At 40.1% G+C, this 144,179-nt stretch overlaps 1 protein-coding gene across 4 annotated transcripts; it reads right to left on the bottom strand.

Moving 5' to 3' along the window:
- Positions 1-32,041: 32,041 nt before the first annotated feature.
- On the bottom strand, positions 32,042-92,469 carry syk (spleen tyrosine kinase). 4 transcript variants are annotated; one of them, XM_055209150.2, is made up of 13 exons: positions 92,192-92,469; positions 84,151-84,595; positions 83,426-83,586; positions 78,112-78,259; positions 77,212-77,295; positions 76,241-76,309; positions 56,271-56,325; positions 55,384-55,540; positions 51,747-51,956; positions 46,088-46,277; positions 43,943-44,083; positions 40,702-40,814; positions 32,042-35,712 (listed from the first exon to the last, which is right to left on the bottom strand). In XM_055209150.2, the coding sequence occupies exons 2-13, from the start codon at positions 84,550-84,552 to the stop codon at positions 35,640-35,642; spliced, it is 1,803 nt and encodes a 600-aa protein (XP_055065125.1). In that variant the 5' UTR covers positions 84,553-84,595; positions 92,192-92,469; the 3' UTR covers positions 32,042-35,639. The 4 variants fall into 4 exon arrangements, with proteins under 4 accessions (XP_055065125.1, XP_055065123.1, XP_055065128.1 ...); XM_055209148.2 differs by having other exon boundaries at positions 55,384-55,543; XM_055209153.2 differs by lacking the exon at positions 76,241-76,309.
- Positions 92,470-144,179: the final 51,710 nt, after the last annotated feature.

The raw sequence follows: 144,179 nt of genomic DNA on the forward strand, positions 1-144,179 counted from the left end.
TTCGTAAGGGTCAACAGGGCTAGTTGCGGCGTGGTCATGTGTAAAAGTGACTTCAATGCATACCCTCTATAACGAATGTGCAATCTGACTTAAGTTACGGTTGCTGATGAGAACTCGGATCAAGATCGCTGGATAAAGGGCTGAATTTGGACTGTTCCTCGCAATTGTATACATTTTAAAGATGTGGATTATAGCAAATGAATAAAAGTAACATCTTTTGTGAGTTTATGTTGTATTTTGGTGTAATTATTGCTAAGTAATAATAATGTATTACATAGGAGAAGAAAACATGTTTTTTTTGTGTGTGTTGGCAAACAAACTAAATATAGTTATAGTTACAGTTTTTTACAATTGCTATGACAGATTTTTCAATACTTTTAACAAGTTTCCAAAAGTCTTAACACAGTTAGCACTACATCCACCTAAGCCAGGGGTGGCGAACGTCGGTCCTGGAGAGCCGCAGCCCTGCAGTGTTTAGCTCCAACCCTGATTAAACCTCACCTGTCTGAAGGTTTCTAGTAACTCTTTAGACCTTGATTACCTGTTCAGGTGTGTTTGATTAGAGCTGTAGCTAAACTCTGCACGACTGCGGCTCTCCAGGACTGACGTTCGCCACCCCTGACCTAAGCTACAGTATACTATTAACACATTTCTTGTTGGTTTTACACAAAATGCATATAATTAACACAAATTTAAAATGCTTTAATTTTTTTTAAATACAAGCTCAAACAAGACCAAAACAATAGATTTTTAATGTCAAATTTACAAATGCTTTTTTTTTATATGATGAATTGAAACATAAATATATCCCCTGTATTTTATTCCATTGGGATTGAAAAACAACTTATTGTACCAATGCAAATATTTAAATCACAGCTGATTCCCACCTAGGAAACACACTCAGGTTATTTCAATTGCATGACTATATGGTATACAATAGAGCAGTGGTTCTCAAATGGGGGTATGCGTACCCCTAGGGGTACTTTGGGGTACTGCAGGGGGTATGTGAGAGAAAGTGGAAACTGACATTTAGGAATGAATCAATAAATTCAGTAAATCATGATGATAGTATTTTATATGACATTAGGACTACACAAAGATGCATTTAAAAAAATCATAAATTTAAAGCACATTGTACAAATGCATGTGCGAGTTCAACCTGTTGCTCTTGTCTGGCGCATGCGCTAAGGTTTCAGTTCAGCAGCTTTAGCAACGGAGATACACGGAGTCTGCTCCTGTTATTATTTCATAAAGTTTACTTTCTTTTGTGGTGTTGCTGTGCTAAAACGGATGCTACAAAGAAAAAACAAACCAGAGCCTCAAAAATACCACCAGTTTCGTGATGAATACTTATAGCAATAAACCTACCTGGGGCTTCAGATATAATAACTCTCTCACTCTCATTTCACTGTATTTTAAAGCTAAATGTTGTTGTCTGGTTAAGGGGTACTCGGCTTGAAAAAATAAAAAAAGGGGTACTTCAGCCCAAAAAGTTTGAGAACCACTGCAATAGAGTAAAAGAGGCCCTCTTTAGGTCGATCTTGTGTGGAAAAGGAACAATATGAGCAACACCTGGATGCAATAGATGGTGCATTCCCAGACATCACACCTGAACACTGTCAGGGGTGGAAAAGACATGGCAAAAGATTCTTCACAAGATGCCTCCCCAGAGAAGATATCAGGTGTAATGTGAATGAGAACATGTGGCCAAATTGAAACTCAGTAGATTAGATGCAATTTTCCCTTTACTTTATTTTTTAGAGAACTTTTCTGTTTGTATTTTTTTACAGTTTTTTTCAACTGCTTACACACATTTACCACACAAGTTTTCCTCTTTTTTTCAAAACTTAACACACAAATTCAAGAATTGCACACACAAGATGCTAAATGCCTCACATCTCTTTCAAAATGAAACACCACAGTCAAAATATCAAAAACATATTTCAAAAGCAAACATTTGTGTTACGTTGTAAACACCTTTACCATAATGTTATATTTTTGAATATGTCATATACACACTGTTATTCAAAACCTAAAGCTCTTCTTTTTAAAGCTCCCATGTACATGAATGTAATTGGGAGAGAGCTGTAGAATATATAAAGCAAAATTGAAACCAAACTTTTTACAGTATTTGTTTTTATGTTTTGCTCTTTGTGGTTGTAAATGTAGAATTAGTGTACACAGTTTGAAAAGAAAAAAATACATCAAAATGTAGTGTTGTTGCATGTTGTGTAAAACCAAATGTGTGTGCTTGCATGTGGGGATGGTTGGGTGTATCAAGGCTCCATCTTTCCTCCGGGCTGGGTCCGGCCACAATATTTCATCCACATGCTATATTCTCTCTTGCCAGACACTGTGGAAAGAACCTTCTTGTATGGCATATCCAACTTTCCAGTGGCATGTGGAGAAAAACTTCTCAATAGGATTTAGAAATGGTGAATATGGAGGCAGGTAGACAACAGAAAATTGGGGATGAATAGCAAACCAGTTTTGGACCTGATGTGCATGATGAAATCTGACATTATTCCAGATGATGACAAATCTTGCCTGGTCTTCATTCTGCAGACCCTGAACAAGCATGTCATGAAAAGTTTCCAGAAATTGTATGATGTGATCAGTGTTATAGGGGCCAAGTGTGGCGTGATGGTGCAGGACACCATTTTGTGAAATTGCAGCACACATTGTTATGTTTCCGCCACGTTGTCCAATGACATTCCTTCCCCTTCTTCTGGTTTTACTGAGATTCTCACAGTCGAATCGTCGCAGATGTGTTATGAAATGAGGATCATTCAATTTTGGCCGTATATGGGTGCACACATTATCTGATTTCACATATAACAGCTTTCTCCCAATATATTACAGTTTTTTCCAATTGCTAACACACAATTTTGCAAACTAGTGTGGTTTTATAAAAAAACTTAACAGAATTTACAAAACCACACACCCAAACAGCAAAATACCACATATATCCTGCAAAATGAAGCACTGCGACCTAAACTACATATAGAATTATCAAAATCAAACTTTGGCACGAAATGGCACACACTTCATTAATATTACCAGATTTTTGTCTAACCACCTACACACTGTTGGGCATAATGAAAAGCACACTCTTCTTTAGTATGCTTTGCCCTGAAACTAAAATATGTATCAGATCAAAATATGTTCACATGCACAGAAATATTTGCAGATACACACACATGCTGTTGAAATATTTTTTTTATTTTTCACCAAACAAGTCAGTGCAACATATGCACAGCAGATAAATTTACATTGGCCTGAACAAAAATCTGTACACTGAAAATGAAAATTTCAGAAAAACACAAAAGAAGCAAGAAAAATAATTAGGCAGCATCTTGCCGCACAGCTGGGTTTGGCCACAACGCCTCGTCCACATCACAGGCAATATCTTCCCTTCCCAGACATCGAGGGAAGCACCTTGAGTGCCTTATCCATCCCTGAAACACACCCACATCAATGTCATCACATGCCTCTTCCATAGCCTGCAAAAGAGGCATGCGCACAAAAGGCTGCCGGTCGTATACCTTCCACCGCCATGCCGAAAATAACTCTTCTATGGGGTTCAGAAATGGTGAGTATGGTGGGATATATTGCACAATAAATGTTGGGTGGCCAACAGTTTTGGACTGGGCTGCACGATGAAAGCTCACGTTGTCCCATACTACAACGTACCGGTTTCTTTGGTCTGCATCATTCTCTGGTGGTATGAGAATGTTGTGGAGTCTGTCCAGAAATCTGAGAATATGGGCTGTGTTGTATGGTCCAAGGTGGGCATGACGGTGGAGGACACCATGCATATTGGAGATAGCAGCACACATTGTGATGTTCCCACCACGTTGGCCAGGAACATCTATAATGGCTCTGTGCCCAATTATGTTTCTCCCCCTTCTTCTAGTCTTTGCTAGGTTGAACCCAGCCTCATCTATGCTGCCCTACAAAGCGAAAGCGCAGTAACTACGCATTTGGTCAAAATTGAGTTAAGGGTTAAAATGGGCTTTGTGAGATCTGTTGTGTCTTGTGACAAAGTCTCCTGGTTAAATTTTGGCCCATTTCAGAGAAATGTGTGTGCCAAAATTGCAGTAACATGTTTGACTGGCTGATGTAAAAAACTTTAAAGCCATTTTTCTCAGTTTCAGTGTTTGCGTAGATACTGCACTTAGCCGTATAAAGGGCAGTATAAAGATGAACTCGTGTGGGATTGCATTAGCATCCATTTCCAGTACTCTCTGGAAACATAGAACAAAAAGCTGTGAATATGGTGTTACCAGTACTCTGGGAAACAATGTCGTGTGTAGTGTGCTGCACTCAATTTTGTACTTACATCCACATATGCTCGTCTGAGCACTTTGTTTCTTGGAGAGTTTCTCTCAAACGGCACCTTATACAGTTGTTTCATTCTGATTTGATTTCGCTTGAGAATGCGAGCCAATGTGGACAGACTGACTTGTTGAATGTTGTTGAATATGGTGTTGTCTTGGATGATGTGGCTTTGAATTTCTCGTAATCTGATTTCATTATTTTCCAAAACCAAGTTTACAATGCCAGCTTCCTGTACTGCTGTGAACATTTGTCCCCTTCCTCCACCATGGTTGCGTCGCTCGGTTCTTTAGAAAAACAAACAAAAACAAAAATACAGGACTTTTACAATGCAGCCCAAATATTGTTCCTCCACAGTAGAGTACATTGTTCAGGAAACTTGTACAGTTTGTGTATGACATCAGCCATTGAAGTATATCGGTGTCACATAACTGATACACTATGAGATGGGGTGTACTACATATGTACTACATGAAATTTTGGTGACTTACCTGTTCTCCAGTCTAAATGTCCGGATGACAGAGGCGACTGTAAAACGGCTTAAGTTGGGCTGCACTCTCTGTCCAGCCTCTCGCATTGTCAGCCCATGGTTGATGACATGATCTACTAGGGTTGCTCTGATTTCATTTGAAAGTTGTTGTCTTCTTTGGCCATGAACTCCTCTACCAGCTCTACCCCTACCTCTCACTCTTCCTCCCCCTCTCACTCTCACCCTTCCTCTTCCTCTCTCTGCAACGTCTTCCATTGTTCTTGTAAAAAAAGAAGGTGCTCACCTGTGGTCTTTTCTAGTGCTTACATCCTGATTGAAGTGTTAACAATTAACCATTCAGGTGTTTGGGCAGGTGGCACATATATTGGCCATTTAGCTCGTGTATTGTCATTTTGAATGGTAGTGTTTTGAAAAGGCAAACATGTGACTTTATGTCAGATTGTTGTGTCTTGTGCAGAGAACCGTGTTCAGTGCATTTAAAAAGTGCCATTGTGAATTGCAAAATGTGTGTAAAGCAGAAAATGTGTTTAGACTTTTGGAGACTTGAGAAGAGGTGTTGCTCTCTGTGTGTCAGTTTAAATAGTTGTGCTGTTCATGTTATTTTAGTGTGTTAGCAATTGGAAAAACTGTAATATACAGCATATTATGATAATGCAAATAATATGTGAAGTAGCAGCTTTCAATAAATATTTTTAAAATGTGTTAATAAATCCAACAACCCCTGTGACCGGGCTACACGTCCATAAGAGGTTTCTGTGTTAATACACCATTGCCTCTTTGTTTCTACATTTAAAAGACAAAGCTGGCAATTATATTATGGCTATACTTTCGTTCTTTTAATAATTTCTTTATTTTATTTTATTTATAAATCACTTTGGGTTATCTGATTTAACTATTTTGCTTGTGTTTTGTTTCCGTGCACTTGAGGCATTTTGCATATTTGTTCTGCACTTTGTTACTTCTGACCTGTTTTTATAAAAAATTGTATTTATTATAAACGTAAATTCTGATCTAATTTAAGTCTTTAAATTTAGGATAGCTCTTCGTTGTATCGATGTTGCGCTATTGCGTGCTGGCCATGCTTGCACATGTAATTTAGCCAAACGGGCCAGGTGCTCTGCGTCTCATATTTAGGAGTTCATCAAACTAAACATTAAAAAACTGATGTTTTTTGACGGGTATACGTCTTTAAAATGTATTTAAAACAGAGTGGTTTTCTTGTCAAAAGTTAAACTACAAAACAGGTAAGCCGTTTCTTTAAATTTCGGTGATGAAACGGAAACTATTTCTGCCTGACACGAATGTCTTTCTTGTGATTTAATATTATGGTCGGTGTTCACTTTCAAATGATAGCAAAGAGATTCCTGAAATAAATAATATTACCGGTCTTTCTGTATCTAAAGTGAATACAGAGTTGACCAAAGTCAGAGCAAGCAAGCGCAAGGTATTTCTGTGCTAAATAATAACGTGTAGTGTCTATAAAATCATTAATTTCAGTGTTTTTCTTGTTATAAATTAACGTTTAATTCATTGTATCTAACGATAAGTTTTTATCATTTACAGTCACAATCACAAATTATTTGTCATTTCTCATTTGTCGGGTTTTTTGGTCATGACTGCTTTGACGCGCTATATCTAAAACAATTAAATAAAAACACTTAATTGTAGCCGGAGTTTCCAAGGCAGGATCATCTTTGTTATTTTTTTAGGTTTAGTTATCAAAATGTATTTTGTGTGATGTTCTGTAGATCGTGGCTTTAAAATGTTATGAGGAATAATTAAACAAATGTTCCCTTACATTTTACCTTAAAAAAAAGCATCGTCAGTTTTGCTTCGTTCATCACTTGAAAGACAGTTTTGGTCACTTTAACAGAAAGTTGTTTATGTGTGCTGCTTGTAAAAGAAAATAAAAGTTACCAATTTGTATCTGGTCTGGCCCCCTCCCAACCCATGCACACAAACATAGATGATTCGACTATCGGTCGACTATGGAAAGATTCAACAATTCTGATTCGAATATGTAAATCCTTAGTCGAGGACACCCCTACTGTACTCTTAACACACCAACACACCTACAACACACAACTCGCAAAACAGTTAATTTTATCCTCAAAATCACACATTGTAAACTAAACTCTCACACTGTTTACAAAAACAGACATGCCATGAAAAACACAAACATAAGATGGAAAAACAAAAACTGCATAAGTTTATGTGTAAGTCTGTCCTTATACAATAGACAGTAGATTGTGTTGATTATAGACTGAGTTTTGCACTGCAGATTCTTTTGAAAACTTGTTTATATTTTTGTTTAGTTGGGTTTAGTAAATACCATTTACCAAACGAGCGGAGAGGAAGGAGCGCGGTGCATGTAGTAACATCATGTCACAATCACATGTAATAATACAATTAACTTTATCACTATGAATATAACAAATAGGATGGCTTTCTCAATACTCACTATTAAGCCAGTGTTTTGCATGAAAGAGTTTCCATGATGAAAGCATTGTTGACTCTGATGAGGACTACACTCCGGAGACAATACTGCTACCGCATCGTCGAATCGAGGAAAGGCATGCGACATTTACCCTCGTTTGATTGCTTTGTTTATTCCTTTGTTTGCCTTGGCTGACTGAATATGCAGGTACTGTGAGCTCTGAATGCACTTTCTCTGCCATACTTTTGCTCTTCCTAGAGTGCCTCGTGCACGTTCAAATCAATCGGGTGTGCGCATTTGTGGGCAGATCCCATAGCAACAGGGGTGGTGCCATGGTCGCGCGAGATAGTGATAGTCGCGCAAGCCAATCATTTGTTTCGTCCCGAATGGAAATAATTAACTGTGTTTAAAACAGTCGTGAGAGGTCTACAGACACTCGAGTTTTATACTCTCTTTTTCAGAGTACTTACATTTTAATTATGTATTTGTATTAAAGACAGTTTAAACAAATTTGTAAAAAAGTTTTTAGGAAAAAAAAGGAATTATCTAATTCCTGCCTATCCTGCATTTAATTGGGATGGTGGAGAATGTTTTTAAAATATTAATAATTGATATAATTAATTATCATTAAGCCCCTCCTTTAAAATCGCTACAACAGTATGTTAACTGGATAACACTGGATATGTATAGTTTAATAAAATAATGTATTTTGATTACACAACTCAAACCTATATGATTGTTTTAGCTGCTGACCAGCATATTGAATCTCTATAGCTAATTTATAAGACATGTTGATGATACAGTACACTGTGTCTGTACCTTTTCTTGTTAATTGAGTCTTTTTGGGTATCTTATGTCTAGAATTATTCAACGAGGTTGATTCTTTTAACTTCCTTTAAAGTTTGATCAATTGTGCATAATGACATGTGCAAAAAATGGATATAGGCTGTCAAACTCATAGATTTGCATCATTTACAGTTCAGACGCTCTTTTTAAATATTTGGAGTCAACGTCTGGCACAGCTTTAACCCCTGAACATAAGGCACAGAAGGATGAATAACGTCTCGGTTACATATGTAACCCTCGTTCCCTGAAGGAAGGGAACGGAGACGTCACGTCGTGACCGACGAATTGGGAACCGCTTCGCGGGTGACCTATCTGCTTCGAGAAACCTTTAAAACGCCAATGAACTTGGCATGCAGATAATTGCATCTGCCGGCGCCGCCCCGCCGCACAGGTATTTAATGAGCGGCAGGTGCAGTTATCAAATCAGCTATTTTTTGCTGAGAAAGCTGGACAGAAGGAAAGTGTCCGGCCGATATCAGCAGTGGAACAGCAAACTGTGGCGACGGGACGTGACGTCTCCGTTCCCTTCCTTCAGGGAACGAGGGTTACATATGTAACCGAGACGTTCCCTTTCAGTCGGTCACTACGACGTCACGTCGTGACCGACGAATTGGGAATCCCTACCAAAGCGCCACTGAAGCTGACCCTTCCAGTGCCTGCGTAAACCCTCCGACTCTCCTCTTTAAGGGAACGGAAATGGGGTTGAAGCAGAGGCCGGTCACTACTTGTTCCTTAACCCACGATAGTGACTAGGCGAACTGGGAAGCGAACTCGTCAGGCGGGACTAAGATCGCTGCGGAAGAAAAACCCTCTAGGGGTCTACCACTAAGGTGATGGATAAAAAGACACGAGGTCTATAAAATTACACTCTCTTAGCAACACTAGGGAGGTGCGGAACGAACTCCGCTAAGGGAAACGTGGTAAATCATAAACTTTCCACGGAAATACTCACAAAGAAACCACTAGGGGGCGCAATGTGGGCGCTAGCCTCACCCAGATAGTCAAGAATACATCCAGTGAGAGGCTGGCAGCCGATGCTCCGCAACATTGGCCACCAAGCGGTGGAAAAAGACAAAAAACATTTTTTGTAACGTTTTTGCCTTAATGGCCTTCCATAATGGTGCGGTTTCTGCGCAGCCAAAAAGAAAGGCTCCAAGCCGACACAGGAGTCGTTCCTCGATGTTCTCACTGATCTGACGAGAGAACTCGAGAGGATACCGGCTCAACACGAACACTGTAGAATCTAGTGAACGTATTAGGTGTCGCCCAGCCAGCAGCTCTACAAATATCTGAAAGCGAGGAACCACGAGCCAAAGCCCAAGATGAAGCCACGCTTCTGGTTGAATGGGCTCTCAAACCAAAAGGGCAGGGAATGCCCTGTTTCTCATAAGCCAGGGCGATTGTGTCTACAATCCAGTGAGACATCCTCTGTTTAGTGACAGCTCTCCCTTTCTGCTGACCACTGTAACAGACAAAGAGCTGCTCTGAGGTCCGAAAGCTTTGAGTGCGATTCACATACACACGTAGTGCACGTACAGGACATAACAAAGCCATAGCTGGGTCTGCCTCTTCCAAAGGCAGTGCTTGTAAGTTCACCACTTGATCCCTAAAGGGAGTGGTGGGAACTTTAGGCACGTAGCCCGGCCGGGGTCTCAGTGTAACGCTGGATTCAGCCGGCCCGAACTGAAGGCACGAATCGTTGACCGAAAATGCATGAAGATCCCCTATCCTTTTAATAGAAGCCAGTGCGAGGAGCATCAAAGTTTTCATAGTGAGAAACTTGACACTCACCGTCTGCAGAGGCTCGAACGGGCAGTCCCTGAGAGCATTCAGCACCATGGACAGGTCCCAAGGAGGAATAGAGGGAGGACGCGAAGGATTCAGCCTCCGTGCACCTCTTAAAAACCTAATGACCAGATCGTGCTGACCCACAGATCTACCGTCTATGGGTGCGTGATGCGCGGATATTGCCGCGATATCTACTTTAATAGTAGTCCGGACTTCAATAAAGCACACTGGGTATAGATTTGTGGTGTTAAGCCCACTAGTCGGGGGCGGGACTTCAGTCCTTAAAAGGGTGTCACTGCACCCATTTCCAAAACATTCGCCGTCCCGTGCATTTTTCTCATTCTCCCTAAACCAAACTGTGCAGAGTCTTTCACTAGGATGACGTTGTATCTTCAATACGTATATGTACATGTGTGTGTATGTATGTGTATATGTGTGTATGTGTGTATGTATGTGTATGTATATGTATGTGTATATATGTATATATATATATATATATATATATATATATATATATATATATATGTATATATATGTGTATATATATATATGTGTGTATATGTATATGTGTATGTATATGTGTATGTGTGTGTATGTGTATGTATATATATGTGTATATATGTATATATAGATATGTGTGGATATATATGGATATATGTTTGTGTATATGTACAGGTGTATACATATGAATGGCCCCTACGCTAATTGGGTTTTGTTTTTCTTTCTTTATGTCTCGTCCTCCTCTCCGAGGACAATGAGACAAACAGACCCAGTTCCGGTAAATGTGAAAGTCGGCACACCTCTGACCCACCGGCAGACCTTCAACGTGATGCCCAGCTGATGCATGACCAACGACCACCGGCAGAACCCGCTTAACCTCCGCCTAATCTCCTTAATCGTTTCAATATAAATATATCTCCCAAGGGTTTTTCCCTCCTATGACTTTTTTTTACTTCCCCGGCTGAGCCTGGGGTTTTTTTTTCTCCTAGGGGGTTTTTCAACCCGGGGAGGTAGCCCTCTTGGGCTTAACTTATCACCCTCTTCTTTACGTTACATTAGCAATACGCACGCTTATAATGTTGATTCATAGCCGCATCAAATTTAGCTGCTTGTGCTATCGTGTATTATGTTGTGCTATCTGTCGTTTTTCTGTGCTTTCCACTGCTTCTATTAATGTAAAGCTGCTTTGAAACAATCACCAATTGTGAAAAGCGCTATATAAATAAATAAATTGAATTGAATAGATGGTGACAGCCTCTTCTCCAAGCGGTGCTGGAGATATGAAAGCACAATACTGATCGGGCATTCTCGGGGGTCCTCTCGTTGAGAAGTACACCATACAACAAACAGGTTCCATTTCAGCGTATACGCCTGTCTCGTAGACGGCGCTCGCGCTGCAGCGATGGTGTTAGATACCGCCTGGGGTAAATCACCTACAACCTCCGCGCCCCGTCCAGAGACCACACATGGAGGTTCCACAGATCGGGACGGGGGTGCCATAATGTGCCCCCTTCTTGAGACAGAAGGTCCCTCCTCAGGGGAATCCTCCAGGGAGGGGCTGTCGCGAGGAGAGTGAGCTCTGGAAACAAACTCCTGGTGGCCCAATATGGAGCAACTAAAAGAATTTTCTCCTCGTCCTCCCTGACTTTGCACAATGTCTGTGCAATGAGGCGCACTGGGGGAAATGCGTATTTGCGAAGACCTCTCGGCCAGCTGTGCGCCAATGCATCCACGCCGAGTGATCCCTCGTTCAGTGAATAAAATAGGCGACAGTGGGTTGTTTCTGGAGATGCAAACAGATCTATCTGCGCTCTGCCGAAACGTCTCCAAATCAGCTGGACCGATTGAGGGTGGAGTCACCATTCGCCGGGGCGCGCTGCTCAGGAAAGCGCGTCTGCCGCTGCGTTGAGCGACCCCGGGATGTGAATGGCACGAAGAGACCTCAGATTCTTCTGACTCCAAAAAAGGAGATGGCGGGCGAGATGCGACATGTGACGAGAGCGCACTCCGCCTTGGCGATTGATATACGCAACAGTCGCAATGTTGTCTGTACGAACTAATACATCTTTGCCTCTCAACTTGCTGCTGAAGCGGACGAGCGCAAGATATACAGCCCACAGTTCTCGGCAATTTATGTGCCAATGCAGCTGGGGTGATGTCCATACTCCTGAAGCTGCAAGCTCGCCATACGTGGCTCCCCACCCCGCGTTGGAGGCATCTGTGCATACTATTGCATGTCTGGAGACCTGTCTCAGTGGCACCCCCGCCCTGAGAAACGCTGGGTCTGACCACGGGGTGAAAGTGAGACGGCATTTCAGTGTGATCGAGACACGGTGAAAGCCGGTTAGCCACGCTCTCCTCGGGACTCGGTCGTGAAGCCAATGCTGAAGCGGTCTCATATGCAGCAAACCGAGCGGTGTTACAGCCGCGGCTGCGGCCATATGCCCCAGTAATTTCTGAAATTGTTTCAGAGGGACCGCAGTCTTGCCCGAAAACGTATTCAAGCAAGCCAGAATCGACTGAACGCGCGCCTCCGTGAGGCGTGCTATAAGATTGACCGAATCCAATTCCATGCCAAGAAAAGAGATCTTCTGTGTCGGCCACAGTTTGCTCTTCTCTCGGTTGACCTGAAGACCGAGACGGGCGAGGTGTTTGAGCACCCGATCTAGATGAGTACAAAGCATTTGACGCGACTGTGCTATAATGAGCCAATCGTCGAGATATGCCAAGATGCGAACACCGCTCTCTCTGAGAGGCTTTAAAGCGCCCTCTGCTACTTTTGTGAAGACGCGGGGAGAGAGAGAGAGCCCGAACTGTAATACTTTGTACTGATATGCTCTTCCCTCGAACGCAAAGCGGAGAAACGGCCTGTGCCGGGGAAGTATTGAGACATGAAAGTACGCGTCCTTCAGGTCGATGGCTGCAAACCAATCCTGTGGGCGAATACATTGAAATATGGTTTTCTGCGTAAGCATTTTGAACGGCATCTTGTGAAGTGCTCGATTCAAAACGCGCAGATCCAGGATCGGTCGCAACCCGCCGCTTTTCTTGGGTACGATAAAGTAAGGGCTGTAAAACCCTGACCTTATCTCGGCTGGAGGAACCGGCTGAATCGCGTCTTTCGCCAATAAGACAGCAATCTCTGCACGTAGTACGTGCGCATCGGCGGGTTTCACTATAGTGAAACGGATGCCTGTAAATTTGGGAGGTCGCCGGGCGAATTGTATCGCATAGCCAAGACGGATCGTGCGTAAAAGCCAGCGCGACGGACTGGGAAGTTGCTGCCAAGCTTCCAGATACCGGGCGAGGGGAATTAACGGCACAATCGTAGTACCCGCGGCGAGCGGAACGGCGGTGCTCGATGACGCGCTCTCTTGGGCTGCGTTGACATGTGTATTGTGAGAATGAGCACTCACCTGACTCCGCTGATGGATGACTGCACAGGGAAGACTCTGATGAAGATATCTCGGTGCGCTTAACACATCTGTTGGCGAGAGAGGAGGGGGAGGACGTAGGGTTATGAGCCCATCTGTCACACCCGACTGCCTCTGATGACCTGGAGGAGGAAGAGGAATTCGCTCTTTTTGTGGTTTTGTGGGTGCCGGCTGAAAAGCCGGCGGAACGGAAATTAACGAAAACCAAAGATTCCCCACCCGGTCCTCCTCCGGGGGGGGGGGAGTGGTGCGTTCACCATCTCCCGAAGAGCGATCCCCTCCACCTCCAGGTCGCCCATTTCAGGGCCGCTTAGATTTTCGCTTTCCACCAGGCTTAGCCGGCTGAGCGGGCGGGGCGGGCTGCTGACGGCCGGTTCCTCGCTTTCTAGGACGGCCCCAATGAGGGACGGAGGCGGCCGCCGCTGCAGGACGCCCTCGGCGAGGGGCAGACTGAGGTGCAGGTGCTGGTCTCTTCCGACGCGGCATGATGTTGGCAAGAGCCTCAGTCTGCTTCTGGGTGGCGGAGACCTGTTGTGCGAAGTCCTCCACCGCCTCGCCGAACAGGCCGGCCTGGGACACCGGGGCATTTAGAAGCCGGGTTTTGTCGGCATCCCGCATGGCACAGCCAGAGGTGGCGCTCCTGGACCACCAAGGTGGACATAGCACGACCGACGGCTTGTGCGGTGGTCTTGGTCGCACGTAGCGCCAGATCCGTAGCCGCACGCAGGTCTTTAAAGACCGCCAAATCGTGACCTCCCTCGTGCAGATCCTTCAGAGCCTTAGCCTGATGAACCTGCAACAAAGCCATGGCATGTATGGCTGAGGCCGCCTCCCCACAAGCCTGGTATGCAGACTCCGTCAGAGCTGACGAATGCCTGCAGGCCCGTGAGGGAAGGGCAGGACGGTCCTTCCAGTAGGAGACGCCGGCAGGACACAACTGCATCGCTACCGAACGCTCCACTGTCTGGATACCGGCATACCCTTTAGCGGCCCCCCCCATCGAGGGAGGTGAGGGGTGATGGCTGATACGGACGGTTCCGGGAGGAAAACGGGGTTTTCCAGTCCGAGTCAGCTCATCATGCGCCTCGGGAAAGAAAGGTACCGGTGGGGAAGACTGTGAAGCCCGTGAGCCCCAAAGTACCAATCGTCTAGGCGGGACGGTACGGGAGGGGGAGGAGCTCTCCACTCCAACCCGACCGTCTCCGCAGCCCGAGCGAGCATGGCCGTCATCTCTGGGTCGAGATCGGGAACCGCCACCCTTCCCGAAGGAGGGAGAGGATCCGGATCCACGTCTGAAAATGACGGCCCCCCCTCCGATGTTACGACAGACAGGGAATCCTCGGGAGGTCCAACAGAGGCAGAAAGCGACGCAGAACGCGCGCTCTCTGTCTCCATCGGAACCTCAGATGGTTGCGGATCCGGTGGCTGAGAGCCGCTGGACGAACCAGCTTGCCGATTCAGCACCGTGAGGCGGAGGTCGTCTCTCCGTAGCTTCACAGCCGCCTTCTTGGCGGTGATCAGCAACGGAGGGCGGCGTTCCCGGAGAAACGCCACACGACCCCGCAGATCCGCAAGAGTCAGGCTCTCGCAAGCGGAGCATGTCCCTTCCACGAAAGCCGCCTCAGCATGCTGGAGACCCAGACATGAGAGACAACGATCGTGTCCATCGCGAGGACCCATGTACTTGCCGCATCCAGAAGTTGAACACGGACGAAAAGACATCTTTAAAAAGACGCTTTAACGCCCGTGAGCAGTGAACGGCTGTCTTTAAAAAGACGCAAGTTCAACTGCAGCTCTTTTAGGGGAAATCACTCTTTTAGCTGTGTAGTTGATGAAGCACACAGGGAGGAGAACGCACACACTCAAATAAAAGAGAGTGAAAAAGAAAGAGGTGGAAACACTCGCGAGCCTCGCTGTGGTGCCTTCGCCCAACCAACTGACACGCAGAGATCTATTCCTATTCCTTCTCGTGAGCAGTGTCACTGCCAGCTTTCGAAGCTAAAAAGCTGATTTGATAACTGCACCTGCCGCTCATTAAATACCTGTGCGGCGGGGCGGCGCCGGCAGATGCAATTATCTGCATGCCAAGTTCATTGGCGTTTTAAAGGTTTCTCGAAGCAGATAGGTCACCCGCGAAGCGGTTCCCAATTCGTCGGTCACAACGTGACGTCGTAGTGACCGACTGAAAGGGAACTAAGCTTCACTCTTGGTTCCTTCTTGGTGAACTCCTTGTGGAGGTTCAATAATGTATCAGTCAGAATCATTCTCTGATGCTTTATTTTCTTGAGTGTGATTGTGTCCTGTTTGTCAGTTGTCATTCATGCTGCATTATAGTAGAAACCTTGAACCTTCTGAGTAATTAAACAAAGGGGAACTGGAGTGCTGCTGGTATCCCTTGTATCCTCTGGTGCTCTTGGAAGGGTAAATGTTATTGAACAAGAATTGGAAAAACAAATTCCAAGTCCAGGCGCTCAGTAGGATGCAAAAGTTAAAAAGCCTTTATTAATATTCAAGGGCTAAAACATTAAAACACCAACGCGTGTCGGCCCGCTGGCCTTCATCGGGGTGTTGGTGGCAAACAGACAGATTTACACAACACTTATAGTTATATTGATTTCAGGTGTGCCACTCTAACACTTGCAACACAATTTTTGGCCACTGGAGGCAATAGTTCAGATACTGTCTAGTATCAAAGGTTAAACCATACAAATACAAGACCAAGTGCAAACTGCACGTAGGAGTTTTCCTTACTCAAACATGTTCTGAGGGCAGAAAGAATGTGATTGGTTCACAAAAACGACCAATCAAAATGCTCGTTACTGGTTTAAGCCCTCAGCGGAGCCTCCAAGGCAGCTTCTGCAGTGAAGCAGTTCGAGCTCACTGTTGGTCAGATGAGTAGCGCAGATATGGTAAGATAGGAATGAGACTGTTTTTGAATTCAGCTCGAAACGTTTCGAGCATTTAAGTGACGCGTTTTCACGTGTCCGTGGCACGACTTTCTTTTTCGTGCCAGTTTCACGTATTGGTTACTCAATTGTTTTTCCTATTTTCTTACCATTGTCGCTTGGGATTGGGGTTAGAACAACTTTATGTTACATAAAATGACATCCTCACCCTAACCGAACTTTAACCCCAACTCCAAGCAAGAACAATTTAAATTTCTGACAAATAAATGTATAAACAATGCCATTTTAACCCAAACCCAACTTTATCCTCACGCGAGAATAGTTAAAAAAAGTGACAAAAACCACAAATCTAACCCCAATCCCAATCGACAATGGTTTGAAAAAAGGAAAAAAATTTGAGTAACCAATACGTGAAACTGGCACGAAAAAAAGAAAGTCGTGTCACGGACACGTGAAAACGCGTCACTTAAATGCTCGAAACGTTTCGAGCTGAATTCAAAAACAGTCTCATTCCTATCTTACCATATCTGCGCTACTCATCTGACCAACGGTGAGCTCGAACTGCTTCACTGCAGAAGCTGCCTTGGAGGCTCCGCTGAGGGCTTAAACCAGTAACGAGCATTTTGACTGGTCGTTTTTGTGAACCAATCACATTCTTTCTGCCCTCAGAACATGTTTGAGTAAGGAAAACTCCTATCTACGTAAAAGCTCTCCAAGTGGAAAGATACAGACATCTAGTGTACTCCAAACAATATATCACAAAGATCAATAAATGTGAGATGTCAAAATCTTCATTGAGACCTGGATGATCAGTGGCCCTCAATGAATAAATCCAGTATGTCTCCCTTTGTTTAAGGCATTTAATTATATCCCCACCCCTGGAATCAATGCGAATAGCCTCAATGCCAATTACTCGTAAGGTCGAATCCCTCCCATGCTTTGTGTCTATATAATGTTTGGCCATTGGATAATTCACATTTCCAGTCCGGATGGCATACCTATGTTCAGCTATCCTGTCTCTTAGTCTCCTTTTAGTGAGACCTACATAAAAACAGCCACAAGTACACTCTAAACAATAGACAACATGGGTAGTATTGCAATTTATAAAGCTATTAACAGTATAGATCTTATTACTGAAAACGTCCTTAAATGTGTCAGTTTTAGCCATATTCACACAATAATTGCAATTACCACAAGGAAAGTTTCCCTTGGGTTGTCGAAGCCAAGTTTCACGCTTAGGAGCAGGGAGGTAACTTCTTACTAACTTGTCTTTAATTGTGGGGGCCCTCTTAAAGCTGATCCTAGGGGGTTCTGGAAATGTTTTTGTAAATATATTTAATAATGTTCCAGTTTTTCTTTATAGTGTGTTTAATCTGAACAGCCTCCTTACTATAAGAAGTGACGAAACAAGGTTTCTGAGTTGACACTCTTTTGGGTCTTAACTGAAGCAGGCTCTTCCTTTCAAGTGACTGAGCTCTATTATGAGCTTGAAGGAGAGTTTTTGTTTGATATCCTCTTTGTTGAAAACGCTGCTGCATATCAATAGATTGATTTTGAAAATCCTGATCTGAATCACATATGCACCTTAGTCTCTGGATCTGTCCAAAGGGTATGTTATCAATGAGCCATGGAGGATGAAAGCTATTTGCATGCATTAAGGTATTACGATCTGTTGCCTTTCTAAAAATAGATGTATGTAAGAATCCCTCACTATCTTTAGAAATTCGTAGATCCAGAAAGGTGATGGCATGTAAATCATAATCCAGACTAAATTTAAGGTTATCATTTAAGCTGTTTACATACACATGTAAGCCTACTAGTTCTTTTTCTGAGCCTGAGAACATCAATTCAATTCAATTCAATTTTATTTATATAGCGCTTTTCACAATTGGTGATTGTTTCAAAGCAGCTTTACATTAATAGAAGCAGTGGAAAGCACAGAAAAACGACAGATAGCACAACATAATACACGCGTGTGTATTGCTAATGTAACGTAAAGAAGAGGGTGCTAAGTTAAGCCCAAGAAGGCTGCCTCCCCGGGTTGAAAAACCCCCTAGGAGAAAAAAACCCCAGGCTCAGCCGGGGAAGTAAAAAAAAAGTCTTAGGAGGGAAAAACCCTTGGGAGATATATTTATATATACATTGAAATGATTAAGGAGATTAGGCGGAGGTTAAGCGGGTTCTGCTGGTGGTCGTTGGTCATGCATCAGCTGGGCATCACTTTGAAGGTCTGCCGGTGGGTCAGAGGTGTGCCGACTTTCACATTTACCGGAACTGGGTCTGTTTGTCTCATTGTCCTCAGAGACAAGGACGAGACATGAAGAAAGAAAAACAAAACCCAATTAGCGTAGGGGCCATTCATATGTATACACAAACATATATATATAATATATATATATATATATATATATATATATATATATATATATATATATATATATATATATATTATATATACATACATATATATATATATATATATACACACACACACATACACACACATGTACATATACGTATTGAAGATACAACGTCATCCCAGTGACAGACTCTGCACAGTTTGGTTTACATCATCAATATAGATCACATCATCAATATATCTACCCCACCACAAGATTTTGTCTTTAAAAAGGTTATCTTGGGAAAATATATAGCGCTCCTCCCACAAGCCTAAGAACAGATTAGCTAATTGGGAGCAAAACAAGCACCCTTTGCAGTCCCCTTTTCTTGTCTGTACAATTTATCTTGAAAGAGGAAGATGTTGTTCTTTGAAGTCCACTCAGTAAGTTGCACTATAAAGTCACTGGGAGGCATCAAGTGTTCAGGTCTGGATGAGAGATAGTGTTTTAAAGCCTCTAGACCCTCATCATGTACAAAATTACTATATAAAGACTCCACATCCATAGTAGCCATAATACAAGAACCTATGTTACCTATTTGCTCAATTTTCTTTAAAACCTGTGTAGTATCTTGAATATAAGAAGGCAACTCTGCAACAAATGGCTTGATGAAATGGTCCACAAATTTGGAAGCAGGTTCTATTATTGAATCGTTTCCGCTGATTATTGATCTACCAGGTGGATTTTCCAAATCCTTGTGGACTTTGGGGAGCATATAAAAAGAAGAATGTCGTGGGTGTTGACAGAGCAAAAATATTCTTTCTTAGTAATCCAGTCATGTGATTTTGCCTCATCAAGCAATTGTCCCAGCTCTCTTCTCATGGTGTCCATTGGATTGGATGAGGGCTTTGAATAGTACTGAGTATTGTCTAGTTGGTGAAGAGCTTCACTTCTTCTTGTCCTACACACAGACAGCACCACCCTTATCAGCACTTTTTATGATTATATCATCTTTTTCAATTCAATTTTATTTATATAGCGCTTTTCACAATTGTTAATTGTTGCAAAGACGCTTTACATGAGTAAAGGAGAACACAGAAAATCAATAGATAATATAAGAAGTAGAATATAGCGGCTAGGGTTAAACCATACAAGCAAGCGTATTAATAATGTAACGTATACAGTAAAGTGCTAAGTTAAGCCAAAGTTGGCTGACTCTCCCTGGGACGAAAAACCCGCTAGGAGAAAACCCGGTGGGAAAAACTCCTAGAAGGACAATAACCCTTGGGAGAAATTAATATATTCATATACGTAGAAATGGTAGGGATAGTAAGCGGGTAAGCGGATTAAACTGGTTCAGCCGGTGGTTGTTGGTTGCACATCGGCTAGGCATCATTTTGAAGGACAGCCAGTAGATCAGTGGTGCGATGATCTTCACAGCAACAGGAACTGGGTCTGTTTGTCTCATTGTCCTCGGGGTCGAGGACGAGACAGGGAGACAAAAACAGAGTTCTATTAGCATAGGGGCCAATCGCATGTAATGCAAGTGTCATACATTATAGTGGTTTAAGTCAGTTCGGTTCCAGACAGGCAAACTATTGCGGCAATAGTATATTACTATTGTGAGTGCTTTGTTCTAGACAAAATAACCACTGCGGGAAAGGTACATTTACTGGACATTTTATGTGAATGCTTTGTTAAAGAAGAATGTCTTAAGTTTAGATTTAAATTGATCGACTGTGTCTGATACTCGAACATTGTTTGGTAAGTCATTCCAGAGCTTAGGGGCCAAGTAGGAAAAGGATCTACCACCTTTAGACACTTTTGATATTCTAGGGATAATTAAGTGACCAGAATTTTGTGAGCGCAGTTTACGTGGTGGATTGTATTCTGATAGTAGTTCTTTAATATACGAGGGCTCTAGGCCATTTAAGGCTTTGTAGGTGATTAGTAATATTTTAAATTGTATGCGATATTTAACTGGTAGCCAATGTAAAGATGCCAGAATTGGACTAATGTGGTCATACTTTTTAGATCGAGTAAGCACTCTTGCGGCTGCGTTTTGAACCAGCTGTAGCTTGTTTACCTGATTTGAATGGCATCCCCCGAGTAACGAGTTACAATAGTCTAGTCTAGAGGTCATAAAAGCATGTATAAGCTTTTCTGCATCTGAAGCAGACAGCATATGGCGTATTTTTGATATATTTCTAAGATGCAAGAATGCTGTGCGGCAGACGTTGGAGATGTGACTATCGAAAGATAGATTGCTGTCGAACATTACGCCTAAATTCTTTACTGTGGAAGGTCATCTCTCTCCGAAAGCCATTTAAGTGCTTGTGATTCATTTTTTGTGAGATTTTGATGTGTGGTCTTTTTTTGTTTACTGTAAAGCTTTTCTACTTCATAGGATACCTTTTTAGTGAAAGTAGTCAATATGGGGTTTGTAATACAAGGTGAAATGGTAGACTTATGCCGAGTTCAGACTGCACGATTTTCGCCCTGATTTTGACTCGCCGACAGGTTTTGAGAAATCGCCGACAAATGCCCGAAATCACAGGCAAATCGATGCTCGTGCACGCGAGTGACAATCACACAGTGTGAATTATAAAAGACGCGTTCTGAGAGGATCGCCGACGAGTCGCCGACACCCGTGAGATATTTGGCATGCTAAATATCTGGACCGGTCGGCGATTCAAAATCATGCCGTGTGAAATGTGTTTTGACTGACAATAACATCGGCGATGACCTACATCCAATAAGAGAGCAACATACAGGACAGCTGGAAGTTCGGGGAGGAGTCTCTCCAAACATTTCCTCCTTCATAATTTTTATTTCTTCTTCTTTCTGCTGCAAATGCAATTTGTATGGTAAACTTCTTGCGGGTGACCATTTTTAATAATAATCCCAGTCTCACGTGAGAACTCCGGTCTTGCACGCGTGACCTCGCGTTGTTTCCTTCGCGTCACTTCTCGCGTGCGTTTGGTTGTGAGACGTAGTTTGCGGACCGGGAAAAAGTTATCGGCGATTCTTCTTACGGTAAAGTCATGCAGTATGAAAACCCCTGTCGCCAATCCATCATGCAGTCTGAAACAGCAGCGACTGAACCCTTCCCCAGATAATCACGCAGTGTGAAACTACAGGTGACCCGACTAGTTTGAAAATCATACAGTCTGAACTCGGCATTAGGCCGAAAAGGATTCGACCTTACGAGTAATTGGCATTGAGGCTATTCGCCTTGATTCCAGGGGTGGGGATATAATTAAACACCTTAAACAAAGGGAGACATACTGGATTTATTCATTGAGGGCCACTGATCATCCAGGTCTCAATGAAGATTTTGACCTCTCACCTTTTTTGTAATTGTTGTATCTCAATAGGGACAGTGTATTGTTGCATGTGGATGTTTACTTTAAATACCATGCATTATTTTTATTTAATTTTTTTTCTCTCTCATGCTGTTTTAGAACAATTTAGAATCATGATGGGTAATTAGCCTATTCACATTTATTGATCTTTGTGATATATTGTGTGGAGTACACTAGATGTCTGTATCTTTCCAGGACTGCAATGGGTGCTTGTTTTGCTCCCAATTATGCTAATCTGTTCTTAGGCTTGTGGGAGGAGCGCTATATATTTTCCCAAGATAACCCTTTTAACTCTTTCACCGCCAGCGTTTTTTAAAATAGTTGCCAGCCAGCGCCAGCGTTTTTCATGATTTTCACCAAAGTTTAATGCCTTCCAAAAAATGTTCTTCTTTAAATATATAAACATACAATATACCAAATGAAAGAACAGACCCTCTCTGTTAAAAAAACTACAATTATAACTTGCAGCGTTATTTTCTAAACCGGGATGATACGTTTAACTTCTAAACAGCTGTCAGAACAAAATACAAGCATCCACACACATGATTTAGTAGACAAATCTTCTTTCTGACGTGATGTAATCACAGAATGTATCACATTAAATCTTAAGTTTGTGTTTGTTATGGGTTCATTTGAAGTCACCATCATTAATGTTTCCTTTAGTTAGACATTCGTCCTTTGACCTTCACTAAACTAAAACTTTTCCTCTTTTAGCAATTGTAACATTGTTCATTGATTGATGTAGAGGGAAACCTTTTCATAGCATCTGAGGTTGATTATTTACATTATACTCTACCAATCATTAAAAAATTTGATCATAAATAAGTGATAAAGACAGACAATAATGCAAATACAAAAATGCTCTATGTATATGACACAGTTCTGAATAAGACTGCTGTAATGCTTTAGTTTTTTTTTTTTTTTTTTGCTTAAGAGAGACATCATAACTTCTGATACAAATCTCAACAAGGGTGAAAGTAAATGGTAAGAAATTTGCACAATTTTGTCATGTCACAATGCATGATGGGAGTTATTAATGAGTTTTATACAATCCTGGTACCCAGCATGCATTGCGGCATGAAGCTTTGTTGTTGATTGTGTTTTATAGGCTGATTGTTGATGTCTCAGTGTGTCTGACTGAAAGCACAGATTAGATTTTGGTGAAAAATATTAACTCTTAAGGCTATATAGATTTCATGGGGTGGACCGAACATAAAATTATACACTTATATTCAGTGATTATTTGTTTGTTTGAGATCATTGAATCACAACACTTACATTTTCATAATAATTAACATTATAACAGTTATAAACTTCATTTCTCTCATCTTCCTCTGCTCTAACAGATGTGTTTAATAAACACACTACCACAATGAGCAGAAAAAAAACTAACACTAAACTTTAAGACCCAAGTACCCAACTAAAGGAAACACTAATCGGCACAATGGTGACTAACTTTATTAACCAGATTTACAGCAGTTGTATCGAAGTTAAACTTATCATCCATGTAACTCTGCAAGCAAGTTGTAATTTTAGTTTTCAAACAGAGATGATGATAGTGTTTATTTAACTGTGAGGATTTCATCTATTACATTTAAATATTTTGTCTTCCTGCATTATTTTAGTATTACTTTATCCAGAAAAAGAGTCATCAAAATAAAACGTTAAAGACAGGGAAAATTCTAAAATAAAGTTGATTCGACACCGCAGGTGTTCACCATTAATGTCTTAATCATCACTTCATTATCTCATTAACTTTAACACTGCTTCAGGCTATGTTTACACGTGGACGGCTATTTTCATAAACGGACATTTCAACCTCTCCGGTTTCAAAAATAATATCGTGCACACATGTCAGTTTTCAGAAAAGTGTTTATTTACACGTACCCGTGCATATTTGCCGTCAAGAGACGCCCCTGCAAGTAAGCCTACAATGGCCCTTTATGGGCCCACTTAGGGCTAGTCTAAGGGCCCCGCGCAGGTTTGCTCATTGGCAAAACGTTGGCCCTTTAGCGCTGGCCCTGCGCGGGCAGCCCTCACTTAGCCCTCATACAGAAAAATCCCCAGAGTTAAATGAACACTGCTGGATGTATATACTGTCCCATCTTACAGAGTGTTAAAAAGTAACAATGAAGCAGAATTAAAAGCTCTGTTATTCTCTTTCTCAACATCTCTGTCTGAAATCTAAAATTGCATTTCACATCTTGTAGAGTCATTTTCTTAACTTATGTTAAGATGTTGGCTGTTTCATTTAAAGTCACCATTATTGTGATCAGTGGTTGTTTTAATTGGACTTTGACTATATCTAAGTGTGTTTAAAACACATGTTATAGCAAAGAAAATGCAATTGTAGTTGAATATTGATGGTTGATACATACGGTTGTCAAACATAAACATTTAATGAACAGATTTATTAATATAGTTTTCCCCCCTCATCAGAAGCATCCGTTTCTGTTAATAATGAAATACTACGGTGTAGGGTCCAAAACTCTCAGAGCAGTTTATCATTCTGAAGGGTTTTGATAGTGTGCACACAAACATTAACCACTGCATAATGTAGACGCACAGACATCAAGAATCAGAGCACGAATCCCAACAATGGTGACAAAGAAAATGGTACAAAAAGGTCATTATTTATTCATGCCGCAGTGCACTCTGGGAGTTCTGGACGAGATTTGTAATTTGTTGATACCCAGCATGCATTGCAGCACGAAGCTTTTCGTTTTATCGTCACCATCATTGTGATTCATATTCTGATTCTTGATATTTGTGTGTCTACACTGTAGAACAGTTAATTTTAAGTGTCAGTGTTTCAAAATTCTTCAGAAAGACAAACTGCTAAGAGAGAACTCGATCTCATACTATAGTATCACATTGTCAGAGAAAGATCCTTCTGATAAGTGGGCAAACAATAAATGAATACATAAGTTTTTATATGATGATGTTCAGACCTTATTTACTGAACTGACCACCCCCAAAGGATCGCATGTTGCCATAACAAACATGTCTTAAACACACAAAGTTATAGCAATCAAAAGACTGAACAAGGCAAGAGTCAAGAGTCAAGTTTAACTAAATAAAACACTGATCACAATATTGGTGACTTTAAATGAAACAAAATCTCAACCTAAAGTAAGAAAATGACTCTACAAGTAAGATGTAAAATGCAATTTTAGGTTTCAGACAGAGATGGTGAGAGAGAGGATAACAGCGGTTTTAATTCTGCTTCATTGTTACTTTTTAACACTCTGTAAGATTGGGACAATATATACATCCAGCAGTGTTCATTTAACTCTGGGGATTTCTCTATGTGAGGGCTTCCTGGGGGCTAAGTGAGGGCTGCCCATGCAGGGCCAGTGCTAAGGGGCCAACGTTTCGCCAGTGAGCAAACCTGTGCGGGGCCCTTAGGCTATGCCCATACAGGCCCATCGGAAGCTTATTTGCAGGGGCTCAAGCCCATGTAAGCCAATCACCGGCAGCGCTGGTGGTGACGTGAACTGGTTCTTCATGTTGGAGGGAGGAGTTATTGCAGTAGGTGATTGATGACGTCAACGTACCGCGAGAGCGAGTTGAGTAATCACACGTAGAGGTCTAATTTCGAATCGCTCTCGCGGTACGTTGACATCATCCGTCTGTCAGTTCTTGCAGCGCCGCATGAAGTCGAACACGCGTAAAATTGCTGACCTCCGAGCACTCATCTCTGCTTCTCGACATAATGGAGCAGCTGTATTTGCCAATACAAACACACGAAACGAGTTTGCACAAACATAAATGTGATCTTGGAAGCATTCAGAGTAGCAGTCACATGTAAACATGGGTCGCACCTTTGACGTAGGTGCGAGCTCTGGCGCATACTCTGTGACGTTGCCTGCTTAAACATCCGTTTGTCTCAGTTTACATGCAACCATGCAACCAAAGATTTTCAAGATCTCCACTCTGGCCAGAGTTTTTAGAAACAATCGGTTTCAGAGGCGAGTTCTCCATTTGCATGTAAACAAGGGGCACAAACGAAGGTAAATCTCTCAGTTTTTAAAAATAACCATGTACATGTAAACAGGGCCTCAGTGTTAAATTTTTAACACCAGTCTTTTTTACACACCCATCTGGGAGTGGATTATATATACACCAACAGTGTTTATTTAACACCGGGGATTTTACTGTGTATATTAAAGAACTACTATCAGAATACAATCCATCACGTAAACTGCGCTCACAAAATTCTGGTCACTTAATTATCCCTAGAATATCAAAAGTGTCTAAAGGTGGTGGATCCTTTTCCTACTTAGCCCCTAAGCTCTGGAATGATTTACCAAATAATGTTCGAGTATCAGACACAGTCGGTCAATTTAAATCTAAACTTAAGACATTCTTCTTTAACAAAGCATTCACATAAAATGTCCAGTAAATGTACTTTTCCCGCAGTAGTTATTTGGACTAGAACAAAGCACTCACATACCTCATATGGGTAATATGCTATTGCCGCAATAGTTAGCCTGTCTGGAACCGAGCTGACTTAAACCAATATAATGTATGACACTTGCATTACTTGCGAACGCCCCTACACTAATAGAACTCTGTTTTTGTCTCCCTGTCTCATCCTCGACCCCGAGGACAATGAGACAAACAGACCCAGTTCCTGTTGCTGTGAAGGTCATTGCACCACTGATCTACTGGCTGTCCTTCAACGTGATGACCAGCCGATGCCCAACCAACGACCACTGGCTAAACCAGTTTAATCCGCTTACCCGCCTCCTATCCCTACCGTATATATATATATATGTATATATATATATATATATATATATATATATACAGTATTGTTCAAAATAATAGCAGTACAATGTGACTAACCAGAATAATCAAGGTTTTTAGTATATTTTTTATTGCTACGTGGCAAACAAGTTATCAGTAGGTTCAGTAGATTCTCAGAAAACAAACAAGACCCAGCATTCATGATATGCATGCTCTTAAGGCTGTGCAATTGGGCAATTAGTTGAAAGGGGTGTGTTCGAAAAAATAGCAGTGTCTACCTTTGACTGTACAAACTCAAAACTATTTTGTACAAACTTTTTTTTCTGGAATTTAGCAATCCTGTGAATCACTCAACTAGTATTTAGTTGTATGACCACAGTTTTTTAAAACTGCTTGACATCTGTGTGGCATGGAGTCAACCAACTTGTCCACTCCATGATTCTTTAACAACATTCCACAATTCATTCACATTTCTTGGTTTTGCTTCAGAAACAGCATTTTTGATTATCACCCCACAAGTTCTCAATTGGATTAAGGTCTGGAGATTGGGCTGGCCACTCCATAACATTAATTTTGTTGGTTTGGAACCAAGACTTTGCCCGTTTACTAGTGTGTTTTGGGTCATTGTCTTGTTGAAACAACCATTTCAAGGGCATGTCTTCTTCAGCATAGGGCAACATGACCTCCTCAAGTATTTTAACTTATGCAAACTGATCCATGATCCCTGGTATGCGATAAATAGGCCCAACACCATAGTAGGAGAAACATGCCCATATCATGATGCTTGCACCTCCATGCTTCACTGTCTTCACTGTGTACTGTGGCTTGAATTCAGAGTTTGGGGGTCGTCTCACAAACTGCCTGTGGCCCTTGGACCCAAAAATAACAATTTTACTCTCATCAGTCCACAAAATGTTCCTCCATTTCTCTTTAGGCCAGTTGATGTGTTCTTTGGCAAATTATAACCTCTTCTGCACATGCCTTTTTTTTAAAAGAGGGACTTTGCGGGGGATTCTTGAAAATAGATTAGCTTCACACAGACGTCTTCTAACTGTCACAGTACTTACAGGTAACTCCAGACTGTCTTTGATCATCCTGGAGGTGATCATTGGCTGAGCCTTTGCCATTCTGGTTATTCTTCTATCCATTTTGATGGTTGTCTTCCGTTTTCTTCCACGTCTCTCTGGTTTTGCTCTCCATTTTAAGGCATTGGAGATCATTTTAGCTGAACAGCCAATCATTTTTTGCACCTCTTTATAGGTTTTCCCCTCTTCAATCAACTTTTTAATCAAAGTACGCTGTTCTTCTGAACAATGTCTTGAACGACCCATTTTCCTCACTTTCAAATGCATGTTCAACAAGTGTTGGCTTCATCCTTAAATAGGGGCCACCTGATTCACACCTGTTCCTTCACAAAATTAATGACCTCATTGATTGAATGCCACACTGCTATTTTTTTGAACACACCCCTTTCAACTAATTCAACTAATTGCCCAATTGCACAGCCTTAAGAGCGTGCATATCATGAATGCTGGGTCTCATTTGTTTTCTGAGAATCTACTGAACCTACTGGTAACTTGTTTGCCACGTAGCCATAAAAAATATACTAAAAACCTTGATTTATTGATTATAAATTCCTCCCAAGGGTTTTTGTCCTTCTGGGAGTTTTTCCCATTGGGTTTTCTCCTAGGGGTTTTTTTCGTCCCAGGGAGAGTCAGCCAACTTTGGCTTAACTTAGCACTTTACTGTATACCTTACATTATTAATACGCTCGCTTGTATGGTTTAACCTTAGCCGCTATATTCTACTTCTTATATTATCTATTGATTTTCGGTGTTCTCTTCTACATCTTCTCATGTAAAGCTGCTTTGCAACAATTAACACTTGTGAAAAGCGCTATATAAATAAAATTGAATTGAATTAATCCCTGTCCAGGAAGCCGCCCCCTTACCTTGGATATAGTCTCTTATTTACAGAGGCGTTAGTTTAATCTGGAGATAACTCCAGATTGTAATGTATCAGTACAACTGATATTAGAAAGGAGGATGTAGTGTTAACCCTCTGGGGTCTAAGGGGTTTTTAGGGCCCGGGGGAAGTTTTGACATGCATTGACATTTGTGCTTTTTTCAGTTGCTTAAAAACATATAAATGGCAAAATTCTCATAACACTGCGTTCAGCACGAACTGGGCTACAATATTTTATTATCAACATGTTCAATTCAATTCAATTTTATTTATATAGCGCTTTTCACAATACTCAATTGTTTCAAAGCAGCTTTACATTAATAGAAGCAGGAAAAGCACAGAAAAACGACAGATAGCACAACATAATACACAATAGCATAAGCAGTCAAATTTGCTGCGGCTATGACGCGACATTATGAGCGAGTGTATTACTAATGTAACGTCTAGGAGAAGAAGCTAAGTTAAGCCCAAGCAGGCTACCTCCCCGGGGTAAAAAACCCCCTAGGAGAAAAAAAACAAAAACCCCGGGTTGTTTAGCCGAGGAAATAAAAATAAAAAGGATTTTATTTTTTCCTGGGAAAGGCTGTATGCGTGGAGGTGGGATAGCTTCTGAATAATGAGTGATTGACAGCTGAGGAACAAAAGAGTTGCATAATGAGCCACATAATGAGCCTTGTGGGGATGTTCAACAGGAATGTAACTTTCTCTGTAGTAAAACCATGATAAGGTTTAGGCTACTTGGGAATTTATAACAAAACAAAATATATATATTTTCTATTGATTTCACAAGTATACCTTTAACAACCATAGTAATCATAGTAAAGGTACTGTTTTGGCCATCGTAAAAATGAACCCAGGAATAGTGTTTGGTTGGCCAGCGAGAGTTTTACTTTTGTGTAGTAAACAGCTCAAAATAAAAACTGCATATCGTTGTCTGGACTATTATTTGTGTTTTTGTAATCATTATAGTAGAAACACAACAAGGGACAAGCGTGTAAAAACGTATCATTGTTTGTTTACAGCCGCCGCCATTACCTCACGTGTTGACCATGAAAGCAGTGAATGTGTGCACAGGCGCGTGATTCTGTGTTTAATAAACTTGCTGTGCGGAGATATGCGCTTAGACGCAACTAAATAAGGATTGTACTGTTTGCAGTCGCGTATTTTATAAGAATACCAAAAACCGCGTCGAGTTTCCTGACTTGTGTGTTTGTTTATTCGTGTTCCCCTCGCGTGAAATGTTTGACGGAAGAACAAAGAAAACACTCGCGTCTGGAGATACTGACACACATACGCAAGTAAATAAGGATAGATGTCGTGTTTGCTACATTCGGATGAAACAACAAGGAATGGAGAGACTGGATTGTGGATTGTGTGTCCATTGACTGCAGGAGGCACGAGTTGTGCATGTGGATGTTTCTGCTCGTTCACTTCAATGGCGCGGGGGTGTGGCGATCTGTTCTCATTAAAGATAATCAGGTAACAAGAGAAAAACGGTGCTTGTCCTCCTTCTCGTGCGGTTTGCACCGAATGGCAATGTGTGTTTTCGATCTCACTTGCATCATTTAAAAGTAGACATTCCAAGCATTAACTAGACATTTATCTTTTGTTTCTGTGAAAAGTATTCGTTAAGTTACAGTTTATTTTTCTGACGCGTTTGGGAGGGGACTTCACTGAGGGAGAGAGAACAAAACGCGCATCATGTTTATTTTCTTAATTTTGCGAAAAGCACAACATTCTGTTTTTATTGGGAGTGGACAGAAAAAAACTAGACACTTTAACGATTAAAATGATGTATAAATCATATCTGTATGTCAAAAATCAGCAGAGTTATCTAAGTCTCTTTGCGGAGTGAATGAAAAATAAAGACCTTGCGGCGCCCGCGCCGCAGCCGACCCCAGAGTGTTAAGGGATTTTATAGGACACATGATGTGATGTTGCCCCCTTGTGGTTAGGTGGGGGAAATGGAAAACCTGGCAGAATAATAAAGTCATGCTTAGAGAGCACACGTTGGACCTGTATCTCTGTTATTATTTTATTACGTTAGAGACACTTAACTCTACAACTACTATCAGCAAAACCACGGTTTTACTACACTAACCATGGTTTAACTATGGTTTTTGAAAACCATGGTTGTCAAAACCATGGTTATTTTGTGGTTTTGAGTTTTACTAATTTACTGTGGTTACCTATTTTGTGGTTACCGCCCACTTGTTTTCTTGTTAAAAATCCCATTATTGTTTCATGATTGTCACCTGTTCCCCTCTTGATTTGCTCCCTTTTTTAATGCCCTTGTGTTTGTTGTTTTGTGCTGATTCGTTTTGTAAGTTATCCGTCATATACCTGTAAAGTCCTGTCTTTGAAAAGGTTGTTAACTAAGCTTTGTCACGTTCTTGTTTTGTTAGTGAAGTTTTTGTCAAGATCTTAGTTTTATTAGTTTAGCCTGCTTGTATTGTTTACTGAGTTTACCCTGTTTTGCACCCTCCTGGGCCTTCGTTTTTCTGTTTGTATAATAAAAGTCCTTCATCCAGTCCTGTCTGCTCTTGGGTTCTATATTTCTATGCCATTCCTGACAATTAGTATGTATCTGGTATTACCCAGTACTTGGTAGTACCAGTGGTACTACCAAGAATGTACCACTGGTTAGTACGGTAATGATACCCTTTAATCACCATGTAAATATTGTACTCAAAAGTAGAACCACACATTTGTTAAGTACAAAATATTTAACATGTATGTACAAGGTAAGTACACGTACTGTAAAATAAAGTGCAACCGATTTTTGTATATTTTGAAATACATTTTTTAAATAAATACATTTAAGCATTAACAACTAAAGTCCTCCATATATTTCAATCCAAAGAATATATTCATGTTGCATTAAAACAGTTTTAAAAAGGTTAAATTAAATATAGTTTCAACTTCAAAACTATATAAAATTAACTTGTAATTAGCATATATTTAAAAAAATTTAATAATACATTTTTGCCATATGAAATGTAAAAATATAAATGTATTTGCTTGCCCTTGAATTACACTTTGAAATATATGAAGATTAAAATAAAATATATTTCCAAATTCAAAAATTATATTCAATTGAGCATTACTTTCTACAAAATGTATTACGCATATATTTAAAATATTTTTTTGTCCAGAGAAGTGTATTTTTTGCTGTATGGGAAATAACCCAGTAGGCCATGATGATCACTTCCCTGTCTGTTCACCAAGCTCAGCAAGCCCATGTGCTTTTCGGCCTCCAGCAAAAGAGGGCAGAGGTTAAGCCTTTTGCCATGGACTTTCTAAGGTTCACATACTAATGTAGGGTTTGGAAATTATTTAAATAATTTGATTACCAGAAAATGAGTATGCATGCAAATGTAATATTTTCAAAAATCTTTATTAGACATCATTGTAGATATACATGCATTTGATTTTTATTAATCTAATTAAACAGGAGGATCAATATTTTAATAATCATTCAGTTCAACTGTACACACTCTTAAAATGCTGGGTTGTTTTCAACCCTATTTTATCAACATCAACAAAACAATTACTGGTGCCATATTTTAATAAAAAATATGATTTAACTATTGTAACAGATACATGAAAAATGCATAATTGGAAGTTAAATCTATAGTATGAGAATGCTGTTAGTACATGAATGTTGTTTTAATCCAAACAAACCTTTCTTAATAGCAATAAACTTTGTAAACTAAAACTAAACTAAACCTTGGCTTACAGTGGCAACTATGTAAACAATAAACAATTCTGGAAATAATAAAGGCCTGTTGGCTTTTTAATATGTTTATATTGTGTTCTAAATGTGACAACATTTGCTATACACTAAATGTATAAAGTAAACATTCTGTCCAGTCATTGGTGTGTTTACCATTTTGGGGGCCATAAGCAAAGTCCAAGAACCGGGCCCCCCCCATGCCCCAGCATTGCCCAAGGTTTTTCATTTGAATTGCACAATAATAATATTTAGTATATAGAATTAAGTTATATATATATATATATATATATATATATATATATATATATATATAAATCGGGTTTCTTTTGTTTTACACTGCTTAAAATAACACTTAATTGTTACAGTTTGGTATGACAAACATTCTTGGTTTTAAAAAATGTTTCATGCTCCTCTTAGATATATCTTTTGCTTGCAAATGTCTCATAGGATGTATTTAAAAAAATGTAATTAATACTGCAACTTCTGTGTCTGACATCTTACTAAAAAAAACTAAATGAATAAAAAGAGGAAGCATTACATTATGATTCAGACTGATCTAACAAACTGAACTAACAAACACCAGCAAACAACATTGTAAGTTGGTTATTGCTTGAATTAATGGATGGGAATCACATAACTCTCATGTTCACATTGCAAAAACAAACTTACTGTGAGATACAACAAGCGTATAGACTAGACATACACTAAAGATGAGATTTTAATGACAATGATGAGGTACAGAATATGATTTATGTATTTTCTACATGATCTAAACCCCTATGTGGTGTCTTTATCATGTTTATACCTGTACGAGTGTGGGAAAAAAAGATGTGTCAAACCAAACCACCAATCACAGGCGTGAAGCCCAAAGTCTTTAAAGTAAACTTGACCATCGAGTGAATGTTGTGCAGAGTTACGAGAGCACAGAGAGAGTCGAGCAAGCGCTCATTCCAGCACTTGTGTGGCTGCATTTGTGCGCGCTGAGCAAAGGTGCGCTTTCCTGTAGAGTTTCGCTCATGAAGTAGCCTATATGTGCCCTCGCAAGGTTTCGAGCAAATATTATTCTGCGTGCATACTCGCACATATCTCGCTAGCGCATGCTTTATCCGTACCTAACATTTGGGTCTGAGTAAACGTAACATACTTTGAATTTTTTTAATTGTCCATACATTTTATATTTTGGCATGGTGTTGCAGATTTACTTGGTTAGTAAAATGTCTAAAGTGGTAAATCAGAATAAAGTGTAACCGTGATTTGTGACAGACATTTTTAGATTCTGGTGTGGACTGACAAATTGGTTATTGCTTGAAACTTGTGAAGCATCTGGTTAGACCATAGAGTTATGCTAATCTATATTGGTATGACATTTGTATTAATAAGAATGCATAAATAGGAAATACAAACACTGAAAAACAAACAAAATGCACTTTTATTATTGCAAACCATGCATTCTACTGCCAAATTTAGGTCTAATGAATAAAAAAAGCTTTGCATTACATTGCTTAAAATAAAAGTGAAATGCTTTCAGGTAATTATTTGGAATTTAGGGGAGAGCGGGGTGAAAGTACCATTTTTTTAGACTTAATTTTGAAAGAAAATGTTTTGGACAAAGATATACTGTATATTTGCTGTGGTCAATACCTCACGTGTAGTCTGTGTAGTCTATCAATACCAAGTATACAGTGTACATTTTAGGACATCCTCAGACTTCAGCATACAGTAAGTGGCAGGTCTTGCGGAACAAGGCGTCGCACAAAATGGCCTCAGACCAAAAATGATTTGCCCATCAGATGATTTTACATGTGACCCAGCCCCTTCGTATGACATCACTAGCGCAAACTTACAGGAGATCAATAAAGACTTGTTTCTTTAACATGTGTATTTAATTGTAGCCCTAACATAAATTGTTGTTGTTCCTTTTCATGTCACTTTCACTTTTGCCTTTTTGTCTGAGGTCGTTTAGTCCGATTGCCTTGTTGTGCGAGACCTGATGGCTGATGCCTTTTAGTGTAATGCCGTTTCATCCAATGCCATTTAGTTCGAGGCCGTTTTTGCCCAATGGCTAATGTGTAAGACTTTAGTCGTGACCATGTTTTGCTGAGGATGAAAGCCCTTCAGTATGAGGCGCAATGCTGTTTTATCTAATAAGTGCTACCGCTGAAGTCAGAGGATGTCTTAAAATGAACACTGTTCAGGTGGAATTTTGTACAAATGTAGAACGACTTATGTTCAAAGTGAAATTATAAGTTGTATATTGTTACTTTCGACCCATCAGTGGGTCAAAAGTAACACAACAGAATAAGATAGATTTTTATGTTACACTTGTTATTATCAAATACATCTAAATATAACCTTGTTAATATTTGAATGCAAACATATTTTGTCCTTTATCATTGCCAACAAATTTAAATTACATTTTTATTTTAAATTACAGTTTTGGAAAAAAAATCATTCTTAACATAATGCAACAGTATCCTGTTACCTTCCATTTGTTTTTATGCATCATTTAAAATGTGAATAAAAACATTAGGATTGAAGGTGGAAAAGTTAAAGGCGGAGTCCACTATGTTTAACAAAACGCTTGGGAAAAGGAGACGAGCCGACTACCAAAACATGTCTACTAGAGCGTTTCTACTAACCGACATCCTTGCCGGGTTGCGTATGTGTGGGGCGGGTCTATCAACAGAAGGTCTAGATTCTATTGGGGTAGGGGCGTGTTTGTTTAGGTGATTTCAAATATCAACATTGGTTTTCAAACATCGTGGACTCCGCCTTTAAGATATGGCTTTAAGATAGGTTTTAATAAATGCTCACATACAGAAAGTGCCACATTAGCAGTGGGACAAAAGTAACAAGTGTTACTTTCATCCCTATGGGAACTCCTGACATTTAAACCTTACTTACTTATATACTGAACACGTTGCAGGATGTTACAGCACTAAATAACCTGTAAATTGATCAGTGCTGCCATAGCTTGAAATGCAAATGTAGTCAGGGCTCTGAGAAAATCGCTTCATTACTTTTGTCCAATGTTAGTTTCGACCCTGCTCTTCCCTATGCATAAATACTATTGAAGGAGGTAATTTTGTTCAATTAATTATTACTAAATGAAAATATGAATGTATAAAAAGTTTCATGGAAAGCCAACAAACAGCCAATTACAAAAATGATGCTTGTATCACATTAAATTTACATTTTAAATACCACGTTGAACCATTTTTGTATGTGCTCTGGTCATGGTCATCATTGGGATATGTCGTAATAGTAATGTCGCAATCTGGGTTCAACTACAGAAAATCCTGGTCTCTCCGTCGGCCTATAGAGGAAAAACAGCAATACATTTTTCATTACCAAAATTACTGATTGGGTGTACCAAATCGCAATTTTTATTATTAATACATAACTTTAGATTCTTATAAGAATTCTGTGGTCAAATATGGTAATTATGTATAATGAATGTTGTACTACCCATGCATGAAACAGTTCCTTAGATAAATAACATCAAACCTTCATTTATACCATTCAACAACTGTAATAGGAATAATGTAACTATAGGTTCCCTTTCTGTCTTTCACTCGACATTGTGTCGATGATGACAGTATGGGGTGTGCTCTTGAGGGCCAATCCTGGTCTGGCTTGTGTGTAAAACGGCAAATGAAATTGAGCGAATGGTATTTGCATACCAGTCTCCGCCCACGCTTACATGTATAAAAGTAGACGCATCGCACCATTCATTCGCTCTTGTTCTTCGGAGCTCGCTGGTGTGATTTCTCTTTCAGTAAATATAAAGAAGTTTACTGTTGGGGTGATGGCGTAAAAGCGGATTCGTCTTGAAACATCCCCTGGGAGCTTCAGCAGATTGTCAGAGCATTGTCTAAAAGAGCAATTTCTGCACAGAAAATTTCCGTACTTCATGGAGCGGAAGATTTCTCTCCCCTGCTGACAGGCACATTTGCTCCCTCAGCTAACTGGGATGCCAGTTTGCTCATTGCGAGAGCGTATTTATTAAAAACATTGGGGTCACAGCCGCATCTGCTTCCCACGCTGGCGGTTCAGCTGTTAATTCAGCCTCTGTCAGTCTGGCGAGTGGGTGAATTCACTGCCACTGTTCTGGCCACAGCGGAGGATGAGTTATCTGGTGCAGCATCGGAGGGCGATTGTCTGGTATCTGAAATGATGGATGAGCCTATGGAGCTCCCGTTTTTCAGAGGTTGAACCCTGGGTGAACCCAGCACTCAGATAACAGCTGTGTGTGTGTGTTTGGGCAGCTGAATGAATGGTTTTGGGTGCTGGCCGTGGCATTTAGCCACACCCTGTCCCACTTTTGTTCTCTTCTGAACTGCATGGGGAAGTTACTTATGTCGGGAAGGTAACGTTCGGTGCCATTCAGGGTTGTGATTTCGGTCGCCCTCACCTCCTTCGATGGCGTGGCAGCTAAGGCATATGTCGGGGTACCCAGATGAGCATGCTGTCTTGGTGCATACGTGCCTGCATGCAGCTGCCATCTGACGGCACCAACCAAGTCTCCCTTCTAAAGCCTGTAAGTTTGCTTGCATGCCTACGGGTAAGCTGCATCTGCCCTGCACACTATGGACATCCTGCATTAGACCAAGGCATTTAAAACATCTGCTTGAGGGTAGGTCAGACTCAGTGATGTTGCAGTAACTTCTGAGATAATGAACGTTACAGCGCGCCCTCTGTGTCGAGTGATGTCCACTTTTGTGGTCCAAGAGAGATCTCTCTGGCTTTACTTGCACAGATGGGAGATGCTGAGATGGTTTGCTTTCTTGTCATACCCATCTTGCGAATAAGGCTGTTTGGTATACTGCGTAGGATTCTGCTCTTGTTCTAGATGTTTTACATCTCGTCACATCCTAGTGAAACCCATCAGTTTTTTAAGCCTACAGACTGCATTAATTATATTAGGGACTGGATGGCACATAACTTTCTTATGCTAAACTCCAATAAGACAGAGATGCTTATTATTGAACCAAATCGCTCCAAACATATGTCAGACTAAAAGTTGCTCATAGATGGCTTCACTGTGGTGCCATCTTCCACGGTTAAGAACTTAGGTTAAAAACTCTTTCGATAGACTTCCATCTTAGAAATATCTCAAAAATACACCATATGCTGTCTGCATCATATGCAGAAAAGCTTATCCACGCTTTATGACCTCTAGAATAGACTATTGTAACTCGTTACTCTGGGTAATATACTTATGTCGCAATAGTTAGCCTGTCTGGAACCGAGCTGACTTAAACCACTATAATGTATGACACTTGCATTACATGTGAACGGCCCCTACGCTAATAGGATTCTGTTTCTCTCTCCCTGTCTGGTCCTCGACTCTGAGGACAATGAGACAAACAGACACAGTTCCTGCAGCTGTGAAGGTCATCACACCACTGATCTACTGACCGTCCTTCAACGAGATGCCCAGCCGATGCCTGACCATTGACCACAGGCGGAACCAGTTTAATTCGCTTACCCAATAGTATATATATATATACTATTGGGTAAGCGAATCAAACTGGCCCCGCCGGTGGTCAACGGCCAGGCAGCAGAGGCATTTTAAAAACCGGCGGAACCAGTTCAATTCGCCCACCCAACAGCATATATATACTATTGGGTAAGCGAACCAAACTGGCTCCGCCGGTGGTCACCTTTGGCTTAACTTACTACTTTACTGTATACGTTACATTATTACTACGCTCGCTTTTCTATGCTTTTCCTACCTCTATTAATGTAAAGCTGCTTTGAAACAATTAACAATTGTGAAAAGCGCTATATAAATAAAAGTGAAATGAATTGAATTCTATGCAGTAAGGAAGCAGATGGATGCTGTTTAACATTTTTCACCTCGGCGTGACCCGACCTTTTCCACTGTCGCAGTCCCGTCTTATGTCTGCTCCCAGGCAGCCTCTTAGCCTTTAATCATCGGAGATGGCCGGCCTCCAAGAAGATCTACCCACAGGAAGACAGGTTGTTAGGTGACTGTAGGGGACCCTTTTGGTTCCTGAGCAGCCCTGATGATCCTGTTCCAAGGAGGAAATCTCGACCATTTTTATCATTCTCGGGCCTTCACCTCAGTCAGAGGCGTGAATGCTGCAGTGTTTTGGGCGGAGGTGGCCACCCTTTTGGATAAACATGCATAGAGCCCATCCTCTCAACCAAGATGTCTTCGGGGGATTTGCAGCCCATAATTCATAATGCCAAACAACGGACTGTGACTGCATCACATTTTGGATATGTGTGCTCTGAACAGATATATTCATTGCATGCCATTCAAAATGCTAACACAGATGCGCATCCTGGAGGTTGCAATGAAAGGTTCAGTACCAGGACTGGTTCGTAGCGATCGACCTGTAGGATGCATACTTTCATGTCTCTATTCTTCCTTGACACAGACCGTTTCTTCAGTTTGCTTTCGAGGGGAGGGCATATCAGTACAGGGTCCTCCTATTCGATCTGTCCCTGTCCTCTGTGTCTTTACCAAAGTCACAGAGGGGGCCCTAGAGCTTCTCAGGCAGCAGAGGGATCGCATTCTCAATTATCTCGACTGGCTATTCCAGCTCACTTGTGGGAATTGGTTTGCACTCACAGTGACCTGGTATTACAACATCTAGACCGTCTTAGTCTTTGGGTCAATTGGGAAAAGAGCTTCAAGAGGGTCCCATTTGAACCCCTAAAGAGAAGCTGATCTTTCTCGTGTTAGACCGCTCTCTTAGTAGCGCTCGCTTAGGGTGGGGAACCTACAGGCGCTCTCTGTTTCTTTGGAGTGCCTGGAGTTCGGGCCAATCAGGTGTTGAGCCTGCAAGCGCTCCCCTCCGGGGAAATGACCAAGCCCTCTCATTGTTGTGTCCAGTATGCACACTGCACCTTTACCTGGAAAACACACGGAACATAAGAACTTCTGAGCAGCTCTTTGTCTGTTTTGGAGGACAGCAAAGGTGTCTCCAAACAGAGGTTGGTGCACTGGATAGTGGACGCCATCACCCTGGCGTACCGCTCCCAGGAGCTGCCGTGTCCATTTGAAGTGAGGGCTCACTCCACTAGAGGTGTTGCCTTCTCTTGGGCACAGATGAAAAGCGCCACCCTGACAAACATATGTAGAGCTGCAGGTTGTGTGGCCCCTAATGCGTTCGGACGATTTTACAATATTCGGGTAGAACCAGTGCCAGCCCGGGTCCTCCCGGTGACTGACTAGGTGTCTTGCTTGCTTGGCACCCTCTCCCCTACCTAGGGGACTAGGTCCTATACCAACATACCCTTCTGATGAATGGGTTGGTACCTTTTTCATTATTGGCTTTTCCAATATAGACTGAGCAGAGCATCTTTATCGGGTCAGTATTGTATGAACATGCCAGTACTGTGATTCATATCTAGTCATTTTTTCTCCACTATTCCACATGAATAGTGTTCCCCAGCAGTATACCCGCTTCAGTGTCTCCTCCACGATGTGACTTCTCAACACATTTGACACGTGTTCTCCCTAGCAGGTGAGACTATGGTCTATTTCCATACGGGCTCCCCAGTGGTAGGTATAGTCTCTGTAGTGCATTCCCAGTATACTTTTGGCACATTCCCAGTATACTTTAGTACCCTTTAGTAGCTATCTGCTTTAAAACGCCCTGCTGGTGTTACTGGTGAGGGGTCTGTTCTTCCTCCTCGGATGAGGACCCCCTTAAACTTTACAGGAAGGTTTTGATGTCATTTGATAATTGATAATAGTACGAAACGTTACACCTGCCTATGCTTGCTTTTTGAGGTCAAGAAATGAGACAGAGTTGCAGCGTTTCACGTAGGGACCCCATACTGTTGTCATCGACACAATTTAGAGTGAATGACAGAAAGGGAACATCTCGGTTACGTATGTAACCATGGTTCCCTGATGGAGGGAACAAGATGTTTTGATGATTATTTTTTAAATAGAATTAATAAATTAAAAAGAACACCATGAGCGAACAACAGCTGAGCATTTCTACGTCTTACTGTGTTTCTCCTCCTTAGCAAAATTTTATTTAACCATTCATTTTAACCTGTTTGAAGGCAGTGAGTTCACCGGAAATGCACAAGCTGCCTTATCGAAACCAGGAAGTAACCTTGCATATGGTCAATTGAAGGAATTTCCATTTTGTGCTCTGGTTAGCTGCTTTTTCTCCATTATGTGGTCATTCATTTTATATTTTTAAATACATTTTTTTAAGGATTTAACATGTTGGCACAATTATATTTTTTCTATAAAACTAATTTAAAACATTTAAGCATACACCTTCAGATAATAGTGTGTTTTTTTATTTACTTGTATGTCCAGCATTTCTTCATAAGGTCATACATCTCAGCCGGGCAGTCGGGTGGGGCAGACATCCTCTCTCCGCTCTCAATCATTTGAATGACTTCATTTCCCTTCATGCCCTACATACACACAAAAGATTACATAAGACAGTAGTGTTATCACAGTTTAAATTGTAATGCCATGAATCTCAGGCAAGCAAGAATTATAATCCAAATGCAGTTTACTAGAGAAAGAAAGACAAAATAAAGAGTTTAAATACAATTAGGGATAATGAGGAAAATGAAGAAACCGGTGAGGACAATCAGCGATTAATTCAGTGTTGCCAACTATTTTCAATGAAAAGTAGCTATAGCCTGGTTGGAAAGTCGCTAAATGTTGCTAGATTATCATTACATAATTAGCATATAATTGACATCATCACTTCAGGAACCCTATCATACACCCGAAACAATGCATTGCAAAGCGTGACGCAAGTGGTCATTGCTAATTTCAGCATGGCGCAGGTATTATTTTCATGTTCAGCATCACGTTCATCATTGAGATTTTTTTTAGATTATGTCTCTCACAGTGGACATGCACCTACGATGACAATTTCAGAACCCTCCATGATTTCTAAGTGGGAGAACTGGCAAAATAGCAGGGTGTTCAAATGCATATTTTCCTCACTGTACTTATGTGGCAATAGTTAGCCTGTCTGGAACCGAGCAGATATTAAACCACAATAAATGTAACAATTTAACAAGAAATTAAACACTGCATTTATTTGGTTTACTCTAAAAAAAAAAAGAGCAATGCTCTGCGTTATTTATGTTGCTAGGCGACCACCAAATCAGCTGTTCCGTCAGTCAACTATTTAAACCGTGAAAGCTTTTGAATGTTTGGTTTGCTGTTAACTGTCTCGCATATTAGCAGAAACTTTCAAAAGTGGGCGCTTGCTCTGACCTTGATCGCGGGGAAGAGGTGCACAAACACTCAGTGAGTGAGGGCAGTCTACTAAACTTCTGCCACCACCACAAAAGGCCAACCTCGAATGATGTCTCCGCTTTTCCGCTCAGTTGACTTTTTTACATTTCAGGCACTGGAAAAATGTCGCGGCAGGCGGCAAAAAGATGCTCTGCACACAAAACGCTTACTGCCCATATTGTCAGGAATTGCAGAACACAAACCCAGGCGCAGACAGTAATGGAAAAACACTGAACTATTTATTAATATAACAAGAAAAACAAAACCCACGAGGGGGTAAAAGGTAACACCAACAAGATTAATTAAACACTGACTAGACTAGACTTACAACAAAATGAAATACAGGACACTAACTAGACTAATATAAATGTACAAAAACTTGACTAGGATTTAACAACAGAACAAATACTCACAGGTAGATTAGACACTGGACGAGCAAAGAACACCAAACACACTGACATTAAATAGGAGAACTAATGAGGGGAACAGGTGAAAAGAATAACAGGTAAGAGATCGGGTGAAAAGTGATGGGACAAGGAAAACACGTGGCTTGATAGTAAATAATCCATAGCTACGTGTTCCCACACAAAACATGTTACTGTCAGAACCCTGTCACCATGAACTAGATGTAATACAAGACAAGATCCTGACAGGATCCTGACACATAGAAAACAATTGAAAAAGGCATTTCTCACTACCATAAACGTGTTCTGTGTGATCAACAACAATGACAACAGAAACGTCTTTCTGCACTTTCCCTGCTATCTGAACTGGGTAGGGACATAGATTTAACATCATATGCCGGTTTGCTTGGTCAAAATCCAGAAAATGTCATTGTAAATTGTTTGAAATTTTTGGTATAATATCACTGTTATTTTTTTCCATTGTTTTATTCAGTACAAGCAATAAGTAAGTAACATTACACCAGTTAGTAGGTATCCATTCACCCCCAGGGATCCAAAAACTCGGCGCCCCGTTTTCTCCTTTTCATAACAGAATCAACTTAAAATACTCCATCATTAATAATCATACACTTACGTATTTGACATATTTTGAAACTGTGAAGGGTCTTCTTTAATTTGTGTACATTTACAATAACAACAGATCTTTGTGTTTTTGCCAAATAAAGAAAATAAACAGGGTGCGCATTCAGACATTTCTGTCTCCGCCAGCTGTCTCTCAAAACACGTTACAAAAATCTATTGAAACTCCGCGAATACTCATCACACAAACATGATACAAATATCCAAAGAAAGCCTGAAATGTCTACTTTTAAACAAGCTAGTTATAATCAAAAACAAATATTGCCTGTTTATATAATCTGCATTGAAGTAAAGAGAGTACTATTTTCCTGGCTGAGATCATTATCTTTTCATTATCTATCTAAAAAATTACGGATTACATACCATTTTTTTGAGTCATTGATATAATAATTTTCGGATCATCAAAAAATGGAAATAAGGAAAATAAAATGAGAATAAATTATAGTCCAAGCATATGAAAATACAAATAGTAATGTATGAAAATATGATTCCTTTGAGACTGTTTTGTTCCTAAATACTAAGACTTCTTCAGTCTTCTTCATTCTATAAATTTAATATAATTAATCTTTTAAAGCTACAGAAGTGATTTAGCTTTTGTCTTCTGTTGTTTGATTAACATAATGACACAAACATAAGCAGATTTCTTAAGGGTGCCACTTTAAGAACGAATAAGCACGGATCCATATACTGACACACATATGATTTCTTTTTGAACTGTTTACGTTGACTTTTAGACATAATTGACAGTATGTTTTAGAATACTTGCCAAGACTGGTATTTTGAGATAATTTTGTGTGTATGTGTCCTGTCAAGCGCACCGAATCTTTTAAAAACATGGTTTACTGTCAACGTTGATGTAACCTACAATTTATAATAAATAATGAACAAAAAACTGCCAGCTGACTGTTACAAACACAGCTGTTGATTTTGATAAATGGTGGTTAATAGGGGTTGGATTATACCCACAAGACAAAACAACAAACATACAACTGCCTAAAGACAAAGAAGTTATGATGTTAAATCAAGTTTCTTTTAAGGTTTTTGTAGTGCTTTTGTTATGTCATCCCACTTTGGCATTGTCTATATAGACATGCTTTTACACATGATCACACATTTTTTCATAAAGCCCATCTGAAGAATGCTCTTGATTTAGCATGCTTCAACATTCACTGCTGTAAAGATAGTTGTGAAGATTACTTGATTAGTTTATTATTGGTCCAAATAATATACAGACTTCATACCTTGTATGGTTTCTGTCCATATGAAAAAGCCTCCCACATCAGGACTCCAAAGCTCCACACGTCACTTTTAGAAGAGAACTTCAAGTAATTCATGCACTCAGGTGCATACCATTTCAGGGGCCATTTACCATGACTTTTAGCCTACAAAACAAAGTAGAAAAGCATTCAGATTGTGCTTAAACATTTTCTACTGTCACAAAGGATAATTTAAACAAGATTTTAAGGAGAGCTGGGCACAACCTAACATGTTTTGGCTCAATCATTCAAAAAAATATTGTGATGTAAATAAATTACATCATAATTTATTTTTAATGATATTTTAATTTTAAACATGTCTGCACTGTAAAAAATCGTTGCTGCCTTATTTTGTTTTGTTAAATCATCTCCTATTACACTGTTGAAAATTTAGTTTGAAAACCAATAATTCAGTATTTCTATCTTTTAATTACAGTTATCATTTTGATTACTGAGATTTACGAGATCCGTGACACGCACGTCTGCATGTATGCACAGCATTTTTCCAACTGATTCAGGACCTAGGGTTCTAGGTAACTGATTTAGACACACAAAAAGTGTTTAAAAACAATGTTTGCGCCTGTGAATGTGTGTGTGACCATCTACTCTGGCAGCTTTTCAGTCACAGACTTATGACCGTAAGGCTCAAGTGTTTAAACAAGCCTCCCTCACTAATTCTGATGTCGGAACTTTTAAGTTCGGTGGACTGAAGTCCCTGGTTAAGTTAAAGGAACACGCCCACATTTTGGGAATTTAGCTTATTCATCGTATCCCCCAGAGTTAGATAAGTCCATACATACCTCTCTCATCTCCGTGCGTGCTGTAACTCTGTCTGACGCAGCCCCCGCTAGCTTAGCTTAGCACAAAGACTGGAAATGCATGGCTCCAGCTAGTATACTGCTCCCAATAAGTGACAAAATAACGCGATCATTTTCCTATTTATGTGTTGTGATTTGTATAGTCAAACCGTGTACAAATAACAAGGTGATATGAGACACAGCGATCTTTTGGCGGTGTACATGCTGAGAGCTGTGTTCTCTGGGGACGAGGCGCTGCCGCATGGGCGGAGTGATATGCTCGCAGCACACGAGAAGCCCCTGGTGAGGAGCAGAGAGTTCGGTCAGAGTTGTGCAAATCACTCCGCCCATGCGGCAGTGCTTCGTCTTCAGAGAATATAGTTCTCAGTATGTATACTGTTAAAAGATCGCTGTGTCTCATATCACCTTGTTGTTTGTGCACGGTTTGACTATACAAATCACAACACATAAATAGGAAAATGATCGCGTTATTTTGTCACTTATTGGGAGCAGTATACTAGCTGGAGCCATGCATTTCCAGTCTTTGTGCTAAGCTAAGCTAGCGGGGGCTGCGTCAGACAGAGTTACAGCACGCACGGAGATGAGAGAGGTATGTATGGACTTATCTAACTCTGGGGGATACGGTGAATAAGCTAAATTCCCAAAATGTGGGCGTGTTCCCCCAACTCAGAAATTTGTTGATTGACTACTTATTTTAAGTTGGCTTAACTTTTTCATTAAATTAAGTTAGGTAAACTACTTGGCCCAAAAGTTGAGTGAACAAGAAAAAGCTGCACTGTAAAAAAATGCAGCATGAAGTTAAAACAACTTGGTTTTGCAAGTTAATCCAAACTACTATTTTAAGTTGTTACCTGTGATAAGTTGACATAACTTAAACAAATTCAACTTGTTTTTATAACTTAATTTGTTATGTTAAAGTTACATATATCCTGCATTTTTACAGTGTTGTGTTGACTCAAGATTGTTCATGTCTTTCTGCTGTTTGGTGAGTCTTTGTTAAGTCATTCCAAGTTTAAACTTGGCATGACCTAACAAAGACTCACCAAACAGCAGAAAGACATGAACAAAAAATCTTAAGTCAACACAACACTGTAAAAATCTTTGTTTATGAAAATATGTTTTTGTTAATAACTGTCACAATCATTTACTGTTATTATAAATATGTTACTGGTTTGTGTTATATTAAACCCCATGTTAGGTTATGTGCCACTCACCCCTAAATGTTGCAGAATAGGGTTCCATTTAAATAAAGTTTTGTGTACATCGTAGTATCTGCTTATTTAAAACATAATTCCTGTGCAAGTTAATATACCTTGTAATAATTCTCCTCTTCTGTCAAAGCTTTAGAGAGTCCAAAGTCACTGATCTTGGCATAGTGCTGAGTAACTAAAAGCACGTTTCTGGCTGCCAGATCTCTGTGAACGAAGTTGTGCTCTTCCAAATACTTCATTCCCATTGAGACCTGATGAACCAGTTCAGCAATATTCTTCACGGATATGTGTCTTGGAGATCAACACAAGTGAAAAACAATTTAGTTTTTATTCTAATTAATCTTTTACATGCCCAATGAAACATCTTGTGTTATACCATATACAGCCTACTTAAGATAAATAATAAGAAATAAGAAATTGTTATATTTATATAGCGCTTTTCTGCGGCACTCAAAGTGCTTTACATATGAAAGGGGGATCTTCTCAACCACCACCAATGTGCAGCATCCACTTGCATGATGCAACAGCAGCCATATCGCTCCAGAACGCCCACCACACACCAGCTTATTAGTGGAGATGAGACAGAGTGACATAGCCAATTCGTATGGAGATAATGAGTAGGCCAATTGACATGTTTTGGCCAGAATGCCGGGGCACACCCCTACTTCTTTTTAGAATTACATCCCGGGATTTTTAATGATAAGAGAGTCAGGACTTTGGTTTAGCATCTCATCCGAAGGACGGTGCTTTTTTGAGAGTATAGTGTCTCCATCACTATACTGGGGTGTTAGGACCCACACAGACTACAGGGTGAGCACCCCCTGCTGGTCTTGCTAACACCTCTACCAGCAGCAACCTGGTTTTCCCAGGAGGTCTCCTATTCAAGTACTGACCAGGCTCAACCCTACTTAGTTTCAGTGGGCAAGCTGTCTTTGGCTACAGGATGATATGGCTGCTGGTTATTATACTATTTATATTATATTATAAAATGTATTTATATTATATTATAAATTCAAAGATCTGATACTATCATAAATATCCTGTGGAATATTGTAGAATTATCCTGACACAGAACATCTTGTGTGTCCTATCACTGAAGCACAAAAGGAGGCTCATGGGTCAGGTTTGGCTGGTTAGAATGGGGAGTTGTAGTCTCAGCCTCAGACGTCACGCCCACAAACTGTTGGCTGAACGTCTGATGTTTTTCGTACACTTTTCTGGAAACCCTGTGAGAATGTTAAAGTCGTCTTTGATTGGTTGAAAAAAAAACGGATTTCCAGGAGACGCGAGTGTCGCGATTAGTTTCGGTCCCTGGAAAACAAAGCTCTGACGTTCCATTGAGGAAGAGAATCAGTCGTGTTCACGTGGATAATAATGAGCAGTTATCATGATCAGCTAAACATTGGATTCTAAAAAATATGCAAAGTTCGCAGCATAGACTCTCTAAAAGATGTCCAAGAGTTTTGCTTGAGGCAGTTAGTGAAGTCAAAAAGTTTGGTTCTCCTGAATGCTTGTATGTGTTAAAAAGTGAAGAGATATGCTTCAAACAGACGTTTAACGGGAGCGTCTCATCGGTGTGGCTGTTGATGAAGTGCACAACATTGTTCTATGGTGAGTAATGTTGTTTATTTAGATGCTATTCGGTTGTGGCTGGTTATTTCAATAACTGACTTGTTGCCAGCCGGCTCGTTATTGTGGGGAGTCCGAAACGTGACGCTAGATGAAACAAACTGTGATTGATTGTTTGACATGTCGGTCAAAAAGCTTGTGGGCGGGCTTTGTCCAGAAAAAGCAGCAAAAAACACCAGACCTTCAGTATTGAAGGTCTGGCTACGTGAGACTAGGGGAGTTGTAACATCTCTACTGTTAGATACCTTATCTACACTATTGTGGGTCGATTTATTTATTCAGAAGTTCTGACAAACATTCTGACTAAATAACGTTTTTGTATTTTGTAGACAATATATAAAGACACATATTTCAATAAATAGTTTGCCACTTCACAGCTTAGTACTACTGTACACAGCTTTAGTACTACTGTACTAAAGGTACTCTGGACTGCAAGTGTTTTGTGGTGCAAGAACTGCCAGAAAATAGGGGTGTCATGCAGCCGCGTAGCTATGGGTGGGCCTGGGTGGGCCTGGGTCCACCCACCTGTCAGCTAGGCCCACCCACCTGCCTATCCAGTAAAGCCTATTAGTTATCCTAAAGAGTAAATTATGTTGCATTTATCACTATACTTGACCTATAAAATAAATCTTTTTTTAAAACTCTTGTTTGCTATTATAATAAGGAATAAGTTAATTTTGTAAATAGTAGTGCAATAAATAGCGCATTTCGAACAGCCTCCTGGCCCCTCCTACACCCCACATCATAGAAATTAACATTAACACCCGGTTTAAGGCTGACACGTAAGGAATAATGAAAGCTGCGCTGCTTCATTGTCTTAGAATGAAGGTCACGAAGACCTTCGGTGAGAAGACTTTAGTACAGCTTGATGGTGCACCCTTTAACATTATCGTTGAGGTTTCTGAACCTGAGGTGTTGGTTCAGCAGCTAAAAAAAGAAAAGTCTTTGCATAACATTTGCGCCCATGAGCCTTCTGGTCTGAAAATGAGGTGTTCAGGCGCATTGTTGGTGCTTTGCTATTTTGAGGCAAATAAAATAGACTAGCCTACGCCATGACCAACTAAAACCTGCCAATGGAGAAATATTGCTTTTGTTATTTAATGAGCGCATACGCGCCTATAAACGGCAACGCGCATTTGCGCCTATAAACGGCAACGTTTAAACAAACGTTTAAAATATAAAAAATCAAAGGATTAAAATGATAAAATGTTTTAAAGATTATTATTGAGTGTCTTGGACATAAATAAGGACCAATTATGAGACGTTAGAAGGCGTAAAAACTTGCTTCACCTGTAGCCAGGTAAGTAATTAAATGTTTTGCTTTAAACAAATGCAAATATTGCATTTGTTTAGAATTTTTTTAATGCTACCCAAAAATGTATTATATATGATGACTTTGTACCTGTGGATATGATGAGATGAGAACCGTTGTTATGCTTAAATTTCAAAACACCCACAGCGCTGTTCTAGTGCTGAAATTGCTTTTATAAATTATTTATTGTTACAAATAAACTATTTTTAAAGTACAAACCTTTTCTTGCATATTTGTAAATTATTCTTTGAGATTACTGATCATGTAGGCTATCCATACATTTACAATAATTAAAAGCCTGCTATTTTTACTTCCATGACTGAAAGAAAACGACTTTTAAAGGTTTAAATGAAGAATTTCGTTGCAAAACGAGAGAACTCCGTTTTTAACATTTTTGTCAAATTATTATTATGTTATTATTTTGTTTTATAGTGCTACTTAGCTGTATTTTTTAAGTTATGAAGGTTTAAATCAAAACAAACCAACCGCATTTAAATTGATATTAAATGGAATGCACAACCAAAAAATGAGATTTCTTTTGCAACGAAACTTTTCAAATACCAACAAATTAAAGTGACACCATGTAATTTTTCAACCTTCATAATACATTTTCAAGACCCTTGTGATAGTACATCGACTTTAAATAGGTTGAATGACATGTCTACCATAGCCTGACGGGGTCTGTATCACTTTTACTCGTATTTTAAAACTTAGGGTTTGTGGTAGTAACCAGAGCACAAAAAAAACTACAAAATTCGACTGCTTTACGGCATACGTCATTTCCTCCACACAATTTGTTTTTAACGTGAATTTTGCTGGAGGCTACTTAAGGAGTGTAGAGAGCAATTTCTATTATGTGACTCTGTGGCACAGTCTTTAGTGTCACGGACCTATGACACGGGCGACCCGGGTTCGATTCCCCTTTAAGGCAATTTTTTATATAAACTGTTGATTCATACATAAATGCGATGTTCTTTATAAATTACGGCGATTATATTGCATATAGTTCCCTGTATTCAGATGCTGTGTTCACGTATTTACCTTTCTTTTTACTGTGTCTATGATATTTACATTACAATCCAGGATGCTATAGCACTCAAACTTGCTCACAGTGTAAAACCAAACCCTATTCATTCACCAATCAGATCCGAGCGTTTCTCTCTTCTCTCTTCCTCATTTGCTGCGTTCCGCTGTCACTCGCGTGACGTATTACAAAGCGGCAGACCTAAACGCATCGGTTTACTTGGATTTGGAGCGATTTTCACACAAAAAAGAGGAATAACGAGCGCCATTGCGGAAAATCCTGGTGGCGAGGGAGAGAGAGAGGATGCAACAATATTTGTTTGGAAAAAGGCAAGGAAATACGTCTGGTCGTTTCTGAATTGGAAGGCTGCAGCCTCCGGAGGTCAAATATGCAGGCTGCACACGTCATCAAGCCTGGTTTATTAAGGTAAACTGAGCATTACATTCGCAAGTCATAAGCATACTCCAACAGTTTACGATTAACTAAGTATAATAGTCAACTTTGTAATTGTTAATATTGTGAAATAAGACAGTCTTGATGACGTATTAGAAATACGACATCCGGAGGCTGCAACCTTCAGATTGAGAAATGGCTTCTGCCACGACGAGTTCCTCATCAGAAAGTTGTAACATGACTGCGTTTCTCCCTGTTGTCTCAAAATGTTGATCGTTTAGCATTTTAAATGTTTAGTTTTTAGTTTAGTTTTAAGGTTGGCCAGTTCCTTTCCTTTGCGACAGTGCTGCGGCGCTTGTGGGCTCTAGGGGCGCTAGAAGTGAAAAATACGTGTCTAGCACCCCCTAGTGGCCAAAAGTTTCATGGTGTCCCTTTAAGCTACTATTTAAAGTATTTTTAAAGTAGGCCTAGCTTTTCTTGCATATTTGTAAACTATTCTTTGAGATAACACGGATCATCTGGGCTATCAATACATTTACAGCAATTAAAAGCCTGTTATTTTTACTTGAATGATCATGACTGAAAGAAAACAACTTTTAAAGGTTTTAATACCAACGAATAACAATTTCATTACAAATAAAAACAACGCAATTTTTTAATATCAATCTTAAACTGGTGGTCTTCTTCCTCTGCTCAGTTTTTTAGTTTACAAATTCTGCCAAAATATGGAATCGGGATGGCGCAAGGCAAGCGCAACTGGCTTGTAAAGGAGATGAGACTCTTATTGGTTTATTGCACATTGCGTTTAGATTGTTAAAATAGAGCCCATACAGGCTTTTGTTCTTATTAAACGGTGATATATTGAAACTGGTGTAGTTGTGTGTTTGTATATTTTAATAACAGATGCTTTTTTGGTTAAGGCCCACCTGATTTTCTCTGGGCCCACCCACATTGTGAATCCTGGCTACGCTAGTGGTGTCATGTTATTGCAGCTGCAATAGACAATAACACATGGATTTACAGATGTTTCCAGGTGTTACAGATCAGTTTGATAGAGGCTATCTATTACTCGACTCAATTTTATTTCTAGAGCACTTTTTAAAAACTGCAATGGTTACCAAAGTGCTGTAATAGAAAGTAACAAAAAATTTAATAAATACATACAATTAATTATACATGCAAATATTAACTGTAGTTTACACGTAAGAGACAACATCTTTTAGTAGAAGGATGTAACTTAAAGAAATTTTCTTTAAAAAAGAGCATTGTAATTTTGTCCTTGTGTTACCAATATTTTTTGTATTTATTAACTATTTTATAAAAGTATTAATGTATGGGAAGATGTGCATTAACATGAATATACTTTTAGCATCATACCGAACACTCTTCAGCCGTGACTTACTTGTTCTTCTGCAGGAACTTATGCAGTGGCCCCAGCTCAGCAAGCTCCATGACCAGCATAAGGTTCTCTGCTTCACAAATGCCGATCATGCGTACGATATATGGATTATCCAGCTGCTGCATGACGCTGGCCTCTCGAAACATCTCCTCCTTTACTGCTGTGTTATTATCGTCATTCTTTAGGATTTTTACAGCCACAACTTTTTGTGTCCTGAAATACAGATGGACCCCTATTAATGTTGTTTTGTCATTGCAGCAATGTTTTTAAACATATGTAATATAATATTAGTATGTGACAATAATAATTTGTGCTATGACACAAGTTTGTTACGAAACATGCCATTTTTTAAGGATTGGATGAGAGTAACAAAAACAAGGCAATTAAATGGATTCCCAAACACTATTGTGTTTGTAAAATTCATAAGATTGGGCAGATTAAGTAAAGAAAATGTTAAGAATTTAATAAAAATAAGATTTATTAAGTATGGTAAATTTGTTAAGTATACACACATATATATACACACACACACACATATATATATATATATATATATATATATATATATATATATATATATATATATATATATATATATATATATATATATATATATATATATATATATATATATATATATACATATATATAATCCAGTACAATCCGCCAATATCCGCCACGTTATTCTGTCATCCTTTCTCACGTTTTTTTTTTCGAAAACCCGATAAACGCAGCTCCTCCTTTTCTGCAGAATGCAATAAATCTGCTCAACAAATCACAGCACACCATTCCATGCACTGTAAACAACACTGACAGCCTCAAGCTTCTGTCATACTAACACATTGATCCCAGGGGAACTTATAAAAAAACATTATTCCATTATTTTACTTGAAGCCAACGAAAATCGAGCAAGACCAAAAAATTTTACAGCTGATTGCTGTAAAAAAAGTTCAGCGACAACGTCCCAAGTGTAACAGCAGCAATGACAGTGTTTTTAATATAACAAGTGTTTTGATTAATGCCATTAATGTTTTTTTTATCAGTGTATACCACTAGTCAACTAAATGAATATGACATAGCAAAGATGAATGCACATTTATATATTGATTCAATAGATTTGTAGCATTTAAAAAAACTTTTAAAAATAATCTGTTTTTATAATAAATCTTTGATATCAAATTATGGATTTGAATTTTTTATGTTTTTATAACCTAAAGATGCTATGTGAAAGTTTGTAATAGAAAATTGTGTTTTTCATCTTGTCATTTTCCTGGTATAGAAAACAAATTAGTCAAAATGGATTTATTGTGTGGATTTATTGTGTATTGCGTATATCTCTTTTACCAAAAACAAATATAACATAAAAATCTATCTTGTACTGTTGTGTTCAAAGTAACAATGTGCTACTTATGTTTAAAGTGAAATTATACTGAAGTTGTTTTACATTTGTTTAAAATTCCACCTGGTATTGATAGACCACACCTGTGAGTTAGTGAACAGTAGTGAAAAATATATATCTGTCTAAAACATTATGTTTTAAAATTAAGTTTTTTTAAATGGTACTTTTGCCCCTGCTCTCCCTTATAGTACAATATATCCCCTATAGAATCAACTATGTCTGGCTCTCTCTTAAGGGTTTTTTCTCCATATGACTTTTTCTTCATGTAAAATTAGGCATTTTTCTCCTATGAGTTTTTGTCCTACTTTAGTTGTCCCCTGATTTTTTTCTTGCTTTTTTATGTAAAGCTGCTTTGAAAAAATTAAACAATTGTGAAAAGCGCTTTATAAATAAAATTTAATTGAAATTAATTCTCAGTCATTGTTGGATAAATCATTCAAGAGCTTAGGGGCTAAGCATGAAAATGATCCACCACCTTTGGACACTTTTGATTTTCTAGGAATAATTAAGTGACCAAAATTTTGCGACCGCAGTGTACGGATACAGTGATGGGTATTTTTGTGAATCACTTCCTGATGTTTTTAAGTTTTTTAGTTCACATTTATTTTACATTTTGATTCAGATCTTAATTTTCTGTTGGTTGTATTTTGTTCTAATATTATTGTCAGGGGTGTACATAACTTTTTTGGCCTGGTTCTCAAATGAGTAATTCAACATCTAAAATGATCTTTATTTGTACATTTTCTGAGAGGTGCACCGTCCTAAAGGCTTAAGTTAAAACTACAAAGATGAGTGTGCATCCACATGCACGTCTGACATTTTGGTTTCAGTTCTGGAATTTCAACATAAAATGCAGGACTTTCTTGATGTTAAAAGAGTTATTAAGAGAGATAAAGTTCAGGACCTGATTGATGTTAAAAAAGTTATTAAGATAAGACAAGACTCGAATAAGATCCCTGCACTGACTGACAAATCCTAAGTGCACACAGATGAGCAAGTGCACAACCCAGAGTCTACAACCCTATAGTCTACACATATACAGATAATTACAGTTTTAAAATATCTGTTTTGACAAGAATTCACGAAAGCATAATAAGCAATACAACAAACTTGCTGAGCTCATACAGCGTTTGTGCGAATGTAGCAAAATTGTTAAAAAAAAAACTTTCTCATAAACCTTCATCTAAATGAATAAATAATCAGATATATGTTTCCATTTTCAAATAACAGTATGCTCTTTTTTCAAAAACTCTGTTTTGACAATCAGTTCAAAACAAGCAACATTTCTTTAAAAATTTTACATTTTCATATTTTTATATATTTACTTATTTATTTTATATTTGGGCAGAAACCTGATGGAATAACAATAAAACTTGCTTCAATTATTGATAAATTACTGTCTTAACTCTAGATTTCTTTACCAAATTATTTAACCTTTATTATGAATGCATGCACATAAGAAGGCAATGAAAAATGTCCAGTCATGACTAATCAGTCATTTAATGTGTTGTGTTGTGAAGTGTAAGTTTGTGCTCCTTTCTGACTGTCAAAGATTAAAATCTGCCCCAGTCACATGTAACAATCCGTAGATGTGTTGTGTCCAGTCTTAGATTGTTCCCAGCATAAAAAGCTGGCAATCTAGCATAGTTGGCGTCCACCTGGCATTTCAGCCGCATTTAAATGCTTGGGTGTATGCCCCCTAACTAATTACTTTAGTTTTAGTACTACCCAACACTGGTGACTAATGCTGTTCTACAAAACAAATTAAAAATAAGTAAAAGGAATAAAGTCTCATAAAGGTCATCTATGTCACTCTTAATATTATAATTGCAGAATCTCTGAATATTTTTGTGTGAGCAGACTGAAATTTGAGTTATTTACTGATAATTAGTGACCGATTAGTGAATGATAATCTTGCCCTCCCTAAAAGCTCATGGCTATCTGTGAATAATATTTCACTTTAGTTTCATAATATAACATGAGAAGGACTTAGAATGTAGCATTCAAGTAGAAATGTAGACTTTTGCTTTTCAGCATAATTTTTGGAATTTAAAAGCCTGTGGTCACTATCTATTGTATTGGGTTGCAAGAACCTTGTAATATTTTTACCTTTATGTCCCACACAAAGACACAAAATTTTGAGTTTGGAATGAAATGTGGTTAAGTAAATTTTTGGGGTAAAATAGGGTTAAAAATTTTAGACTGTAGTCAAATGTGTTCTTATAGGGTTGATTGACTAACTTCTTCATCTGGTAAATGCCTTTTAAGACCGTGCCAAAATTGCCTGAGCCCAACTCTCCATCCTCAAGTATCAGGTCACTCCGGTTTACTGTAGTTGAGCGCAATTCTTCAGGATCTGCATATGGACTCTCATAAACCTGTGTGTCCATTGGCATAGCTTCTGTGGAAACATAACATTACCTTTTAGAAGAAATATAAGATCAGAGTGAGGTGATACTAGTCCAGAGTTAGCACTGTACTAATTATTTTTATTATAACAATTTTATAGTATATTTACATTACATTAGTATATTATTGTATTATTTTACAGGAATTATAGTATTTCAAAAAATGTGTTGGTTTTGTATGTTACCCGGTCCCCTGAAAATGTAACTCTTAGTCGGCAGGTAAGCCTCGACCATCTGGCACCATTTAGACAATTATTTACAAGGGAATACCTTCCTAAAAGTACCTCCCATTAATCCTTCCATAATGGCTGCCTTAACTTTGTTCATTGTGCATTACTTAATACTACACTCAAAAAAATGCTGGGTTATTTTCAACCAAGCGTTGAGTCAAAAGGGGACGAGCATAGCCATTGGGTTAAATTAACCTAGAACATTTTTATATTTGACCAAACAATGGGTTAAAACAACCCAGCTTAAGTTTAATTACAACCTGATGATAACCCAGCATTTTTGAGTGTACCAGATACAATTTATACCTTATAAAACTATACACTTAAAACTTTGTTAAGTTTGTTAAGTAAATGTAAACATAAGATTAATAAATTCCATTGTTCTTTTATTTATAATAAATAATTACTTTGTGCCATTTGGTTAAACTTTTCACTAGTAAACCTTGACATAATGTTGTAACAATAAGCTAACCTGTACTAAATATATTACCTTGAAGATCACCTCTGCCGTTTGAGTCAATGTTATAAGGATTTTGAAGATGACCCTGTAAGCAGATGACAAAAATTATATTTGTGAAAATATATTAGTCACATAGAAAATGTTAAAAGAAAATGGGGATAATGCATATCATTGAGACTGGAAGGACAGGATCAAACCACACTTTTTCCTGTGTTCTTCATGGCACGTTGATTCATAATAAATGCAAAATTAAATTTACTGCACTGCTTAAATGTTAAATGAATTACAAACCTGTATAGGATTATACACGGTAACACTATGGTCAGTGTCCATGAAGAACAAAAGAAATTTCCTTAAAAACCATCACATAAAAAAGAAAAGGGAAGATTTCTTGCAGATAGGTTTTGTAACATCCTGACTGCATGTCCTAAAAGCGCAAACATAAAATACTACAGGTTTAATAATTAAGTATTTTTTATTATTAAAAAGGAGTGATAGGAAAGGGTGATCAAAAGATGGATATATGATTGGGGAAATGTCACCTGAAAATCTAGACCAATGTCTTCACAGATGACTGCCATCTATTTCACAATAGCCAAATGTTATTTTCTTCCAAACCCTTTTAAAGCTGTCTAATGTCAACATACTTTCTAATCTCTACATATTTGGCCAGGGACATTATGGCAGGGGTAACAGAGGAAGAGTTATATCCTTTGCTTTGTACATGAGTGGGGTTACTTTATCGAATTGACAGTGCCACTGCACGCCTATCAATTCGATAAAGCCCCCCCCCCCCGCATACTTTAGCCCCTGGATAGGTGTGCAGTGGCTAAATACAAACCTTTAACTGTGCATTTTATTTATCCATATATTATCCAACAATAAAAGGCCAAGAGGTTCATAAACTACTTGTTCTGAATATGTGTATTAATACTGTAAATAACTATTGACCATTGTTGTCTTTTTTATGTTGTTGATGTTTTATATGCCAAGTAAGCCTTTTAATTTAACTGTTTCCTCATGATGTAACAGCAATAAATAAATAAATAACAGTAAAGGTAGTACGAAAGTCAGCTTTGTTAAATGGACTTGAAAATTAAACTTGTGCGTGTTTGTGTGTGTAAGTGTCAGGGCTTGACATTAACTTTTAGCTCACTGCTGTTAATACACTGTGGATTTTAAAACTAACTGTAACCTGTACAGTTCTGTGCAAATTCTTAGGCCACAATTATTTGTTGTTTTTGCACTGGTATAGTGGCCAAATATATTTTCTTCTCTGTCTAGTCATTAGAATGCAACCAGAAAATACAGGATCATTATTAAAAATTATTTAAAAAAAACAGAATAAAATGATAAGATAAAGTGTCAAGTTTAGTCTGACCTTACTGAAGTGAGGTTAATGAGGTAAATGAAATGAACTTAATTCTTAACTCTAATCTAATGATTACAGGCTCCACAAAATAGTTCAAGATGCGCGCTCAAGAAATGTAACACTTAATTCTGACTTTTGTCTGAAAAGACATTTCATTTTAAATATATATATATTATTTATTTAGTGTACATCCTGTATTTTCTGTATGTATCTTACTAAAGAGAGTGAAAAAGAAATATTGCTGGCCATTAACACCTTGTTAAAACAATAAAGCTTGGTTTAAGAGACAATGGCTGAATCCCAAACCGCCTACCCCCACACCATATAGCATGCAAAGTAGCGCTTTTTACATACTACATAGTATGGAAGTAGGCGGCCTGGGACTCAGCCAATGTATAATTGTATATGTAAATTTACATTTTTTGACCAATAGGTGGCACTGGACTCAAGTTGTGCATGTCCTGTTAGGTCATTCTTGTGATGACAGGTGCCAAATTTTAAATTGCACATATATAGCCTAATGTTCATTTAGCCATTCTCTTCATCAAAGCTGCAAAATAATTTGTCAGAACCATTTCTGAATATAAAAAAATTAATTAGTAGAAGAATCAAAAGAGTTCTGTCAAAATTCAAAATTTCTCAATATTCCCTTTTACACTTACAGACTTTATCCTCCTGGTAAATTGCAGTTAACAGATCATGGGTGAACAGAACCTTTCTGGTAAATCAGTGGTGCCAATTTACCAGTAAGAGAGTTTGTAAGATTACCAGTAATTTACTGGTTAGCCCTATGTGGAAATGGAGAATAAGGAGATTACCGCCTATGGCATCTGGGTATTTTAAAATAACAATTTATAACAGTAGTTAAAGGCGGGGTGCATGATTTTTGAAAAACACTTTGGAAAAGGGAGTCGGGCCGAGTACCAAAACACACTTGTAGCCAATCAGCAGTAAGGGGCATGTCTACTAACTGACATTGTTGCCAAGGTTGCGTATGTGTGGGGCGGGTCTATCAAAAGAAGATCCTGATTTTATTGGGGTATTATTGCTGTAATACTGTGCATGTTGTGTTTTATGTTTGTATATATCTAAGGTTGGTAAATTTGATATAGCCTACTGTTGGGTAGTCAGGTTTTATTTTGTGCCACCATACCTGGTCGCACAACTACTCATCTGAAAAAGGGAAAACGTTGACGTGTCTAGTCACTTCTAACTCCATCTCTGTTTTTCTACCATTGAATGAACTGGACTAAGCTAAGTGCTATCAAAGTGTCGCTGCGTGCCATAACGATTAAGTGCACGCACTAAGATAATAGAGTATGTATCATCTCTTCTAAGTTAAGGTAATAGCATAGTTTAATATGACAAAACGATGGAGTATCCCTTTAAACACCCCTTTTAAATCCTTTGGTCTCTCAAAGTCCAAAACCATGCCAATGTTGTGAGAGACGGTAACAGCCATAAGTACAGAATTGCCAGGCAGGGTGAAGCATAGTGGGAGGCCACTGAGGCCTCCTGGGCCGCTGCAGTAACCACGAAGGCCTGCCTGGACCTATCCGGAAACACGCTGGCAAACAGGGCTCTGGTGAAGCTAGGTGGGCTAATCACCCGCCTAGTGGCTAAATATGATGATCACAGAAACATTCATGGATAACATTCAGAAAGGTTTGGAAGTAGAAGGTGTCTCCCCCCAGACGAATATGACTCTGGACAACTCAAGCCGGAAGGACGTTGCCCAGCTGACCCACCTTCTTACAACCAAACATTGTACAAAGATAGGTTCATAGAACATTAGAACCATGTATCAAGTGGGTAAAGCATCACAGATAGCAGCTGAAATGAAACACTACAACCTCTCCCTAATAGGACTCAGTGAAACTAGGTGGACTCAATCAGAAAAAAACACAACTTTCTAGTGGAGAAACAATAATATATGCGGAACAAGATCAGGACAATAACCCACATTCAGAGGGAGTGGGACTAATACTCTCAAGTGAAGCAGCCAGGTCACTGATGGATTGGGAGGCAGTAAATCCACGTATCATCACAGCAAGGTTCTATACCAAAGCCAAGAAACTCACTATTATCCAGTGCTATGCACCTACAAATGAAGCAGAACACCAAAGAAAAGACAACTTCTATGATGTACTACAAGAAGTCATCCAGAAACAGAAGAAGAAAGACATCATTATTCTAACAGGTGACTTTAACACCAAGATAGGCCAAGACAACATTGGCAAAGAGCACATAATGGGCAAACACGGTCTAGGGCAAATTAACAATAATGGAGAGCAATTCTCAGATTTCTGTGCATTTCACAATCTAGTTATATGAGGCAGTGTATTCCCACACAAAAGAGTGCACAAAGCAAAGAACACCAGAGAGAAATACCAAATCATCCTCTCAAACTGGTTCCTCCCCCTGAGCAAACTGGAAGAAAAGCACCAAACCGTGGACCAACGATGGAATTGTGCAAACAGGCCAAAAACACTCTCAACAATAGCCGCACAAGAACCACAAACCTACATATTGGCAGACAAGCTTGTTAAAAAACATCAAGAAAGATAAAAAAACTATTCCTTAACAACCTAGCAACCCAAGCAGAAGAAGCAGCAGCTCAACACTACATGAAAGAGCTTTATGATACCACACGGAAATTGGCAGGCAAACACAAAAGACCAGATAGGCCAATACTAGACAGAGATGGGAAAACACCCACTAAATAAGAAGACCAGATGAAGAAGTGGGCAGCGCATTTCAGAGATATACTGAACAGACCCAGGCCAATTGAATTGGCCGATATCCCTCCAGCTGTACACCCCCTACAGGTTAATACCAACAAGCCCACCAAACAAGAAATAAGAAAGGTCATTCAAAAACTGAAAAACAATAAAGCACCAGGGCCCGATGGAATTCCCCTGAAGCCATCAAAGCAGACCCAGAGATGGCAACAACACTAGTTTGAACATAACTCTTTGAACATATCTGGGAAGACGAAGGGTGCCAGGCAATTGGACAGAGGGATACTTGGTGAAACTCCCCAAAAAAGGAAATCTGAAAGATTGTAACAACTACAGGGGCATCATGCTTACATCTGTGCGAGGGAACATTTTAAGCAGGATTGTACTGGAAAGACTATTAAAAGAATTAGATAAAAAAATTCAGAGAACATCAAGCAGGCTTCCATCAAGACAGATCATGCACAGATCACAGTGCCACTCTCCGTATCATCACTGAACAGATCCTGAAATGGAATACATCCCTCATTCTTACATTCATCGACTTCCATAAAGCATTTAAGAGCTTAGACAGAGAGACTCAAACTCTGAATACTCAAAAATCTGGGTATTCAGTGGACAATGTGGTCCCAGTTAAAAGATCTGGACTTCGCCAATGACATAGTCCTCTTGTCACACACCAAAACACAAATGCAGACCAAACTCACAAAACTTGCCAGAATTGCAGCCACCACTGGACTTCACATCTACATAAACCACAAAATAGATGCTAGTGTTGTTGGGAAAGATGGAGGTAGTGACAAAGACATACAAGCAAGAATAGGGAAGGCAAGATTAGCCTTTCTAACACTTAAGCCAATATGGAACTCAAAATTTTATTTCCAAAAATACGAAACTTCGCTTCAATTCCAATGTTAAATCAGATTTATTATTTGGGGCAGAAACTTGAAGAACCACAAAAGCATCATCAAATAAGCTACAAACATTCATTAACCAATGCTTACGACGCATCCTGGAGATTTACTGGCCTAACACCATTACAAATGAAGAACTCTGATCACACAACAAGAACCAATTGAAACTCAAATCAAACGCAGGAAATGGGGGTTGGATTGGGCACACCCTAAGAAAACCATCCTCTAACATGACCAGACAGGCCTTAACCTGGACCCCAAAAGGGAAAAGAAAGTCAGGAAGACCAAGAAACAGCTGGAAAAGGTCTTTTAAGGCAGAACCCAGGAAAGCAACATCATCTTGGAAGGAAGCAGAGAAGATCACCCAACATCGAACCACCTGGAGGAAGTTCATGAATGACCTATGCTCCCCAAAGAGCAAAAGGGTGTAGAAGATCCCTTTCAACACCGAATCCCACCTTCAATGAGACGGTCTAGTCTACAAAGGATCATCACCTGCAGAAAACTTACATTTTTTTTTGAAAAAATTACACGTTTATGCATATTAAATTAAAGAACACTATATCAAATAAAACAAGTAGAAATATACTAAAGTAAAATGCATCATATACAGTAGTGCAGAAAAAATATTAATGCAAAAAATACACTGATCAGCTATAACATTATGACCGCCTGCCTAATTTTGTGTAAGTACCCCTTTTCCACCAAAACCGCCCTGTTCCGTTGGGGCATGGACTCCACTAGACCATTCTATAAGAAACAGCATTCACTTTTTTAGCAAATTCAGCTACAGTAGCTCATCTGTTGGATAGGACCACACGTGCTCCCCACATGCATCAATGAGCCTTGGCCGCCCGTGACCCTGTTGCCAGTTCACCTTCCTTGGACAACTTTTGATAGGTACTGACCACTGCAGACTGGGAACACCCCACAAAAGCTGCAGTTTTGGAGATGCTCTGACCCAGTCATCTAACCATCATAATTTGGCCCCTGTCAAAGTCGCTCAAATCCTTATGCTTGCCCATTTTTCTGCTTCTAACACATCAACTTCTTGGTCCTCAAATTTGTTGTCCCCTTATTATGCAAACATTGTAAACAATACTTAAACAGCCTGTATAAATTCACAAATTACTGTAAATAACAACATATTCTGTGTCTGTGCGCCTGCAATTACGACCAAAAATGTAAAAAGGTTAATACACTTTTACCACAAAAAACATGGTTAATTTTTGTAAGTAGCGAGCTGAGAAAAGATTGAGAACCCCTGTTGTAAGTGACACACTTTCTTCTTGTCAGTTGGTGAAGGTGGTATCACTGTAACCCACACTAGCTACATCCATGTAATCAGACCCTATAACCAAACATAAAGCTCATGTTTGATCTAAGCCACTGCACGCAGAAGATATCAGAAGCTTTCTGATAAATCAAACATTTTTAATGCAAAAATCTGTAATGTGGTGTAGCATCTTCAATGTTTTAGCAGTTGACCAAGTTTGGTGACAATCTCATTAATATACTCATGAAAAAGTTAACCACATGAAGTTGTCAAAAAATTCCTCCTGCTAGGTGGAGCTAATTTTCACATTTCAGTTTGTCCGGTTCGATGAGTACAATGTGTTTACCAACTTTGTTGACTGTAGGAAAAACTATCCCCAACACTTTAGTTAAAAGAGGGTGAACCAGAGCCCCCCACGCCCCTTGTGTGTATGTTTATTACACCCTGCAATTTTAATAGCTAAACGTTCTCCTCATTTAAATGTTTTTATATAAGATTTAAATGTATATTTATATAAGCTCCAAAATTATCTTGATGATGCTGAATTTGTGACGTCTCATGGGCAAATAATTTGCATAGGACCACCCCTAAAAGCAAGACAACAACACCTATTGTACATTCTCACATCACCCACTAGTGCTCAGTCACCAACGTATAGAGAGCATCAAAGAGAAAGCTATGCAACTCTGTCAAACTTTTACAGCACAGAAACAAAAAAGTGACCCATGAATGCCTCTGTTAGCTCCCTTGTTATACCCTTATAGCACAGAAAAAAACATTAGGGAACCATGAACACCTCTCTCAGCTCCATAATATTCTTATAGCACATAAACAAACATTAGCGAACCATGAACACCTCTCTCAGCTCCATAATACTCTTGTTGCACAGAAACAAGTTTGAAACATATGTCACAGAAAAGCCTCACACGCCGGCCCAGCCCCCCATGCCCCCCCAAAAAGAATTTGTGCCCCCCTAGTTTTCTTAACAGACATGAATTTAATTGGAGAGCTAATTACAATTATATACTTTGACATTACGATTTCGTCAATAACCTGTATAAATAAATTAATCAAATGCCTGCAACCACCCAACGTCAGGCAAATGGCGTCAGCGCACAAACCAAAACGAGCTAGCCTACCTGAAGGCGCAATGCAATTTAGCAACCTAAGTGGCATTTCATTGATGTTTTAGCCTGTTTTAAACATTTGATTTTTGAATGCAACTAATATGAGCTAGTAAACTCACTGTCACAGTCATCCTTAAAGGATAATTCCAGTATTTAACACTTTGAGTCTCATTTCTGGTTTGTTTTGGATGAACTACAGTGATGGACACAGAACATTTGACAATGGGTCGTGTCTTGACTTTTCGACTCATTTAGACGCGTCTCTTGACTGCTTCAGAATGGAAGTCAATGACCATGCACAAACATGTCATTAAAACAACACTTAAAGGAATAGTCCACTCATTTTCAATATTAAACTATGTTATTACCTTAACTAAGAATTGTTGATACATCCTTCTGTCATCTGTGTGCGTGCACGTAAGAGCTGGAGCGCGCTGCGACACTTCGATAGCATTTAGCTTAGCCCCATTCATAAAATGGTATCAAACAGAGATAAAGTTAAAAGTGACCAAACACATCAACGTTTTTCCTATTTAATACGAGTAGTTATACAAGCAAGTTTGGTGGTACAAAATAAAACATAGTGCTTTTCTAAGCGGATTTAAAAGTGGAACTATATTGTATGGCGTTATAGCACTTTTGGGAGTACTTTGACTGCCATTCTAAAACAGACCCATCTTCATCCTCACGCAAAAACAGTAAAAAAAAAATACAAATCTAACCCCAATCCCAATCGACAATGGTTTGAAAAAAGGAAAAAAATAGTAATCAACACGTGAATCTGGCACAAAAATGAAAGTCATGCCACAGACACGTAAAAACGTGAAAACACGTAACTTAAACGCTTGAAACATTTCAAGCTGAATTTAAAACCAGTCACATTCCTATCTAACCATCTGCGCTACTCACCTGACCAACGGTGAGCTCGAACTGCTTCACTGCAGAAGCTGCCTTGAAGGCTCCGGTTGAGGACTTTCATTGGTCATTTTTGTGAACCAATCAAATTTTTTTCTGCCCCTGAGCTCATGTTTAAGTAAAACTCCTATCTGAACTGGTTTGGGAAAAAAATCACGCGAGTCAGATGGGTAGCAGAGAGATCAAAGAGTCATCCAGGACCATAGACAGCACAGACAGTGACAAACTAGGAAGCACCATCAATACCGGAAAAAAAAGATATGCGAGGGGACACGCATAAAATGTTTCTTTTTGTTTTATTGTTCTTAAAATTATTGCACATTACTGTTCACGAAGCTCTAACAGCTTTCTTTTTTTCTGTTTTTTCTCTTCTTTTTTATGTGAGACTGCTGCGTAGCTTTATTATAATAATCCTAATTATATTTTTAGTGCCTCCCATAATATAAAAGCATGGCCACAAACATTTAACTTACCATTATAAGAGTTGTAGCCTTTTAGATGCTGTGGTTCTGTTTACTTCAGTATTTTAATTAATTAATTTATTTGTAGCAATTAAATTCTTTTTGTCATTTTATTACTTTTTAGTGGGTCTATAATACTTACGTATTTGACATTATTTATATAAAAAATGTTTCAGTTTTTAATTTAGTTCAAGCTTTGATTTTTTTTCCAGTTAGTACAGTGCTTTAAACTTATTTCAGTCACTTTGTTTTTGTTGTAGACCGCAGCCCGATGTTCAGTTGAAGTCTGATTTATTTTTGCAGTTTATTTTGTGTCTTCTTTTGCCATGATAATGATAATGACAGCGACCTTACTGCACGATCTGATTTTGCAGAGTTCGACTTGTCCCTGGGTCAACAAGGGAGGGGCTTCGAAAAAAAACTTGTGCAATTTGCATATAGGGCGTGACTTTTTTCCCAAACCAGCCCAGATAGGAGCCCCACCCAAACATGATCTCAGGGGCAGAAAGAAACCCGATTGGTCAGGTGAGCAGCGCAGACGGCCAGACAGGAATGCGACCGGCCCCGAACTCAGCTTGAAATGTTTCAAGCTGAGTTACGTGTTTCCATGTTTTCAGGTGTCCGTGGCAAGTGTTGGTTAGAACAACTTTCTGTTACATAAAATGACATCCTAACCCAAACCCAACTCTAACCCCAACATCAAGTGAAAGCAGTTTAAATTTCTGACAAATAAACGTATAAACCACTGCCATTCTAACCCAAACCCAACTTCATCCTCACGCGAAAACAGTTTAAAAAAAACCCCACAAATCCAACCCCAATCCCAATCGACAATGGTTTGAAAAAAGGAAAAAAAAGAGTAACCAACACGTGAATCTGGCACGAAAATGAAAGTCGTGCCACGGACACGTGAAAACGTGGAAACACGTAACTTAAACACTTTAAAACCGTCCATCTACTGGCGGATTTATCCGATGTATGTTTTTTTTTCAGACCTGTACTCACCAACTGTGGAGAAGCTGCTGCCATTGACTCTTGGGCCCAATATATGGCCTAGTGTGCCTACAATCACCCCAAATCCGCATTACCGTCAGCAAACAGAGCAAGCCAAAACAGGGCCAAGGACCTTGTTGTTTTGGCTGGCAGTGCAAGCTGCTTGGCGCTTTCGTGACATAAGGCCAAAGGTTTAGGGACATCAAGTAACGTTGTGCAAGTTACATTGCGCCAGTTATGTTGCTACGTAGGCTTACATATTTTAACCTTATCAAAGAACCTAATAAAATATGGAAAAATATATTCCCAAATATTTATTATAGGCTATAGGGAATTGCACACAACATACAAGGTTTTTTTTATTTAGATTTTAATGAACCGCCCCGCAAACTGTGACAATTTTTTTGCCCAACCCACGGGTTATGAGATGACCCACCGATCACTACTGTATGTTTATTAACCTCAAACTGGTTTGTAATAGGTGAAGTTGGTGACAGTGTTTGTGGAGATGTTTCATCTTCCTCTGGTGAGATCTTGAGATATTCAATATGATACATTTCGTGGTCAATTTGACTTGTGATTTACATCACATCTGTAAACAGAAAGAATAGTTGAGCACTTAACTGCAGTTTTCAGCACTGCTTCAGTGTTACTTTTACACTCTTTAGTGTGGACCCATATGACACTGAGCAGTGTTAATTTAACACTGAGGATTTTGCTATGTACATATTATAGTAAATATAAGAAGAGTTTAGATGCAAAACCCAAGAGTGCTGCATTTGACAGTTGTTATTGTCAAGCCCTGTGTGTGTGCTTATGTGAATGTATACTGCAGTGGACACCAGGCTAGCTGTCACATTAAAATGCTGCCTCAGAGGCTGTTTCTTAGTGACTAAATGTCCAATTAAAGACTTGTCTATTTTCACTAGCAGTGCTTTTCTTCGTTTCCCATTTACACAACATTGTGTCAGTTTGTGAGACTAAGGGTTCATCCTTAAGAGCCTAATAACCTTTGATTCTTCGGGGATGCCATGCAAATCAGGTGAACAAGCTTCAGCTAGTTCAAAACGCTTCTGCAAGGGTACTTACTCGATCTAAGAAGTATGACCACATAAGCCCAATTCTGGCATCTTTACACTGGCTACCAGTTAAATATCGCGTACAATTTAAAATATCACTAATCACCTAAAAGCCATCAGAATACAAGCCATCACGCACACTACGGTCGCAAAATTCTGGTCTCTTGATTATCCCTAGACTATCAAAAGTGTCTAAAAATGGAAGATCCTTTTCCTACTTAGCCCCTAAGCTCTGGAATGATTTACCAACCGATGTCCGAGAATCAGACACAGTCGATCATTTTAAATCTAGACTTAAAACTTTTCTCTTCAACAAAGCATACGCATAATTTGTCTAGTAAAGGTACTTAACTTGCAATAGTTATTTTTACGGAACAAAGCACTCACGGTCATAACACAGACCAACCAAATAAATAAATAAATAACTTATCTGCATGAACATTTCAAAATGAATTGCATTAAATAGTTTGCCACCGTTTGCCACTGAACCTGCATTAACGACGACAGTGGGGCCTCTGGCCTTAGTCAAACGGGTTGGCACATATGGTCGGGTTGCGATTTTGGCGTTTTCATGTGTCTTGTGAATATTATGCCATACAGACCCGTTTGCCACTGAACCTGCATTAACGACGACAGTGGGGCTTCCGGCCTTAGTCAAACGGGTTGGCACGTATGGTCGGGTTGCGATTTTGGCGTTTTCGTGTGTCTTGTGAATAGAATTCCATACAAGCCCGTTTGCCACTGAACCTGCATTAACAACGACAGTGGGGCCTCCAGCCTTAGTCAAACGGGTTGGCACGTATGGTTGGGTTACGATTTTGGTGCTTTCTTGTATCTTGCGAATAGTATGCCATACAGACCCGTTTGCCACTGAACCTGCATTAACGACGACAGTGGGGTTTCCGGCCTTAGTCAAACGGGTTGGCACGTTTGGTCGGGTTGCGATTTTGGCGCTTTCGTGTGTCTTGTGAATAGTATGCCATACAGACCCGTTTGCCATTGAACCTGCATTAACGACGACAGTGGGGCCTCCAGCCTTAGTCAAACGGGTTGACACGTATGGTCAGGTTGCGATGTTGGCGTTTTCTCGTGGTCTTGTAAATAGTATGCAATATAGACCCATTTGCCACTGAACCTGCATTAACGACGACAGTGGGGCTTCAGGCCTTAGTCAAACGGGTCGACAGGTTTCATTTTCGCAAAGATCGGAAGGTGACCCTTAGTTACCATATATACCTTCGCATTGGGCCCCCAATTTGCAAAATCCTCAACTGTGGATAATATAATTATGCCGCAATAGTTAGTCTGTCTGGAACTAAGATTTAAACCACATCACTGTGTAACACTTGCATTACATGTGAACGGCCCCTACGCTAATATGATTTTGTTTTTCTCTCCCTGTCTCGTCCTCGACCCCGAGGACAATGAGACAAACAGACCCAGTTCTGGTAGATGTGAAAGTCGGCACACCTCTGATCTACTGGCCGTCCTTCAACGTGATGCCCAGCTGATGCCTGACCAACGATCACCGGCAGAACCCGCTTAATCTCCTTATCCGTTTATATGTGTGTATATACATATATATCTCCCAAGTGTTTTTCCCTCCTAGGACTTTTTTTTATTTCCTCGGCTAAAAAGCCCGGGTTTTTTTTCTCCTAGGGGTTTTTTTTACCCCGGGGAGGCAGCCTTCTTGGGCTTGACTTAGCTTCCTCTTCTAGACGTTACATTAGTAATACGCGCGCTTATAATGTCGAGTCATAGCACAGCAAATTTGACTGCTTATGCTATCGTGTATTATGTTGTGCTATCTGTCGTTTTTCTGTGCTTTTCACTGCTTCTATTAAAGCTGCTTTGAAACAATTAACTATTGTGAAAAGCGCTATATAAATAAAATTGAATTGAATTGAAATGGACAATGAGAATTGAAGAGTGGAATTTGCATATTACTGCCTCAGACATTATATAAGGATGTGGCTTGCTCTTAAAAATTTAAATGTGCTCTTCAGAGCAGATGTGGTTTACAAACATTATGTTTATTGATTTCATTGATGTTTTGCAAGTTTTAGATTTATGGGCAAGATTTATAGCACAGTTTCACTGGTCTCTCTCCATTTTTGTTATGTACGAGAAGTTCCTCCTGTAAATTTCCTCTAAATTTACTTGTGTTTCTTTCTGTAAGAGCATGCTATAGGAACATTGGAGTCGCCCCAGAGCCTTTCTTTCTGGAAGTGTACAAGGAGCTCACAAAGTCCTGGAAGGACTTCACAGGCTCGTCCAAGGTTACCTTGTCTATGACGGCGAATGTTTACAGTGCTGCTGGACAGGCCCCCCTGTGGCCGCAGTTGTAAGCTCTTTTTTTCAGAAGCTCCTGGGGCATATGGCACCCTTGTCAGCAGAAAAAAACTGCTCGAGTTAATGCATATAAGATGACTTCAGCACTGACTTTAGACTGCAGGCCCGAGATGAGCATGGTGCCATGGCACACATTGTCAAATCAAACCAATATGTTGCCACACCTTCAGATACTGGAAAATCTACATTTCTATGGGTAGAGGTTACCACTACCCCCTATATGGAACAAGAGCTCCCCATTATAAGGTTGACCCACCCTTGTTGCCTCTGTGTTCAGTACATGCCTTGTGCCTCTATCTGACACAGCTGTTTCCAAACAGAGGTTAGCCCATTGGATTGTGGAAACAATTGGTTTACCAAGCTCTGCCCTATTGGAGTGTGAGGACATTCCATTCATCTTGGGCATTAGCAAATTATGCCTCTGTAGAGCAGCTGGCTGGGCTACACCCAATACCTTGGCAAGATATGTGGTATGCCCCTTTACAGGTGAGCCTGTGTGTCCAGCCTCAGTGCTCCACATGAACAGATTCCCTAGTGGGAGTTCCATATGAACTATTTTCTAATGTTCAGTTTCCTGTTCCGTAAACCCCGTGTCCTTAAGGCAGAGCTTAAATTTCCCATTTGGGAAACAGGGCTGAAAACGCAAAGGTTGTGATCTATATAAAAACTTGACGGCAGAATGTGCGCACCTGTAAGCAAACTCTGACCCATGCGTACATACATTCTGGAGACAATAATGGGAATTGGCAACACAGATGGCAAGAAAGTGAACTGAAATCAGATTGAAGAAAGTAAATATGACAAAAACAATTATAATATTGATAACACACACACACACATTTAATTTCACTCTATATCATATGTTAGATTCACGTTATCATGAAGATGATATCCAGCAGTGTTATTTGCACTTGTACTGAGTGCTAATTGTTTCATATGCATCTTGTAAAATTCAATCTTAAAGGCGCTCTAAGCGAATCTGTGTGATGTCACTTTTTGTTGATGTTTGAACTGTTTTCAAACAAATGGAGCATAGCTAACTCCTCCCGCTCCCCCTCCCTTCCGTGCTGTCATGAACACGCCCAACCCCCACCCTCAAATCCTTCTTGTCGTTTATTGGCTGGAACACTTTGTATGGTTTGTAGGTTTGGCCACTTTGTTTGTATTGCAGTTTGTGGACCCTGGGCTGTCTTTATTGTACTAATGAAATATTATTATTTATTTTTAGAGCCACAGAAGTGATTTTCTCTTTGTCTTGGGTTGTTTAATTAACATTAATGACACAGAGTTAAGTAGGTTAATTGAGGTTACTGTCTCTTTATTAAGAACAAATAAGCCCAGACTGGTTTCTGACTGGTATCTTAAGACATAAACAAAAAAATTTTATTAGAAAAAGAATACTGTGAGATCATTTTGTGTGTATGTGCCTTGTCAAGAAAATAAAGATTTTATGTTGGCTTAACTTTTGAAACACTTCTCTCTGTATGTGAACTACTGAGGGCACTTAAACGCATGCTCAAACACAGGCAGATGGCGAATTCCAAACAGCGCTTCAGGAAGAAGATGCAGCAGTCGCTTCACATAAAAACGTTACGTTGTTTTTCATTGCTCTATTCAGCAAATGTATGTTAATGGACTACAGTATGACACAAAGTAGCGCAACTCTGGACCTGACTGGAGCTGGACCGGATACACTTAACCGCATGTGCGTACAGAAATCTGCTCACTTGAGCGCCTTTTTGCGGTTAAATTGTTTAACCATTTAAACAATTGCAAGCCTTAGAAACACGTTAATGATAAACTTACCCTATTTAAATTGCATATTAATCTGCAAATCGCATGCGAGCCGAACTGCAGATCCGTCACAGCACTACACAAAGCTTCAGATGAATGCCACAGCAGCGGCTGCCTGCAGGTACGGTCAACATGTATGTTCGCGGCCGCGCGCGCGGAGAAGATACGTCACGTGTTACGTCGTGGGCAGGTTGTAGGTAATGGAGGGAGCTGTGACAGCGAGCTCATCAGACGTTTCCTAAAAATAAACATTGTTCACGAGTCGCGCAGCTCGAGTCCGAGTCGAGTCTGAAGTCTTTGAGGGTCGAGTCTCAAGTCGAGTCTGAAGTCACTGTATGTGCGACTTAAGTCGCACTCGAGTCCGAGTCTCAAACTCGAGTTCCCATCTCTCCTACAGAGATCGCGTTTTTTACAGTTTGATCAGCGGACAGGCAGCAAGCAGATAGTGAGAAGATGTTTGCTCTATGTAAAAAAAATTGTTATGGTCTAAAACACGTGAATTCGCTTAAATCAAAATTCCTTTTAAATATTCAATCAGTGCTGTCTCACGATCACAATGTCCACTACAGGAGCACGAGATGGACTTACAGATGGATAGCATCAAATACGCATCCATTAGATAACTGTGTGTAAATAACCAAATATTTTTCCTTAATTAATGTGCATTTTATCATCATATGTCAAAGTGTGCAACTACAGCCATTAAGCTCCTGGATAATCATTTCTGTTATCGTTATAATAGTCCTAATTATGATGTTCATAACAAAACCGGCATGAAGAAACGTGTTCGCCTAATGCACTAAAATTACCATTTACTCACACGTGTACAAGTTAATGCAAGTCTGTTAGGTAAAAGGAAATCACTATTTATGTTTTTAAATTTTAATTCATTTTTTTTAAATGTCATTTTTTTAATTCATCATTTTATATGTATTTGTAGAGCTGAGGAGAATGCTCGTGCTGCTGGAGAACAGTCCGCATATATTAGATGCGTGCACTGAAGGAGCAGAAAACACTTATTTATTTTGTTTTAGTCATACCTCTCATTTATGCTGTGATTTTGGCAAGGTGTACAATACAACTGCTGTAAAAATATATAAATGCTGTGGTTATAGACCCTATTATAGCTCACGTGATCAAATAGCCTGCGCGCGCATTTGGGCAACAGAAGTGGTGTTATTCCCTATTGGTTCTAACGTGGTAGCAACTCAGAAAGTTTATTAAAACGGTTTCTCAACATCAAAATGTCCCGTTGTTGCGTTTGGTTGCACTAATATAATATACTAATATACGTATATATGTATCTGGCAACTTTATTTTTGGCCATCTGCTAACGTCTTTTATCCACTCCACTATAGTACACGGATCTGGAAGCTGTGTTAAAAATGTTGATAAAGTCAACTTTTTAAAATAACTTACTGTTTGTGTTGCTTCACTGTTGATTCTTACGATACTTCTATTGCCTAAATGCGCGCGCATACGCTGTCACGTCATCATTGTGTACAAACAGTAAAAGGGTCTATACCCGTGTGTAATGTTGCGTGATTGCAATGCTGGAGGATTACGACAATAGCTTGCATTAATTGGCTGGGCGCATTTAGCTTACGAACAAACAATTGGATGCCAGTCTCATTAATATGAGGATCAGCATTCAGGAGGTGATTTGCATTGACTATTGATTGTAAAAAAATGGTCGTGTATAGGGATACGAGGCAGATTCACGTACGCACACTTTCAGGTGATCTGTGATTTATAAAAGGCACATTGCTTGTTGGTGAGAGTATGCATGGTTTTATAAATCTGAATTTTTTTTGCATCCCTTTTTCTACTTTTGTGCGTACGCAAACCCCCAGCAAGGATCCCAGCACAGCCCCATAAATAAGGGCCCCAGGGGCCTGATGTACGTTGCGTACGCACAAAATGAGCATAGAAATATGCGTACGCAATTTTCCGCGCACATATCGGGATTTATAAAAAATAAACTTGGCGAAATTAGGTGCGCACCGTACGGATGCTCTCCACTGTGCTACGCACTCTTTTTGAGCGGAGTGAAAGAACACAAACTCTGTTCTTGTATTTATACACATTTAATTTTAATATTCCCGTTTCATTCATGAAGATCAGCACTGCATCTAGGAGTCGCATCTGCCTATGCGTAGCAAATATTTTACAGATGAAAAGTATTGAAAAGACGAAGCCTCTGCGGTGAATGGAGTCCCACACACATCTGTCATGAGCGCGTCTGCGTGTTTGAAACGCAAAAGAACTATATGAATAAGTATTTTCTTCACTCATCAAACACTAAAGGCTAATGTTTCATGTTTTTGAGGAATGATGATAAGTTTGTTAGTCTTTATCATCTAATCATAGACAAAAAATTGTTTTAATTTTATTAGGCCAAATGACAGAAATAAACCCGAGTGCCTATACAATAAACGTTATAACCTGTAAGATGATGAAAAATAATGTGATGTACTAGGACATTTAACAACGTAGCCCATTTAAAGTTTAGCCTAATATAAAGAGATGTTCTTACAATGGGGGTTTATATAAGAAAAACACTAACGCGTATTTAAACTCATTGGTTTTTATATTCTGGTTTCATCTGCTTACCTGTAAATATGCTTTTTTTAGGTTTGTACTGAACTTTTCGTTTGTAGCTACTGAACTTTAGTTTTTTTATATCTTAATGCCTTGTGGCTGCGCAGCGTAATCATTGTCTTTATGTTTTATTATGGGAAACACTTAACGCGAAACTTTTATATGCTGGGCCATCTACTTGCCTATAGCAGCCTATTCTCTATAAGGTAGGCTATGTAATATTGCAGTCTTAATGCATTAAGTCGCATTCAATGGTATAATTGTTGCGCTTGCCGCCTGAGATAAAGACGAACATGACCCGAAACGATCTCTACCATCTGCTGGTCAAAACATTTAATCTCCCTCTGAGTTTGTTTTCCATTAAAAATGTTATGAATATAATGACACCTGTCTGGCCATATGGGAAACCAGTATCAACTTTGACAATGCCAGTGTTTTTATAATTTCATAAAAACCCATAAGGCAAAAAATTATAATTTCTCTGGCCAAAAGTATATTTTAAACATATGCTAAATAAGTTAATTTTATAAATTATATATTTTTAAGTTGAAACTATTTAATTTGAATCTTTTTAAAACTGTTTTGTTTACAGGTTCGTAACATAAAGTTTTTCTTCCAATCCGACGTGAATATATTTCCTTGAATTCAAATATATGAAGAGCTAAATATATTTTTTAATGCTTTAAAATGCGTTATAAATATTTAAATGAATGGAATTTTTATGAATGGAATTTTGCGCAGTTTCTGGAGTAGGCCTACGCATGGTTTTATAAATCTGAAAACTTTTGTGCGTACGCAAATTCTGCCTTATGTGCGTACGCACACTTAAAGGATGGAATCTACGCAAAGTTTTATACATGAGGCCCCAGGTCTTTATATAGGAAACGTCTTGGTTACTACTGCAACCTCAGCTCCCTGATGGAGGGAATTAGATGAGATGTGTGTCCCTCCTGATACAGCTAAGGAGGCTGATTTATAAAACTGGGCATAGGATCCCTACTGAAAGTCTACCTATGCACAAAAGCCAAAAATGCCACACCAGCAAGCAATGTTCCCTTTATAAATCACAGATCACTTGGAAGTGTGCTTATGTGAATCTGCCTTGTATATCGCCCTGTACACGGTCATTTTTTAACATAAATAGTCAATGAAAATCACCTCATGAATGCCGCCTGCATATCAATGAAGCTGGCACCCAATTGCACGCTCGCAAGACAAATGCGGTCCAGCCAAACACGAAAGCGATTGTCGCAATCCTCCAGCATTGCAAACACACAGAATTACACACAGTGGTAGTGTAGTATTTATATATTTTTTACAGCAATTATATTGTACACCTTGCCGAAATCACTGCATGTGATTTAGTGGTATCACTAAAATAAAATATATATCAATCTGCTCCTTTAGTTTGCAAATTTGATATATAGCGTACAAAGAGCAGACATATAAAATAGTGTCATCTTAATTTAATAGATCTCAAAGTAGCGTACGCATGTTTCCAGACCTGATTTTTGTGTTCGAATGCTTTATAAATGAGGCCCCTGAACTGCCCACTACAATGCCTGGGACATCATCTTGGCACAATTCTGCATGATTGAAACAAGCTCCTTATTTTTCCCATATGCTTATGAGAGTGGCATCCAATTATCTTTGCCAATGAATTTAATTTGGCCTTTTCTAAAACATCACATTGGATCCCTTAGGATGAACTCCTAGTGTCACTACACTGACACAATGTCTTGTTCCCTCTATAAGGTGTAGGTATATATTAAAATATGTCTTAGTAACCAAGACATATTTTAAGTACAAAAAGTACTGTACAAAATTCTTAGGCACACTAGATGCTTTAAATAAAGTAGCTTTACATTGTAAAAATTAAAAAGTTGGATCAACTTAAAAAAATACTGTAACAATTTGTAACACCTAAAAAAAATTTTTTTCAACTTAAAATGATCACATAATGTGAAACTAAAGTGAAATTTCAAGTTGAAAAAAAACCTTACATTTTGTAAGTGTTACCTATTGAAGTATTTCTTTAAATTAATCCAACTTTTTACCTTTAACAGTGTAGGATTGCAATTATTGTTTTTATGCAGATGAATTATTATATGAGTAAAATTCAACCAAACATCAACCAACATTGATTTGTTTTATAATTGACTGTTAACAATAGGAAGATAATGAATATTCATTCATTATTTTAAACAGTAAATGTTGTTGATGTTAATTTGATGTGATGTACAAGGTAATAAATGGAAGAAGGAAGAGAATGGGCATCCCACAAGTGAAATTAGAAGCACAAATCACACGCAAGCAAGGCGGCTGTCCTACCACTGCCAGTGGGGGAAACAGGAGAAGAGAGGGGCGTGTTAGTGCACCTTTTTTTGGCCAGGTTTGGGGAAGGAGTACGATTTGATTCTGGAGAGAATCCCACCTGTGGCACCTCGCTAGAAACCACAATTTTAAAGAGCATAAGGTTATTCTCCAGGATCCTACACTATTTGATACTAATGCTTAGTGCTATAGAGCCATAACCCATTATAATTGCTTTAAGTATTATAACAGCAGCAGTTAATCAGTTAAACACAAACATATTACATTAATAATTTAAGAAAATATTTAAATACAATATTATACTGTTTATCCACCACTGAAAAGCTCAGAGATTTATTAAATCAATTTATGATACATGTAACAACCATTACATGACATAGACCATTTCAAAAGATGTTAACAACACTGGTCCAGAAGCACTTCCTGTTTCAGTTTTTTAACACTAGATAAACATTGGGACAAAATAAACCAACAGAACATATAGAACTGAATTAACTTAAGTTAAACAAACATCTTAAAGGTAATGATATATGTGAAATAAAAAATACTGTTACAAACTGTAACAGGAAGTGTTTCTGGACCAGTGTTGTCCACATTATTCGAAACGGTCTATATTTTCATGGCCCTTGTGTTAAACGACATGATAGTCTAAAGTCAAATATTTTTGATTTAAGACCCAGGTTTGCAACAGAATATCAAATAACAGATCAATATTTATTTAAATTAACAAGTTAACAAAAATGGGAATAAAACAAATATAGATATCTAATAATATATAACACAAACTGCATATGTTCCAAATATTTACTTAATTATTAAACAATTTAAAAGTGCATCCAAGAATGCTTTACCGATACAAAAAAATGTCTGAAAGCATTTCGTCCGACATGCGTATTGTCTGTGATAACATCTGAATGTTCGCCTGCAATTTCTTAACATAAATGCATGCTCACACAACCACATATTAGAGCACACTCAGACTGGTATGTTGGAGTATAAATGTAAAAGTGCTTACCTCTGAAAAATGTGATGGTCTCGGACAAGACTCAGTGAGCACTCTGAGCAGGCCGTCGGGCTTGTAAGAATAGTGCTCCACTAGCTATTGTAGACAACAGACAGTCATATTCTGAAGTAATATTCTTGTCACAATTGCCTATTTGTTTCTATTGTGTATTTGCATATATACTGTTGGTTAAGTTTTGAGGCAGCCTGTTTCATATATGTTGTGTATGTAGCAAGGAGCAGACATAGAATAAAAGGAAAGCAAACATTTGTTGCGCAAATGTCAATGATTTTTACATAACAGTGAAGTAATACATCAGTAAAGTGATACACAATGTAATGTCATGAATCTTTGTTGCATAAAAATTCAACGGCTAAGAATATTGATAACATATGATATATAAACAGCAAGCATTAAATAGTGTGCATTTTTAGGTGAAAGCATATTATTTACAAATAATCCCCTAAAGTACCATTGCATTAACTAAACATTTTTAACACCAGCAACTTCCTGTTTCTTTGAATACTAGAAGACAATCAACATACCTTCAAAAGTCCAGCACAGAGAACAAAAAACAGTATTGTGATGCTTTACCTACAGTTATTGATTAACAATGACCAGACAATCTCACTTTACATATAATCTATAAGTCTTTAAACAACACTGTTTTGCTAGTTACAGTTATGACAAACAGTTTAAGTCAACCACAGCTAACAAATGTTTTAATGTAATGTAGAATTAAGCCAAATTCAACCTTTGATGAAGTGTGTCATGATGTAACCATGCACCCCCAACCAGGAAATACAAATCTAAGCTACACGATATTGATTATATTTGTCAGTGTAGTTAACTAGGATATTATCTTTTTGCAAAATACATGGCAAGGGTGATATAATATCAGGTTTTAATTACCTGCCAAAGTGTGTCAAACTTTTTGCCATCAGGAATGGAGAGTTTTCCAGCCTTGTCCTTATCAATACGATAGTGCATGACTTGGTTATTATGGAGGAGACACAGTGCATAGGACACCAATTTAGCATTGGTCTCCCTCTCTCTTATTCTGTCAGAAGGGGATAAAATTATAAAGTAAATGTTACATGGAGAAATGTTACAGCAATATTTGCAGCATTGTACTCTTTGATAAACTCCTTAAATGGTCTGGGAAACAGACCAGACCGAGAGGATGGTGTGCAGATGTAGTTAATCTAAGCTGACAAATAAGCAAATAGAAAAAAAACATCAAAACATATCATAATTTAAATCAATTTTATTTTTGAGCTATGAAATAAATCCTCATGCATAATTCATTATTAAACAGGCGAGCAAAAGAGCAAGTACTGCAGTTGCAGGTGAAAGGAAATTGTTTAAATATGTATGCTTTTACCTTGCTTCTTACTATGTAACAGAGGGATAATCAATAAATTGATGTGAAGTAAAAATTCTGAAACAATTTGCAAATATTTATAAGAAAAATTTGGTGTTACTATAATAATTCAAACCAAAAAGTTGGAACGTTAATGGCACAATTTTAAACAAGCAAAACAATAAATGCATTCTTGTCTTTTATCTTTTTTTCCATTTTCTGTAGACTAGATTGCATACACCTTCTTTAAGCTGGTTGTAAGTACTATATTTAAAGCAAGAGCACTACCCCCACTCAGCCCTGTTCTTATTTCCGCCTCCCCACTGCGTCTCTGGTCACTTCAGGAAGTCCTCTGAAACAGTGTCACAACGGAAACCACAATGTGCCTTTCTTTAGCATGTTTCTTTCACTTTAGAGCAGTGACAGTTCAGCCCAAAAGTTCTGCCTGACATTTGCAGTTTATTGTGTTTCATTTAATCTGTTTTCAAATGTATCATTAAATTAAAATTGTATAATATCTAGAGTGCATGTACACAGACATAAGTAATTGATAGTTTAATTTAAACTTTACATCATTTATATTAATGTAACTCTAGCAACAAACAGTAATTGTGTGTGTGTGAGTGTGTGTGTGTGTGTGTGTACCTGGTAATTATCACATTGTGGGGACCAATTGTCCCCACAAAGATAGGAATACCAGTGTTTTTGTGACCTTGTGGGGACATTTTGATGTCCCCATGAGGAAACAAGCTTATAAATCAAACAAAATGATGTTTCTTGAAAATGTGAAGTAGTAGAAAGTTTTCTGTGATGGTTGGGGTTAGGGAATGGGGTAGGTTAGGGGAATAGAATATAAAGTTTGTACGGTATAAAATGCATTTACGTCTATGGAATGTCCCCACAAAACATGGAAACCAGAATGTGTGTGTGTGTGTGTGTGTATTAAGACATAATTAAAATGAAATAGTTAATAAAATTTGTTCTAGTTTAGTCTTAGTTTACAGATTAAGTTCATAGATCTTTGAACGATTCTTTTCTTTAAGGAAGCATCTATTGTGTAATTTTGTCACCTGACATTTAATTTATTTAATTTATTTGGACTAACTTGTTATTATTATTCATGCATAGGTTCTACGCCATAGGCTATGTGTAGGCTCTCCGTAGCTCTGCGAAGCCTGACTCACACCTCGCCAAAAATATAACAACGAGTCTGTTCTATGCGGACCGCTGTCATTGTGATTGGTGCACTATAACCCCTCCTGTTATGTCAAAAGTATCTATGTCGCATTCCTTCATAGACATTTCCGCAGGGTAAGAACAAAGATTGGCCAAGTTGAGGAGTGGTTTTAACTCAAATTGCAACAAAAGTCACTGTTTGACAAAAGTCAACCTCCATCACTGCTGGTGTTCTCAAATCATACACAGCAAGCTGCTTCTTCTTTGGCTGTTGCGTTGCTTAGCTGGGTTATACACATGGATACTGCATAGTATGTGTGTTTGCACGTCAACGCGGACAATGACACAGAAATATATGGGCCATTCTACCGAATTCGTGCAAATTGCTGTCCCGGAACCAAAAAACTAATTTAAAAAGCATTAATGTAGGAAAATGTTTGATAATAAAAAAATATAAGCAAATAGCAATCAAAACCCAAAGTAATGTTTGAGGTAGGTGCAGGCTTTATATATAAAATATCATAATTTATATGGTGCTTTCAATTGAGAGGTGGTTCTCCCAAACCCCAAGGTCTGAATTTCACCATAGGAAAAAATATATGAAATAATTTTTTTAATTTTTTTATCATTGTTTTAAGAAGTATCATTTTGAATACTTTTGTTAATTAAAACCAAAAATAGATTTATTGGATATTTTCGGTAAAAATCATGTAAAATCATGGAAAAAAAACACTGTCCCGCATTTTCACGTCACTACCGAAAAATTGCATAGTTTGGTCAATAATATAGTAATGCTTTAAGCCACTCCCCTCCATTTTGAACCAGAAACTTTGTCTGTGCCTCTCTCCCTTGTGGTGACATGGTGATTAGATCAGTCCCATAGTTTTGAAGTAAGTGTAATCAAAAGTTTGGAAATTAGTGTGTGACATTAATGAATGTCACTACCGATCACACATTTCCAATGATTACGTTTTTTTTATTTTTTCTGCTGGTCATTTCAGGCATGGATTAACGCACGGGCCTACTGGGCACTTGCCCAGGGCACTGGGCCAGCAGGGGGCCCTGTCAAATTTACTGTGTCTATTCTTTTCAAATAAATATTTTAATTTTATTTTCAGTAAAATTATGTTAAATATTGAGGAATAATGTGATTTTTTGCAGTTGCAAAGTATTAACTAGTAAATAAATCAAATAAATAATTTTAATGTATTGCTGCGCTGTTGAGAGGGACATCTAGAGGCAAGTGAAAAGCTTTGCGTAATATAAAAGTCATGCGTAGAAGACAGTTACTCAAAAACAAAAACAAAAATGAGTTTAAAACCACAACCAAGTGGATCAATGATAAGAAAGCACAAAAAAGGACAGCTTTTCCTCACCCTGCCAGTCAGCAACTGTAAAGGAGAACGTTCATTTTCTCTAATGGCAAGAGTAAAAAACGAACTAAGAAGCAAAATGTGTTAAGGACATCTAAATTCACTGTCTTTAATGGCCATTGAATGCTATCTTGTGATGGAACTGGATTTTGATGATGTTGTGGAAGCGTTTTCTCAGAGGAAATCGAGAAAGATACCCCTCAGCTAAGATAAATTTAAACCAACTTTTTTGTTCTAAGCGAAGGGGCTGGACACACAAAGCTTTTACGCCCGCGGCCGGTGCATGTTTTCAATTGATTCCAAAGGAAACAGCGTTTTTCAAATAAGCAAGCAGCTAGCGGATTTTTTCCGCGCTGAAAACCGGCACTCGGGGGTTTTCCGCACTCAGCGCCGAGAGTTCAAAAATATTTAACTTTGAGTGCAGAATATTGTGTGCATTCTCTCCCCGCGTATTAGTGCCATTGTTAATCCTGTAAGATGGGGCATACAGGCAGAGGCGAACCAACATTTGAGCCCTGTGCATACAGGTGCAAAGCTGTTCCCCAAAAAATTGATAAAGGGGGCCTTTGAGACATCCGTGCCCAGGGCACATCATCGCCATTATCCGTCCCTGGGTCATTTAGGTTTTACTCATGTTTCAATGTCGAGACTATGTACTGATTAGCATCTTAGCAGTAGGATCAAAGTTAGCGTAAAGCATCACCACCGAAACATTTGTTGACGTTTCGGTTTTGACGTGATTGTTTCGGTAGTGACAAAATTACACTTATTTCTTTATTTTAATAAATAAATAGAAACTTTCAAGTGCACATATATTCTTTTTCAGTACAAATAATTTGTCAGTCATATTTCTGTAATGTTGTACATGATTTGATAGGACTACAAACTAAGATAAAATGAACTAGGCCAGATTAATTTATACAGTAGTTACGGAAAATGAAAGTAGAGCGGACAGACTGAGAGAGCCTATTTTCTTGAGCCGATACTTCTTTTGCTCACTCAGTTTACTTGTAACATTTGGCATCATCGTGTCATTTTTATAAGTCTAAATTTAAAAAAGTAACATTTATTGAACTTAAAAAACGATATTTCTGTCTTTAAATAATGCCAGAAAAACTCTGTGAACACAGCAGCCACAAATCGGCCAATGCCAGTACACATGAAACTCGCAAAAATCGGCCAATATATCGATCTATCACTAGTTCTTTTATATAAAAATTTATTTAACCTACCTCAAATCAAATAAAAAATTAAGTTTACTTTAAACTCAAAAAAGTCAAACTCAGCAACAAGAGAATCAGTTAAGGAGGTTTAGAGAAGTTAGAATGTTTAATGGAAAAACAGGCACACATGTGTACACCAACATAACAGATGGACATGGGTGCACACACACCAAATTCTGTAGTTTATACTGTGGGCCTGAAGTTTTATATGGACATACATTGTCATCTTTTTCTCAAGAGATGTGAAAATCAACACAGCATCTTGCATCCCTTCAAGGTCTGAACTATCCGCCATCTCTTCAGCGTAATTTCAGTGCAAAGTGCTTTTATATGGTGGTGCTTTAGATATTCTTTGTGCTGTATGTTTTGACTGCATAATGCCAACCATTTTTGACTAACTAATTACTTTTTTTACACAAAATATGGACAATCCAATATGGTCGTCACTACCGAACATTTGATTTTACGACTGAAACAAATAATGTTCTGAAACAATAAAATAGGTTTTGTTATCAGAAAAGATGACATAATTTTATTTAGTTAGATAAAAATTTAAACTAATGAATCCTTGAATTTGAAAACTCTATCAGTGCATGTATGGCAATTACAGAGAAATATTGCTTTCAAATGCATTTAATTTGATGAACCACTCTTATAGTTTTGTTAAAATAATATTTCTAATCAATATAACCATGACACTGTCTTTAAAAAAATGTAAAAAATATATTTAGAAGATTAATGTAAAGAAAATCAGAATAGGCTATTAAAAACCTAATTTTTATATCAAATGTTGTTGTGTTTCGGTAGTGACAAATTTTGGGAGCGAGAAAACATTTCAAAACTGTATAAAAACATGCTAGGAAACTAAAGTGTCCAATCAGTAGATTAGTGTTGCTTAGATGTTCTACTATGTTTATGACTACAAAGCTTGCAGGAAAAAACACACTTTTTTCAAGAAGTTTTGAAGTGTCAATTTGCACCAATTCGGTAGAATGTCCCATACATAAAAACTTACGTACAGCCTATGACATCACGGCTATGCCGTAGGACCTACGCAGAACTATAATGAGCCCTCTACAGAAGATACTTACAGAAATTTGCCATTAGTGTGTGGGATCCTAAGCAAACGCTGCTCTGAATCCTCACGGTCAATCTTGCCATGGAACCATGGCATCTTTTCATGCGCAGTTGTGGCAATTAGTTTCTCCAGCTGAGGCCTCTGGCTAATTATTGCCTGTTCCAGGGCTGAGCCCTGTGACAAAACCAACAAAATCTTAACAAACACAATGGACTACACTTATTTAATTTACCTGGGTGGTCAAAACTGTATTAAAATCTGAATTGCGTAGTTTACAGTTATTAAAACGTCAAGAAAACAAAAATGGCAAATTTGTCAAAATCTTTGTTAAATGTTCAAGATTGTGTTTGATCTTATACAGTTAAGTTATACAAAATTTGCAATCTAGGCATTCAAAACAAGTGTAGTAACGTAATTTGAATTTGGATAGATAATCACGAAATTAGGTAAACTCATTCATCTTGTGATTTTAAAGCATGGTCAGATGTTGTGATGATAGTGTTATGATTGTTATATTACCTGAAATTGCCAAAAAATAATTTTTAATTTCTGATTGCAACACTTGAAGGGCTTGAACCCCAATAACTGCTGCCACCAGTTATATTTAATGATTGTTTTATTATTATTTTTTTATTACTTGCACTTGTTTATGGTTGGAGGAGAACAGGATTGAACACTCCTGCTTTAACCTATGGGCAATCAAATTCTCCTTTGGAAAAGTTTTAAACTAGCACTAACCTGCAGGTTCCAGGTTTGTTTGACATACTGTCTGATGAGTTGTTCTTTCAGGTCTTCAAAGGGTCCAACTTTAGGTTCTATGCCTCGTGGCCGGTTAAAGGGCTTCTTAAGCAAACAGATAAGCCCATCGGACTCCTGTGAGTGAAAGTCAATTACATCTATTGGGGTTCTGTGTGATTTGCCCCCTGCAATTGCATATGTCTCATTAAGCTCTCTCTCTATGGTGTAGTGATAGTACTGGCGGCCGTAGGACACTGACAGGACATAGCCACCAAGGTAACTACGGCTCTGGCGTAGCAGGTAAAGACCATCTCCTGCTCCCCCATGTCGCAGGTGTTCCTCAGCTTCCTCTCGGGTGATGTTGCCAAAGAAAAAGGGCAGAGTCTGCACCCTATCTTCCATATCTGTTCAACCTTCAGTAGAAGTTTAGACACTTACTAATAACCTGAAAAAGGAAAATGTACATATAATGCATTACATTTTTTTTAAATGTATGAGAAACTTGAAACCCATACCCATCTGTAAATAATTTAAAATTAATAACTTAAACTGGTCATATCAATTCTAGTTGTCAGTTTGCTTTGCATGGGCCTGAAGAGAAAGATTAGCCTTGTGTTTCAATCAGTTCTCTAGCTCCCTAGGTCATGAATTAGTAAACCGTGTACACGGGGTCTAAAGACTCTTCGATTATATGAAGGATGCAATCAGTGGTGGCTGGACAGTAGGGGGCACGGGGGGCGCTGCCCCTTAAAGTTGGCCAGAGAGGAAAGCTACTTTAACATGTTACCAAAAAGTTAAATATATAGTGCAAATTAATACAAAATAAAATCATTTAGCTGCACTATTTCACTGTTAGTCAAGTTATAATTCATAAAAAAAAATCAAAACTGAGTTTGTTGTGTCTGTGTCATGTTTGTGTGTCTGGGGCGCACCACTAATGAGTGTCAATGTAGGTCAGTAAAAAGGGTAAAAACATGTGACCTGAGGCTGAGCTCTAATTGGCTGGTTTTGGATCCGCCCTGGGGCGCAAGACTGTGTGCCCCAAACCCTCCCACTTATGTTGTAAGCAAATCATTATTGTTTTTAATTTTTTTGACCTCATGTGATTGGATCGTTCTCAGAGTCTCATAACCACGTTGCAGATTGGTGTGTTAGCTACAGTAGGCTACTGATCAGTGAAAGCAAGTGAAATATTTTGAGATGAAGGAAAATATGATTTTATCCTTACAAAATCACCCTCTACAAGGCATTTAATTGATGAATAAATAAAGGATTAAAAAGCTTTGACCAGATCGACCAACAGAGTCAAATGAAGTGTGCTTCACCACTTCTCATGGCAAAGCGAGTTGGCTAGCTGGATATCATGTAAGTTCTTGAGTTTTATTTTTTCCTGTTTGCTGTTTTAAAGTCTGAATACTAAATGAAATGTGGTGCATTACGGCTGCCATTGCGTGGATAATGAGAGTGAAAGCTCATATAATCCGGTATATTCCGTGGCTTGGTCAGCTTTGTTGTTAGAGTTTTGTTGTTATAGAGTTTAAAAAAGCACCCACAAGAAAACCACTGTGTTTAAGAGAACTTCAAGAACCGTGCAGAATGAGCTGTTGGACTGTAAGTTAGTCTGTTGTGAGGGAAAAATGTGCTTGTGCTATTAAAGCAAAAAGAAACGTACGAGCTTGTGATTAGGCAACTTAGTTTCTCTTTTTGTTTGTTTTTGCGGTCGCATTAACCGAAAAGTCTTTGACGAAAAAAGTTTTTAAGCAGGAAAATATAAAATTCTGAATTTGCCCAAACATCTTGCTTAAATGTAATTCCTAGTCATGTCCAGTTGGTGGCAGTGTGTTGCTTAAATGACGCCCTGGTTTATAAACATTCTCGCGATATTTTGATGTTATACACTGATTGGTCTGCGCATCGCTGCTAAAGTTAAACACTACAGGAGCGCTGCAACAAGACGCCTGTCTAAGGTAAAGACACAAAATCTAATGACAAGAGTCTGCATTAATCTGCCTTCATGCATTTATTACACAAGATGGTTTCAGATAAGTTTAGTTCAATTCAGATTTTTACACGTTTATTGATATTTTAATCGCAGTAGTATTTTGTTATTTGATATGTGCCTGTTCAGCATAAAGTTTGCGTGTTTTATCCTCTCTGCTGTCACTGTGAGAAAAAAACATTAATTCATCTGCTTCATGTGATGTTGAAAACGTATAGTGATGCACGGTCTCCGTTTATCTGTTATCTTCACAAATAAATGGACACGTAAACAAAAACAATTAAAACACGAAATGGCGGATAATAATAATTGAATAAATGAATCTTCATCAAAAAATGACGGAGATTGAAAAAGTATATCGCCTAGTGTCTGTGTGTGTGTGTGTGTGTGTGTGTGTGTGTGTGTACCTGGTAATTATCACGTTGTGGGGACCAATTGTCCCCACAAAGATAGGAATACTGGTGTTTTTGTGACCTTGTGGGGACATTTTGATGTCCCCATGAGGAAACAAGCTTATAAATCAAACAGAATGATGTTTCTTGAAAATGTGAAGTAGGAGAAAGGTTTCTGTGATGGTTGGGGTTAGGAAATGGGGTAGGTAAGGGGAATAGAATATACAGTTTGTACGGTATAAAATGCATTACGTCTATTGAATGTCCCCACAAAACATGGAAACCAGAATGTGTGTGTGTGTGTGCGTGTGTGTGAATTAATGATTACCTTGATTAGTTCATTACAGATTCATAGTAGCTACATTTATTTTGTGCTTTAACAGTTGACTTCAACTGTAACATTTTCATCATTTTAGCTAAGCACTAATTATATTCATCATCTGATAAATGGCTATTTAAAGTCCCGCATTACTACAGTAAAAGTTTGATTTTGTGTTTGTTTATGCCCCCCAATTTTTTTTAGCACCAGCCGCCACTGGATGCAATACTATAGGGCATATTCGCAAACACCGGAAGTCGCTAACCGCGGCCATCTTGTTGACATGACATCTGTCCTGCTCCTAGCCGCACGTAGATTTGAGTCGAGGGGAGCAGTAGCCTAATGGCTTCATCTCGTCTGTATTAAAGAAGATGAGCTTGATTATTGTGGAACCATATCAAATAGACCCAATAGCCTTAAGTAAAGATCCGTCCTTATTGCCAGCCGTAACTTATCCGGATATTTATAACTATATCGTTCATACAGTATCCGCATTCATCATACAAGCACTGAAGGACCGTTCACATTATAACGATAACTATAACGATAACTATATTATCGTCCACATCACCAAACAATACGTTTATGCTAATTCGCTCACGGCACTCGCGCAAATCACTTGCCTTTAATATTGCTTGTAATAAAAACTTTTGCAGATGTCCTCAACACCCTGCGTTTTACGTAACTCTAAACAGTGAATCTAATAGTTTGTGTAATCTCTTACCTTTTGGCATAACAGTTAGTTAATGTAATAGATTAAAAAGCATTACGTAGTCAATTTTCACAGCAACTGGAGGAAATCTAATGTTATAGACCTCAGCAATGAGCTTCACTGTCATTATAAGTGCTTGTGCACTTGAAGTTCAAATAGATTTTAATGCTATCAATGGTTTATCCTTCATCAGGTGGGAAAAATCGCTCAGAAAGTGATCCCAATGATGTCGTTAATTGTATCTGTATCGTTATAGTTTTGGTGTGAGCTCCGCTATTATGTTTAATATAAAACGATTTTCAAAACTATATTTTTTATAGTTATCGTTATAATGTGAACGCCCCTTAATTCCCTACCTAGTATCAATGCCAGACCTATTATTATGTTCATATATTTATTAATACTAATTTAATAACTGTCTCAATTTATGGCAGCTTATTTGAAAGAGCAGTTTCAGCCACTGCTTACAGCTAACCATATGTGATCAAATTATGGGGACAGACTTGGCTGTGAGGCATATACCCCTAACGTTACCTATGGTAAAATGATGGGGACAGACTTTGCTGTTGGGAGTCTCTCCTTCGCTGGTTCAACTCCTCTGTCTCCTTCCTTTCATGTTTTCTGACAGTCGGTATCGCATAAAAACTAATTCCGGGGTTCTTTTTGCTGTTGTTAGAACATCCGTGTATTACACCACACACCATCACACGGTTTTAAAAAAATTACACCGATAATACCATGCATAATACCCACGCTGCCTCACTTGTCAAGTGACAGACTGACAGTTATATGTCAACAATATGGCAGATGACGTAGATCGAATAACCCCTATACTAGGTATTCAAGATTAACAAGAGATTAGCAGATGTGTGTTATGTGACCTTTAAGTAATTAATTTAATAATTATTTAATTTAAGCAGAAAAGAGAATGATACTTCCTATGTGATCTTAAGTTATGTCTTTAGAAGGGATTAAGAAAAGGTTTTGTTTTGTTGGCATTTTGGACATTCCTCACATCCCCGCTGTACCTTTCACCAAAATGATAATAAGTATTTTTAAAACTTTATAAAAAGTTGCATTTACTCCCGTATTGTTATGTATTTCAGAGTGAAACAGATTATCAGATAAGAAAAAAAGTGTGCATGGATTGTGTTTTCCACAATAAAATGATTGGATAGTGAAAAGTTAGTGAATCTTTTAGAAATGTAACTCAAAGCAGACTGACAGTTGAAGGTTTTGGGGTTAGTGGATGCTTTGCCTAAGATTGAGTTGATTGAGAAGGATCGCCAAAAGAGTACGAAATGGAACTCAAAGCAGACTGACAGTTGAAGGGGTTGGGGTTAGTGGATGCTTTGCCTAAGACGGAGTCATCTGAGAAGGATCGTCAAAAGAGGACGGATGTGTGTTTTCAGATTTTTAAGTTTATGGGGGCACATTATTTTTTTTTATAAATTAAAGACCCTTATGGATTAATTGTTTAATAATGAACACTGCAAAATTCCACTGAAAAATTAGAATTGTCAGTTTGATTTGATGGGGATTTAAACCAATTGCAAAATGATTTCAAAAAACTGCATGCTATAGAGACTAACTGGCCCAACATGTGTAGATGTATAGACGGTTTTAGCAGTAACAACTTAACAAACAACTTTTGTGAAACAAATTTAACTTCCGTTTAACTAACGTTACTGTGTAAAATGTGTACTATATAATGTATACAATGTTAACTACACTGAAAAAAATGATTCATTGAATTCAATAATCTTTCTCAAGGCAAGTGGTTGCAATCAACCCATTTAAGCTACATTTAAACAAAAAAGATTAGTAAAGTAAAATGAAATATAAAACTTTTGTTTAAATGTAGCTTAAACAAACCGATTGCAACCACCCACCCCAAAAAAACTGATTCAATTCAATTAATCCTTTCTTTCAGTGTACAGATCGACTGCCAATCCTCCTTTCACATAGCGGTGACCATGATCGCCATCTCTCCTCGTCTTTAGGAAACCAAAACATTTTTATTTTCAACAAGATACTTCTTCCAGAGATCAGTTAAGCAACTAATCAGACCATTAAAAAATAATAGACCGGATATTAAGTTCCACCCAGACACGTAACCGCAACAACCTGTGTGTGTCCAATAATACAATCTATATAATCATTTTAAACACTCTTAAAAGGCTTACGGCACATGTATAGATGCAATGTCAAGACTTAAGTCAACAGCATCTACAATGACATAATGCTGTGGAAACGACTGTTTCTTAATTTAAAAGGCAGTTTACAAAATTATAAAAATAAACATAAAAACATATACACTCCATCATGTTTAATTGAAATCAAGAATAATAAAACAGTTTTTTGATATTTAAATGCTAATTGTATTAGTAGAAGGATAAACGTTTGCATTTAAAATTAAAATAGCATATGTACTGCTGTCCAATTTTCCAGTCCAACTTATCAATTAAAACAACCAAAAAGCAATTAACATAATTACAATATACACTAACGAAAACACCAGCTGCACATAAGTAAGTTCTTAAGTTGTTGGATCTACGTAATTCAATTATGTACACCAGTTTAACATGATTTAATTAAATTTTTATTTCATTTTAAGAAAACTTAATTCAATTATGTCCACAAGTTTTTTCAGCATATTTGTATTCATTACATTAATATCATGTTGCAGCAACTAAAATATAAGTGAACAGTAAATAGCCAAAAGAACCTGCACCACATAAACTTACATGCATAAAGAGGAAGTGGTCAACTCTTTTGCATTCATATTCAAACTTATCTGTAAATTAAAGACAGTGTGTTCTTTGGGACTTTCAAGCACGTACTTGACTAAATAACCTATATACAAAGCCAGACTGAAAGAAATCTCTAAATTATGTGTAGTTGATTGAAGGTTTTTTTTACAATGGAAAGAAACTCTAACAAAACATTAATCATTTAAAAACGTTTCTGAGTATCTATTTTCCTATTAATTGACAAACAAACTTTAAAATTCCTTGTTAAAAGACCTTGATATAATATTTTGTCAAAGAAAATCAAAGCATCATCTATTTTCTGATTACATAAGCAAATATCATACATACTTATCTTAAATGAGAAAAAAATAAAAGCAGTACATTACTGTATAAAATAATAAAACAAATTTGTCCAGCATGTTTCAGTGAAAATATTCATAATATTAATGATTTGTTTGAAACAGCAATTAAAGTTCCAATAGAAACAAATAACAGCTCAAATTACATTATTAAAAAAGTGCTTAAAATGTTTTTCACAGCAATGCCAAGTAAAAAGTAAAAAGTTCTAAAAAACAATTTCTTTCATAATGTTTTTACTACAAAAAACTTTTTTTAATAAACAGAAAGGTTGTTCTGAAATTAAATGTTCTTTATACCATATAGCTAGAAATGTTTTTTGTATGGCATCGTGATTTGTGAAGTACCTTATTTTTAAGAGTGCACCTAACTCAAATACAAACAAGTTAACACATGAAAGATAAAAGTAGATTCATATATCAAAAAGAGATCGTCAGCGTAAGAATGCACACGATTTAAGCACAAACGTTTTTATAAAGTTTCAGCAAAATGGGATTTTTGCAATACTACTGTGGTTGCAGCATTCTTTAACAGAAATCAAAAAGCAGGGCCATGGCTTTAACAAATTGTTATTGCAAAAGAGGTTTTGTGATATTAACAATTGGGTGATGTTTTAGTATGTTATTAAGCCAAAAGGATGTCCTGATATTTTTGATTCCTATATAAAGTTAATATAAATAGATATAGAAAAGGTATCTTTCAAAAAATATTAGATGTTAATAAATAACTATGGTCTTTAAGCTGTCATACATTTCTAAAAATGTCTATATATGTATTTAGATAAATTTGTAGTATAAATATATTTAAAAATACAATTAAATGTATATATTAAATTTTAAGATAAAATGTATTTAATTTGTGTAAATATACATTTTTATGATAGTATGTATTACATATGTATTACAATCCCATGTCACTACTAATATATATCGATAAATATAATCAGTAAAATAGACACATAATATTAAATAAACTAATTAAATAAAAACTAATTACATAAAAAAGTAATTAAATTAAATTAAATACTTAAAAAAATATTTTTAAGAATTGTGAGTACACGCTTAGACTAAGCTGCTTTGCAACATTGACTTCAAAGTAACTAAACAATCATCAAGAAACATCAGATAATGCCACAACAAAGTGATGCTAGGAAATTAAACAAATACTTATTTTATGGTAATGTACATGATGTTAAAGATTTACATGATTTTATGCAATTATATTTGCAAAAATACGCATACGACTTGCAATTATGGAAATTTAAATATTTTGTATTGTTTATATAAATTGTTTAATTAATGAATATGAAATATCTAAAGATATATACAATATGTGATAAAAGTACTTATTTCATAAAGTTTAGTACGGACAGTAATCAGGCTATCATTCATTGTCTATCCTAAACTAAAAAATCTTACAGTGTTAGTGGTAAAGGGTTTAAAAATGATACAGTTTGACATTAAAATCTTCATTAAAACATTAAATGTAGAGAAAAAGACATGTTCTTACCTTACAAATTAGTAAAACTCCCCTCACTTTAGGCAACGACTACATACCATGTTCAAATGTTGTCTAGCTGAACAGGATGTGGTATGGCCAAAAAACGTACTGGATAGTTCAAAGAAAGCTGCCAGATCAGGAACACACTTTCTAAATTGTGTTCGAAACTGTGGTATGGTGATATACTAAAGCTCCACACGTTTTTAAGTTTTATTCATTGCACCGACACAAACCTTAAAAGTATATGGAACTATTTGTAAACTTCCTCATTTAAAGAAACTTCTGCCTACTTCCTTCATTACTTTTTCTGTCCTATCTTTGACTTCCCCTCTATCTGAGAACAAAAACACATAATAGTATAAGTATGATGTCTTTGAATGCAATGAGTCGTTTTAAAATACACCATTTGACCAGATGTCAAATATTAATAAATATGACACTATAGAATACACATGTCTCAAAAAGTCTAAAACCCATTAAAGGCGACTGCTCTACAAGTTTTGAACCCCTTCCACACTAAAAGAGATAAAAAGAGTTGTCACAGTAGCATAAAATCCAAAACCTGCAAAAACCTTTAAAATATTTCACAAACTACAATTTTAGCTAACATAAACATGTAATTATAACAGCATGTTTTTTTCCTGACGTTTATAACCAGTAAACCAAGAACAGCAGGTGTGTTTTACAGTTCAATGAGCTGAACCATGATGCGATACCAGTCACTGTGCACTGCACACTCTCCCACCTTTGTTCACTTCTGTTCAAAACGTTCTGTGTTATATTTTTAATGACATTATGTTTATCATGACAAAGTCTGTCAAAAATGATGGTGCTATTTTGTCTTTCTGTCTTATGCAATAAACATTTTTAGGTACTGCCATATTGCTACTGTATTAGTTTTCTATCAAAAGAATAACAAACTCAAATAAAAACTACAAATAACAAATAAAAAACAGCCAAATATTTTGCAGAAAGGTCAAAATCTATCAAGCATTTTGCTAATGAGTGAGGTGAACAATAAGTAACTTATCAATGTTAATCAATGAATATGGTGTTGGTAAAAACTTTGTAGTACAGTTATAATATAGCATAGCAAAGATGGTATCAGCAGTAACAACATAACCAAACGGCTTTCATGGAACAAACATATCTTCTGGTAAACTCTGCCAAGAATTAATAACAACAGTGTCATTTTATAATAGTTTATTTCTGACAACAAAAACAATACATGTCTTTAACAGTGGCGGCTCGTGACTGCTCTTCCGAGGGGCGCTAATTCAAAATAAGTGTTCGCAGTGTCATGTGTGTTGATTGCGTTTTCAAAATATGTGTTTGTTAAGTCAGGTAAACCATGTGCATCACGTGTTTTGACAAAATAAGTGCCTGCTGCACATGTGTCAAAACCGTTTATGATAAAAGAGATTCTCATGTTCACAAAATACATGCAAGGCACTCCCTTAACAGTAAACTCTGATTATGCATGAGATTATGCGAGTATCTGGCAAACACGAGCGTCTCTTTTTTCATAAACCCTTTTGACGTATCTGCAGCAGGCACTTATTTTGACAAGACATGTGATGCACACGGGATCCCTTGATGCGCAGAACACATATTTTGAAAAAAGGAACAACACACATTATGGGCTACATACATGTTGTAACAAACTTTGCATCGAACACCCTCGAAAAAGAAGTCACTGCCACCACTGGTCTTTAGGAAACCAAAACATTTGTTATTTTCTATGAGGTATTTGTTCCAGTGTTCAGTTTAGCCACTAGCCAGACCATTAAACAAACAAAACCAGAAGTTAAGTTCCATATGCATTAGATGAAACAGTCTATAGTATCGTATAGTATAGTTATATTTATAAAGTTAAATGCACACATGAGTTCTACATCAAAAAAGTAAAAAAAAGTGCATTGATATAAAATATACACCAGTCATCCATTCATCTAACCCCCAGAATAAGACATAATCTGAGTTCTTGACAGATTTCTTTATGCCTCACTTCCTGTGTGTAGCTCTTAAGTCATAAGCCATGTTGTTCGTTAGTCACGTTGCTATGCCAACTGCCAAAAATACCAAAACAAATCAAAACTTTTTTTTAAACATTTCTAAATTACTGTTTTTTGCTCTGTCTGCTGTTTGAAATGTATTTATTGTGATCGACCTTGCTTTATTTACCATGCTAAAACAGTCTCCAGTCCAGTCTGTTATTGAGCTGGTGCATGGCATGTGGTTACCTTCCCTACCATTAGGGACGACACAGTAGTTTAAGGCACAACAGTATTGCATAAGTGCAGGCCTTATTGGGGGGAAAATACATTTTCAGCATAGATTTGAAGCATGCTTTGGGTGCTTCCCAATTCTTATTTGTGCTTTCTCATTTCCTTTTCTCACTTCCTTTCCTTGCATCTTAGCTCCACCCCCTTAGGATATAAGGGAAGGATGCAAGGCAAAAACACGAATGCAGATTGAAGCATGAAGTGGAATGGCATATCCCCACTCTCTATATAAAGTGTACTCTCTATTAACAAATACCAAGTGATTTAAAAAAAACACACAATTAAAATACTTCTATATGGTAAATAATAAGTTAGACACATACAGTATCTGAGTAAGAGTTCATAACCCACTACAATAAAATAAAAGACATTCTTAAAAGTGCTCAAAAATGTATATGATATGTGTCTAAACATCAATATTACATATACTGAAATGAGTCTACATTTGCATTAACTTATAATAAATACTAACATTAAAGCATGTTGGAATACGATTTTAAGAAGATATGTGAGTGGGACGAGAATTAATATGGTCATCAGGTTGTGTTACAGATGTCAGCATTAACGCGCCTGGCTGGTACCCAGCACTCTCATTTCCCCGAATTCTAAACCACACTCCATTTCCCATAATTCCACGCGACTCGCTGATTACCCCACCTGTTATGTATCAGCGGATCTATTTAACCTGGAAATCACACACGCCATCTTTGCGTAGTCTTGTTTGCCCTGTGCTACATTTCTCTGGTGTTTATTTTGGACTGTCTTACCATTTATGATTGTTATCTGCCTACCCCGATCTTGGACTGGATTACCGTTTATGATTGTAATAGACGGTTTCATTGGAAGCACGTGATACACGTCTGGATCCGAACCTTACTTCCAGTTTCGTTTTTTAATGCTCTGACTAGTTGCTAAACTGATCTCTTGAACAAATGCCTCGTCGAAAATAACAAATGTTTTGGTTTCCTAGGTAATCTATGTGTTGGTTTTTTGCTTGTTATATAAATAAACTATGTTTAAAGTACTTTGTTGTTATTTATTCTTAGCCGAGTTTACCAGAAGCTACGTGCAGCCGCTTGTTTATGTTGTTACTGCTGAAACGGTCTATAGTCATAAGCCCTATTCAGACGGGAATCGTTTCACAGGGGGACCTCTGAGAAAATCGTGCTTCTCAGAGGTCCTCTGTGTTTTTAATCCCGTCCAATTCGGCCATGTCTGTGTTTTTCTCTGACGACTTCCGTAAAAATGTCAGAGCAATTTACCTACTGTTTTTCGCCGAACTCAGAGGTCCTCTGAGAAATTTAATCCCGTCCGGATGCAAATGTCTGTGTTTTCCCGCAATGTCTTTTGAAAGCGTGGTTCTTGACGTGTTTTGGCCAACGTGATGTACCGTAAGATCTTACTAGCACGTGTATATTGTACTTCCTGAGTCATATTCATTCAGATATGGATGTTTTTTTACATTCGGCAAAATAAAATAATTAAATCAAGACAAGCTGAAAATCAAACACTGTTAAGACTGGCCACTGTAATATCAGTATAAGGTAAACTCAACCCTTTTTTGTTCAACTCCGGAATGGTAATGTTAATTAATAAAGATAATAAATTGTTATTAATTTAATAAATTAATTTCTTAATTTCTTTGGGTTTATTATAAGCACCCAGTTATATAAAACACATAGGCTACTTTAGTAGGATTTGTATAAGGGGTTAATTATAAGCAGCCAGTTATATAAAACACATAGGCTACTTTAGTAGGATTTGTATAAGTTATTTTGATTTGTTACAATTAAATTAATAAATTACATGTTCTGTAATTATTTTACATTTAAAGCAAAATATCAAACCTTACAAACACGCGTATTCAGAGCACGTGCTCTTCTGCAACACCCAAAAGGCATGAAACAGACACTCCCATCTCTGAAATAGCATGAGAATTTTAATCCTGTCCAAATCGGTACATAAAATCACAGATGTCGTGGTGGACATGTTGAAACTCAAACGTCAGTTGGAAAACTAATCCCGTCCGAATAGTGCTATAGTCAACTTTATTGTCATTCTACTGTATACAGTACAATGGGGAAAAAAACTTACAGAATCTAGCAGTGTGAGTCATGATGCTGCATAACCTCATACCAGATGGTAAAGGGAAAAACAAACTATGTGAGGGAAGGGAGGGGTCCTTTATGATGGCAGAAGATCTGCACACACAGCATGTCTTAAAGATGTCTTGAATGGGTGGTAGGAAGACCCCTATAATCTATGTATGTTCTCCACAGTTCCTATGTCAAAGATGGTAAGGATTGATGGTAAGGATGTTATTAAAATTAATTAAAACAATAACAAACAATAACCATGAACACTCTGTATGTAATGTTATGTCACGGAGTGACTTTTTGAAGGGCGGAACCGAAAGTGGTGGAGATTAGTTCCGCCCGGACGATGATCCCCAAACACCAGTCACTTCCGGGAACTCCGGGCAACCCAAATTTGGGTGTTATTAGCAACAGGTGCACCGACGAGCGTTGTTGATTGGGCGATTCAACAAAGAGGAGGCGTATAAAGAGGGCATCAGAAACACAGGAAAGGGAAGTTTATTCCAGCAGATACTGCGGGTGAGACGGAGCGGTTGGGACGATTAGAGAGACGGATGTGTTGTGGATGTTGAGGATTTGCGAAGCGAACTTGAGGATTGGGCATGAATATACACACAGGTCTGAAAGCAGAGATTACCTTTCTTGAAGAGTCATATTGATGTGTGTTACCTCTTGTGCAGATATTGCATGTACCGAAGAGCTGCGGGAAATACAGTGTAAGGAGGCAGGAACGAGGATATTGTTCTTCCGGTTGTGTTTACGTGAGTATCTGGAAAGAAGGAGAGAAGAATTAGCATCAACGGAACTGTGAGTACGCTGAGCTGCCATCGTGTCTGTGTTTCCTTATTAAGTATGGAATATCAGTGTTTCTCTTGTGAGTTGTGAATCAGTGTGTAAGCGGCCCCACCGTGGAAAGGATTGGTGGGTGAGCCGGAAACAGTTAAAGAGGGAGGACGTTACCTTGTCGTGGCTGCAACGTTTACTCTTGGCCATCCGCTGTGTCTGCGACTTTGATTACCCAGGACGAATCCCTGGTCCAAACGTAGAATGCTGGCCTTATTTCACTGGAGTGTGTGGAGTGCAGTGGGTGAGTCTTTCTTTGACGTGTGTACACCTGAAGATTGCAGTGTTGTGCCGTGTCCCTGTTGTCAGCATTCACCCTCTAGGCCGGGAAGGAGATCCTGTGTAAAGAGAACGTGTGCTGGTGCTGGCCACGACCACCTTTCTATGCATGCCTGCTTGTGACTCCTGATCCCCTATCCCCACCTGGTGGTGACGAGGCAACGATTACAAGTAAGGAACAGTGTGGATATTATGGGAAAACGACAACGAAGGGAAGTATAGGCTCTAAACACTAGCTGTGTGGCTCTTGTGTATGATTACCTGTTTGTGGAGTGGTTTCAGAGGTTCTCCCTGTCTAGATCTCTTGTCCTGCTGGCTGTAAGAGAGGAGAGGGAAGCGTTCGATCCATCCCGGTGGTACATACTTGGTGTAACCCACCTACCTGAACCCACCCGTTGTGGTGACATTGGCCGAGCCCGTGTTAGGCCCAGCGAGCAGCAGCTTCTTCGACTCATGCCTCCATCTGCCCTTGTACGAAGCCAAGAGGTGGTGTATCTTTCCCCATATATTCACTGAAGTCAAGTAAACTTGTGAAGGAATGCTGTGTGTCTGCCTTAGGCTCTGTGTCGTGGGAATACTGTCTACGGTTTGAAGTGACTGGGTTGAACGTTGGTCTGGGAAGCCTGCCCCGGTGAAGAAGTTACAAGTGTCGTGGCAAACACATCCTCTCCAGTCTCCCAAGCTCGAAAAAGGCTAAAGCCTGTCATCCACCTCTTTGAGGGTCTGTGAGTTGTATCCATCCAGTTGCTTTTGTATACTCACCTGTCTGTCCCCAAAGTAAAGCTCCAGCTGCCCTTTTGTATACTTACCTGCCTGCCCCAAGCAAAGCTCCAGTTGCCCTTCTATACGCGCACCTGTACGCCCAAAGGATCGTGAGGCAGGCGTGGAAAATTGGACACCTCGGTTTGTCATCGGTGTCCTCTGCCTCCTCCATGCGTCCGGGTACTACCCCCAAAAAAAATACTCAGGGGAGCTTCTGCCAACCAGGGTAATATTGGACACAAGGGCGGAGCTGGAGGCGCTCTAGAGCTGCAGACAGAGATAGACAAGAGAGCGGCTGGTATAGCCAGGTTAACAAAACACAGGTCAGTAAAACCAGAGTTTTCAAAGAGTTCAATAATGTCAATATTGAGCCATGCAGAGAGTTCATAATGTTCATGATCGGCCATTCTGAAATAGGCAGAGTTCAGAGAGTACGTGATTGGCCATCTTAGGCAGGACAAACAGTCTATAGGAGTCATACACAGCCATTTTGGAAAGGGCTATGGAGCATCTCGGCCTCTACATGACACCCAGGTAACTTGGAAACAGAAAACTCAGAAACAGGCCTTATGGTTGTGACAGAAAACTCAGGAAACTTAGGCTCAGCAGACGTGGTCAGGAAAATAAGCACAGGGGTCTCAGATTTAAACTTTTCAGCCATAAAAGAAAGTGCAGTGGACTCGGATGAATCAGGTGAAACAGGCGACTCAGGTGAACCAGGTGAAACAGGCGACTCAGGTGAACCAGGTGAAACAGGCGACTCAGGTGAAACAGGGGACTCGGGTGAACCAGGTGAAACAGGCGACTCAGGTGAACATCTCGGTTACGGATGTAACCCTCGTTCAGGGAACGGAGACGTCACGTCGTGACCGACGAATTGGGAACTCGCTTAGAGAGACCAATGTGCTTCGAGTACTACTAAAACGGCAATGAACTTGGCATTGAGATATTTGCATAATGCTGGCGCCGCCCCGCCAGGTGCGTATATAAGCAGCAGGTGCAAATATGGAAATGAGCTTCTTTTCACTGAGAAAGCCGGAAGAATGTGACCGGCTGACAGCAGGGAGCAGCACCTGTGGCGAGGGGACGTGACGTCTCCGTTCCCTCCTTCAGGGAACGAGGGTTACATCTGTAACCGAGACGTTCCCTTTCAGTCGGTCACTACGACGTCACGTCGTGACCGACGAATTGGGAATCCCTACCAAAACGCCACTAGGGGCTGACCTCTTTCAGTGTCTGCAAAAAAGCCCTCCAAATCCACTTAAGGAATGGAGAATAGGATAAGGCAGAAGGCCGGGCACTAGATGTTCCTTTAACCCCACAGAAGTGCCAGCGACTGGGAAGCGCCCTACCTGAGCGGGATATGAACGCTGCGGAAGCCACAGCCCCTCTTTAAGGGCTAATGGTGGACAAAAATATATAATAAGGCAGCCGTGGCTGTGTAAGCAAAGCAGTGCTCTGCTAAGGGAAACGTGGGCTGGTAGGATTAACCCCACGGAAAAATACTCACAAAGGAACCCGGTGGGACACAATGTGGAGCCCGAGCCAAACACGTAGGTTCGCGAGGATACAGCTAGTGAAAGGCTGACACCCAATGCTCCGCAACATAGGCTGCCAAGGCAGCGGAGGAAGAACAATTCAAACCATTACGCATTTTTGTTCTGAAGGCCTTCCATACTGACACTGCTATGGAGCATCAGTCGGAGGCTGCAAGCCGACTTGCGAGTCTGCTCTCCGTGCCCTCCCTGGTGAGGAAAGAACACGAGAGGATACAGGCTCGATATGAACACTGTAAAATCTAATGAATGTATTAGGTGTCGCCCATCCAGCAGCTCTGCAGATGTCTGTTAGCGAGGAACCACGAGCTAAAGCCCAAGATGAGGCAACACTCCGTGTGGAGTGCGCTCTCAAATTAAAGGGGCAAGGAATACCCTGCAGATTATAAGCCAGGGCGATAGTATCAACTATCCAATGAGACATCCTTTGCTTAGTGACAGCTTTCCCTTTCTGCTGACCACCATAACAGACAAAGAGCAGGTCTCAGGTCCTGAGGCTTTGCATGCGATCCATGTAGAGTCGCAGTGCGCGTACGGGGCACAACAAAGCCATGGTTGGGTCTGCCTCCTCCGGGGGCAGCGCTTGCAAGCTCACCACCTGATCTCTGAAGGGAGTGGTGGGAACTTTGGGCATGTAGCCTGGTCTGGGTCTCAGTGTTACACTCGAGACAGCAGGACCAAACTGAAGGCACGAATTGTCAACAGAGAATGCATGTAAATCCCCTACTCTCTTCACGAAGGCCAATGCTAGCAGGGTCAGAGTTTTCATTGACAAAAACTTCAGACTCACACACTGCAAAGGCTCGAACGGGGGTCCCTGCAGGGCTTTCAGCACCATGGGCAGGTCTCAGGGAGGAATAGAGTAAGCGGATTAAACTGGTTCAGCCGGTGGTTGTTGGTCGCGCATCAGCTAGGCATCACGTTGAAGGACAGCCAGTAGATCAGTGGTGCGATGACCTTCACAGCAACAAGACAAAAACAGAGTTCTATTAGCGTAGGGGCCGTTCGCATGTAATGCAAGTGTAGCAGCGATATCAACTTTAATGGTGGAGGGTGACAGGCTACCATCTAACCTTTGTTGAAGATATAAAAGCACAATATTAATGGGGCATTCTCGGGGGTCCTCGCGTTACGAAGAGCACCAGGTGACGAAAAAGTTCAATTTAAGCGCGTAAGCCCGTCTTGTGGGTGGTGCTTGTGCCACGTCGATGGTTACCGCTTGCGATAAATCACCTAAACCTTGCGCGCGCTTAACGACTATACATGGACATCCCACAGTGGGTGCCATAATGTGCCCCCTCCTTGAGAAAGAAGGTCCTTCCTCAGGGGAATCCACCAGGGAGGGGCTGTCGCGAGGAGCATTAACTCTGGAAACCAATTCCTGGTCGTCCAGTAAGGCGCGACCAGTAAAAGGCTCTCCTCGTCCTGCCTGACTTTCCACAGAGTCTGTGCGATTAAGCTCACTGGAGGGAATGCGTATTTGTGCATCCCCCACAGCCAGCTGTGTGCCAAGGCATCCACGCTCAGGCTGCCCTCGGTTAATGAATAAAAGAGGCGACAGTGGGTATTGTCCGGCGACACAAACAGATCTATCTGCGTACGACCGAACTTCTTCCAAATTAGCTGGACCGTCTGGGGGTCAAGTCGCCATTCACCGGGGCGCGCAGCTCAGGAAAGCGCGTCTGCCGCTGTATTGAGCGACTCCGGGACACTGGAGCATCCAAGAACTTGTTCTTCTCCGCATCCGACATGTCCGCCAGACATAACCATAAGTGCCGTTCCTGGACCACCAGCGTGGACATGGCACGACCAATCGCCTGCGCTGTCACCTTCGTTGCGCAGAGAGCCAAGTCAGTGGCAGCCCGGAGCTCCAAGAGGACAGGCGAGTCGTGTCCTCCCTCGGGCAGATCCCTCAAGGCCTTTGCTTAATGAACCTGCAGCAACGCCATTGCGTGCAGGGCTGAAGCCGCCTCTCCACATGCCTGGTGGGCAGCGCCCGTTAAACCGGATGACTGTCTGCAAGCACGGGAGGGGAGGGTTGGGCGGTCCTTCCAGGAGTGAGCGGTGGCCGGACACACCCTTAGCGGCTCCGCTGGTGAGGGAGGTGAGGGGTGAGGGCTGAAAAGGCCGCAATCTGGTAGAAAACGGCGACTTCCACGTTCTAGTCAGCTCCTCGTGCACCTCGGGAAAGAATAGTACTGGAGGAGAGGGATGTGAAACCCGGGCAGCTCCGAAGAACCAATCATCTAGACGGGACGGTTCGGGCTGAGGGGGGTTAACCCACTCTAACCCTACGGTCTCCGTCGCTCAAGCAAGCACGGCCACCATCTCTGGATCAAACTCCGGCGTCGCAACCCGACCAGAGGGAGGAAGGGCATCGGGATCCACGTCAGAGGGAGGGGGCCCACCCTCGGATGTTGCGGTTTCTGTGGACCCGGAGGGAGGCACAACAGATTCTACAGACATCGTTGAACACGATGCTGCAGTCTCCATTGGCACTTCTGCCGGCTGAGGACGAGGAGGCTGACAGCCGGAGGACGAATCCCCCGACCGGTTCAGCACAGTGATGCAGAGGTCATCCTTTGAGAGCCTCACAGCCGCACCGTGGTGACGCTCAGCACTCGCAGGACGTGGGTTGCGTTTTTCCCAGAGGAAAGACAACCGTCTCGCAAATCCACAAGGGACATGTTCTCGCAGTGAGAACACTTACCCTCAGCAAACGCTGCCTCCTCCGGCTCAATGCCCAAGCACGAAAGACAACGCTCGTGACCGTCCTTCGGACCCATGTATGTGCTGCACCCAAGATCGCACAGACGAAAAGCCATCATGAAAAGGACGCTGATCTCAGGATATACGAGAGAGTGGCTGCCTTTAACAAGGCACAAAGCTCTCCGTATCACTCTTTTAGGGAAATTCACTCAGATGCTCAGTTGATGATGCGCACAGGGAAAGGCAACGCACACTAAACCCAAAACAAAAAAGATGCAGAGCCGTGGAATACTGCGAAGCGTCCGCTTTGGTACTGCTAGTCCAACCTACTTCAGCAATCGATCCCAACAGAGTAGAGTAGCTTCTCAGTAGCATATGCTGCTGGCTTTCGAAGCAAAAAAGCTAATTTCCATATTTGCACCTGCTGCTTATATAAGCACCTGGCGGGGCGGCGCAAGCATTATGCAAATATCTCAATGCCAAGTTCATTGGCGTTTTAGTAGTACTCGAAGCAGATTGGTCTCTCTATGCGAGTTCCCAATTCGTCGGTCACGACGTGACGTCGTAGTGACCGACTGAAAGGGAACCAGGTAAAACAGGTGACTCAGGTGAACCAGGTGACCCAGGTGAAACAGGTGACTCAGGTGAAACAGGCGATTCAGGTAAGCCAGGCGATTCAGGCAATTCAGGTAAAACAGGTGATTCAGGTAAGCCAAGTGATTCAGGCAATTCACTTTTGATGGAATGTGCAGGAGACACAAGTTCAACCTTCTAGCCATGACAGGAGATGCATCAGATGATTCAGACTCAAGGGCTTGAGAATCCTCACATGGACCAGAAGAGCAGAAAACAGACCACACACACCACAGGGCCATGGCAAATACCGGAAGCACAGAGTTCAAAGGACATACCTCTGTTGCCGTAGGAACCACAGAACCGGCTAAAACTTGACATGGGGTCCTAGACGTCCGTACTGACACAATCTGGGTGTGACAGCCATCTTGTTAAGTGGCTCGGGTGCAGGTAGGGCGACCATCTTGATAGCAGGTGCAGGGGTAACAACAGCCCTCTTCAAGACAGGTGTGGTTGTGGCGATGGCTCTTTGTGTAACAGGTGCAGGTAAGGTGATATCCATCTGAAAAACAGGTGCAGGTAAAGGGACAGCCATCTTGGGTGCAGAGACTGGCTTGGTGGCGGCCATCTTAGAGACAGGCATGGTGGCGGCCATTTTAGAGACAGGCATGGTGGCAGCCATCTTAGAGACAGGCATGGTGTGGGTTGTTGTATTGTGAACAGTCTCCGGTTTTCCATCCACAACACCCACCGTGAAGAGAGATCCACTCAATAACAAAGCCAAGTCTATGTATCGCTCTAAGGTCCAGGTTGAGGCATTAAGTGGCATACACTGGCTCAAATCCTCATTCAGGCCATTACAAAATAAATCCTTGAGCGCCACATAATTGAATCCTACCTTATCACTTAAATTCAGGAAGTCTTCGATGTAATGCTCAATCGGGCGGTTGCCCTGGCATATGGCATAGCTCAAACAGTGCAAAAGCTGGATTTATGTTGCTGGCAGGAATTCACAAACCTCCGCTGGATTCTGGTATGGCGAAGTATTCTGTAACGTCTGTGCTTACACAAAGCGAGAGAGAAAGACAAATCCATATGCAAGGAGGATTACTTATAAAATCCATGTAGGCACGCAAACAAATCCAATAAGGGTAATCCAAAGGCATAAATCCACATACACAGGCAGGGGTCAAAACCATTAACAAGAATACTAAATAGACAATGAACAGGAACAGGAAACAAACAAGAACCAAGAACGCTCGGTATGAAGTGTTACAACATACAATACTTTGCAGTGAGATCTCAGTGAACCAGATTTTAAAGACTGGAAACAGAACATGATATCAAAATAAAAGACCTCACAACTAAACAAACAGAACAAAAAACAAAACCCATTACATCTAGACACAAAAGAGTGTCAACTCATAAACCCTATTTCGTCACTTATTACAGCAAGGAGGTTGTTCAGGTTAAACGCATTATAAAGAAAAAACTGGAACATTATTGAATGTGACCCGACTTTACAGGAAATATTCACAGAACCCCCTGGGATCAGCTTTAGGAGGGCTCTCACAATTAAAGAGAAGTTAGTAAGAAGTTACCTCCCTGCTCCTAAATGTGAAACCCAATGGTTACTTCCCTTATGACAATTGCAATTATTGTGAGAATATGGCTAAAACTGACACATTTACGGATGTTTTCAGTAATAAGACCTGTACTGTTAATAGCTCTATAAATTGCAATACTACCTATGTTGTCTATCGATTAGTGTGTACTTGTGGCTGTTTTTATGAAAGCTTCACTAAAATAAGACTAAGAGGCAGGGTAGCTAAACATAGGTATGCGATCCGGATTGGAAATATGAATTATCCAATTGACAAACATTATATAGATGCAAAACATGGGACGGATGTAACCTTATGAGTAATTGACATTAAGGCTATTTGCCTTGATGTCAAGGGTGGGGATATAATCAAACACCTTAAACAAAGGGAGACATATTGGATATATTCCTTGAGGGCCACTAGTCATCCAGGTCTCAATGAAGATTTTGACCTCTCACCTTTTCTGTAATTGTTGTGTCTCAATAGGGACGGTGTATTGTTGCTCGTATATGTTTACTAGTCCTTGAATTATATATATATGTGTGTGTGTGTGTGTGTGTGTGTGTGTGTACCTGGTAATTATCATGTTGTGGGAACCAATTGTCCCCACAAAGATAGGAATACCAGTATTTTTGTGACCTTGTGGGGACATTTTGATAAAATGATGTTTCATGAAAATGTGAAGTAGGAGAAGGGTTTTTGTGATGGTTGGGGTTAGGGAATGGGGTAAGTAAGGGGAATAGAATATACAGTTTGTACAGTACAAAATGCCTTACGTCTATGGAATGTTCCTACAAAACATGGAAACCAGAATGTGTGTGTGTGTGTGTGTGTGTGTGTGTGTTTGCCTGGTAATTATCACGTTGTGGGAACCAATTGTCCACACAAAGATAGGAATACAAGTATTTTTGTGACCTTGTGGGCACATTTTGATAAAATGATGTTTCATGAAAATGTGAAGTAGGAGAAGGGTTTTTGTGATGGTTGGGGTTAGGGAATGGGGTAGGTAAGGTGAATAGAATATACAGTTTGTACAGTACAAAACATGGAAACCAGAATGTGTGTGTGTGTGTGTGTGTGTGTGTGTGTGTGTGTGTGTGTGTGTGTGTGTGTGTGTGTGTGTGTGCGTGCGTGTGTGTGTGTGTGTGTGTGTGTGTGTGTGTGTGTGTGGTTTTAGAAGCATTCAGAATCATGACGGGCAACTAGCCTATTCACATTTATTGACTTTTGGGACATATTGTGTGGATTACACTAGATGTTTATCTTTCCATTTGGAGATTTCTTACTTTGCCTCATATTTTTATGGCTTTAGTTTTGCTATTAGACAGTACCTAAACTATTGCCTCCAGTGCCAAAAAATTGTGTTGCAAGTGGCACACCTGAAATCAATGCAACTGTAACTGTTGCTTGAATTTGTCTGTTTGTTACCAACACCCTGATGAACGTCAGTGGGCCGATACGTGTTGGTGTTTTAAAGGGGTTTTATTGTTTTATACTGTTGTCTGATGCCTACTTATGATGTTCGCGTGGTTTTTACATTCAAAAACATTAAAAGCAATAAGTAATACGCTATTTTGTAACATGGATTAGTGGCTGTCTTGAGAAATGGTTCGTTTGAAAGGGCGGGCCGCACTGAAGACCTGGACGTAAACACCCTCTGCTATGATTGGACAGCTTCATTCCCAGTCATTACATGTGGGCAAATGTTTTAAAAACATTAATGTGTAAAAATAGCAGCCGGACACATATATGTTTGAGCCACAAACGATTATGGGTGCTAAAGATGATACACTTAAATGACAATATGCATAGTAAAGTAGAAACAAAAATTTAAACTCGACGTGACTAAATTACCGTATACAACACAGTAAGCGCGCATCAGAATCTAAACTGCGGCTGATAAATCCTTCTTTATCAAAAACTTTGTATATTTCTACCATTAAATTACAGTCGTGTTGTTAAAGGTATAGCGGAAGATTTCCGTTTTCCGGGTGGATCATCAAGACTATTGGTCATCCCAGATGTCAATCATTTTGATTATATGTTGACGTATAACCGTCGTACGTGCTCGCCTCTAGGTTCGCTTGCTGCACATGCGCACTTTCACGTGTATGTGTGTTGTGCTACGGTTTCAACCATTCATTGAAGCTCGCGTTCTCGCTGTGTTTTTTTTTCAAAATGTCTGAGGGTCGCAAGAGAAAAAGTGTCTACGAATTGTATGACAAGAAGAGAAAGGACTATAAAGAAAGAAACAAGACCAGAGTGTTTATGGGAGACAATTCACACGCTGGCGTGAGCTAAAAGGACAGGTTGGGCTTCCCACGCGAAGTTTCTACTGGAAAGGTACATTTTGTCATGCTATTTGGAGAATTCAATTTAAAATCACTGCTAGTAAAAGTTGATGTAAGCTATGATTAGCGATGCTAGCCCTGGCATGAGTCACGAACCGCACAGACACGGTAAACATGCCGACAGCAACTTGTAAACAGAGCGAAGAAAAGAACTAGGCTCCTGCATGCTCTCTCTCTCTCTGTCTTGTGCACGCGTTTAACAGGCGTTCCCTCTCGAGAGGGGCGGTTCTTTTAAATAATTCGGGAAAATCTTCTGCTATACCTCTAAGTGTTGTACCTTTATTAATCGTTTAATGTTTTTAATACATTAAAACAGTCAAACATACGTGTTTAGGCACGGATGTTACAACAGACATATCAAGCGATCTCTTCTAACAAACCAATAGTGAAACACAGTGACTTAAATAAACTTACTGTGTATATACTGATTTGTCATTTTTGTCAGATCCAATATTAGTGGTGTTTTTAATCACAGTCTCTCTGCAAATCCAGCATCGACTTCTTTACAAATGAATCCGTGTACACAAAGGAAACAAACGCGAGCTGGAACTTATTCAAAAGCAAACTTTATCCACGCATTCCTAATGTTGAGCCTCCGTTATACAGCATCTCTGTTCTTCCCATAAACCGTTTTTCCACAACCGAAAATGCGTTTCCATGGTTACTTTAGATCACCGCGTCAAAATAAAAGTCTCTCAGAAAACATTTATTTAAAAGTCATTTTGGTTACATTTGTCAATCTTTAAAGACATGTTTACTTATTGTTGAGACACACGTGTGTCACGCGAAGCTGTGGGAGGGGCTACAAAAGTGGTCCTTGTATTTGGCTATGGGGAGGTGCTTCAATTCTACTTTGACGTCATATTTTTCCGAATTCCACACTTGGTGTTATACTGGCTTGTTGCCAAAAACTGTTATATTTCAGTAGCATGGACATTTTCAGTTCTGAAACATGCAGGATGTTCATTTAAATTCACGTTCTTCCTGATACCATTTTTTAAACACTAGTTAGTGTGTAATGTTGCTATAATAGCATAAATAATACCTGTAAAATGATAAAGCTCAAAGTTCACTGCCAGGCGATATATTTTCTTCAATAGAATTCCTCTTTAAAAGCCTACAACGAACGGCCGGTTTGGACTACAGCCCTATATTTCCTGCTTTAATGATGTCATTAAAACAGTTCGTTGACTAAACTCCGCCCACAGGAATACGTCAGTCACCAGCTTTGGCTCAAACGGCTCTGCTAAGCTAAGCTGCTATCGAATCACAGCACACTAAACAAACTACACAATCAGAACTCCATACGTATTTCTGAAGGAGGGACTTCACATATCAAGGAAGACATCAGCCTGTTTTGAGGACAGTGAAAACAGCGCTATACAGATAAGTAAATTGTGTGAAAAATACTGCGTTTTTTTACACGTGAAACATGAACAAATGTTATATTGCCCACTATAAACACAATCAAAGCTTCAAAATCACAGACAGAACGGGAGCTTTAAGTATGATGACCTCTTATATAACAAATTATCAAGTTAAAATTGAGTATTTGATTCACCGCTCCTTTAATGTTTTGGCCCTCTGCAAATAATAAAGGCTTTTAGGGCCAGAGCACCGAGGTGTGAGGACCCTATTGTTTTTCAAGGAGTTATTAAGGCCCGAGCACCGAGGAGCAGGCCATAATGGCCTGCACCGAAAGGTGCGAAGCCCTTTTGTTTTTGCTCTGATTTATTTTTACGTTTGTGGGCAATTTGGGGGCCTTAACATACTGGAAAACTCTTGAAATTTGGCAGAGACGTCAGAGTCGTCGGCCATTAGAATCGGGCAAAGGCTGGTACACTGGCGTGGCAGGGGGGCTCTGTGGCGCCCCCTGTAATGCAAATACAAACATTGGTGCACAGATGTACGCAAACTATATGGGCCATTCTACCAAATTCGTGCAAATTGCTGTCCCGGAACCAAAAAACTTATTTAAAAAGCATTAATGTAGGAAAATGTTTGATAATAAAAAATATAAGCAAATAGCAATCAAAACCCAAAGTAATATTTGAGGTAGCTGCAGGCTTTATATATAAAATATCATCATTTATATGATGCTTTCAATTGAGAGGTGGTTGTCCCAAACCCCAAGGTCTGAATTTCACCATAGAAAAAATTTAAAATGTAATTTTTATCATTGTTTTAAAAAGTATCATTTTAAATACTTTTGTTAGTTAAAACCAAAAATATATTTATTAGATATTTTCAGTAAAAATCATGTAAAAAAAAAACACTGTCCCGCATTTTCACGTCACTACCGAAACATTGCATAGTTTGCTTTAAGCCACTCCCCCTCCATTTTGAACCAGCAACTTTCTTTGTGCCTCTCTCCCTCATGGTGACATGGTTTGGAAAAGTTTGGAAATCAGTGTGTGACCAGTGTTGGGTAAGTTACTTAAAAAAGTAATCCACTACAAATTACTAATTACTACTTTAAAATTGTAATTTGATTACATTACTGATTACAACATGCAAAAAGTAATCTAATTACTAATTACTTTACTTTTAAGTTACTTTGACAACATCAAATGTAAAAAATCCACAAAGTGAAACTGTCAGAAATAAGGACGGATGAACCCAAACGCAGGCGATGACGGGGGTGAACAGAAAACACTTTATTATAACACAGACAAAACAAGAGCCCACGTGGGGGCAGAACAAACACGGAATACTGACAGATGACTTAAACTAGACTTGACTATGATTCTAACACTAGACAGAATCACACAGTAACAGTACAAAATGAACGAGCACAGGACTAAGAACACAATGGCATTAAATATGAAAAACTAAACAGGATAAGGAGAAAACAAGTGAGGGTAATGAACTAATGATTAAACTATTAACAGGGAGAGGAAGGGGGCGGAGACAAGAGACGAGACACTGAAGGTCATATTTGAATGCTTAAAGCTAAAGATGCTTAAAGCTATTTTGGTGTGATTTGCACTCTCCTAAAATTGCTGGTCATAATGATGCAGAAATATTTGTAGCTTTTATAATAAGTTACACATGTTTAACATTTCTCATTAAACATTCTACATTTATTAACATCTATCTATCTATCTATGCACATTCATTCGCGGTCGCGGAGACAGAAACTAGAGTTTTAACACGTCATCGCATTCGCGAGGGCTTTTGGTAAAGTTAAAGAATGTTAATATTCATGTTAGTTCGTTAAATATAACAATCAAAAGTTGTTTTGGTAATTGTTTAAATAAACATATGATTAATTAATGCAAGTGCACGCATTGAGCTCATGATTAAATAACATAGTTAAATAATGTTAACAAAGAAAACCTTATTGTACATTAGTAATTTAAAAACACACCTGTACAATCGTTACATAGTAACGCGTTATACCCAACTCTGTGTGTGACATTTATGAATGTCACTACCGATCACACATTTTCAATGATTAATTAAGTGTTTTTGATTTTTTTCTACTGGTCATTTAGGTTTTACTCTGTTGTTTCAATGTCGAGAACTGTGCTAGCTAACTACATACTGATTAGCATCTTAGCAGTAGAATCAAAGTTAGCTTACATCGTCACTACTGAAACATGTTGAAGTTTCGGTTGTGACGTGACTGTTTCGGTAGTGACAAAATGACACTTGTTTCTTTATTTTTTAATAAATAAATAGAAACTTTCAAGTGCACATATGTTCTTTTTCAGTACAAATAATTTGTCAGTCATATTTCTGTAATGTTGTATGTGATTTGACTAGGACTACAAACTAAGATAAAATTAACTAGGCCAGATTAATTTAATTGATTTATATTAGCTTGACTCATTATTGAGATAAATGAAGGCTATATGATTCTACCTCTGGTCTGTAGGAAAACTTTCTGCGCTAATTTAGCGGGACTTTGACTGATTGCTTTATATAATTAACATAACAGATAGCACTTATCAGTATCATTGTAAATTGACATGTCATTGTTAAGTGTAGACAGGGCAGGCTCACACTAATAATGTAAATATCTTTGGTTAATTGGTAGAGATAGCTAAAAGATGAAAACTTTGTACAAGATGAAAGTAGAGCGGACAGACTGAGAAAATACAGACAAAGATTGAGGGAGGACCCAGAGAGGTACCAAGAATACTTAAAAAAGGAAAGAGAACGAAATCAGAAAGCAGAGAAGAAGGGATGCTGAAAAGTATCAAAGAATTATCTGACAGGAAGCAAATAAATTTCAGAAAAGAATGGAGGAAAAGACAGGACAAACACAGGAAGATGGTTAAAAGACAGTTCTGTGTGTATAGTTCTTTTTAGGGATCGACCGATATGAATTTTTTTAGTGCCGATTTTTGTTTCATCAGCCTTAGCCGATGACCGATACAGGCTGGCGATTTTCTTGAGCCAATACTTGGAGCCGATACTGCTTTTGCTCACTCAGTATATGTTACAGGGTATCCTGTTGTACTGCTTAGGCAGCAGCTCCACCTTGTGGGGACTTTATGTATGTATACCTTGTAACAGGAAGTCTTCTGTGTTGTGCTATGAGTGCATGACAGTTGTGCAAGATATAAACAGATAAACGCACTGTTCTTGACAGCCGTTTGTGTAGCGTCCTTATTAACCGACATACAACATGGTGTCAGATAGATTAGGACCCAAAAGTGAGCATATGTAGGCCGTCGCTGACACGACGCGTTTTGTTTATGTATGGAGAAGTTTAGTTTGCGGCAAATGGCTCACGTTAGTCATATAACAACATTGTGACTGTATGATGGCGTCATCAATTCCGCCACCGGAGCCGATGAAGATGTCTGGCGACTTGAGCAGCAATTGGGCAAATTTTCGAGCAGAGTTTGATGATTACTTACTTGCGACCGGACTATCTGAGAAAGATGCGGACGTGCAAACGGCAACACTGAGACGGCTAATGGGTAGCGAGTGCCGGCACGTATACAAGCACAACCTGGGTCTCACACAAGACAAACAGAAAGACGTAAAAGCCATACTGGAAGCACTTGAAGACTACTTTGCACACACTAAAAATGTCATCTTTGAAAGGTACGTTTTTGGAAATCTTAGACAAGAGGAGGGTGAGACTATTGATGCGTTTGTTACGAGACTGAGAGAGAAAGCAGCAAAACATGTGAATATGGAGTCTTAAGAGACCAGCTTATAAGAGACAGGCTTGTTCTTGGGATAACTGACGAGGGGGCAAGGCGCCGCCTGCTTAGAGAAAAAGACCTCACATTGGCAATGGCAGTTGAGATTTGCCGCACTGCAGAGATTATGGACAGTAAGTTGAAAACTATGGCACTGGACACCTCTAGAACTGGAGAAAGCCTTAATATGGCAGAGGAACAGCGACGGCGGCCTACAAGCAGGCCATATGAACAGACCGTCAAACCCGCACAGAGCATGAGAGGGACAGGTGAGTGCCGGTACTGTGGCTCTCAACACAGACGTGGGCGGGACCAGTGCCCCGCTTTTGGAAAAGCATGCCGCTCGTGTGGCACCCCCAATCACTTCGCAAAAGTATGCAGGAAAAGAGGCCAAAACTCACGCCAGTTACACACTATGGATGCACCCTCTGAAGAGGATCAAGATGATAATGGTGGCAATCTGGGCCAGATTTACACAGCAATGAGCATAGGAGCAGTAAACACACAGGGGAAAAAGTGGTTTGTCAACCTCCCACTGCAGAACGGGCCCCAGAGATGCCAGCTCGACTCTGGAGCAACCTGCAACGTGATGAGTATCAAAGACAAAATGAGACTATCACCCAGGACGGCTCTTCAGCCTAGTCGGACCAGACTGAAACTTTACAACAGTGCTTGGATGAACTCCATGGGACTGTTTAGCACTCAGTGCGTCATTAGAGGCAAAAAACACAAACTTGACTTTGAAATTGTGAAATCCAGCCAGAGGCCACTGCTTTCGGGATCCACATGCGAGGAACTCGGTCTGATACGCTTCACAATTCCAGAGGAGTTGAAATGTGTAGAGCATATGAAGTTGAGCATGCTGACTAAAGAGAGCTTAATCAGCACATATCATGATGTCTTCAACGGCCCTATTGACTCTCTGCCTGGCAAACTTCACTTTGAGCTGGACAGCACTGTTGCCCCAGTGCAATGCGCCCCCAGAAATGTACCAGTGGCCCTCAAAGCAGCCGTTAAAGCGCAGTTGGACCAGTATGAAAAGGATGGGCACTTAGTCACAGTCACACAACCCACTGACTGAATAAGCAATCTGGTCATAGTGAAGAAGCCAGAGAAACTTAGGCTCTGTATTGACCCCAGACCCCTGAACCAAGCTCTCAAGCGGTCCCATTACCTTATGCCCACCCTAGATGATGTGCTGTACAAGCTGCCAAAAGCACGTATCTTTGCGCTGGTGGACGCGCGGGACGCGTTTCTACAGTGCCGCCTGGATGAGGAGAGCAGCTTGATGACTACATTTTGGACGCCGTGGGGCAGGAAACGCTGGCTGAAACTCCCTTTTGGTGTGTCAGTTGCGCCAGAGCTGTATCAGAGGAAGCAGCACGAGCTCCTGGTGGGCTTAAAAGGAATTGAGCCTATAGCTGACGACATCTTAATTGTGGGCTGTGGGGACACAGAGGAAGAAGCCATTCAAGACCATGGCGCAAACCTCATCGCACTGATGGACAGATGCAGGGAAGTAAAATTGAGGCTAAGTTTGAAGAAGCTGCAATTTCGAGTTAAGGAAGTCCGCTTTCATGGCCATGTTCTTTCAGTCGAGGGCCTCAAAGCTGACCCTGACAAGGTCAGAGCAGTTCTAGACATGCCCAACCCCACGGACACTAAAGGTGTGCAGCGTTTTGTGGGGTTTGTGAACTACCTATCCAAGTTCATGCCGCGCTTATCAGAAGTCTGTGAACCACTGAGGAGGCTGTTGGACAAAGATGTACAGTGGCACTGGCTGCCGAAGCACGATGCGGCCATTACAGAGATCAAGACGCTGATTACAGCTGTACCTGTTTTGAGGTATTATGACATCAACAGGCCAGTCACCATACAGAGCGACTCCAGCCAGACGGGTCTGGGCTGCTGTTTGCTACAGGAAGGACAGCCAGTTGCATTTGCATCCCGTGCATTGTCCCAAACAGAGCAAAATTATGCTCAAATAGAAAAAGAATGCCTGAGCATTGTGTTTGCCTGTCAGCGATTCCACTACTACCTGTATGGGAGAGGTGATATTACAGCAGAGACAGATCACCGCCCGCTGGTGTCCATCTTCCTTAAGCCCCTTCTCAGTGCGCCTCCAGAGCATGCTCCTCACGCTTCAGAATTACTGCCTCAAAGTGGTGTACAAACCAGGCCCGGAAATGTACATCAGTGACACGCTCAGCAGAGCTGCTACCCCGCCACAGAGCACGGACACGCAGTACAGCCGGGAAATGGTCTGCAGCTTGCAACAGGAACAGTACGACACCGCGGCAATTCAGCAGACAGACTATTTGAACGTCACCAGCCAACGCCTCACTCAAATCCGACAACACACGGAGAAGGATGAGTGTCTTCAGATGCTTAAGACTGTCGTGCTGAAAGGATGGCCAGACTGCAGAGAGGAGACGCCCATAGTGATTAGAGGGTACTGGGCCATCAGAGACGAAATCAGTGTGCAAGACGGCGTACTCTTCAGAAGCCAGCGTGTTATCATTCCTAAAACTTTGCGATCAGAAATGCTGAGACGGATCCACTACAGCCACATAGGGGGAGAGGCTTGCTACAGGCAAGCCCGTGACACCTTATTGTGGCCCAACATGCAGGGAGAAATAAAAGACTTTGTGCAACAATGTTCTGTGTGCAATGAGTATGCACATGAACAACAGAAAGAGACCATGATGTCACACCCACTACCCACACGTCCCTGGCAGATAGTGAGCATGGACCTGTTCAACCATGCAGGAAAGGATTTCCTGCTCGTGGTGGACCATTACTCTGACTTCTGGGAGGTCGATCTGCTTCCTGACCTCTCAGCTGAGACTACGATCCTGAGGTGCAAGGCTCAATTTGCACGCCATGGCATACCAGACCGGGTCATTTCTGACTGTGGATGTCAGTTCGCATGTGGAGCTTTCAGGACATTTGCAAATGAGTGGTGCTTTGAGCATGTTACCTCATCGCCAAGACACCCAAAAGCCAATGGCAAAGCTGAGTCGGCAGTTAAGATTGTAAAAAGCCTTTGCAGAAGAGCTGCGTTCGCTGGCGAGGACCCATGGAAAGCTATTCTTCATTGGAGGAACACGCCCTCAGAAGGACTGCACTGCAGTCCTGCCCAGCGACTGATGTCGCGGAGACTGAGAATGCACCTCCCTGTGACGGACCAGCTTCTGATGCCCCGGGTCATCAATGAGGTTCCAGACAAACTGTGTATGAAACGCCAGAGGGCAAAACTGAGCTATGACAGATCAGCCAAAGATTTGCCTGAGCTAAACATTGGTCAGCCAATCAGGATGAAACCACTCCCTGGGGACAGGACTGGCCGGTGGAGAAAAGGGGTGTGCCTGCAGCAGGCGGGTCCCAGGTCCTATGTTGTTAATGTGGAGGGGACAGCGTACCGTCGTAACAGGGTCGATCTTAGACCAGCAAAGGGAGTCCCCTCGTTGTCAGCAGGGAATCTAGAACATCCCCCAGAGCCTCCTGGGGATGCACATGCCACAGCAGAGAGCGCTGCGAGCGAGGATAGCAGTGAAGAGACAGGCACCAGTCATGGGGGTGCACCCCATTCCTCACAAACCATTTGCACACCACACCGAGCGGAGCAGGGCCAGTCATACTCCCGGAGTGGCCGGCTAATTAAACCTCGGGATAGATTAAACCTTTAAGTGGGGCTAACTGAACAAGCAAACAAAAACAATGTTAACAGCTGTCTTATCAGTATTTGTGTTCTGACAGCTGTGGTAGGTAATAGCCTGTTAATCAGTTGGGGTGTTCTTAGCAGAGTTAACAGGGGGAGTTTAATCAAGTTCATGTTATTGACAATGTCATTTAATGTTTGAATATCTTACTACAGGAAGGGAGATGTTACAGGGTATCCTGTTGTACTGCTTAGGCAGCAGCTCCACCTTGTGGAGACTTTATGTATGTATACCTTGTAACAGGAAGTCTTCTGTGTTGTGCTATGAGTGCATGACAGTTGTGCAAGATATAAACAGATAAACGCACTGTTCTTGACAGCCGTTTGTGTAGCATCCTTATTAAACGATATACAACAGTATACTTATAAAAATGACACGATGATGCCAAATGTTACAAGTCTCAAAACATTTATTGAACTTAAAAATCTATATTTCTGTCTGTAAATAAAGCTGGAAAAACTCGGTGAACACAGCAGCCACAAATCGGCCAATGCCGTTTTTTATATGAAAATGTATTTAACCTACCTCAAATCAAATCAAAAATTAAGTTTACTTCAAACTCAGCAACAAGAGAATCAGTTAAGGAGGTTTAGAGAAGTTTACAGATGGACATGGGTGCAAACACACCAAATTCTGTAGTTTATACTGTGGGCCTGAAGTTTTATATGGACATACATTAAGTCATCTTTTTCTCAAGAGATGTGAAAATCAACACAGCATCTTGCATCCCTTTAAGGTCTGAACTATCCGCCATCTCTTCAGCGTAATGTCAGTGCAAAGTGCTTTTATGTGGTGTTGCTTTAGATATTCTTTGTGCTGTATGTTTTGACTGCATAATGCCAACCATTTTTGACTAACTAATTACTTTTTCTACACAAAATATGGACAATCCAATATGGTCGTCACTACCGAAACTTTACTGTCACTACCGAACATTTGAGGTCACGACAGAAACAAATAATTTTCTGGAAAAATAAAATAGGCTTTGTTATCAGAAAAGATGACATAATTTTATTTAGTAAGATAAAAATTTAAACTAATGATTCCTTGAATTTCAAATCTGTATCAGTGCATGTATGGCAATTACAGTACAGAGAAATATTGCTTTCAAAATGCATTCTATTTGATGAACCACTCTTATAGTTTTGTTAAAATTATATTTCTAATCAATATAACTATGAAACTGTCTTAAAAAAATGTAAAAAATATATTTAGAAGATTAATGTAAAGAAAATCAGAATAGGCTATTAAAAACCTAATTTTTATATCAAATGGTGTTGTGTTTCGGTAGTGACACATTTTGGGAGAGAGAAAACATATCAAAACTGTAGAAAAACATGCTAGGAAACTAAAGTGTCCAATCAGTAGATTAGTGTTCCTTAGATGTTCTACTATGTTTATGACTACAAAGCTTGCAGGAAAAAACACACTTTTTCAAGAAGTTTTGAAGTGTCAATTTGCACCAATTCGGTAGAATGGCCCATATATTGGGCAAACATGTACGCACATGTATAAGAGTTGGTACGCATATAGATCTCATTGACCCAAACAACTTTCACCATCAAACATTTTAGCTCCGCCCAACAGGAAGTGGGCCATTTTGGATTGTTTAAAAATGCATACGGTAAACTTTTAAATACTCCTCCTAGGGGATTCATGGTATTGACACCAAACGTGGTGATCATGATGTCGAGACATTGTACTTGCTAAATTGCAAAGGGATTTTTGATATCTCGACTGGTTGTGCCATGGCGAGGCGACAAATTCATGGCGAAATCAGAGAAACAGGAAGTGTCTAATATCTAAGTTTAAAAAATGAGTGCGTACGCACAAAACGGGGCTGGAAACATGCGTATGCCAATTCCCAAGCAGAGGTTCTGATTTATAAAAAAACAAACTTGATGGGAGAATGGGCTTGCAGGGTGGGATATTAGGATGATTCATGTACGCACACTTGCAGGTGATCTATGAAACTTTTATTTAATTTTAAAGGCATATTTAAGCCTTACAGTTGCATGCAGTGAACTTTTAAATACTCCTCCTAAGGAAATAATGTGATTGAGTCCAGAAGTGGTCAACATGATGCCAAGACATCGTAGATGCTAAATTGCGAATGGATTTTTGATATCTCAAATGCTGTTCCCATGGCAACGTGTCAAACTTTGCTTTCATTTTACGGCATATTTAAGGCTGACAGTTACATGCTGTGAACTTTTAAATACTCCGCCCAACAGGAAGTGGGCCATTTTGGATTGTTTAAAAAATGCATGCGGTAAACTTTTAAATACTCCTCCTAGGGGATTCATGTGATTAACACCAAACAAGGTCAACATGATGCCAAGATATTGGAGATGATAAATTGCAAAGGGAATTTTGACATCTCAAACGCTGTTGCCATGGCAACGCATCAAAGTTTATTATAATTTCAGGCATATTTAAGGCTCTTGGCGTGCTTAGATTAACTTCAAATTTGGCACACATATCAGAGTTGTCGACTGTTAACTGTGGACAAAAAGGTCAGACATAGGTATGTCCCTTAAGTCGCTCAGTAGCACCCCCGTTTGTCTAAAATGTGGGGTTTGTTTTACCTACAGTACCCAAATGGGTCAGTAACAACATTAAATAGCCCATGGATATTTACCCACTTGATGCACTTGCCCACTGTGCATTGTTTTCTCGGAGGCACCGTTTAGCGATAAAAAAGTGTGAGGGCCCACCATCGCTGCATGCAGCTATATTTAGGGCCCAAGGACCGAGGACCAGAATGGCCTGCACCGAAAGGTACAAAGCCCTATTGTTTTTGCTCGAATTTATTATTTCTAGGGCCCGAGCACCCGTGGGTGCAAAGCCCTATTGTTTTTGCTCAGTTTCTTCTTCTCCAAAATGAATCGCATTTTTGAGGGCCTTAACATGCTCGAAAACTCATTAAACTTTGCACACACGTCAGAAGTGACGAAAATGTACATGTGGTATAGGTGTCAGAAGTGGGTGTGTAGAATTGACTCGATAGCGGCATCTGCAAAATTTCACGAGAACAGCTCTCCCGCTAGGAAAAACGTACAGATACAAAATTTGGTAGGGTCATCTATCATCTCAAGACCTACAAAAAAGTCCATTGGAACCAAGTTCTAAACCCCACAGGAAGTCGGTCATTTTGAATTTTCTCTGTGATTTCTGTGCAAATTTTCCCATTTCCAGGGTTTGTACTTTAACTAACTCCTCCTACAGATTTAATTAGATCATCATCATATTTGGTCAGTATCATCTAAAGGCCTTTGCAATGTTAAATTGTGGAGCTTTTGACTTTTCGTTAGAGGGTGTGTCCATGGTGGCCTGACAAATTTCACCATTTTCACATGAAACAGTAAGTTGTTATAACTCAGGCATACAATGTCCAATCTGATAAGGGTCTTGGCCTGAACACATTTCAAAGCCAATATTTAGCTTTGGTCATAGCGCCACCTAGAGGTAGCAGGAAATGCCATGTTTTACGCCGTGATTTACTGCTCTTAGATATTTAATCAAATCATCATCATATTTGGTCAGACTGATGTTAAGCCTTTTGCAATGATAAATTGCAAAGATCTTGACTTTTCGTTGAAGGGCGTTTATGTGGCGGCATGTCAAAATGTGATGTTTCACCATAAAACAGGAAGGTGTTGTAATTCAGGCATACATTGTCAGATCTGCCCCCAACTTAACATGTTTGATAAGGGTCTTGGCCTGAACACATCAACATTGCATAATTCAGTAACAATCATAGCGCCACCTAGAGGCAGCAGGAAATACCATGTTTTACGCTGTGACTTACTGCTCTTGGAGATTTAACCATATCAACATCATATTTTATCAGTCTTATATCAAGACCTTTTGTGATGATAACTAGCAACGACCTTGACTTTTCGTTAAAGGGCGTGTCCGTGGCGGCCTCGCAAAGTATTGCTAAATGAATCGCATTTTTGACAGCCTAAACAAGCTCAAAAAGTCATGAAACATTGCACACGTCTAAAATGTGGTGAAAATTTTTCTTTAAAATAGGCTTCAGAATTGGAGGTGTAAAAATGTCTCTATAGCGCCACCTACAAAAACTTAAGAGAGCAGCCCCCTACTATAAAAAAGTGTCACAAGGTGACTATCTTTTTTTCTTTGGGGCGGAACCAAAATTATGGAAGTTTGGTTCCGCCCGGAAGTGTTTCCGCCCGGACCGGAAAAGACGAACACCGGACTTCCGGTAAGCGCCGCGAGCGGGAAATCGGTGAATTCGATGCACCTGTGCCTAGTTAGGGACAGCGGTTAGTGATTGGAAGATACGCTGAACAAGGCAGTACTTAAGGCCAAGTTTATTCACAGTCGAGAGACCTTTTGGGTGTGTGTGGAAGCGCTGTGTTGTGGCCGCTGGTGCGCTGTTTGTGGCTGCCTAAACTCTCTCTATCTCTCAGGCTGGAACTGTTGATTGTGAAGTCATCGCGAACCTTAAAGGTTGTGAGGAGAACGAACACATGACGGATTGAGACGAAGTGAAAAAGGGGATTGAAACGGCATCGCTGTGAGTACCTAGATCTAGCTGAAAGTGTCTTGTGTATTAACCTGGCTTATGTTAACTCCCTCCAGGAGAAGGAGGACGGCCCTACCCCTCATAGAGCGTGGTGGGTGAGCCGAGGAAATACTTACCGATGCAGACACAACAACGACACCACTAGCTGGGCCGCATATTTCCATCGCCATATCTGAACTAAGCGAAGTGAGGGAAGACGGGCGCCTTTTTCGTACACTTGGAGTGGTGGGTGAGTCTTTGTGCTGTGGAAACCTTTATTTTTGACGTGGTGCTGTATATTGCTGTGGGTTGCTGTGTATTGCTGTGTGTCTTGTCAGATCAACTCCCGCCTTCACGCACTTCGTTGAGAGAAGACAAAGAGGCTGCTGGCTTCAGCTCAGTTCAGTACAGCATACGTTGTGAGCGTGCTTCGGGCCTCCAGAAATAGTACGGTGCCCAGAAGCGATTTTCCCCCGTCTAGACATCGGGCGGATGTGAGGAGTGGCGGTGAAGAGCCGAGGAAACAGCAGAGGTGTGAGTACGATTTGGGGCTATTATTATTGATGTTTTCGATTGCATAAACATTGTTGTTGCAGAGAGAGAGGTGACGTAATTCCATCGTCCCGTGGCCTCTACAAAGGGGCGCCCCTGTCCAGAGTTCGAACGCCTGACGGTAACGAGGAAAGGGTAGCGCTCGGCCCGGTGAGATGTTGGGATATTCCACCCCTCTGCCACCATCTAGCGGTCGTGAGGGTTCGCCCCCGACGCCACCTAGGAACTACCTACCCCATCGCACGTCGCACCGACTGCTGTAAGTCCGCCACTGCTGCCTGTGTGCCTATTAATCTCTTAAGATGTCGATCCATAGAGACGGAGCATGCACTGTATCCGGTAGACTTGTGGGGAAGAACCTGAGGAGAAACCGGGCAAAAACCTGTACTTACGGTACGCTGAGTCCAGTCGAGAGGTGAGAGCCATCTTAAAGCAAACTAACTGTGCTTCTGTGTCCAAGCCGATACCTGTGGAGAGAAGAGGAGAGAGAGTGAATATTCTGAGGAGAAACCGAGCAAAAAACCTGTACTTACGGTACGCTGAGTCCAGTCGAGAGGTGAGAGCCATCTTAAAGCAAACTAACTGTGCTTCTGTGTCCAAGTCGATACCTGTGGAGAGAAGAGGAGAGAGAGTGAATATTCTGAGGAGAAACCGAGCAAAAACCTGTACTTACGGTACGCTAGTCCAGTCGAAAGGAGGAAGAAGGAGCGCACCACGGATTATTAAGGCCAGGCCGGAGCCTGAGTCCCACGTCCCGGACCCCCGTTGGCCCCTTGCTTCCCGTCATCCCCCGGCTGGAGGCCCACCTGGAGGGCAGAGCTAGATTTTGTTTTAATCCCCTTTCCCCATTCCCCAAGACATTTTAAATATTTAAATTCAATAAAGATTGTTTTATACTTACCTGTTCTCGTGTTGTCTGGTCATTGGGTTGCCTTTGGGGACCTCCTCGAGGTGGAAGTTGAGAAGGGGCGTGGCTTTAGCCTAGCACAGCCAGCCCCTGGCCGTGACAAAAGCACAAATACGAAATGTGATAGGATCATGTATCACCCCAAGACCTACAAAAAAGTCTCTTGGAGCCAAACTCTAAACCCCACAGGAAGTCGGACATTTTGAATTTTCACTGTAGCTTGAGTGCAAATTTTGCCATTTCTGGGCTTCGTACTTTAACAAACTCCTACAGATTTCATTAGATTAAAACCATATTTGGTCTGTGTCATCTAAAGGCCTTTGTGATGCTAAATTGCAAAGATCTTGAATTTTCGTTAGAGGGTGTGTCTGTGGCGGCCTTTTAAATTTCTGCTTTTTGCCATAAAACAGGAAGTTGTTCTAACTCAGGCTTACAATGTCCAATCTGACCCATGCTTCACATGTTTGATAAGTGCCCTGGCCTGAACACATCAACATGGCAATATTAAAAGACAGTCAAAGCGCCACTTGCTGGGAGCAGGAAATGTAAGGTTTACACAGTGATTTATTGCTTATTGAAATGTATTCAGATCATCATCACATTTGGTCAGTCTGAACTTAAGGACTTCACAATGATAAATCTTGATAAATGAAGATCTTGAATTTTCGTTAAAGGGCGTGTCGTGGCGGCCTGGCAAAGTTTGATGTTTCGCCATGAGAAAGCTGTCATGCTGTAACTCAGGCATACAATGTCCGACCTGTCACAGACTTCATATGTTTGACAAGGGTCCTGGCCTGAACACATCAATGTAACAACAATCAGTTAAAGTCATAGAGCCACCTGCTGCACACAGAAGGTGTGGCACATCAAAATTCTTTTGAAAATGCACCTATATTTATCCACTTAAATTCATATCACCCTGGTTCACTGCTTTACTAAGGCCATAGGGTGGCGGTGCACATGCGTGTGAGGGCACTTTTATCACTGCTTGCAGCTTGAAAGAAACATGCCCACATTTTGGTAATTTAGCTTATTCACTGTATGCTTAAAGGTGCAGTGTGTAATTTTAGAAGGATCTCTTGACAGAATGCAAAATAATATACAAAACTATATTATCAGGGGTGTACAAAGACCTTTCATAATGAACTGTTAACATGTTTGTCCGGTGGCAGCTACCGTAGCTTCTCTATGTGTTTCAAAAGCAAGAGGTGAGCAGTGGATTCAATTCGCAACCTCACAACTAGATGCCGCTAAAATTTACACACTGCACCTTTAAGAGTTAGATAAGTGCATACATACCTTTCTCATCTCTGTGCGTGCTGTAACTCTGTCTGACGCAGCCCCGCTAGCTTAGCTTAGCATAAAGACTGGAAGCCAACATTTTCCTATTTATATTGTGTGATTTATATAGTCACATCGTGTACAAATAACAAGGTCGTATGAGACACACACATCTTTTTATCGTATAGTATGGGGAACTATATTCTCGGGCGAAGCACTGCTGCTTGGGTGGAGTGATTTGCTCGCAGCATCTGAGTGAGAAGCCCCGTGGTGAGGAACAGAGAGTTCACTTAGAGTTGGAGTAACGGAGTTAGCGATTGCTGGATAGTAAATGTATTACAATCATGGGTGTTTACTGTATTGTAAAGAGCTGCAACAATAAACAGGGGATAACAAGTACCATGATATTTCATAGAATTCCAACAAAAACACTGACCTGATGAAACAATAGCTGATTGCTCTGGATATAGCTCCACACACACCTGTAGCCACCATTATTGCTCAGACCATTTCACAGAGGACAACTATTTTCAAAAAAAAAAAAAAATGGAATTTGTATTTGCCACACGGACAATGAAACGTGTGCTGAAGAATACGGCCATCCCATCGATCGTACAGACAGGACAGCGGATCACCTGCGGCTACGGTAAGTGTTCTGTTATGTTTTTAGATGACTAAATTAGTTTACTGTAACAGTGCCATTAGCTAGATCTAATTTAACTTTTGTAGCATGCCCCCCAAGACAGAGACGAAACCTTTACTGATGGTTTTTATGATGCTTTAACCCTTCTTAAACCTTTTCCGTTCACCATAACACCAACGTAAGAGCTGCAATTTACATAAACATACGATTTATTAGCTAACACGGTTCAAAATCTGCTAGCTTTACATTTATGCAAAATAACACATTAACAGAAGAAATATGCATTTGTCAAACTATTAAACATACCTTTTGCCTCTTCTGAGGGGGTGCAAGCATGAATTACACATATATTTTATCATCCAGTGTCGATGAACGCTATCGTATTCGTTATACTAAAACTGCACTAACCCGAGCGTGCGCTCCACTCAAACCTAAACACAAAGCGCGAAGCTTAACACAGGAAGTCAAAACATTGCACTTTAGAATTTCAAAATAAAAGACAAACACATTTCCTACAAAATATACTGATGGTTATTTACACTCCCACAAAATTATGCGTTTTGTTATATCAGTATAACCACAATGGAGAATTTTCAACAACAAATAACCATTTATCTTAATTAGTTTATGAACATTCTAATATCAGAATTAACTTTTGCACAGGACGCTCCACAATAGAAAGCTTACTACTGCGTTGACCCTTGTTATTCAGTTTTTTATCTCCAAAGGAGATTTTCACTCGTCTCACGAGTCCGTCCTTCCCTTTAACAGTCTCCAGGACTCACCTCTGAGTGACAGTTCAATAATGTCCAACACAATGTCACCTTCTGTTAGATTCCTTTTTTGGTAAGTGCCAGCGCTGTCTAGCAATAATGTTGTGCAAATATTCATGCCTCCACCTGCACCACAACTGATCAGTCAAAAACTGCACACGACGCCATCTCTTTGATCCATAGAGGTCCTCCTTTGGAAAGGCACCAGGTGGGGGCAGAGTTGTGCTGGATTTCATGTGAAGCAGGTGGTTAGGGGTAAGTGGTTCCAAGCTGTCAGGGTTGTTAAGGTTGTCCGTAGTGAAGCATCATTTAGTCTACCATGCGCCAGTGACAGAGTAGAATTCAACACACTTCTGACAGTCCTTATCTGGTGCACCCACACTCCGCCTGCGTGACTGGAGTGCGGTGCATTCATCACAAAGACAAAGCAACGGTTCTGCTCATCCCTGGGATCCAGTAGCCACTGGATCTGATTTCGTTTGTGGTGAAGCCCTTTCCTTGATGCTTTACTTCATTGTGACAGTGAGCTATTATGAATTTGGTCACATGACGTTCCTTTGGAATCACAATAGGGTGTTTGAAAGAGTCTTTGATAGACGAAAGTCTCCCTCCGACCTTAACGAGACCGTCTGTGTCCCTGAAAATGTCTAAGTGGAACAGTTTGTTGTGATGTGGGAGCTGATTGCCTTTGTTTATTAGTTGTATCTCCTTTCCATATGTTTGTCTTTGAACATCCTGAATGATGACACGTACTGCACTTTCTTGTTCACTCACTGTAGCCGGCGGATCTGATTTGACTTCTTGGCCCTTCTGATGAGACGTGCTACAGCTTTGACTGCTTTGGACCATGATGAAAACTTGGACAAACGTTCAGAAAGGCTGAATGTCTCCGTAACTTTGGTTAACATTGTTTGTATTTTTCTGACTTCAGGATCTCCAAGAGACAGTTCTAACTCTACACTTTGTGTTGCGGGCAGGTCTTTCTCCCAAAGAAAGGAGGGGCCGGTGAACCAGTTAGAAGAGAGAAGCTCAGTGACAGATTTACCCCTAGATGCCATATTGGCTGGGTTCTCTTCAGATGGCACGTAAAACCATTGCTGAGGTTGTGTACTTTGGCAAATCATTTGGACCCTATTCGCTAAAAAAGGTATGAAAACGACGTGCCTCATTGTTTACATAGCCCAAAACTACCTTAGAATCTGTCCAGAAATACTCTTTGACTTGAGCGTAGCAGAGTTCTTCTCTCAACATGTTACTAATGGAGACTGAAACTACAGCTGCAGTTAGCTCAAGTCTAGGGATTGTAGTCAGCTTGGTTGGAGAAACACAGGCTTTGGCTATTACCAATGAACAGTGAATCCCCTCTTTACTGTTTTTGGCTTTTAAATAGGTGCATTGTCCATAACCACTCGTGCTCGCATCCGAAAAGTGGTGCAACTCTATTTCTTTAATCTCTCCAAAACTAGCAGGAAAGTAGCAGCGAGTTATGTTTACATTGTTTAAGTTTGCAAAGTCACGTTGCCAGCTCTCCCACTTTGGCCTCAGTGATTCTGGCAGGGGGTCATCCCAGTTGATACCTTGGTGACACATTTCCTGCAGGATTCTTTTTCCGTGAAGTACATATGGCGCCAGGAAGCCAAGGGGGTCATAGATGGATGCAACAGTAGATAAGATGCCTCTACATGTTGCTGGTTGGTCCTTTAAGGTGTTGTCAAATCTAAAACACTCCCTCTCAATGTTCCATTGGATGCCTAAGGCCCGTTCTTGTGGCATGTCTTTGAGTGTTAAGTACTTTGTTTTTGTTTCTACAGCACGTTCAGATGGCGGGATGCTTTGTAGCACAGCAGGGCTACTTGAGATAAATGTATGTAGATGGAGACCTCCTTGCTTGCATATCTCTGTTGCCTCTTGTGCGAGCTGTATTGCCTTTTCAACTGTCTGTGCTTGTCCACATAAAAGTCCTTTTCCATGAACTCAGATCCTGCAGGGTGAGTGTGACACTGTTCTTTAGCTAAATACCTTAGTCCGTAATTTGCACACCCTGGGGATGATGTCGCACCGAAAAGATGTACCTTCATTCTGTACACAAGTGGCTGTGTCTCTGTGTTGCCGTTTTTCCACCACAGAAAACTCAGGTAATCTCTGTCGCAGGGCTGAACGTGAAACTGGTGGAACATCTTCTATATATCGCACATTAGAGCGATAGGACGTTGTCTGAACCGAAGGAGGATGCCTGTTAGATTGTTAATCAGATCTGGCCCTTGGAGAAAATGATCGTTTACACTTGTACCATTGTGTTTGGCCGAACAATCGAACACAACACGTAGTTTTGTGGGTTTTTTGGGGTGGTATATCGCGTGATGGGGAATGTACCATCGTTCGCCTCGTTTTCCTTCATTGTGTACCTCTTCAACATCACCTCTCTCAATAATGTCCTTCATGTACGTTATATAGTCTCTTTTGTAATTTTCATCATTTTTGTTGAACTTTCGCTTTAAGTGTTCGAGTCTGATTTCAGCAAGCCTTCTGTTGTCGGGCAAATGGGGTCTTTGTCTGAATGGTAGAGACATCTCACAGTGTCCTTGTTAATTTTTCCTTAATCCCTCCTTAAACTTGTCCAAAAAGATGAGATCCTCTTGTGAGACCGTTTTGTCACTTGCCTCTGTATCCTTAAAATCCGACTCTAGCACACGAATCACGTCCATGGGTGTAACAGGGGGTAATTCCTTTATTGTTATCCTATGACACAAACTTGACTGAGTTTCATTAAGCGCTGGTGTGGAGCCTCCAACGATACTCCACCCAAGGTCCATGCGGATTGCATATGGCTCCTCTCCTTCTCCTACGAGAACTTGTCTTGGAGCTAAAGTTCTGGGACAGTTAAATCCGATAAGGAGTCCAACATCACAACTCAACAAAGTGGTATCTTATCTGCAATTTCTGTCAGATGGGGCCATTGTTTTGCAGTGTCACTAGTGGGTATGTTGTCATAGTCAACTGGAATAAAGTCTTTGGTATATGAGGGGGGTAGGTTGATGCAAATGTCTGAATCATAACCTCTCACACACATTCCAGAGACTCTGTGACTCTTAACAGTAGAATGAACACCTAGCATGGTAGTTAGCTTTAACTTTACAGGGTGAGTTTCCGCTCGTAGCTGTTTGCTTACAGTTTTTTCCAATTGCTAACACACTAAAATGACATGAACAGCACAACTATTTAAACTGACACACAGAGAGCAACACCTCTTCTCAAGTCTCCAAAAGTCTAAACACATTTCCTGCTTTACACACATTTTGCAATTCACAATGGCACTTTTTAAATGCACTGAACACGGTTCTCTGCACAACAATCTGACATAAAGTCACATGTTTGCCTTTTCAGAACACTACCATTCAAAATGACACTACACGACCTAAATGGCCAATATATGTGCCACCTGCCCAAACACCTGAATGGTTAATTGTTAACACTTCAATCAGGATGTAAGCACTAGAAAAGACCACAGGTACGTCATTGGCCACAGAGCCATTATAGATGTTCCTGGCTAACGTGGTGGGAACATCACAATGTGTGCTGCCATCTCCAATATGGATGGTGTCCTCCACCGTCATGCCAACCTTGATACAACACAGCCCATATTCTCACATTTCTAGAAAGACTCCACAACATTCTCATACCATCAGAGTGTATGCATGATGTAGACCAAAGAAACCGGTATGTTGTAGTATAGCACAACGTGAGCTTTCATCGTGTAGCTCCAGTCCAAAACTGGTTTGCTGACTACCAAACATTTATTGTGCAATACCTCCCACCATACTTGCCATTTTTGAACCCCATAGAAGAGTTATATGGAAGGTATATGACCACCAGCCCGTTGTGCGCATGCCTCTTTTGCAGACTATGGAAGAGACATATGATGAGATTGATGTTGGTGCAACTTAGGGATGGATAAGGCGCTCAAGGTGCTTCTTCCCTCGATGTCTGGCAAGGGAATATATTGCCTGTGATGTGGACGAGGCATTATGACTTGTTTGGTGAAAAAAAAATTCAAATTCAAATTCAATTGAATTCAAATTCATTTTAGTATTATGGCAAAGCATACTAAAGAAAAGTGCACTTTTCATTATGCCCAACTGTGTGTAGTTGGTTAGACAAAAATCTGGTAATATGAATGAAGTGTGTTCCAATTTGTGTCAAAGTTTGATTTTGATAATGTTATATGTAGTTTCGGTTGGAGTGCTTCATTTTGCAGGATATATGTGGTATTTTGCTATTTGGGTGTGTGGTTTTGTAAATTGTGTTATGTTTTTTGATAAAACCAGACTAGTTTGCAAAATTGTGTGTTAGCAATTAGAAAAAAATGTAATTCTTCACAGACACTCTGTGTTGTCACTCTGTGTGTCTAATAGTGCATAAACTAATAGCTCTTCAGACGGGCTCTGCACTGTAGACACCCATACAGGAACAATCATGGAAGTGCTACTAGATTGACCCACCTTAGTAGCATTGAGAGCGATTTCATTTTTAGTGTTTGGAGCTGTGTTTTCAGAGCTTTGAGACCTTACATATGGCTTGTGATGGTCGTTGTGCAGACAAGTGGGATGCCTTCCCCTGCAAATGTCACAAGTGTGGCGATGGCAACAATCTTTGGCGTTATGGCCGACCTTTAAGCATCCATAGCACAGTTTATTGTACGTTTATCTAAGTATTTTCATAATGTCCTTGGACTCTTGTGAAGCAGTGTCTATTTTGCGTCTTGTGTCAGGGGATGTCATAGTACTCTCTCTTATTTCACTGTACACCTTCATCATGTTGTTCAGACCATTTTCAATTTCGTTTTCACACAACTTGTGCTCTGATAAGTCAGTCTTTAGGCTTTCTCTGGACTTTCTGATTAGCTGTTTCCATTGTTCATAGAGACTGATAAGTTTTTTTTTTTTTTAATCAGTTCGTCTTTTTGGTAGGCTAGCATTTTTTCCGTTAACACACTAGGGCGCTCTGAACTTCTGGGTAATGACAACTCGGTCACAGTTCGACTAATTGTTTTTCTTTGCGGTCAATATCATCCTTTAACTCCTGTCTTGACATACTTTCTGTATCTCCTTGATGTAATAAAGCTGTCGTTTCATGGATTTCGATTTGTAGCTTACGTGTTTGCTCTTCGATATCGTCCATTTTCGGTGCTGTTGCCGTTGTCCTTAGAGTTCACGAGCACGCTGAGGTGAAGCTCTTACTGTAGCATGCCCCCCAAGACAGAGACGAAACCTTTACTGATGGTTTTTATGATGCTTTAATCCTTTGTTAAACCTTTTCCGTTCACCATAACACCAACGTAAGAGCTGCAATTTACATAAACATACGATTTATTAGCTAACACGGTTCAAAATCCGCTAGCTTTACATTTGTGCAAAATAACACATTAACAGAAGAAATATGCATTTGTCAAACTATTAAACATACCTTTTGCCTCTTCTGAGGGGGTGCAAGCATGAATTACACATATATTTTATCATCCAGTGTCAATGAGCGCTATCGTATTCGTTATACTACAACTGCACTAACCCGAGCGCGCGTTCCACTCAAACCTAAACACAAAGCGCGAAGCTTAACACTGGAAGTCAAAACATTGCACTTTAGAATTTCAAAATAAAAGACAAACACATTTCCTACAAAATATAATGATGGTTATTTACAACTTTAGTGACACTATTACATGAACAGGGTGGACACTACCATTGCAGTTGTTCCCGGGCTCTATGTAATTTAAACGAGCGGTGCTTGTGGTAACTCATAACTGTACCCTTCACCTTGCTATTGAATCAGAGGGGGAAGGCGCAGTTTTAATTTTAGTGGGCTACTGTTTGTGGGTTTATTGTGCAAAAACAATTAGCTTTATGCGATCACAAATCACAAAATAGAAATAGAAAAATGTAATCGTTATTTTGTCACTTATTGGGAGCAGTATGCTAGCTGGAGCCATTCACTTCCAGTCTTTGTGCTAAGCTAAGCTAGCGGGGGCTGCATCAGACAGAGTTATAGCTGCACGGAGATGAAAAAGGTATGTATGGACTTATCTAACTCTGGGGGATATGGTGAATAAGCTAAATTCCCAAAATGTGGGCGTGTTCCTTCTATTATTATTATTATTATTATTATTATTATTATTATTATTATTATTATTATTATTTAGAGGGCTTAAACATGCTCAAAAACTCATGCAATTTTGCACAGATGTCAAGGGGTGTAGACTTTGGAATTAAGCGTGGGAAAATGGTTCCATAATAGCGCCACCTACAAATATTCAACGAAGCAGCCCTCGGACTGTGTTTGACGTACAATTACGAAATTTGGAACGCTTCTGTATCATGACAAGACCTCTACAAAAAAGTCTCTTGGAGCGAAGCCGTAAACCAAACAGGAAGTCAGCTATTCTGGGTTTTTTGTGTGATTTGGGCGCAGGAAGTCAAAACAGGAAGTCAGTTATTTTTAAGTCATACTTTAATTAACTCCTCCTACAGTTTTCATCGGATCATCATCATATTTGGCGAGTCTCATCTTAAGGCATTTGTGATGCTAAATTGTAGGATTTGATTCTATGTTAAATTTTGTGTCTATTCCGGTCCCCCAAAGTTTGACGTTTCGTTATGAAACAAGTTGCTGGAACTCAGGCATACAGTGTCCAATCTGTCCCAAACTTCACATGATTGCTAAGAGTCCTGACCTGAACACATCTACATATCAATAGTCACTTATGGTCATAGCGCCACCAGCTGACAACAGGAAGTGACATGTTTACAATGATTATGCAATGTCCAATCTTTCCTTAACTTCACGATTGATAAAAGTCCTGGACTGAACACATCTACATGCCAATAGTCAGTTATGGTCATAGCACCACCAGCTGGCAACAGGAAGTGACATGCTTAAACTAATTATGCAATGTCCGATCTTTTCCTAACTTCATATGATTGATAAGAGTCCTGACGTGAATACATCTACATGCCAATAGTCAGTTATAGTCATAGCACCACCAGCTGGCAACAGGAAGTGACAAGTGACATGTATTTACAATGATTATGCAATATCGGATTTGTCCCAAAACTCACATGATTGATAAGAGTCCTGGACTGAACACATCTACATGTCAATAGTCAGTTATGGTTATAGTGCCACCATCTGGAAGCAGGAAGTGACATGTTTTACACTGATTATGTAATGTCTGATTTGTCCCAAACTTCACATGATTCATACGAGTCCTGACCTAAACACATATACATGCCAGTATTCACATATAGTCATAGCGCCACTGGCTGGCAACAGGAAGTGACGTTTTTCACTGATTTTTTTATGTCCAATCTACCCCATACTTTACATAATTAATAAGAGTCCTGCACTGAACACATCTACATGGCAATATTCAGTTACAGTCATAGCGCTACCAGCTGGAAACAGGAACTGACATGTTTTACACTGATTATGCAATGTCCAATCTGCCTCTCTATACATGATTAATAGGAGTCCTGGACTGAACACATCAACATAGCAATATTCAGTTACAGTCATAGCATCACCTACTGGCATCATGAACAGGCATGTTTTACATTATCTTTAACATACAGTGTTCAATCTGTGCTTTAAATAATGTTTAATAAGACTCTAGGACTGAAGGCATTTATGCACACTATTCAGTTTTAGTTGTTGCGCCTTCTGCTGCAAAATAACATTGCCCTATTCCTCCTATATTTACCCAGTTAAATGCATATCACCGACTGTTCACTGCTTTTCTAAGGCCATCGGCTGACGGTGGCCATCGGTGCGAGGGCCCTTTCATTACTGCTTGCAGCTTTAATTAACTTTTGCATCTTACTGAGTGCCTGGACTTGGAATTTTTTCCAATTCTTTTTTATGAACAATTATTTACCCATCCAAGAGTACCAGAGGATACAAGGGATACCAGCAGCGCTCCACCTCCCCTTTGTATATACATAATATTAAGTTGAAATGACTTGTAAATCTGAGTTGATTAAACAAAAAAATTTAAGGCAACAAATAATTTTTACAGTATAGTAAAATCCTTACATTTAAAATTGATAATCTAAATTGCCTGTCAGAATTAAATAATTATAATGTATTTTTTGTTTAGATGTATGTTATGGTGTGGGTTTTCTTTCTCTGCTGTTGGGTTCTATCCTTATTTTTTGTCCTTGGCCAATCACATGCCTGAGTATTATTTTATCATTGACAAACCTGGTTCAGAGTTCAGTCAGGTTATCCTCAAAGATGTGGAATCATTGTCGTTTTAGTATATATGTGTATAAGTGATTGTGTTTTGTATATGTATTTGCTGTTATGAAAACATTTGTTAAGCTATGTTCTGAACAGATGACTAGGAACACTAGATCCACGAATTGCAATGATTGCAAATTGGCTAAACGTGGCTCGACTTTGCACCGACAGCCATTAGGCATTAAAGAATGGAACAAACTCCCACAGAGTCTGAAACTTACCTTAGACCTGAAGGATTTTTTTGTAATGTAAGGAAAGTGCTACTGAAAAATCAGTCGTGTCAGCATAGATGTATGTAAACATGATCTTTTAGTGATGTTTTATTGTAGTAATTTTAGTATGATTTAATTGGACTGGTGATTATAATGGTGAATGGTTAAGTGAATGAATGAATTGTGTTTTTTGAGTAATTAATTACATTTTATTGTATATTCGGTGACACTTTATTTTACGACCCGCAAAGTACCGCGTATTTAAACCGAATTTACAGCGTACCTATTTGTAACAACAGAGTACCTCTACAGTACGTACTTGTAGTTATAAGGGAACAATTAAGTTTGGGGTAATAAGGAGGTATGAATATATGGAAAATTATTCTCTAAGTATTTCATAACTACACTATTGTAATATTACGTGGTATGTATGACTTACGTCTATGGTAATATGGTCTATGTGTAATGTTTTTTTTTCATATTTGCTACTTACCTGATGAAGTGTATTGTATAGCCTACAGTTAATGTCTACAAGCCACTTCGGCAAATAAAATATAATGGCACAATAAAAATAATAGCAACTTGTACCTCTTTGATCTGTATATGTATACAGGAGTTACCAGGTAACTCTTATATTTGCGGGCTGTAAATTAAAGTGGGGCTTATTCCCTGCTTGTTCTGTGTATGTACCAGGTAACTCTTACCTTTGCGGGCTGTAAATTAAAGTGGCGCTTGTTACAGCCTTGTTCTGTGTATTTACCAGGTAACTCTCATATTTGCAGGCTGTAAACTAAAGTGGTGCTTTGTTCCCTTTCAGTCGGTCACTACGACGTCACGTCGTGACCGACGAATTGGGAACTCGCTTAGAGGGACCAATCTGCTTCGATAACTACTAAAATGCCAATGAACTTGGCATTGAGATATTTGCATAATGCTGGCGCCGCCCCGCCAGGTGCGTATATAAGCCTCAGGTGCAAATATGGAAATTAGCTTTTTTCGCTTCGAAAGCCGGAAGTATCTGCTACTGAAAAGCTACTCTCTGCTCTGGTGGGAAACGATTGCTGAAGTTGGTTGGACAACGAGTACCACAGCGGACGCCGCAGTTTTTCCACTACTCTGCATCTTTTTTGTTTTGAGTTTTAGTGAGTGCGTTGCTGATCCCTGTGCGCATCGTCAACTGAGCATCTAGAGTGAATTTCCCTGAAAGAGTGATACGGAGAGCTTTGTGCCTTGTTAAAGGCAGCCACTCTCTCGTATAACCGGAGATCAGCGTCCTTTTCAGGATGGCTTTTCGTCCGTGTGTTCTTGGATGCGGCAAGTACATGGGTCCAAAGGACGGTCATGAGCGCTGTCTTTCATGCTTGGGCATCGAGCATGCGGAGGCTGCGTTCGCTGGGGGTGCATGTTCTCATCGTGTTCTACGAGCGCTGTAGAATCCATTGTGCCTCCCTCTGGACCCGCTTCGACCGCAACACCCGAGGGTGGAGCCCCTCTTTCCGAAGCTGACTCCGACGTTCTTCCTCCCTCTGGTCGGGTTGTGACGCCGGAGTTTGACCCTGAGATGGTGGCTGTGCTCTCTCGAGCGGCGGAGACCGTAGGGTTAGAGTGGGTTAACCCCCCTCAGCCCGAACCGTCCCGCCTGGATGATTGGTTCTTCGGAGCTGCCCGGGCTTCACAGCCCTCTCCACCAGTACCTTACTTCCCCGAAATGCACGAGGAGCTGTCACGGACTTGGAAGTCGCCGTACTCTACCCGGTTACGGCCGATTCAGCTCACATCCCTCACCAACGGAGCCGCTAAGGGTTATACGGGGATCCCCCCTGTGGAGCGGGGGGTCGTGATGCAGCTGTGTCCGACCACCGCTGCCTCCTGGAAGGACCGCCCAACCCTTTCCTCTCGGTCTTGTAGAGAGTCATCCGGTTTAACGGGTGCTGCCCATCAGGCTTGTGGAGAGGCGGCTTCAGCTCTGCATGCAATGGCTTTGCTGCAGGTCCATCAAGCGAAGGCCTTACGAGATCTGCATGAGGGAGGGCACGATTCACCTGTCTTCTCGGAGCTCCGGGCTGCCACTGATTTGGCTCTCCGCGCAACGAAGGTGACGGTGCAGGCGATTGGTCGTGCGATGTCTACACTCGTGGTCCAAGAACGCCACCTATGGTTATGTCTGGCTGACATGACGGAAGCGGACAAGAACAAGTTCCTGGACGCTCCAGTGTCACAGACTGGCCTATTCGGCGAGTCGGTGGAGTCTTTTGCTCAGCAATTCACCACCGCTCAGAAGCAGACTGAAGCGATCTCCAAGATCATGCCCCAGCACAAGAGGCCTGCCTCTCGTCCACCAGCACCGGCTGCCCAGTCTGCTCCTCGACGAGGGCATTCCTATTCCTTCTCCAGGTCTTCAGAGGATCGAGAGGGCGGTGGGTTACGACCAATCTTGGATTTGCGCGCTCTGAACCGATCTCTCCAAAAACGATCCTTCAGAATGTTAACACCGAAACTGATATTTCAGTCAATACGCCCCCAAGATTGGTTTGCAGCAATAGATCTGAAAGACGCGTACTTTCATGTGTCCGTTCTCCCTCGCCACAGACGTTCGAGGGGCGGGCATACCAATACAAAGTACTACCATTCGGGCTTTCTCTCTCTCCCCGTGTATTCACGAAAGTAGTGGAAGCGGCGTTAAAGCCCCTGAGAGAGAGCGGTGTTCGCATTTTGGCTTACCTCGACGATTGGCTTATAATATTCAATTCAATTCAATTCAATTCAATTTTATTTATATAGCGCTTTTCACAATACTCAATTGTTTCAAAGCAGCTTTACATTAATAGAAGCAGTAAAAGCACAGAAAAATGACAGATAGCATAACATAATACACAATAGCATAAGCTGTCAAATTTGCTGAGGCTATGACTCGACATTATGAACGAGCGTATTACTAATGTAACGTCTAGGAGAAGAAGCTAAATTAAGCCCAAGCAGGCTACCTCCCCGGGGTAAAAAACCCCCTAGGAGAAAAAAAAAAAAAAAAAAAAACCCCGGGTTGTTTAGCCGAGGAAATAAAAAATAAAAAGTCCTAGGAGGGAAAAACCCTTGGGAGATATATATGTATATAAACACATATAAACGGATAAGGAGATTAAGCGGGGATTAAGCGGAGATTAAGCGGGTTCTGCCGGTGGTCGTTGGTCAGGCATCAGCTGGGCATCACAGTGATGGACGACCAGTAGAACAGAGGTGAGTCGACTTTCACATCTACCGGAACTGGGTCTGTTTGTCCCATTGTCCTCAGGGTCGAGGACAGGACAGGGAGAGAAAAACAAAATCATATTAGCGTAGGGGCCGTTCACATGTAATGCAAGTGTCACACAGTGATGTGGTTTAATCAGCTTAGTTTCAGACAGACTAACTATTGCGGCATAATTATATTATCCACAGTTGAGGATTTTGCAAATTGGGGGCCCACTGCGACGGTATATATGGTAACTAAGGGTCACCTTCTGATTTTTAATATAAAGAGAAAATGAAACCTGTCGACCCGTTTGACTAAGGCCTGTAACCCCACTGTCGTCGTTAATGCAGGTTCAGTGGCAAACGGGTCTATATTGCATGCTATTTACAAGATCACGAGAAAACGCCAACATCGCAACCTGACCCAGGGGTGCAAACTCATCATGGGTGAAAAAGGTGACAAGACACAAGTGCTCTTATATAAGCGGATACGCGGCTTGCACGCTCCTCTTAAACAGAAACAGGTATATAGCGCATATAGCACTGTTGTCAACGGCTTAAAATCACTTAACTTAAAACTGCGGTGCGGGAACAAATGTTAAGCTTTATGACCACGCGCACAGCAACGTGACGTGGGCGCGTAACCTCAAATGAGAAAATACTACGAGTTAAGTATGTGCACTCAATCTGCAGACTGCTTAAACTTCGGCAGCAAATGAGGTGGCTATAAATTGTAAAACATAACCCGCCACACTGGCTAGTAATTTGACATCGTTACCACAATAGCTGGACATGATTTTCATAATTTCATTTACTGCTACCATGTCGCAGACCCCCCTCACCCCTCATTTTCAAAAACTCGTCGGATCTAGACGAATTACAAGAATGACATATTTTGTATCAAAAAACGGCGAATTTCGCCGAAAGGTGACAAGTTTGCACCCCTGCTGACCATCCGTGCGAACCCGTTTGACTATGGCTGGACGCCCCACTTTCGTCTTTAAGGCAGGTTCAGTGGCAAACGGGTCTGTATGGCTTCCTATTCACACGACACCACAAAGCGCCAAAATCGCAACCCGACCATACGTGCCAACCCGTTTGACTAAGGCTGGAAGCCCCACTGTCGTCGTTAATGCAGGTTCAGTGGCAAACGGGTCTGTATGGCATAGTATTCGCAATATAAAGAAAGCGCTAAAAGCCCAACCCAACCGTACGTGCCAACCCGTTTGACTAAGGCCGGATGCCCCACTGTCGTCGTTAATGCAGGTTCAGTGGCAAACGGGTTTGTATGGCATACTATTCACAAGAACACGAAAGTTCCAAAATCGCAATCCGACTATACGTTAAGATAAGGTTTTTATTTATTTATTTGGTTGGTCTGTTTTATGACCGCGAGTGCTTTGTTCGGTACAAATAACTATTTCGAGTTAAGTACTTTTACTAGACAAATTATGCGAATGCTTTGTTGAAGAGAAAAGTTTTAAGTCTAGATTTAAAATTATCGACTGTGTCTGATTCTCGGACATCGGTTGGTAAATCATTCCAGAGCTTAGGGGCTAAGTAGGAAAATGACCTTCCACTTTTAGACACTTTTGATAGTCTAGGGATAATCAAGAGACCAGAATTTTGTGACCGTAGTGTGCGTGATGGATTGTATTCTGATAGTAATTCTCTAAGATATGAGGGTGCTAGGCCATTTAAAGCTTTGTAGGTGAGTAGTGATATTTTAAATTGTATGCGATATTTAACTGGTAGCCAGTGTAAAGATGCCAGAATTGGGCTTATGTGGTCGTACTTTTTAGATCGAGTAAGTACCCTTGCGGAAGCGTTTTGAACTAGCTGAAGCTTGTTTACTTGATTTGCATGGCATCCCCCGAGTAGCGAGTTACAATAGTCTATTCTAGAGGTCATAAAAGCATGGATAAGCTTCTCTGCGTCAGATGTAGACAGTATATGGCGTATTTTCGAGATATTTCTAAGGTGGAAGAAAGCTGTACGGCAGACGTTGGCGATATGACTATCGAAGGATAAGTTGCTGTCGAACATCACACCTAAGTTCCTTACCGTGGAAGATGGCACCACAGTGCAGCCATCTATGTGCAACGTGTAATCTGACATATTATGTTTGTAGCGATTCGGTTCAATAATAAGTATCTCTGTCTTATTGGAGTTCAGCTTAAGAAAGTTATGTGCCATCCAGTCACTAACATCGCTAAGGCAGTCTGTTTGCTTAGAAAACGTGTGTGTTTCGCTGGGATGTGAGGAGATGTAAAGCTGGGTATCATCCGCATAGCAGTGAAAACTTATGTTATGTTTCCTGATAATGTCTCCTAGAGGTAACATGTATAACGAGAACAGGATAGGACCTAAAACCGATCCCTGCGGTACACCGTATTTAACCAGGGAGTGATATGACTCTTCCTCGTTTACATAAACAAAGTGATAGCGATTGGTTAGATACGACCTAAACCATGCTAGCGCCTGACCACTGATACCAACATAGTTTTCTAGTCTATTGAGTAAGATTGTATGGTCTATTGTGTCAAAGGCTGCACTAAGGTCTAATAATATAAGAATTGAGATTTCACCACGATCGGATGTTAATAGGAGGTCATTTGTAACTCTAAGCAACGCTGTCTCTGTGCTTTGGTGGGGCCTGAATCCTGATTGGAACTTTTCATATGTACTATTATTTGTCAAAAATGTGCGTAACTGGCTTGCCACTACCTTTTCTAATATTTTCGAAAGAAAAGGGAGATTTGAGATTGGTCTAAAGTTATTAAGCTCTCCCTGATCAAGCTGTGGTTTTTTAATCAGCGGTTTAATAACTGCTAGTTTGAAAGATGTTGGAACGTATCCTATTTCTAGCGATGAGTTAAGGATATTTAGAACCGGGGTTGACACTACAGGAAATACCTCTTTAAGTAGTTTTGTGGGAACGGGGTCTAATATACAGGACGATGATTTGGATGATGTAACTAGTCTAGAGAGCTCATCTATTGTAGTAGGTTTAAATGAATCAAGATGTTCGTGTGGCAGTCTAGTGTTAAGTGAACTAACGGGTAGAGTGGTGGCTGCCTGTGTAGCTACGATGTTTTCCCTTATAGCCGTAATTTTGTTAGAAAAGAAGTTCATGAAGTCGTTACTATTGTGTTGGAGTTTACTATTGGTTTCTGTTTGTTCTTTGTTTCTAGTCAGTTTTGCAACGGTGCTAAAGAGGAAACGAGGGTTATTATGATTCTCATTTATAAGCTTGCTAAGATAGGTAGATCTGGCGGTTTTAATAGCCTGTCTGTAGTGTTTAACACTATCTTTCCAATAGCGCATATAATAGCGCATTCTCGGCGGACGCTTTGCAAGCACAGAGACTTAACGCTTCGGCATCTCGCCCGTCTGGGTCTTCGGGTCAACTGGGAAAAGAGCAAACTTTGCCCCACGCAGAGGATCTCTTTTCTCGGGATGGAACTGGACTCGATCGATTTATCGGCACGTTTAACAGAAGCGCGCGTCCAATCAATTCTGACTTGCCTCAGTTCATTCCGAGGGAAGAACGCGGTCCCTCTGAAACAATTTCAGAAGCTCCTGGGACATATGGCAGCAGCCGCAGCCGTGACACCACTCGGGCTGCTCCATATGAGACCGCTTCAGCGTTGGCTTCTCGATCGAGTCCCGAGGAGAGCGTGGCGCGCCGGCATTCACCGTGTAACCATTACACTTGCGTGTCGTCTAACATTCACCCCGTGGTCAGACCCTGCGTTTCTGAGAGCAGGGGTTTCCATGAAACAGATTTATTGGCATGCTGTTGTATACACAGATGCATCCAACACGGGGTGGGGAGCCACGTACAACGGGCTTGCAGCTTCAGGGGTGTGGACAGCACCCCAGCTGCACTGGCATATCAATTGCCGCGAGTTGTGGGCTGTATATCTGGGACTCGTATGCTTCGCTACGGAGCTGCGAGGGAAGGATGTACTAGTACGCACCGACAACACTGCGACCCTGAGGAAGGACCATATACATTATGGCACCCGCGCCCCGACCTGTGGGATCTCCACATATGGTCGTTGAGCGCACGCAAGGTTTAGGTGATTTATTGCAAGCGGTATCTAACACCATCGCCGCGGCTCGAGCTCCGTCCACAAGACGGGCTTACGCGCTTAAATGGAACCTTTTCGTCGATTGGTGCTCTTCGCAACGCGAGGACCCCCGAGAATGCCCCATTAATATCGTGCTTTCATACCTTCAACACCGGTTAGATGGTAGGCTGTCACCCTCCACCATTAAAGTTGATATCGCTGCTATTTCTGCTCATCACTCACTTATTAACGGCAGATCAGTCGGCCAGCACGACTTAATTATTAGGTTTTTAAGAGGCGCTCGTAGGCTAAACCCCTCGCGCCCTCCCTCTATTCCTCCTTGGTACCTGTCCATGGTGCTGAAAGCCCTGCAGGGAAACCCATTCGAGCCTTTGCAGTCTGTGAGTCTGAAGTTTTTATCAATGAAAACTCTGACCCTGCTCACATTGGCCTCTGTTAAGAGGGTAGGAGACCTTCATGCATTCTCCATCGACGATTCGTGCCTTCAGTTTGGTTCTGATGTTTCGAGCGTAACACTTAGACCCAGACCAGGCTACGTGCCCAAAGTTCCCACCACTCCCTTCAGAGATCAGGTGGTGAGCTTGCAAGTGCTGCCCCCGGAGGAGGCAGACCCAACCATGGCTTTATTATGCCCCGTACGAGCGTTACGCATCTACGTGGATCGCACACAAAGCCTCAGGACTTCAGATCAGCTCTTTGTTTGTTACGGTGGTCAGCAGAGAGGGAAAGCTGTCACTAAGCAGAGGATGTCTCATTGGATAGTTGATACTATCGCCCTTGCTTATAATCTGCAGGGCATTCCTTGTCCATTTTATTTGAGAGCTCACTCTACTAGAAGTGTTGCCTCATCTTGGGCACTTGCTCGTGGTTCCTCGCTAACAGACATCCGCAGAGCTGCTGGTTGGGCGACACCTAATACGTTCATTAGATTTTACAGTGTTCGTGTCGAGCCTGTCTCCTCTCGTGTTCTTTCCTCGTTAGGGGAAGCACAGAGAACAGGCTCGCAGGTCGGCTTGCAGCCTCCGACTGCTGCTCCAAACTGAGCTCAGTATGGAAGGCTATCAAGGCAAAAACGCGTAATAATTTGTTTTGCCTTCCTCCGCTGCCTTGGCAGCCTGATGTTGCGGAGCATCCGCTGCCAGCCTCTCACTAGCTGCATCCTCGCGAACCTGTGTTTGGCTTGGGCATCCACATTGCGTCCCACTGGGTTCCTTTGTGAGTATTTGTCCGTGGGGTTAATCCTACTAGCCCACGTTTCCCTCAGCAGAGCACTGCTTTGCTTACACAGCCACGGCTGTCATTTTTACCTCAACTACGGTTGACTTTCGCCCACCAATAGCTCTTAACGGGGCGGTGGCTTCCGCAGCGTTCCTATACCGCTCAGATAGGGCGCTTCCCAGTCGCTGGCACTACTGTGGGGTTAAAGGAACATCTAGTGCCCGGCCTTCTGCCTTAAAACCTAATTCTCCTTATCCTTAAGTGGAATCGGAGGGCTTTACGCAGACACTGGAAGAGGTCAGCCCTCAGTGGCGTTTTGGTAGGGATTCCCAATTCGTCGGTCACAACTAGGGCTGTGTATCGCCAACAATTTCCCGATACGATACGTATCCCGATACATAGGTCCCGATACGATGCGCATCACGATACAAGACTGTTTTGAATTATATTTTTGTTCAGAATTTAATAACATTATTTTTATTATAATTATCTGTTTATTGTACATTGAATAAGTAGTGTTGTAACAGTTCTGTTTTTGCCATTCATTCATTTATAAGCTTCTGGGGTAACTCATAGAAATACTTAAAATCCCAGAGTTAATACTTAAATTATGTTTTTTAAAAGTAGTTTTACAAAGATGGTGCCTTACTCTAGGCATTATATTTGTCTCTCATTATTCTATATCTATGAATATATCTATAAACATGCAGTCAGAGTTAATACTATTTAATAGAAATCAGATTATTAATGTAACAGCTATAGTTTGAAGTAGCTCTGTATCTCTTCTCTAGACGGACACTTTTCACATGCAAATCTTTGTCGTGTTTCTTCTCTAATCCGTTAGTACTGTTTTATAAGAGAGTGGCTAATAAAGCCCTTTGCAGTAGTAAAGGCTAAGATATCTGCGCTTTCATACTGAATTCGTTGATTTTAAATACCCCGCGCGAGAGAGAGAGAGTGAGAGCGAGCGAGCAAGTACGTGGCTCGCTATGAAGACACATGCACCAGCGAGACAGACACACAAAGTGAAAGTATACCCCGCTAACTCTACTGTATGTAGCCTACTCCACGGACACATGCGTCCTTTCCATAAGGAACACGGATCAACAGCGATTCGTCACGTTACTTTCAAAAGTGTATCCGAATCGATACGGAAGGTGCTGTATCGATGCGCGCATCGTCAGGCGTCCATGACGATGTATCGTCGTATCGATATTTTGAACACAGCACTAGTCACAACGTGACGTCGTAGTGACCAGAGTTGGGTATAACGCGTTACTATGTAACGCATTACTGTACTCTAATTACTTTTCCTAATAACGCAGTAACGTAACGCTTTACATTTTAAATGTATGTAATTTGATTACAGCTACCAATGACAACAAAATTACGTTACTAGCGTTACAAATTAAGTGTTGAAAAATTAATTAAAATGTATTTTAAAATGACGTTTTGCCGTCTGTTAACGAGCATGCGCGCAGCGTCAGTTAGCAAGCATGTGCATAATCACTCGTCGGAGACGCAAGCAAATGGATGCTGTGTGAGCGGTGGTTGATGTTGATCATTCAAGTGGAATACAGACAATACATGTCCAAAAAAGTGGGCTTTGCGCGATGACATCTGGTCTGCCAGAAGCGATTGTACAGGTGTGTTTTTAAATTACTAATGTACAATAAGGTTTTCTTTGTTAACATTATTTAACTATGTTATTTAATCATGAGCTCAGTGCGTGCACTTGCATTAATTAATCATATGTTTATTTAAACAATTACCAAAACAACTTTTGATTGTTATATTTAACAAACTAACATGAATATTAACATTCTTTAACTTGACCAAAAAAGCCCTCGCGAATGCGATGACGTGTTAAAACTCTAGTTTCTGTCTCCTCCACCGCGAATGAATGTGCATAGATAGATAGATAGATAGATAGATAGATAGATAGATAGATAGATAGATAGATAGATAGATAGATAGATAGATAGATAGATGTTAATAAATGTAGAATGTTTTATGAGAAATGTTAAACATGTGTAACTTATTATAAAAGCTACAAATATTTCTGCATCATTATGACCAGCAATTTTAGGAGAGTGCAAATCACACCAAAATAGCTTTAAGCATTCAAATATGACCTTCGGTGTCTCGTCTCTTGTCTCAGCCCCCTTCTTCTCACTGTTAATAGTTTAATCATTAGTTCATTACCCTCGCTTGTTTTCTCCTTATATCCTGTTTAGTTTTTCATATTTAATGCCATTGTGTTCTTAGTCCTGTGCTTGTTCATTTTGTACTGTTACTGTGTGATTCTGTCTAGTGTTAGA

Source organism: Misgurnus anguillicaudatus, chromosome 12, assembly GCF_027580225.2.
Source record: "Misgurnus anguillicaudatus chromosome 12, ASM2758022v2, whole genome shotgun sequence".
NCBI classification, from domain to species: domain Eukaryota; kingdom Metazoa; phylum Chordata; class Actinopteri; order Cypriniformes; family Cobitidae; genus Misgurnus; species Misgurnus anguillicaudatus.

What these genes read in the sequence shown, in the direction of transcription:
- syk (XM_055209148.2), bottom strand. Translation starts at nt 84,552, where the DNA reads ATGGAAGATAGGGTGCAGACTCTGCCCTTTTTCTTTGGCAACATCACC. An exon ending in CGGCAGAGGTGATCTTCAAG is followed by an intron (nt 55,544 to 56,270) that starts GTAATATATTTA and finishes ATGTTTCCACAG; the next exon opens with AAGCTATGCCAATGGACACA. An exon ending in ATGGACAGAAACCATACAAG is followed by an intron (nt 40,815 to 43,942) that starts GTATGAAGTCTG and finishes GTGTGTATGTAG; the next exon opens with GGCATGAAGGGAAATGAAGT.